Genomic DNA, 122,152 nt, shown 5'->3' with positions numbered 1-122,152 from the left:
ATGCTCAGGTATTAGCTCAGTGTTGAGACATGCTCAGGTATTAGAGCAGTGTTGAGACATGCTCAGGTATTAGAGCAGTGTTAGACATGCTCACTTATTAGATCAGTGTTAGACATGCTCACTTATTAGAGCAGTGTTAGACATGCTCAGGTATTTGATGTGCGAATGTACCGAGCAGATTGACTCGAGATACATTACGAAAATTACCAGTACAGTACGTCAGAATTAGAGTAAGACTGTGCCTTAAAAGGAAATTAACTTGATACGTAGAACTCGAACTTAATATAGTGAAGATTAATTCAAACGAAATATTTACGGGTGCTTGGTGAAGGGATTTAGTTTCCTTAGAGTCTCGGTAGAAAAAACTATTCTAACACTATTTTTGGAGGTTATTCTTAAGCTGTAATTTAAATCTACTTGTTAAATGATTACATGCATTAATAATTTTGACGAATATTCACTCAACAAACCATTGAGGTACTAGAAGCCGGAGGCAAACAAAGAGTAGTCACACACACTGGGCTCTGGGGGTAATTAAAAGATGAAATACAGTACACGAATTATCGGAAAAACTCATTGTTCCTAAACACTAATAGTTTAATGAGCCTACAAAACCCACTGGGCCACTGAAGCAATATATATTCTCTTTAGTCAAATTGTTGAATATGTTTGTCTTAATTATTTCCTTGATAACTAACACACGACTGTTTTAACAGAAAGAGGCTTCACCCTACACTGCCTAACAAGGAGGCTTCACCATACACTGCCTAACAAGGAGGCTTCACCATACACTGCCTAACAAGGAGGCTTCACCCTACACTGCCTAACAAGGAGGCTTCACCATACACTGCCTAACAAGGAGGCTTCACCCTACACTGCTTAACAAGGAGGCTTCACCATACACTGCCTAACAAGGAGGCTTCACCCTACACTGCTTAACAAGGAGGCTTCACCCTACACTGCCTAACAAGGAGGCTTCACCCTACACTGCCTAACAAGATATCAGAAGTATGTTAGGTCAATGAAGCCGCACCCATGTCAAACAACAAGCGAGTAGAAAGGTGACAGTTCCTCCCCCAGCCTAACTGACCCTAAGGAATACTAATTAGACGTGGAAAATACCACACCTTCACAACAGCCTGAGAACAGTCTAAAAAAATGACACTACCATAACCAGTACTAGAAAAGTGACACACTACCATGACCAGTACTAGAAGTGACACACTACCATGACTAGTACTAAAAGAATGACACACTACCATGCCAATACTAAAAGAATGACACACTACCATGCCTAAATTAAAAGATTGACACACTACCATGCCAATACTAAAGAATGACACTACCATGAGTAGTACTAAAAGAATGACACACTACCATAACCAGTACTAGAAAAGTGACACACTACCATGACCAGTACTAGAAGTGACACTACCATGACTAGTACTAAAAGAATGACACACTACCATGCCAATACTAAAAGAATGACACACTACCATGACTAGTACTAAAAGAATGACACACTACCATGCCAATACTAAAAGAATGACACACTACCATGACTAGTACTAAAAGAATGACACACTACCATAACCAGTACTAGAAAAGTGACACTACCATGACTAGTACTAGAAGTGACACACTACCATGACTAGTACTTGAAGAATGACACTCTACTGTACTGTAAATTTTAGATGACTGGCATGCAAATCTTGCAATCAAGGTAATTTACTGTACTCGTATGATGACCATCCTTCCCAAAAAATAACACAACTAAACATGAACATATATATATATATATATATATATATATATATATATATATATATATATATATATATATATATATATATATACTTTCTTCTTTCACCAATGATGCACTATATATATATATATATATATATATATATATATATATATATATATATATATATATATATATATATATAATATATATATATATATATATATATATATATATATATATATATATATATATATATATATATATATATATATATAATTATATATATATATATATTATATATATTATATATATAATTACTTGGAGGTGGTGGTTGATGCTCTCCCCATTTGAGGTCAAAACTTAAGGTTGAAGAAGCCACGTCAGTTCAGAAGACTATCAGGGTAAACTTTGTAGGGGGAACAGATGTGAACACTTGGAACAATCTGCCAGAGAGCGCTGTGAAGGCACTGAATGCGAGGTCATTCAAGACCAGACCTGACCAACATTAGTGCACTGGCGTTCGTACAAATACATTCCGAAGCTTTGTATGATTGATTGATTGATTGATATGTTTATTGAATACAAAAAACATTAATACATCTCAAAGGGGACATAAGTCATCCTCACCCCAGTCCGGGAATGTCCCTCTAGGACTCACATAAATCCCTAATATTTCATATAAATAATACATAGCTATATTCTAGATGCAATTTCTATATTTTTAATATTTCATCTATTTTCCCATTTCCAAACATCCACTCTATTAGCTTGGAGACATTATTTATAGGCATTTCTATATACATTAAGCAATGGGCATTCCAGTATATAATGTGGCAGTATGGGATCTGATGTTCTACAAACTCTATTTTTTTATCCTGTTCACTTTCTCAGCTCCAAGTTCCCAATAATATTTATATCCTAATCTTAACCTCATATACACTGAATTTTCCACCTACTCCTATCTTTCCCATATGTAAATTTTGTGTTCATGAGAACATATAATGTTTCATTGTTTCACTTTTCTCGTATATTTCATTCCTTTTGAAATTATCTTCTATTGATTGTATTTTTCCGTAATTGCTCCTTAATTGCTTCATGGTTTTAGTACATATTATGTCGATCTCGTTTTTCCGTGGCTCTTTTTGCTATTATATCTACTGTCATTAAGACCAATCCCCATGAAGGGACCCATACAAATTGAACATTATGCTATTTTTCCTATTGTATTTACTAATTTCTACATGAACCAATAATGTGTCCAAAGACTGACTTACCTCAGTAATCCAAAGCTGCCTCACTATCAACAAAAAATATGCATCTTTATACCTCTTTACAACATTTTCCAACCTACTAACATTGCATATAACTCAGCTTGTGTTGATGAAAACGTTCAACGAAGTCCAATTTTGATTAATTCTTTGTTCTGTGTACTGTCTTATAAGATCCACACCCTGCCCTGCCACTTGACATAACTGAACCGTCGTTTACCATATGCAATGTTATTTTAAGGCAAATTACTAATCTTATTCCCATATAGCCCTTAACTGTCCTGGCATGTAATGATTTCTTCATTGTGAGAGTAGGCACTGCTCAACTCTACTTCTGTTCTTTCCAGGGGTGGATTCTTACAACTCTTGAGCTGTACACCAGTCTGCCAGATTACATTTTTAATATTACTAATCCATTCATGTATCCTCTCCTTGCCTACAGAAGGTCCTTTATCTTTAAACCATCATTTATATCTTGTACAAATTTACCCCCACTGTTCCCCTCATTAATCTAGTACATGCCCAGAAATTGTCAACAGTGCGTGAGTGACCAACCGCCCAATCGGTTAACAAGCCGATCAGTGGGGAAGAGGATTAAGTAAAGTATGCCTGTCACACCACCCATGGCTTAAGTCCCATGCTTCATTCACATTACCCATACCACAGTCACACCAATATGCTCGTCACATCACCCATGCCAGTCACACCACCCATGCCACAGTCACACCATCAAGGTCTCAATTTATATATGAAGGAAGAAACTGAATACCCCTTATGTTTACAAAGCCACAACGCAAGCTAATATCGAACTTCTATTGGTTGAAAATAAACCTTCCCGAGCTCTTAATTATCCTATATTGGTTTCTGCTGCAGCCCTTTTTAGTTTTTTTCATCATGAATGTTTGAAATCGGGACAATCAGAATTTTAACCTAAAAAACCTGCAGGAAATAAATGAAACACTGGAAACGTATATATTATTTTTATTTGAGTATGGAAAAAGTTATCTATTGTACAAAGGTTTCAGAAACGTCTTAATTTTATAGTGACAACACAGAGGAAATAATAATCCTTACTATCAAGGCTTAGGACCATACACACCAGACATATGGCCGATTATACGATTGTCGATTAAAATATATCAATAATTTGGATTATGATTAGTGATTTTTTTTTTTTACATTACACATGTAATTACACTGGCTTCATTACTTTTGATTACGATTATGAATTCCCTGGGTTACACTTACATTCCTCATTACAACTGTAAGAAATTAGGTAGCTTAAAAATTCAGCTTTGGCTTTAACGCTGCCACCTGAAGTGGGTACAGTATATCAAAATGGCTGATAATAATAGATGGCGCCAGGCCACAGGAGTATTCTGTAATGCAGTACTGATAATGTGCTTCCAGACCCGTCGGGATGGTCGAGTAGGAACTGAGGCACATTATATGGTTACAGATTACATTGGTGAAGTCACATGACGCCACGTTGACACGAGACTAATCAAGGTGGCAAGAAAATTTAAATGTCCATTGACATGTACAGAACTGCATCCCTGTAAGTAAATTTCTATTCTTTACTTTATCCTCTTCGCCACTGATCAGCGTGTTAGCCACTTGGGACTACAGTTACATCTGTTATGCACTGTTGGAAAGTACTGGACATGTAGTGGTTCCAAGATGTATCTGTACCCACGCCAGTGTTGGTTAAGTCTGGTCTTGAATGAGCTCACACATCTTACAGCTCCAGATATGGACACTTGACTAATGCCCTATGAGGTATTTATAGATCTCTATTAAGTCGACCCTTGCCTGCCTAGTATACAGTAAGCTAGGCAGTTGCAGGTGTTCTAAACTCTCTGGGAAACTAAGGCGCTGTAGTGCAGGTACCTGTCTGGATATTTTCAATCAACTGATGGTCTCTAGCATATTTCGGTGACCAGATGGTGTGACAGTACTCGAAACGAGCTCCTCATTTTTTAAGCAATTGTAATCATATTATGATAAGAGAATAAGAATATTATTTGGGTGGATAAGATTACAATCACTATTATAAAGTATAGAAGCTAGATTATTTTTACAATATGAAAACAGGTTTTTGAAAATGTTTGATTATGATAAGATTGTGAATTCAGATATAAAATATTTTTATTAAACTTACGATTTTGAATACACCATAATTGCAAGAAATTACTTTTACAAGATTATAATTATAATTAGCCTCATGTCTGCCCCACACTGTGGTTGTGTACAGTACCGGACAATCTCATTAACTTGTCCTACCTGCGGAGACAAAATGTTCACATTGGACTAATGAACATTAAAAGTATGGCATAATCTTAATTCTTACTCTTGCATTTTGAATTAACATCATAGTAATAAGAAAATTGTATAAATAATATGGATTTCAACATGAACTAGAAGGATTGTTCGAAACTGAAGGACATCAGAGAAGAAAGTTATCAATATACAGTACTTAGAAAAATATGAATCTAAACTATACAGTATATTTGCATCACACTGCAAATACTAAATAACATTTAAAGCTTCCATAAGTGGCAGTGCTTTGATCAGTATTATATAAACATAAATGATTAACTTAAGCAAAGGACAAAAGAATGTATGCTTTTGGCCGAGTTCTATAAAATACCATCTAATTATTAGTTACCATTGTATCAGCAAAGTTATGTAGCTTAATCATTCAGGTTATCATGTATTACCTGTACTCCAGCTTAACATTAACTACCGGTAAACATTTCTAAATCAATAAGAGGCTGTCTCAAACTGTATCACTCATTTACATGAAACATCTTAAAAAACAAAGACGAATCGTTGTCGCTATCACAAACATCTCACCAGAACCAAACACACATACACTTTCTCTGATCCTATATAAGAAATACACATCATTCGAACTTTGCAGCTAAAGAGTACATCTTGTATTTAGAATTATTTACTTTATACAATGTTCACCCAACCCAGTTTCTACCAGGTTTTTTTTTTTTCAAATGTTATACAGTACAGTATGTGCATGAGTGTTGTGTCACTACTCCTTGACATAAGTGACATGGCATATGAAAGACTAGGTGACTGACGGTAGAGAAACGTGTATTTTGATACGATGGCGAACAGTAACCACGGGTGATCTCTATACGTGTTTATAACTGCTTTTAAAAGTTATGAATTACATGATAAATGATACAAGTCATTTTTTATATTTTTAGTATGAAAGTAATAATTTTTAATACCACATGTGAATGTTAATAAAATAAATGGCATTAAAAACTTTTGATATACACTGTACCTGGTTAATTAGGAACGTTATAACTGGGATCTTGGCTTAACTCGAATGTTTAAAAATAAATTAATTAAACGAAAATCTGCACGGCCACGGACTTGAAAATTCAGGCTCGTCGATTCAACTGTGCTCTCCCAGATCCCCAATCTGGCTTGGGTCAGGTGTAATCCTACTTGGCCGATTCCCGTCTGTTATTCATTTGTACTGTATTCAATATTTCATGTCATATTTGTACAGTATTCGTATATGTGAAAAAAAGTATTTGTAGATCCTGTCCGTAAGTCAGATTAACAAGCTTAATATTCACGCGACCTGTTGTCAGGTCACTTGACGTCAGGCGACTCATATTAGCGTCAAGGCTAATAAAAGGTGGAAATAGTGAGGTCATTTAAGTTAGGTGATGAATTTGGGAGGAAACGGCCAATACCCTAAGATTTTAAAGTACAGAAAATATTTGCCTGTTTTTTTTTTCTTAAATTTCAAAGGATATTTGAAATGTCAATAAATTGACTCCATTAAGAAAGATTTTCAAGAATTTAAAGGACTTTTTAACGATGTTGTACTGCAAAAAAAAGCAAAAGTAAAATAACTACATATTCCAAGTTGGGAAACACTATGGCCCATTGGTATATTCTAAATAAATCTGAATCGACAAAAGTAAGTATCTACAAACATTTTCAGGACTTTGAAGCAAAACATTTCCAAACAAAGTCCAATCACCCCTGCAATGGCCCAACTACCCCATCTTCCGGTAATTTTTACAATAAACATTCCAAATATAATTTAGGGTGTATTTTTTTCCTAATTTAATTAATATTATGAGTATATCCACAATTCATTCATCCTAATACAATTCATAAGATCCTATAATAATTGGTGCAGAGATCTTCCGGGAACGAGAGATTTTCGGGTAATGAGACGACTCTCAAATTTGGAATAATCCAACATCCCGGGAATTGTCCCGGGTACTTGGAAAAGTTTGTAATTTTCCGGAAATTGGACATTATTTCATCCTTGGAATTTGCTCCCAGTCCTTTAAAAAATGTAGTTTTCAGAATTACACATTATTTCATTCTCCCTCACCCGAAAAAGAATTGGAAGGAGCTTCCATAATTTTCCAGAATTATGCATTATTTCATCCTTGGAATTTGCTACCAGACCCGCTGTAAAAAAATGGAGAGATTTTCTGGAGATTTTTTGTAAATTTCCAAGCAAATGCTCATGATTTTCAACCCCAGAAACATGTTCGCAGACCCAGAATGGAGATTTTTTTTTCCGGAAAAATTCCAAGTTGATTTCAGTTCAAGGTATTGGAGAATTCTGGCTGTATTAGCCCCTTTGTTCTTATATAAATGTCAGGGCAGTACATTGGGTTTATATAATGATATCACCCTCTGTAACTTTCCACTGGCTTTGAGGTGACATGGTCACATCATGTGATGGGTAAGTTCCTTGAGGCGCGGCCATATGACTGTTAAGGTCAGCATATAAAAGCCGGTTGCTTTGGGCACTGTCACTCAACCCCTCACACCAACCGGACGTAGTTCGAAGAGCTATTTAATATAGCCCCCGTCCTCATTTTAACACTCATAGCTACAGTGATTAAGTTATGGTGATATACACTTGGAACTGTATATGATATAGTTTCTCAATAAATACAGAACGGACAATTGGGTTTGGCTACTCAAACCCTATATACTTTAACATGTTCCAGCCCTATTAACCCGGAAAGAATCAACGGTTAAAGGGACAGTTCATGGCTAATAGAGATAGAATTTGTGATGCATGGACGATTTTTAGCTATAATCGTCTTTCTGAGAATTGTGTTTATGAGAATCGTCCATGCAAGAAGAAATCTTCTCTCTGGGAATTGTCTTAGTAGCATGTAATCTCGGGTCTTGCTATTATCATTGAGAGCAGGTCACCAACGCAGGAGAGGTTATGTGGTGTGCCACCTCAACAATTGAGATGCTTAGCAGTTTTTTTTTTTTAGATTTGTAGGAAATGTAAATTTGAAAGAGTATTTTTGCAATATATTTAGTAAGTTAAATTAATGCAATTGGTTACAAAACCGCACGCAAACTATTATTGCATCATGGATGCCCGTACGTATGGCAACACCCTGTTGTTTACTACACGTGCAGTATGCAGGGTGGACGCTAGTGTTCTCCCGGGATTTATAATCATCTACATATTATCAGTTCACTTCACAATGTAAGTGTTACATATATTTATTACTGTATTATTTACTTTATTATTACTGTATGTACATTTAGAAAAAAAAATATATTTCCACTGTACAATACAGGTAATTATAAAGTATTATGTGGCAGCCAAGGCATGGTAACTGAGTACAGTATGTTCGTTGGTTGGAATTATCTTCTGAACGATGCGAATAAGATTAAAAAATCAACAGAAAACAAACATAATCGGACAAAAAAAATTAGAATTTATCGAGTAAAATATTTCGAACTCTATAAATTCGTATTTTCGGTAATTTGAGTGACCCAGTGCCCCTTTTTGTCGAACTAAAGAGGGTATAGTGTATCCGAATGAGAAATTCTTATCAGTAGATATATTTACAATATTATCAACACTTACTAAGAATATTCATGTTGATAAGAAATAAACCGGATTAGTTCATTTAAATATATATCTATTTGTGCTTTTAATTAGTGAAGGAAATGATGACAGTACCTTCAAGTCCCACACATTTTGTTCAACTTATCTCTACACCAATGTACCAATGAAAGGTTTTTAAAAGTTTCATACCTAACTTACATAAGGGTATTAGATTTGCAATACATTATAAATAATATTATGATACAGTCACTACATTATTAAATTTCACCCTTTATAGTAATCTATATTAACATATACATCACTCCTAAGGATATATGATGCATTGCAAAAATTCAAGAAGTAGGCACTAAACAACTACAGTATACTGGCTCCCATAAGCTATTAGTTCTTGGCCCTGTAGTTTCGGAGACGGTTGCTGTAGTTCCTGCGCCCTGGTCGCCGAAGAGCCCGCCGTCGTCCTCCTGTAGCGTACTCACCAAGACGCACACGAACAGCGATGATGAAGGACTCAATGTCGGATTCGTTGTAACCGCGGGCGATCCTGAAATAACCTCGCTCACCCCAGTCAGTGCCCCATGAGTTGGCCACCAGCTGCAACACAATGTTAATGTTATAAATTATAATGTATTGCAGTATTATAGCAATAAGGTATTTAAGTGCATATTCTAGGCTAAAAAATACACTAGTCACCAAAAAAAAAAAAGTGATAAATCTCTGACTAGCAGCACAGAGCTCAGTGATAAGAATGTACTCACAAGCAGGACAAGCTGAAGCTAAACCATTCATAAATTCATTTAAAAGTAGACTGCAAGAGCCAATCTAAACCTTAGTAAAGCTAACCTTGAACTATTAAGTTAGCTTTGGTTTGTTCACCTCGTTTGAAAAACAGATTTTGGTGGTGCTTTAAAACAAAGTACTGTACTGTACACCCTGCCCATCTGCTACCAATTATTTGTAAGATATTATGCATCATAACTTTACCCCACACAATCAATACCGTACTTACAAACTATTGTATACATATTCACATACATTTACTGACTGCATAACACAGATCATTTTCCCTTATAGTGCAGTGGCCACTACACCCAAATTTTTCAGTGATTCAATATGTCATTAGGATATGTAATTTTTTTTATTTAAACAATATGGGGTAGGGTCCTCACCCAGTATTTGACTGGTGGAGAGGCAACAGTGTTATCTTCTCCCCAGCCAATGATCCTGACAGAGTGTGTGGCCGTCTCCTCTCCCGTCAGGCGAGTGTGGGAGTACACACCACTCTGGTACATAAACAGATCCTTGTGCACCTTCATCATCGCTGAGGATACAAAACGAATTTACTACATGAAAATTTTATTAATTCTTACTATTTAATCTCTTAAGAGAAAGTGTAAAGTTATTTAGTTTTGACTGTTCACTCCTTTAAAAGAGGAGTGAATAATGAAAGTGCATTGTACTGTTAAATATTATGTTGTTCAGGGTATAAACTATCTGATTCACCTACTACAATGACTGACTTCAAATTACTGTCTTCAAATAGCTACAATATGTCTGCTATCCAAAACACTTGAGATAGCTAGCAAAGATATTTTATCCATAAAAAGATAAAATACACAATTTATATGTAAAATATTAAATAACACACGATATGTATAACCCCGGGTAATGTGAAACACTCCAGGGTACAAGTTCCTAATGGTTTGTGTGGTGAATATCCCCAAAGCTGTGAATATGTAAGAGGTTGAATTTAGCAGTGAAGCATGAAATATAACGTCCCAAAATTGATTTCCTGTGTTAATACTCTCTCCTAATTGGTGATAAGTAAACCTATCTTGATCATCCCGTTTAGATAATAGAGTTCGGATACGAATTTTATAATATTTTTGGACAGTATTTTCGTGTTTTACCGTAAATCAACTACTGTACTCTGGTGTAAATGAAGAGGGATGGTCACTGAATGAACTTTTTGGACTTCGGCGCAGGGCCTTTCCGTCAACAGTACCTATGCGTTTGAGAGAGAGAGAGAGAGAGAGAGAGAGAGAGAGAGAGAGAGAGAGAGAGAAATTCTTCTTCTATGCTTTTGCTGATAACAATAGTAGTTCTAGGATTTCTTCATAGTGCCATCACCATCTTTGGGGTCACCAGGACAACTTTAACACCTGTTCTCTAATAATTATAATCCACAGACACTCTATAGACAACACACTTTCGTCGACAGACTAGCATTAGCAGACTATCACTGGCAGTCATTTAGAATATTTGTAGATTCATTATTTCGCGAAGAAAACTGGATTTACAGTGTAACGATCTGACACTAATACAGTATTCTCATTTTTGTATGACATTCATTAAGTTCGTGTGGTAATGGTTTGTCTCAGCCAAGTGAATCATTAAATAAATAAATAAACAAACAAATAAAACACACACACACATACACACACACGTATAATAAAAACACACCAGTGACACACATCTTACAAAAACAACTGACGACAGAACATTACCTTGGACGGGGCCGTTGGTAAGAATCTCCCACTGAATATCGACTTCCTTCCCAGAGATGCGGTAGGCTGGTTCAGTCCTGTACAGGTTCCTCCTCTGGTACACCACCTGTACACACACACAAACGTACATCAAAGTTAACACTACAGTACCATACTTTATATTTTACTATATGTCTGTGATTCTAGTACAATATTAATAACATAACACTTAAATATTACACAGAATTGATATTAAAAGTATTGGTGTTATATATTGTTGAAATGAACTTGGTATTAAGTATACACACTATAGGATATATAGAATGATGGTAAAATATATTGTATAGACAATGTACGTGGTATTAATACTATGGGAATATCTTGACAGTTATGCACATTTATTGGTACTTTAACTAACCATTAGTGACAATAGATTGGTACTATTTAATCCTGTTTTACATTGTGTTACGAAGATTCATAAGTTATAATAAAAGAATATCAAATTTGCAACGTTTAGTGCTACGAGACATGTGCAAAAACGTTTACGAGTCTAATATCAATAATGAGACGCTTGGAACTATATGAAATGCATACAGTATCCTGTACTGTACTGTACTGTACTGTACTGTAACCTGTAAGCACAGGTATTATACTTAAAATTTGGGATATTATAGCTAATAGAAAGTATACAACAATTCTGTACCGGTATATAAAACATTCAGATTTATTATTTTGCAGCAGTAAAGTTTTCTAGACTAATAAATATTGTGATTGTATTTTAGATTCATAGTAAAGTGTAGGTAAAATCATGTAATTAAACAACAAGTACTAATATCTTGAACCATCAGTGTACAGGTGCATCAGGTGAATCTACTGCTTAACACTATCCTGCCAATGTTGTAAGGAGTGTACTGTAGATATGACTTGGCAGCTAACACCACCAATGAGATATTCGAGAAAGGACAGTTCTAGGAAATGGATGACTGTGATCATAATAAACTTACGAAACCTTTAGGGTGAATGCAAGTACTCTATAGTAATATTAACTTTTCAGCAGCCATCCGATCTACTGTAGTGTGTGTGTGTGTGTGTGTGTGTGTGTGTGTGTGTGTGTGTGTGTGGTGTGGTGTGTGGTGTGTGTGTGTGGTGTGTGTGGGTGTGGTGTGTGTGGGTGTGTGTGGTGTGTGTGTGTGTGCGCGTGCGCAGTGATAAAAGCAAGATGAGGGAGGCCCAGCAATACTAACGTCATTTGCAGAACAGCGGAGGTTGAAGAGGTTTGCGTTGCGTGGAATACGGCACCTGGGGAGCTTCCCTGTCCGCCCACTCTCGTACTCGTAGCACTCCTCGTTCACCACACTGAAGGAGCGTGAAAGGAGGTCATGAAAATGATAACCAGGCAGGAAATTCACCAGTGAATGAAAAAAGACTGTCAATGGCTTACCAAAACCCTATTTAAAAGAGCAGCAAGGACCCATACAGTCACTTCAGACTGGGAAGGCTGTTGGCCTGAGATTTGTTCACCCAGTTATTAGAAAAGTCTCCCTATGTGCTACTAAAAGTTTTGGTCCACACACCATCATGCAGAAAAGCTGCATAATCGAGTCTATAACATTTAGCATGTAGCATAAAAATATTAAAGCCCTTTAAAATGTGGTGTTATAAGCCAAGTTAAAAATAAGTTACACTGGCAGGAAAGCAAATAAAGAATTAAATAAAGAAAAAACTTCAAGAAAAATACTTGAAAAAAAAGAGACTCATTGGTTACATATTTAAGGATCAGGGGATAATAACAAATATTAATCAAAACAGTTTAGGGTACGGGGGCCATGGGAAGGCGGAGACTGGGGTAAATGAATGAAATAAAAATTGGGTCCTCAGAGAGATACAAAATCTTGGAGGATTGGTAAAAACAGCCCCCCAAAATGTTTAGAATGAAGGACTGTAGTAGCCAACCAAGAGATATGAATAAAATACTTTGATGGCTTGATAAACAGCAGCCCTGGGTGTGTGGGCAGCTCATGTTACAATATTGTTGTTATTTTCCACTGAGGTCACAGAGCCAAGATGCATACTGTCCTTTAGAATCTGTGTTGTCTGGAAATATTTCCTCACCAGGCAATTACTATCGGTGTTGAGAGGTTTACTTAGTTCGATTGCGAATATTATTCTATTATGCAAATGTTAACACTAAAATTATACCCTTGGCAGAATATACGTAGATATTAGCTTAGGCTTGAAATTTGGATCCTTTGGCAACATACAAAGTTTCAGAGTACAGTATCGACAATGGGGATCGTGAAACGGTACAGGAACATCTGTCAGCTTCAGGATCGATTGATTGAACGTGGTAAGAACATCCTTGGCGGTACAGCAATTTAAGTCATAAATGCCGCAAAAACCATTTTAACGTTAATTGTTACAATTCAAAGCTTGTATAAAAGGCCGTCTTTTTCCACGAAGGAGAGGACGTCCTATGGCAGGCACCCCCTCAGCACCAACGAGAGACGGTGAGATCCGTCTTTCCCCGGCACTCGGAGAGGTGCTTACGACGAAGATATCTAAGAACTGGGGCACTCCACCAGTCTCCCAGCAGCGCGACATAACTTGTTATCTCCAGGTCCTAAAACAAGGTGAATGTTGTGGCTCTTGGAACAATCTGCCAGAGAGCACTGTGACGACAAAGCGTGTGAGCTCATTTAAGACCAGACTTGATCAACAATGGCACAGATACATCTTGGAACCAGTACGTGATATACCGAGAGTTGGACTAAGAACTCCTCCCTCCTCATGGAAAATTTATGTCGGCTCCCCTTTCAAGAGGGTACTAAAGTAAAAGGCAGAAACCAGATCATCAAAGTCCAAAGAGCACTAGACCTCATCAGGGAAGAATGTACGAGTCTCGGGCTCAAGATATTAATCCTAAAATCGAAAGCCATGAGGATTGGACACAATGAGCCGGTGACACAACTGCAAATACAAGGTTGTCATGGGTTGCGTTAGGCTTACCCACGCAACCACCGCCAAAGTTTGTTTTACTAGAGATAAGACGACCGGCGAGGCATAACTGGGACATGTATTTTTCAATTAGTGTATGTTAGCCAGCCTTTAGGGGGGTGGGCAGTGAAACAGTGTTGTACTGTTCATCGCTTCACACCCAAAAACCTCATTTTAAGGAGTATCCCCTGAGCCATGGGTTAGTTAAGACGTCGTCTCCATCCTCTCCCCCCTAAAAGGGGGGGGGGACACCACACAGAGTCCTCCACCGCCACTCCGTCCTGTGAACCGTCGTCGACACGAGGCTAAGCGTGTTAACCTAGGTTGTTATCCCGTGGAAATATCACGTGTGAATGCCTGGTTGCGACAAGAGCAATCCAGGCTGGCCTATCAAACCTACAGTAAATGGTTAATTAATTCACGCTCACAGAGTTCTCCTGCACGACACCCGTCTACAGTGACCGTGATCGACACGAGACTAAGTGTGTTAACCTAGGTTTGTTATCCCTGTGGAAATATCACGTGTGGATGCCTGGTTGCAACAAGAGCAATCCAGGCTGGTCTATTGCACCTAAATGGTTAATTCAAGTCACGCTTACCAGTTCTCCTTGCCGCGATAACCGTCTACAGTGACTGTCAGTGACGCGAGACAATGTGTGGTAACCCAAGAGTACTTTTTGTACTATGGCCGTGGAAAGAAGTTCTTGTGATGAAGCCTGGTTGTAACAAAGCAATCCAGGCTGGCAGTAAATGTATCACTTGAAGAATTAAGGCTCTGTTAAGTCATACCCACAGTAGAGTAATCACATGTGTCCCCAAGTTGGAAATTCCCTCTTTTAGAAGATTAATATTATTACAGCGTGAACGTGAGTGAATCATATATCCATGCAAATTGTAAATCATTGTATGGAAGCTTGACAAATAAATGTAAGTGCAATTATCTGCCCGTATCTGTGATCCTATCATATTATTACTAAAGGTAATGACTGACTGGTTATGACAAAGTGTAACCAATAACTTAGATGGATGTAAGTAATCAGTGTGAAGGTATCGAACTCTACGGTAAGAAATAAGAAATACGACATATTATTATCTTTATATAATATAATCCACTCCTACTACCACCGATTCATACCAAAACCATGACAAAGGTATTGCCCTACAATGGCTCAATGTATACAAATACCTGGGCATCTGGATTGACAAAGGCCTCAAATTTGACAGAGATAAACTATCTAAGAGATCGAATGGGCAAGAGAGTCGACATGATGAGAGCTATGACATTGATTTGATTTGATTTGATTTTGCCACTTACAGCGGCTACTTTATTGTGCACCCCACACTCATCCTGTGAGCGGAAGCGCAAAAGGATTCCAGAGTAAAGTTTACAACGGGTCATAATAATTAACCCCCGTTGTCAGTATATTATGGCACTGATTGTTACACAGTATTTCAATTACATTATTTGTTTAGTTCTATACATAAAGGGTAACTTATTCACAAATGCGTGAGTACAGGCGTGTGAGGCAGTATGTCTGGCCGCGCACTTTGTTATTCACATTTGCGTGAGAAGTATTCAAGCACATTGTGTATTTGGTTCTATACATGAGAACTGATATAGTTACTAAGTGCAAAAAAGTGGATACAATCTCAATATGACGGCTATCTTGCCATTAGAGATGAAGTGTTGTGCCATTTCACACACAGTGTGCTTGGACCTGTCCCTAAAAGGTTCTATCTTCACACAGTCGAGGACGTAGTGTTCAAGTGTGTGGCTATATGTCTGGCCACACACTTTACATTTAGTCTTGTTTACATCTGATTGAGGAACATACTGCCAGAGGTACTTATATCCTAACCTCAATCTAGCGGTTACATCATCCTGTAATCTAGTGATCTTGTTACTTGCTCTATATACATGTTTCACTTGATACATCTCATCATGGTAAACTATGGATCGACTAGTGCCTGTTTGCACTAGTCTACTTGCGTCAAATTCATCAATAAGTTCTTTCCTAATTAAAGTTTTAAGGGTTCTTTTTGACAGACCCAAATTGTATTCAACGGTGTCTTTATTAGACGCGAGTTTGGCGAGGGCATCAACTCTGTCATGTTTTAGGAGGCCTATGTGAGAGGGGATCCACAACAGTTTGACCTTGACACCCCGGTCAACAAGGTACGCATATTTGTGTCTGGCTTCAGAGGACCCAAGGTGGATGTGGGACATGCAGTCCTATGAACGTTTTATGTATACACGCCATTCGATCATTAACAGACTACGACACCGGCTCTTAATACACTCGAGGCAGTGGGAGAAATTGGAGGTTGCCCAGAATAACGCTAAGAGTCATTGTCAAGGTACCAATGTGGGAAAAAAAATAAAACTTACACATGGAGACAGGTCTCATCTCTCAAAACCAGGACGGAACGATTAACAGCGTGCTTTGCAACAAAACTGATTACCAGTGCTCGGGAAAGTGACATCAAGAATGGACTCTTAAGAGCACTGAACCTTAACAAAGTTGCCTTCAATAAGAAAACATGGCTATTCTGCGCAGCTGACGCTGTAAATCGACTGGAATTGAATAAAACAATCCTCAGTAAACGACCTGATACTATGAGTCCAGACTAGAACACCGCAGCACTGTGGGAGTCCCCGTCAGCAGTCTTCAACATTCTACAAACTGGGTAAGAAAGGCCGACTCTAACCCACATAAGCTCCGACAGGTGGCAGAGAAACATGAAGGCTCTAACACCAAACAATAGTACAGTGCATTACACAGACGGTTCCGTAAAGCCCACCAGTACGAAAACAGGAGCAGCCTTCACCATAGAAAGAGGTAACACGTCCCTTTGGAGAACCTCAGATGGATGCTCCACTTTGCAAGTTGAGCTAGCTGCCATACTTGGAGCCCTAAGACACGCTTCCATAAACAGTCAACAAGGCGTTGTAAACCACACCGACTCACGATGTGCTATTGAAGCATTACAATGCAGAGATCCCCGAGACAACATTCATCTCATAACATCTATTGTTGGTCTACTGCAAGGGTTAGGACAATATCGGTAAGTTATCATTAACTGGGTGCCCAGTCATATCGGAATTCCAGGGAATGAACGAGCTGATACTGCTGCCAAGTCTGCGTTAGGACAGCGAAACATTGAGATGAGCATCCCGCCCAGTCAGGAGCAAATAAAGAAGACCACAATAACACGAACTGCCTAGTGGAAAATAGACAAATATATAAGATTAACACCAGTATCACGATTGGCCAGGTGGTACTATCTGGTCACGAATTATGAGAGACCATCACTCATGAAGTATATAACAAGAAGGGAAGAAGTCAACTTCCATCGACTGAGACTGAGATAACCATGCATTTGGAAATCAGCAGAGCAACGCATGTGCAAGACCTGCGACAGCGGAGCAGAAAACTCACTGCAGCACTACCTCATAGAGTGCCCTGGAACACAATTTGCTAGGAGAAACATACAACCCCGTATCACAGCAGAGAAGGTTGCCAAAAGACTAACCATCAACCTCTCTCAAGAAACTCTACAGAACCGGGCATCCACCCTCAAGTTATTGGGGGAGATGTACAGTTAACTAAAAAGATGCTGGTGTTTTACCCCAGCAGTGGGTGGACCAGCATTTTAGCTTAAGGTCCGCGTAGGTAATATTCCAACAAATCCTTTAAAAAAAGTGATATACCGCCCAAGCGGCTAACAAGCCGATCACTGGTGAAAAGGATATAATGATAAGGGATCGCCTACAAGCCCAGGGCCGCCCACATATAACTGCCCACTACCCACGCCCATAAAACACAAATATTCCCACACAAAGGCAGAGATTGGTCTCATGTTTATAACTCCAATCGAACATAATTGTTACATAATTGGTCATGCCAACCTCCTTCTCTGTCGTCAATTACTCCGCTGTGCTCAGTGCTTGGTGGTACGGACTCCACCCACAGTACTGTGTAAGTATTAATCATAATAATGGTACAAGTGTATGAGTGAGGCGATCCTTCCCGCAGTATTAGCTAAGTGTAGGGATTTGATATATAATAAAATATTATGTCCTATGTCTTAATAAAGATGGAACAAGTTAATTAACTGTAGTTGACAACTGATGGACAAATGACAATATTAGTCTTATTCCTCGTGAAAAAAGAACAATGAGTGAGTTTTAGCTCGATATTCTTTCAGTAATTGATGGTACACTCACTCTCTAATACCTGTAGAATTAAGTTATGCAAGAAATAACAACGTACCACGTTGCAAACATCTAATTGCGCAACTGACTTTCCAGAACCAAAACAACTCAACATATCAGGACAAACAGATGAAGGGGTCAGGGAGGGAGGGTCCCTTTTATTCTAACGTGAATGTGTAGTTGTTCCCCCCGAGACACCAGCGGGGGGTGAACTTAGGAATAAGGTGGGAATCCTTGTCCAAATGGAGGTCTTGGGGAGCTTCCCGAAACAGAGGAGTAAGTTGTAAAAAAAGAGGCCAAAATATACCATATAGAGAGAGGAACAAGACCAGTAAGGTCGACAGAGTATTTCGATCCGAACCCTTCTCTCTGTATAGAAAAGGACAGGTAGCATCCTGGAAAAAGTGGGTGTGGATAAAAGTAAATTAGAATACTGCATAGAGGGTGTGAGGGGCAATGGTTAAGGCTGAAATATGGTAACGTAACTGAAGCCTCAATAAACGGTCAATGGAAGAAAGGGATTCACAGGGAGGTTATCGATTTTTACCATCGATGAAGTTTTCCGTCAGTAGTGCTTCCAAGTACCTCTGAGAAAAACAGACAAATATCAACAAAAGTATCATATTTGCACACGAAAGAACTAATGGTGGTGCGTCTCAATAGATTGTGTGTGTTTAAACAAGAAAAATACAGGCAGTAAGTGAAGGAAGTAACACATGTTGAGTAAGGAAGAGACCGACTCACCCAAACTTCCTGAGGTACTGCCAAGCCCTGTCTACGTGTCCGCCGTTACAGCCGCTTTGGCCGCGTCTGTCACAGCTGAGGAGGTGTTGAGGTGCCAGCGTCACCGTCTCGTTACCCAGAGACTCGATGGACAACCTTTGGGAAGGAAGGGGTAGTCATGATATTCCTTTTATTCTTTAAGTGCTTATCAAATCTCAACATTCACAATCTCCCTTTAGTTTACTAAAGTCATTACAAGTACAAGGCAAAAGAGTGTATCTGGCGGAATTGCATGAGAGGAACTCAAAACGCAGGTAGAATTTTGTAATATCAACATCATCTTAATAATGTGCAGGCCTACATGCAGCCCCTCCCTTCTCCTGAATCTTACCTAACTTCTCTACTCATCAGATACAGTACATAATTACACCACCCTGAAATATTAGTCCACCTTTTCTTGGCGAGCAAGAAAACTTTAAAAATGTATCCATGTGATAATAAACAAGGTGAAGGTGAACAGTAGGTTTCCTCGCTCATCAATCTGACTGACAACCAAGATAGTCCAAGAGGCATTACATCACTTCTGGTTATTCATACGACCTAGCAACTCACCTGTCCTGAGTGACGCCCAGAGTGGAGAAGGCCCAGGAAGCACCACACCACCCCTGATCTCTTACTTCACTCACGCGGCCCCGCCAATCACGCTTGTTCCGAACATCGAACCGGCTGGGGATGCGAGACAACTCCGGCCTCAGCAAGATGGGGTACATCTTCATCGACTGTTGACAGAGAACTGGTTAGTAGTTAGTGTTTTTATGCTTGCAAATATGAAATTTCATACAAGGTAACAGGAACCTAAGGCTTAATTAACAAACCAGGAGGATTTGTTTATTTTATCTAGGAGGGAGGCATGTTTGTACTAACAAGCACTAGTTTATGTGGATACTTGCCGTTGGGATGTTCTTCTATACTAACTAGGAAGCGGTTACTTGCATTTTAATTATATTTTAAAGGAAAACTAATGTAGGTAATGATAATATAGATATTTATAAATCCTACAGTAAATAATTTATAACAGGAGGATTTTTTTTAATTAATTTTTTTTCACATAACACCCTAGACAAACTTCCTGTCATCTGACCCAAGAAATATCGAGTTTAACGAGAGTTAAAATGGTGTACATTCACTCGTTTCATGGTGTAATGCGGTTGTATGTGTTTGGGTGTAGCGGAGAGGGTCGTATAACAATGTAGTGTTCCCAGAACTAAAATTATGACCAAACTTTGTAAGTCTCAGTTATTGCCATGTAAATGTCTTACCTGCCGCGTGATTGTTCATAATTATGAGTAGGTTCTTTTAAAAGTAATGTGAACTGTGAGAAGGGGATCGAGTTTAACAGTTACCCAATGACAGCAGTTATAAAATTAGTCGCTAAGGAATTGTTAAATACAAAGTTAACGAGTCAAAGGAATGCCTAACAAAGTCCACAATTAGCTGTCAACTACATAGGAAATGATTAAGATCTAGATTTTATGACAACGAATTAAAACTTTGACTAAGCAGCCTCCACCCATCTCCCCTTGGGGAAAACAGAGGCTTAGCGAGTCTTGATTTTCACGCATCAAGTGCTTGTGTGTTTCATAATTACATTTTTTGTAGGTGTCCCTCTAACTGTGTGCAATCACCCTATATAACTATCTTCCCATAATATGTTCAGTTTGCCAAGAGTCATCAGTCTAGAATATATATATATATATATATATATATATATATATATATATATATATATATATATATATATATATATATATATATATATATATATATATATATATATATGAAAGGAAATAACTAACCAGGGCTTCAGGGTTGTGTGTGCCAGTACGAAGCAATAGGCCGTCGCGGGCCTTCCTTCCCCAGAAGGCGGAGTAGTTGCTGGCCCTCCAGGTGTACTGACGCTGGCCTCGGTTCACATTCTCAATTACCTGCTCATCGATCATGCAAGGATCGGTATCGCACAACAGCTGCCCTCCTTGACACTTACTGATGGGCAGACAGAGAGGAATTTAAACATCACCCAAGAGCAACAAGACCTGCAGGAAAGAGGTACAGCTATACGTGACCTGAGACTGGCCTACAGTTATGCCTGGTAAGTCCCATGGTTTTTCCCCAAATGCTTTGCTGGTGGAAACATAGCGGAACTTGTCCAAGAAAAACAAGAGTTCTTGAGCAGCTACTGTACATTACGCTATAGCCACTACCTTGACCAATGGAAACATTCTCCCATTACCCAGAGGCTTTCCCCCCTAACACTAGCTGGCGGAAACAACTGGCTGGTGGTGAGCTTGAATGATGAACAAGGCTAAAGATGAGAGGACTATTATACAGTTTAACCACAACGTGCTCCCCAGACTGACCATGGTCAAGGTTTTATGGCTTTGGGTGGCATGGGAACTTAAAACACAATATTTACACAATAAATGAGCCTACACTACATGCTGTTCGGAATATACAAATTTAATCTTATTCAATCTATAACCACACGTTAACAGTTGTTAACACTCCTCCTACATTTGGTGTTACTCAATCACTATGAGGCTACAGTCACTGAATGCCGCATAGATCTGCGGCTCCACTAATTCAACATAGCTAGGATAGCTACTTGTGTATTAGGATATTTAATTTTTAAGATAATAAAATGGCGGCGAAGGTGTGGCTGTTGGGGGAGGCTGGAGGCCACGTTATATATATACGTTATATATTCAGTCACTCTTATTGCCGTATCAGCTGTGTTCTGGTATGGTAATCTCTCTCTTGGTAAACCATGCTGACCACACTCACCATCAACATGACCTTTCCCGATCATTCACGCATATCGTTACGTCCTGGATGTCCACCCCTTTCACTTCTAGAGTGGCCTACACCCTATGCTTCCAACTTTCTCCTCTTCTCTCCAACGCATGCCTACCATCCACTTTCAAATTATTTAGTCCTCTTTGCAGATTATTCACCTTCATCCGTTCTCTGTCCTAGGTTTCTTTATTTCTATATTTTTTCTTTTTCTCTAAATCCTCTTAGCGGAGACTCTTCTAACCCCTTGCGTACGGGCCCCGAGTTGAATAAAATTGTCTGACGTTTGCCAAATACATTATTAAAAGCGGCGTCCCCGTAGTGAAGGGGATAAGAGTTAAGGAGATAATTCTGATTGCTTTATTATTATTTTATTTAAAATTAATTATTGTCACCATTTAGCACCGAGTTGTTACTAAGTATGAGAGTGAACTACTGAATAATTCACATTATGAAGCGAGATATAATGTCAAACATACACTTAGATTTAAAGGTAAAGAATAATTAACATTTAAGAGACCACTACCATTAGTATCACAAACACCCTACAAAATAACTATAATTTGATGTTAAATGCACTAACATGAATAATCCTCTATGACAAATCGTTACAAACTATTTTCGAAATAGTTGATGGTTCACTCTTTTCTGTCTCGTTGTGGATACTCCTCCGGTCGTCCCCATATGACACCCCCTCCCCCAGGTCAAAGTACCCCAGTCTTTCTCTGGATACCTTATTCTCCCGGTCACTGCTTCACCAGTCCACACAAGTTAAGGAATGACTGCTCCTCTGCTCAGGAACACACACACACTGCTCCTCTGTTCAGGAACACACACACACTGCTCCTCTGCTCAGGAACACACACACACACTGCTCCTCTGTTCAGGAACACACACACACTGCTCCTCTGCTCAGGAACACACACACACTGCTCCTCTGTTCAGAACACACACACACTGCCCTCTGTTCAGGAACACACACACACACACTGCTCCTCTGCTCAGGAACACACACACACACACACTGCTCCTCTGCTCAGGAACAAACACGCACACACTGCTCCTCTGCTCAAGAACACACACGCACACACTGCTCCTCTGCTCAGGAACACACACGCACACACTGCCCTCTGCTCAGGAACACACACACACACACACACACACTGCTCCTCTGCTCAGGAACAAACACGCACACACTGCTCCTCTGCTCAGGAACACACACACACACACACACACACACACACACTGCTCCTCTGCTCAGGAACACACACACACACACACACACTGCTCCTCTGCTCAGGAACACACACACACACAGGAACACACACACACACACACTGCTCCTCTGCTCAGGAACACACACACACACACACACACATGCTCCTCTGCTCCAGGAACACACACACCTCCTCCTCCTCCTCTGCTCAGGAACACACACACACACATGCTCTGCTCAGAACACACACTGCTCAGAACACACACTGCTCCTCTGCTCAGAACACATGCTACTCTGCTCAGGAACACACACACACTGTTCCTCTGGGAACAAACACGCACACACTGCTCCTCTGCTCAGGAACAAACACACACACACTGCTCCTCTGCTCAAGAACACACACGCACACACTGCTCCTCTGCTCAGGAACACACACACACACACACACACACACTGCTCCTCTGCTCAGGAACACACACACACACACACACACAGCTCCTCTGCTCAGGAACACACACACAATGCTCCTCTGCTCAGGAACACACACTGCTCCTCTGCTCAGGAACACACACACTACTCCTCCTCCTCCGCTCACACACACCTCTGCTCAGGAACACGCACAATGCTCTCTGCTCAGGAACACACACACAGCTCCTCTGCTCAGGAACACACACACAATGCTCCTCTGCTCAGGAACACACACTGCTCCTCTGCTCAGGAACACACACACTACTCCTCCTCCTCCGCTCAGGAATACACACAATGTTCCTCTGCTCAGGAACACGCACAATGCTACTCTGCTCAGGAAGAGAGACGGCTTTTCTCCTCAGGAACACAATATTGGTTGGTAGACAGACATGGAGACAAGAAGATTCTCCAGATTAAGGCTAGTGCTGTTACCACCCGCCATGTGATTACTCCACACTACGTGACGTCTGTCTTGTTTACGTCTGCATACCAGAAAGCAAACGAACACACACACCCTGCAGCCTGGTCTGTCTAGCTACCTCAACAGTCCTGCTTTGACTGAAATGACCGTTTCAACTCAGTGAATCCGAGCTCACGTTTGACACTACCTCGACCCTTACCAATAAATCATTGTTGTGAATTCGAGCTGATCAAACCACCACAACAACACTTAGATTAATTTTAATTAATATAATAATAATAATAATAATAATAATAATAATAATAAATGAAAATAATGACATACCCCATTTTATTTTTAATTCACAAGCATGTAGTAAGTAGAGTGCAGTGGCTTTTTATACACCCATAACTCTATGCCATTTTTAAAACTCATTCCATCAATCTCCCCCTCGCTGGTGGCCTGCACGATAACACCTGACAGTCAGGCGTGGAGCTGGGAGACGAGAAGTGGGGGAGGGGGGATGGCCAATGTTGAAGATAAATACAGTACCACGAACAGAATCACCAAGCTCTGTACTTCCAGTCACAAACCAACTAAACTAAACTTAAAACAATATTGTTAAGTTAGATACCTGTCACCTCCTTTCAAGAAATTTATAAGGTTTAAACCATCGTATTCTTGGTACCTTTCCAACACTGGTCATCGTACTGTGGGTGTAGCCATAGATAATAACACTGGCCGCTTAATGATTAGATAAATTTAATGGTCCGCAAAATTTAACATTATTTTTATGTCTCTAAACTGTCGGTCAAAAATTAGGGTCTCTATATATCTGCGAACTCTTTGCTGTTGTTAAATGAGAATTAAACTATTTTTCCTAGATTAGTTTATGGATATCAAAAAACATTCACACGCTCAGCTGCATCTTAAGTTAGAGCGTCGAGTACTGCCAGAAGTGGAAAGAGAAATAAATGTACTGTACGTACCGTGGAAATATTCACTTTCTACACAAGATTATTTTATTGAAAAATAATTAATTTTTATGATCAATATTATATACTGGAAACGGAAATAGATAAGAAAAGAGGAAATTTTGAGTGTTGTACACAAACTACCTCATGTTTAATATCAGCTCACTAATATTTCTTCTGTTTGGCTCTGGAACACAACAGCTAAAACAAATGAAATAAATATTATTTGTGTCGTATTCTGATCACTGTTACCATCTCCATAACACCAATATGCACTTGCAGCCTTATTTATCACCTTTTCACTGCACAACACGGGGGCGGATCCAGGGGGGTCCAGGAACCCCCTTTTCATCAGAAAATTCCATTAATTTTTCTTTAATGCAGTATTGTACTCAGGCGTTTTTGTTTAGTAGAAAAAGTAATTATTATTGACCACAGAATATCTAATATTAAGTGCACATGGCCTCAAGATGCCCATGTTATTGGTAGACTTCAAAAACTTTCCAGGAGGCTCATAACCCCCCCCCCCCTCCCACCTGGGTGGGCTCGCTGTGCTCTCCATGGTCCACCACCCACAATTTCTTGAGCCTCCCTTTTGATATTCCTGGATCCGCCCCCTGCAACATATCCAATAGTACTGTACGAACATTTAAACAAATGCTCCATGTAAGAGTGTGAAGTTGTGCTGGCCGATTATCTCCTGAAGAACGCACATCCGGTAACAGTGAGTGGCGTCATGCGATATTCTTAGCTCATTTTGACAGTTCATACCCCCAACACACACACAACGAAGGATCATGAGATGCCTTCTTTTACTTTCTACCGTCACACAAAATAGAAAGGAGGTCTACTTAAGTAAGACAACGCAGCTAGTTGGTTATCTATATCTGACCTCTGACACAACACTAATAATAACACTTACTTGGGCACACAACGAAGGTGTAAATTACGTCACATATCTTACCTGACATCTTACAGTCAGATGAAAGCGGTGGAAATAAATCACAGTATCATTATCACGAGAGAACGGTGATAAATGGACGGACCGGTAGAAGTATCTTTGTTAAAGAGCATTAATAAGTCTGCCGAGACAAGCAGGGAGCCGCTCCAACACGTTTAAACAACATGTCAAGGCTCAAATACTCGTATTCATCTTAACGTTCACTTAGCTTCACCGAGTAACCATCGACAACATTACTGTAAGATTTACACCTGGTGAGTCACGGCGAGTCAATACGTGAAAGACTTTTGAAACGGATACAGACGACGATTGTATTAATCTTGGTGTCAAAACTCAAATCATGAGAGACTGATGATTGGTACAGGATAATTATGACGCCACAACCCTGGCGTCAACAAGACACGGCTGCGCCCAGTGACAACTCTTGCCAAACCATCTGTCATACTCGGCTCTCCACTTTACCATATTCATAAATAGACAATAACAAATTTTCTGATGCAATATTGTAATTCTGAACGATACGAAAACATTACTGCCAGAGAACATATACGGCATTGCGGGCAATTCTGAATAACGTATTTATTAACCATCTGTATATCAATGAATTCAAAACTCTCAGCTTGGTTCTGCATCACGTTTGCCTGCTAATGATCGGAAGAATACATAGTTGTTTTGACACGGTTTCGTCCATTTATGCCTAATACTGTCACACCACGCAGGCAGTGCAGAATGGCTGGTATTCGGGAAATGTTGACTGCGGTTATGTGTGGTGTCCTGAGTGTGGCAGTTAGTAGAGTTAGATATTGTTTCGCTGGTATAGGCAGAGAAAGGACCTGCCTTACACCGAGTTACAAACAAGACTCACCAGCCAATGTGTTTAGGTTTTACTTCGATTCTCTTGGGCAAAATTATAAATAACTTTACATAAACAAATTTTAATTGTTTAAAAAAGTAATTGTTCGGCAGATACAATATATTCAGTACGTCATTGTACTTATCCAACAAAAGTTAAAGTTTACACACAAAACTCACTAACTTACAAATTTCAATAGGATATGTACTGTACAATATATAATACATATTAACTTATAATGATAGGACAATACAGTATATTAAAATTTTACCTAAACGGGAGAAAAGTATTTGGGTTGAAAAAAACAAGCAAACGTTTATTTGTGTTTTCAGTAAATATTGCATCTGATTTCCCTGTATGAATTAAGTGTAATAATGAAAATATACTCGCCCTTTTGAGGTATCCAACGCATACAATGTGTGTAATTTTAGCCAAAAGTTAGGGTTAAATTGAACTTCCTTCACCTAATTACTGTAACGTAAGTTACACGCTGTGTAGGGAGCTTCCATTTTTATACTGTATAACAGCTACGTTGTACTTTTGTCACTCATTAGTTATTCAGTATAATTAGTTTTGAAATATCTGTCCATAGGTTCAGTTTGTACAGTAACAGATATTGTATTACTGCACGTCAATAACTAAGGTCTTTCAGCGCATATTCTATTACTGTATATACACTCGTAATCAACAATAAAAGTTTTAAAAAATACATGTCGTTCGTGTAAAGATTCGTTATTTTCGATCAACTGATGTACAGCAACTTTTTTTTTTATAAGTAAGAAATAGACTTTAAAGAGAGAATTAGTGCGCAAACGACTTCACAGTGCAGCCGCCAATACCCTCTAAATTCCGTTCAATATCTGACACTCTGATATCAAAGGGGATAATATACGTGTCAAATGAAAAATACCAGTTGAAGTTAAACAAAGATCAGGAACTATCATTTCCTTCGTTATGTTCAATAGAGTATTAGAATAAGACCCAACAATCACAATATGCTGCACAGGTTACGCAATCTCCAAACCAAGCATAACATAAATGACAAATGACTGTGTACTCAAAATATCACCCATGAGGCTTAATAAAAACAATGACACTAAGCAGACTGCAGCAAGGCGATACCCGATGTGCCAGGAGCAGATAGAGGAAGGGGAGAGTGCCAAACTTAGCACCACCACCACCACAGCACATACACCTTCTGTATATGCGCTGGCTAAATCTGAGTCGATCTGAGTCAGCCATCTATTCAACTCGCTCATTCAAGGTCGCCAGATGACCGAGTTGTGAAATACCAGTTTTATTGTGTGCCGTAATGAATAAAACTCGTTCAATTCTCATGGGTTGTAATGAAGAAAGATTTTTGAATATGTTGACCGATTATTTATTTACTCTCTCAAATTCATACATTACATGCTTGCACGTTAACATAAAGGACACATTTCACTTCGTTTACATCTCTAACAATTATTCTGAGACGATGTGTCACAAGTAATCTGAATGGCGGTGTGTTGCTGCCGTCATCATTGCTGCTGTCAACCACCTCTCAATCGACCATGTTAAGAAGTGTGAAGGTGGTAGAGGTAGAGTGTGTGTGTGTGTGTGTGTGTTTAGAAGACCATAGTGAGGGACAAAGAGCATTAGGCACAGAGCCTTAGTGGAATATAGTATGAAAAGACCTGTACTCTCTCTCGATGTTAAGATCCCTATTATCCTTACACAATTTACTACCAAGAGAACTTATACATGTTAGCCCTTTACTGTATGTAATTTCGGTAGAGTGTCAGTGCAATTTAGATATTTTCCTTTTGTTTGTGATTTACACATAATGAACCAGTAAGGTAGATTCTTACATCTTCAGGAACGAGAAGTATTCATGGTAAGATTCTTTGTGACTCTGGAAGTGACTTAAAATTGCGAATAATATTGACCCCCCAAAAGGTTTGGAACGAAACTTCCCTCGTATTTCTCGTTATGTTTGACGAATCGAATTTTGTCGAGATTTTATTGACAATTTCCTTTCGGTTTAATAATGTGACTGATGTATATCTTGCTTTCATTTTGACAATCTTTTTCATCTTGGAAAAAACAATAATGATCATATTCAAGTGTGAAATTTATTATTTAGTATTGTATTTATTCATTTATCACTCCCTTTGTACACGAGCAGCCACTGCCTATAGCTATACCCAACTCCTGAATATATCCCATTGGTATACCTACCACATACTTTCACATTATAACCATGCCTGTGGAAACATACCTGGGATAAAGCCTACATTGTCATTGTAATAATATGTTGATGGTATACCAGAACCTGTGCTTAACAAAAGGGTCGTCGGAGGTGCAGCTGCCATCACTTGGCTCCTGATAGCACTCATAACTGTCGTAGTGTGTATTTAAAGCATCAATGGCTTGTATGTGTACGCTCTAATCTGTTCTGTGAATATTTACTTGTGTGTGTTCCGAGATTAAATTTAAGGCGCTGTTAGCACGAGTTTTTACTTTTCAGTATGATGTATTCAGAGAGTAAACTGTCAGCACCATTAGAGTGTGTGTTTACTCCACACAGTATACATATAATATATTCTAGGTTCCACACGAGTTAATATTTACATCAGGCTCACTGGGTGATATACAGTAGTTGTACCTGAATGTTTAGCTGTCAACCTTTAACCAAGTGTTAGGTGTTGGTCATCATACATTCAGACTCAATACACAGCGAAGCGTTGAACGCGCATGACCCTAATTTTCAAATAAAATTGACCAATTCAAAGGTCGGGTCAGAAAAACAAAACAAAAACGAGTGCTTATATCCCAACCAACATGGGAGACCATAACCACCTCAGACAAATGTTAGTCTTTAATGTGAATGGATTATAGTTTATACTGATAGGTGGAGAGCAATAATGTGAATATTACAAGCATGGCAAAGTTATATATTGAGAAGCTGCACCAATAGTCAACAAGTAACGTGTAATACTTCAATATGAAAGGAAAGGCGTGTGATGTAAACCAACGAGCCCACATGATACAACACGACAGTTCTCCAACCTATTCTATTCCACGGTTGATATAGTACAATCTGTGTCAGGCCTCGCACTATCTACCTCATCTTGGTAACACTGGGATATACAACTAATAGAGGTACTCAGATCGGATTATATATACTGTACAAGCTTTGGAAGGCAATTTTGTCCGTCAGCATGAGATAGACATTAAATGGGGAACTATGCCATTATAGATGACTATGTGTAGTGTGAGTTACGGACGCAAATAAACTATTACCACGATGCCCTGACCCTTACGACAGGGCATATACGGCGCCACCATCACATTTTACGAGGCAGGGAGATATTTCATCACTCAGCGCACATAACGTAAGGACAAGATCAGTAACAAATAGGAGCCCTGGTGGGGTTATTGATTATTTATGTCGTTGTTAATACAGTGAACAAGTCTCGACTTATAGTATTGCATTATTTCCTCTTTGCGTTAAGTTCTGCGATTAAACACAATCCAAAACTAACTTATACAGTCAGAAATATAGATTAGAGGATTTTTGCTAGGACTGTAAATTTCAATCTTAAGCCTTGGTATTTTTTATAGGTCTTTACGGATAAGTTTAACGAATAGAATGCACATCAGTTAGGAGAAAAATATATGCGTATAACTGGTCCCATGGGAGTTGGCTGTGTTTGAGTAACCGCTCATGAACTGGCCATGCACGATTAAAAGTTTGTCCAGAATGTCCTCTAATAATGATTTTATATTATAATTTATTCAAAATTTCAATCGTCATCCCCAAAATTTTTAATACGTTTTCTGTGTATCATAGATCAAGTTGACTTTTCATGGATGACTAAACAGTATGCTATATCTCTATAGTGTTTTCTGTGACAAACTTAAGCGTTAATATGACTCATATGTGACCCTCTTTCATAAACTTTTAGTCGATGGACTGTATATGTTGCAGTTATATTGGCTCTCAGAAAATTATCCTTTATATGCAATGATACAAAACGCTTACCGGACTCAAGCTATCTGCATTGTAGCTGTGTTTTCTGAACTTTGATCACAGACTTTGTTGTCGTGATGTAATGAACCGAAATTGAAATTGAACATGAAATAAAAACCACATAAATTTGAATTAAAAAAAATCAAGGATACCCTACACCCTTGATAATGTTTTACTCAATGACGTAATAACACGAGAGAAGCCTTTTACCTTAGAGTCTTGGACTATATTTAAGATCTGATAAACGTGAGATCAATGTTTTAAAGTATTTAATTGTTGATGACCTCGACTAAGCACCTATAAAGACCTTAGTTGTTGTGGCACAGTAATGCATTGTAACGTCAACATTACGATCTGTCTAAAGGTTAAACGGAAGAACACTTTTCAGTTTACATCCCACATTCATTTCACTTTATACACTACAGTAAATAGAAAACCAAGAGAAACTAAATGAATAACGAATACAAAGAGCTGCCGGGAACCTGTTCAAAAATTTGCCCCATATACCTCTCGTCAACAGCTCCTCAAATTACAGCTCGTAGCTCAGTATAGTCTGGAGGTGCGTCCTGGTCTCAAATGAACTTTACAGATAAGATTATAGTGTTAGTGTTAACGCAGATCACGTCTATAAACAGCGTGAAGGCCGGAGTATGACTGCCCAAGTTTTATTAGCGGAGATAGTTTATAGAGAGAGGATCACGTCTTTGCCTCATATCTCCAGTTTTCTCTTTTTTCTTTTTAATATTTGTGTGTAAAATTATACTGTAGAGTGTAGACCCTAACTGAAAAGCTCCTCGGTGTCAGCTAACATGAAAAATGAATGCTCGTAGTCACACCTGTGCCTTTAAATCACAAAGTCCCGAACATTCTCCTCACTGAATACTGCCAAACTATCTCCCCAAATGGGCAACAGTTGGGCGGGACGAACAACACACTCTGCCAGTCTTAACATACCTCTTCGAGTTGAATGAATCATTATTTTTTTGTTAGGTGTTTGTATCGTATTAACCCTTTCGACCCGGAGAATTAGAGTGCTACTTGACGAGCTTAAAGTGAGCAGGGTTGGGGGGTAGACCAGTAGAGGGTAGGTACATGTCAAAGGTCAAATATCGGAAGAGGCGTATCCTGTAACACACTCATAGTAAGAGATCAGTCTGCGATATTAAAAACTGATGCATTCCCTTCACTCCCTGGATCGAAAGACTTAAAAATACCAGAACAATATATATATATATATATATATATATATATATATATATATATATATATATATATATATATATATATATATATATACGATCACCTATCTGTACTTTGTGTATCAACTATATGAATCCGAGTAAATAAAAATCCATTATATATATGGTAACTCCAATTTAACTGGTCCTCTAGACATCATCCATTCAGCGCCTGGGTTCAGCTTTCACCTCAAGAGTATAATAAAATCGAGACTGTCGATCAATGGTCATATTCTAAATATACTGTATACCGTGGAAGTTGACTAATGAATCCTGTTATCAAGACATCATGCATTAGGGATTCATTTTTACATGTATAATCGAGACGGCATATTTAATTGGTTCACTTTATTGTGGCGATTCCTTTATGAAGATGCATTATAAGTGTGAGAGATAGTTGTGAAAGTAAAGGGATAAAGAGAGGAAGGGAGTGAGTGAGAAAGAAACATAGAATGAGGAGGAGGAGGAGGAAGAGAGAGAGAGAGAGAGAGAGAGAGAGAGAGAGAGAGAGAGAGAGAGAGAGAATAACACATCAACCAGACATTCCTGAAGGCTGTACCGAGTCAAGGATCAGAAGATCATGCTTGGTCACCTATTAAAGTGATAACCTTGACTTCTCTGCCCTCTCTACTAACCACCTCCCTGCCCTCTCAACTGACCTGTTCTCCCTCTCTCCGGAGCTGTCCTCAACATAAACTAGCCCCCGTGCGGGACAAATTAAAAATTCAACTGACCTTTTTCATATGGTAATTTAATTAGTGATATGCAAATGTACGATAGTATAAATCGTAATGCATTATCGTTAACACTATCTGGAAATAATATTAATAAACAGAAGTGACAATCTCAGCGTGCAACCTCAGATTCCCTTAACATTTATTTAACTAAACCAAATATAGCTAAACTAATCAGCTAGGCATAACTTGATCAAATGTCAGACTAAATATGTGAGTCACCAAATGAACTAAAACCAGCACCATGGAGGAGTTGGGGAGGTGCTAGTCGTATGAGGTGTTGCGTGCGTGCGTGTTTTTCAGGGCAACAACAACACAAATTAAAAGGTAAACAAATACTCACCATTCGTTGCAGTTGAACTTGTAACTCTGACCTACAGGAATGACGACGCCGTCCTTGAAGCACGCTGTAGAACAATAAGTTTTGGTGTATTGTTCAGTATTACATAAACTATTACAAGTTAAAGTACAGTAAAAATTCTTCGTGATTTTAGTCATTGTTGTGATGATACTTCTTCTTCCACTCCTATGCCCCCCTTACCCCTGTGTTCGTGACTTGCCCCGCTGGTAAGGCTCAGTTGAGAGAAGTTGAGTGGATTTATTCCCTCGTGTTCCTGGGTGTTTGTGTACAAGCAGTAGGGGTGGGGGTGGGAACATGTGCGTCCTCTTCTCCCCCACCTTGGCAGCATATTTGTCTATTAAAGAGTTGTTTCACTATCGCCAAGCACACCCGATTCTGTACCTATTTAATGCTGTATGAACAAAGAAAGAACAATGTCCTCTTACTGGGTAACAGAACCGTACATTCTGTGCAAGGTGGATCTCAGAAATATTACAGCAACCAACAGTAATAATGCGGAGCTCATGCTTGCCTACTTTGACTTATACAATTTATAGGCACGAGTATAGGTCCCTAGTAATGCCAAGTGCCAGCCAGGTCTGTCTCTAGGAGAATCTATCTTGTCTGACTTCCTGACTGTGAACTTTGACCTCACAAACTCAACGTATCAGGGTATGTTATTTTCAATACCACATCAAATGTTAACTTAGGGCAGCTGTTAGTGAACTATACTGGCAACAGTTGGGCGCACACACACACACACACACGGTCACCACAGAGAATGGCGACGGCCATCACCCGTAAAGTCGTCCATGAGTAAATATTTACAAAAGGTTCAAACACCGCCTCACTTATTTAACCTTGAATAATACCTACGTGTGAGTATTCAAAATGTTTTACAATATAATCCCTTGAAGTGAACCTGATAAAACACTAAGCGCTGTCACCTTTGTGCCCTGACTGAGGTGGGTCCGATACATGCGGTCTCTTACCGTTAGTTAAGGATAATTATCTAAAGCGAGAACTTCTGAGATTTCCATTTCATAAATATTAAAGAATCTCACTTTATTTTCATGGTCGAAATAAATTCGTAAAGTACTAAATCTGAGAAGCAATTAGAATAATATTTTGGCTTCAACAATTAATATGAACGTGCTAGAATAAATTTAGACTGTGGTGACCAGGGCTACTGTACCCAGTGTATAGTTCCACGCACCGACGTAAGTGATTCAGCTCTACATAACGAGATCCAGCACTCCGTAGTAGATCTTTACTTGATCCTCATTACCCAGTCACTCTTGCCAAGTATACACCGGCTCACCCTGGCTGCTGGCAAGTGTCGTCACTGGCAAACGAATGACTCATCAAGGCCGCTAAGGGTCTACAAATGCCAGATCTGTGACTAAATAGTATTTATAGGATACCACAGGGATTAATTTCGGGTGTGGTGAAAGTTATGAACGTGGTTTTGTGTTTGCTTAGACGATAAAACCATCAGCGAGGGAAAATAGTCTTCCTCGTCCCATCAATAACGGCTCTTGTTGATTTTGTTCTTATTGTGGTTAAGTTATAGCATTGAAGCTCTTAAGAAAATATTTATATTATCAAGAGATTAAAATACTACAAAAATCAAAGGAAAAAAGAACACAACCATTTATTCTGAATTGGTTATCGAAATAAAAAAACATTATGTAATTTTTAAAACCATAAGAGTTTCTGGGCGAATGCTTATTACCTAAGAAACGACAATGAAATGTATGCCAAAATATTCCTCCAAGATATTAGAATCCATTAAAAGATGTGATTTACCACTACAGTACTCACATTACTCAGAGTTAGGGAGTAGACCACCGCCTCCCCTCGCCCCTCACACTCTGGCATATGACACCTGGTTAAATAATACTCGGTGACCCATTCACGCTAAACCTAGGCTTAGCTCAACGTTGGCCTACTTGTATTGGCCAAAGCGCGCGGGGAATGAGGAAATAGGAACTGGCTCTATTAGTATATTCAGGTATATGATTTAGTGTCGTTTTCAATTAATAAGTCCATTGCAGGTCCAGTATAACCTTTTCTTTTATAAAGTCACATTATATACCGTCAGGAAGTTTGACCCTACAGTACTTAGAGCCAGTAAATCCGAGACGATGATCACAACTCTACCACCCGCCGTCAGATTATACCCAACTGGTAAAAGACATTGCTGACACTGACATAATATACGATCTATTAAGTCGTAGTTCACAGGCATTTGGATTTGGTGGAAATTTTTTATTAGATATAATCAGAAATTGCCAATCTGTTTCTTGCTTTATACAGAATTATATATTTATATGATTAGAATTAGGGTAAGACAATATCTTATACAATATGTGTGTGTGTGTGTGTGTGTGTTACTAAATATATTATTATTAACCTCCATTAAATAAAATGAAAAATTACAGAAGAATATGTGCACTTTGATTAGATTTGAATATGGTTTGATAGCTAATCTCGAAATGCGATTCACTAGCGCCGGGGAACACGTATGGACATTAATTCTTAAAGGTCAAGACTGAGATTGGTATACAAAATGAAGATTTATACTAATACTGTAAACTAATTTCACAAATAAATAAATAAACGTAACCTAAGTATATATATGTTCGTGGTAATTGTTTAAAAGTTTATTCATATGAGGAAAAAATGATTCAGTCTCTTAATACATTCTGAGCATCAAAGTTGTTTACTTTTACCTGTTGATGTCTGGTACTTGGGTAACTGGGTGGTGAGGATGGACTGGGTAATTAAATGAGAATGTACTAGTAGAGAGGATATCCTTACATAAGGTGAGAACAGGAAAGTGGCAACGGAGTTCTATTATTGTACACACACACACACAGCGTTAACTAACCATCAAGTAAAGGATCCAGGGGCCTGAAGCCCAGGCACAACTCCCAGTAGTCAGGGCAACAGTCAGGGTTGCTCGTTCTGTTGCAGAATTGGTCACAGTAACATCGCGTGCCCCGAATAGGCATGGAACAATCGTCGTATCGTCCGTCACAACACGAGGTCGGACGCCTGCAAAGAGAGGAAGAGAAAGGAGAGTTACTGGTACGCATGGAAGAGAGCTCAATGTCCGTAAGATATTAAATTGGTACACTTGAAGATAAGTTGACATGCTTGGATGATATGATGGCAGAGTTGGAAAATTTGTTGGTATGCTTGCAGGATGGGTTTGTATGCTTGCAAGATGGATTGGTATGCTTGCAAGATGGATTGGTACGCTTGCAAGATGGATTGGTATACTTGCAGGATGGAATGGTATGCTTGCAAGATAGATTGGTATGCTTGCAAGATAGATTGGTACGCTTGCATGATGGATTGGTACGCTTGCAAGATGGATTGGTACGCTTACAAGATGGGTTAGAGTGCTTGCAGGATGGAATGGTATGCTTGCAGGATGGGTTGGAATGCTTGCAAGATGGAATGGTATGTTTGCAGGATGGGTTGGTATGCTTGCAAGATGGAATGGTATACTTGCAGGATGGGTTGGAATGCTTGCAGGATGGGTTGGAATGCTTGCAAGATGGAATGGCATGCTTGCAGGATAGGTTGGAATGCCTGCAAGATGGAATGGTATGCTTGCAGGATGGGTCTATGATTGCAAGATGGGTTGGTACGCTTGCAAGATGGATTGGTACGCTTGCAAGATGGATTGGTATGCTTACAAGATGGGGTGGTATGCTTGCAAGATGGATTGGTATGCTTGCAAGATGGAATGGTGTGCTTGCAGGATGGGTTGGTATGATTGCAAGATGGATTGGTATGCTTGCAAGATGGGCTGGTATGCTTGCAAGATGGATTGGTATGCTTGCAAGATGGATTAGACTGCTTGCAGGATGGGTTGAAATACTTAGAAAAGTTAAGTTGATAAACAGTGAGGGAAGGTACATGCGTGATATAGGACGAGGAGGTCACATGCTAACAAAAGAGGTCATTATTGGTAAGAGCTGATCCTTGAAGCTTAGAGAGCTTTGTTGTGCTTCAGTGACATTCTCTTGCTGCTGCTGCCGGGGACTTAATGTGAAGGGTAACCACAGAGTAGAAATACCACTAGGTGAAATATTGGTCGTGCCTTATCACCGACTCGTACTGACATGGAGGCTAGCATGCTTTATCCTCGACTACCACACACACACTACATGCAGGTTACCACCACATACTATATCCAAGGCTGCCACGTGCTACAATCAAGGATACCATACATTACAACCAGGGCTAACACGCACACTATACTAAAGGCTAGCACATGCTATAGTCAGGACTATCACACACATACATTATATGCAGGGATACCACAAATACAACCAAGACTATCACACACACACACAATATATACAATTACGACTAACACACACACACACACACACACACACACACACACACACACTACAATACCCTCACCTGACTCGACAGTAATCGCCCTTCAAGTCAGCGAACGAATCAAATTGAGCGGTGGCCAGAGGCATGGATATCACGCCTACCATCACTACCACTACCGCCGCCCACAATACAACTGGGGGGGCTGGGCTAAGCCAACTCTCGCTCCCAATTTTCTTTGCGATGGAAGACTCCGCCATTCTTGTGAACTTCTCCCAGCACGTTTTAAGTACCTGTTGGGTGAGAAATAAGATCGAAACGTTATTCCAGAAGTTGTACGTAGATTCAATATGGTGCAGCATCAGTCATGGGGAAGTAGTGCATCAGGAAACAGAAAGTGATACGTCATAAAGCAGGAGACAGTACATCAGTATCAGTTAGAAATATATCCGTAGTAGAAAAAATACTCTTGGGCACATAGTAAGCTCCACATAGTGCATTATAGAGAAACCTTCTGCTGAACTGCCATTAATAAAGTTGTAAGAAACTAAACTAACTTAATGATTCTAGGTTGGATTGAGTCAGGTTAGGTAAGTTTAGGTTATGTTACGTTACATTGCGTTTGGTTAAGTTACGTTTGACGGATTGTTTACGAAAGATTAGGTATTATGTTAGCTTACGTTACGTTAATTTATGTTAATTTTGATTAACTTAGACTGTGTAAGGTTATTTTAGATTTGTTTTGCTTAGGTCTGGCTGAAATGGTTTGCCAGTTTGTTGGCTTAAGAAATACAAACCAACGTAACGTAACCTAACCATGGGGTAGTTAAGTCAGGTTAGGTTATACTGTAGGTATAATTTCCTCCTTACGCTGGGTTGATACGGATGTCAAAAATCGGACCAATCACAGAGGGGCTAACGCTCTATCTGTTCTCTTAAGTTGAAAAATTTAACGTCAAACACTGACGGAGAAGAAACAATATGGAGCAGCTTTATACCAGTTAATTCATATTTGTTGAATATAGCAATACGTAATTAACAATATGGTGAAATAAACCTTGTGTAATAGTAAGCAGTGGTCAATATAGTTAAATATAACTCGCTTAATATAAGAGTAAAGAGGCTCCAATATATTAAAGGTATCTCTTGTATAATATAACAGTGAGCAGTCTACGATATACAGGGGGTAATGTAATATATCACGTGTAATATAACTAAGTAATCGACACTATGGAGAAATATATTGTGTAATCTGTTTGGAAGTTGAGTTTCATGTTATAGTCAATTGCGAATGTCAGAATACCTAGTTTATATATCAACATAGCCTTTGCTTTACACGCCACAGACAGTCTTCCGGTGGCGACACAGAGCTATCTTTTGGGTTAAATGTCACGTCTTATACCAGTACATTACGTTGACCCCATCATTATCTTTATGAATCCGGACTGTTAAAGGTTCGTAACTTATGAATCTGGATTCTTGAAGATTTGTTAATATTTGTTCCAGTATTGTTGAATCAAACCTAATCTAACGAGTTCATGAGTATGGATTAACCGTTTGTCAGCCCGTCCGTCTGTCCGTCATGAGCATAAGCTATACCAATTAAATATCATTTTAAAAACAAACGGCCAAGCGGGATCACCCCCCCAGACTCCTCATGATCTGCCTTGTTTGTGGTCTCAGCCATATTTATGTATCGTTAGACTAAACAGTTTAAGGCATCTCTGTGGTGTTCCCTCTACCAAGGTCACCCTCTTAAGGTCATGGTGTTCCCTCTACCAAGTCACCCTCTTAAGGTCATATATTTTTCTCATCAATTTAGCAACTGTCAGAACTCGCCCATACCTACTTATCTATTTCGTAACACTAAAACGTTTCTGTTGATAATTATCAAGTTATTTTCAGTTGTTGTTGTCTCTGATTTGTTCAGGACTTGTGTATTTTTTTAACCCAACATAAGCGCTTAAGGACCTTAGTTGTAAAGTACAGCAATGCATTATAACATCGATATTTGTAATACAGTATATACAAGTACAAGGTAAAGTTCACTCGTGATGATTAATTATCAATCAATGAATTAATGAACAAAATGTCAAGTCTACAAGTAACAATAGCTTATGGCTATAGATATATACAAGCAATAATGCGTACATTAAACAAAACACTATTATCAAGTGTGAATAAGATTCCTTCGATACCCGGCAATATCTGGCATCAACTTGTAGGTTTATAAGTGGCGAATGCTGTTTTTTCCTTTATAAATTTTAGTAAATAGATGTTAAGATCTCTGCCTCCTTCACCTATATGATCCTCAAGAAAAACTCAAGGTGTCGAGAGAGCCTTGTCCTTGACTTAACACACACACAATGGGAAGTGGAGATAGCCAGTGATGTTAGTATGTCATAAGTGATTAAGTAGCTAGCTAGTAACTCCCCTCTTCAATTCCTCTCTCCCCCCTCCCCTCACATTCCCTCTCTCGTTTAGGTTCCTCTTCCTCCATTTCCCCCTTCCTGCCCTCCTTCCCATCTTTCACTATGTACCTCTCTCACATCTCCTCCCCCATTTCACTGGACGAATCAGAAACTATATTCAGTATCTGGCTAGACCCATTAGCGTCAAATTACTGCCCACTGTTGGACCAATAAGATGCTAGCTACTAAGGCAGTTTCGTAGCAGATTTTGTACCAATCAACATATATTTATTACCTATAGTTGGACCAATCTGCCTCCCACCGAACCAACCAACGTCTATTTACTACCCCCCATTGGACCAACCAGCGTCTATTTACTACCCCCCATTGGACCAACCAGCGTCTATTTACTACCCCCCATTGGACCAACCAGCGTCTATTTACTACCCCCCATTGGACCAACCAACGTCTATTTACTACCCCCCATTGGACCAACCAACGTCTATTTACTACCCCCCATTGGACCAACCAGCGTCTATTTACTACCTCCTATTGGACAAATCATGTGGTGGTTATTAGCGCAGGTCAGTAGCAGTGGGCCACATGGTTCCTATCTAAGAGCGACGCCCACTTAACCCAGATCAAGCCTCGCCGACTAGCGTACACAGGAAACGACACCACCACCTACTGATATATAAACACTGGTATGGGCATTCTTATTAATATCAGAATATTGATTTAAATACCCCAACCCGACAAAGGTGTTTCTGTCCATTGTACACCTACACTGTCAATGCACATTATTTACCTGTCTATGTATAAGCTGAAATAGTGTGGCCTTGTATGCGGCCACACTATCCTGATATAAAGACTCCTGTCACAGCTATAAACATCAAGGTAAAAATCGAAAAACAACATTGCTATGAAAATTAAATAATAGCTAGTCATTGTGCGGCTTTATAAACATTCCCACCCACCAACTTAGGTTCCATAACATTTCTGTAAACATTTATGGGAAGGTTAATGTGACTTAGGGCTTGTAAGCAGAATTAGCATGACAAAGGTCTTTATTATTATTATTATTATTACTATTATTAAATTATTATTATTATTATTTTCAACAGGTAGGGAGGTATATAACCGAGTGTAAAAGGTGCCAGGTCTGAGTTTATCGATAATTCATTAAGGTACTTATTTGTGTCAGTCGTGTACAGTTACCGCATAAAAAGTCCCTCATAAATCACTAAAACCATGGGAGGTATTTTAAGAATTGGCGTTACGCACTGGGTCCTTTTTTATTACAAGTACTCGGTCGGCTACTACCTTGTACATCAGTCTCGCTTCTCCACCACACGCGCCAACACCACCATCAATCTTAATCCTGTGACACCCCATCAGGAACCATGACGTCACTGTTAAGTCATCGTTTCGGTTCTTCTTAATTCTAATGACGTTTTCGCTGCGTCACCGGTATTTTGGCCAGGATTTCATTTACCCTATAGTCTCTTCTTGCCATTTTTTAGTTCCTGTTCATTATGCAGAAATATGATACATAAATACTAAACTGTTTTCAAGATTTGTTCGTAAGTAAAAGTGATTAACCACGTTTACCATTCGTGAAGTTCGGCACTGAACGGTTATCACGTTAAAAAAAATTTTAACGCTGCCGTGGAAGATCAGTGCATCCAACTTTTTACAGAAGAACAGATATACGCAAATTCAGGCCTGGATTTGGGTGGGGATAGTTTATTAACCTCTTGTGTAGGGGGTCTCTCTGTGCTGAATAAAATCATCTGGCGTTAGACAAACACAACATCAAAAGTGAAGGAGGTTAAGGGATTCACACGTGTATTTGTATTCCATTAAGTCTATACTAAAGAACGTATGTATCTTACCGTCTCGTCTGTGACAGTTTCAAGACCAATTTAGCAATCAAGTTTAAGTGGTAAATTAAATATTCACTATGAGTTTGAGTTGGCGATAATTTTACGTTTCGGGATCTTTACTGCACAGGAGAAGTGATTAGAAGGCTTATGAGACAAAATCATTGCATCCTATCACTTTTGAACTTTTAATATGACCTGGATTAAGGTGCATGTTGTATCTCCCCAGCACAAGACCTTCTTTCCATCTCTATTCATTCATTCATGTTTTCTGTCATTTAGTGTTTTCTTTATTCATCACTACCCGGTATAGGTTGACTTCAATGTTCTCCCAAATTTTCTGCGTTACTTCTCTCGTCTCCTCCTCCCTTTAATCCAATTCTCCATCTAATCCCCCGCCTTCCCGCTCCCCTCACCGACCACCTGTACACAGGATATAGTCCAGATGTACACATACATACGAACACATCCTTGGGAGCGTGTGACTGGCCATTAGGATTCCTACTCGTGTAATCCTATATGCCGGATGTTTCTGTGTGTGTGTGTGTGTGTGTGTGTGTGTGTGTCCTACAAAACAAAACAAAATGATTTATTATATATAACCAAGCAAACGCAGTCAGTGGTATTATGTGATATGCCCTTCATGATATGCCCACGGCGGTGTCTGTAGGCGCGTGGGGGCGTGTGTGGGGGGCGTGTGGGTAGTTGGGGCGTGGGAGGAGGGTATGAAGTAAAATTTTGTTTTATCTAGGTTTGAACACGCTGTTCATACACTTAAATTCTTCAGTTGCCTCTGAAGATGTCTTGAATAAAGATGAAAGTTAAGGTGCTCCATTGTTTCCTTTTTTCCTGTGGTTTTATTAACATTTATCTCATCCACGTTTCCATTATATATATATATATATTTCATTAGCCAAATAAAGCACGCAGACTTCTACATACAATCAACACCTCAACCCACCAGGATTCGAACCCACGGCCCCATGACTGTAACCGGGAAACGCTACCTCTGGACCACCAGGATACTAAAAGCAATCCTAGACTTTGTTATATTTCACACAAAGCCTGTTCAACGAGCTTATGGCACCGTGAACCTCTAATGGGGACTACCCGTATCACGTAGTTGGTCAGAGTAACGTTTTACCAAATCCAGCTTCGAAACAAGAGGATCCATATATATTTCATTAGCCCAATAAAGCACGCAGACTTCTACATACAATCAACACCTCAACCCGCCAGGATTTGAACGGGCTTTGTGTGAAATATAACAAAGTCAAGGACTGCTTTTAGCATCCTGGTGGTCCAGAGGTAGCATTCCCCGGTCACAGTCATGGGCCGTGGGTTCGAATCCTGGCAGGTTGAGGTGTTGATTGTATATACATATATATATATACACAAAGTATGGATTCTTACTAAGTAATATTATGCATTTGCACTTCATACATAGAAATGTGGCATACGTATAAAATACGTACATTCACACACATGAATGAGCCCCCAGTAGCACGAGAATGCGACCAGCGTCAATTACAAGTCCAGCCAGCGTGACAAGCTCCTCGTGTCTACCACTACAAGATGGCCGACAGCTGTGTCAACAAGTTACTGACATGTAACTGACAGCTGACTTAGCCGCCGTCATGCTGCCTCAGGTGGATTCTCTGAGCCACTTAGGTCATGTTGCCGATTAATCTTACCAATAAGTGAGATCATCTGGAATGGGCCCATTGGGACTTAGTTTATTGGGACCTGAGATTTACAGAACTGGAGCCAGTTTGCACAACCACCAACTTCTCTCTAAAGTGCAATATAAGAATGAATTTGACTGACCCACTTAAAGGTCAAGTGCAATCTTATCCGTTGTTTTTTCTGTAAAATTTAAAAATACAACAAATCCTAATATAACTTTAGCATTTATAAATCCACAAAAAATGGTAAAAGCGAGGCAATTTCCATTATGTCTGTCTCTCAAGGTTCTCACCCTACATTGATGTTCTCAGTAATTTAACAATATGACATCATTTAGAAGTAATACCAAAAAAAGATAGCCAATAACCAAGCATAAACACCCTCTCAGAGCTAAGACAACACTAACCATCTCGCGTGTACCTGTTATATTGCCTCCTGCTTTATGTGGTGGTGCCAGGTGATCAATAATTTTTACAATCGTTATACAATATGTAATGGCTTTTTTTTTTTACCACGATTTGGAACATTAAATAAGCTGTTTATCTTAGTTTAGGGAGTGGAGACGGATTTTGTATACTTGTATTACCAAAAAAAGTAATTAAAAGCCGTCAAGCGCGTAATTAGGTTAGTAATCACACTCGTCTACCAACAAATTAAAGCTAATGAGATACAGAACTGTCTTCATCTTATAAATCAATTACATATTTTCTGCTCATAATTCTAGTGACGTTACACCATTTTAGAATTAAGGACGATGATTGGCACAACTTTGAAATTTTACAGCTAAATATTTATAGAAGTTGTGTGTTTCTTGAATTTTTGTGGTTATAAATATCAAAATAGAAACCGGTTGTATCTAACAGGAATGCGATTGTCATTTGCAATTATATTTTGGCTATTACACAAACTAAGGGAAGAGAGAGTGTCGAAATTACACTGAGAATCCATTGGCATTAGAAATGTCCCTACGGTGACGGGGAACTACTAAACCTGTCCTGATGTTACTACGCGACACTCTTCCTGTGAGGTTATTACACGACACACTTTTCCTATGGGCTTACGAAAAGACACTCTACACGAGCTTATTACATGACACTTTTCCCCTGAGCTTACAACACGACACACACTGTGAGCTTACTAAACGACACACTTTTCCTGTGAGCTTACGACACGACCATTCTTCCTGTGAGTTTACAACACAACAAACTATCATTGTTGGAAGCTTACTGTATGACACACTCTTCATGTAACCTTAGTACATGACACGTTCTTCCTGTGACCTTACGACACAATCTCTTTCAGATTCCTGTTGGTGTGACCTTACAACACAACAAAGTCTCCAGTTGGTGTGATCTTACAACACAACAAACTCTCCCTCGGGTTAGACCTAAGCCAATTGGAGACACAATAACACTACAACACAGTTATTTTAGTTATGTTTGTAATTGCCCATCCTCTGATTAGATGATGGGGCATTTGCAACTTCCTCTGAGTATGTGATGCGAGGCCTGGATCACCCGCTGATTGGCAGGAAAGTACAAAATGCCCTAACTCTAGTGACTAAACAAGGGAATTAACGGAAGGGTGATTAACGTCAGTGTCCAGGTATGAATGAGGTGATTACAGTGTCAGTGATATATTAAGATGGGATGTAATCCCCTACCACCAGCTATAAATATGATCAGGTTTCATTTAGGACAAAGACTGACCTAAATATCTGCTGCTGAACTTCCATGGGATATATATTTTTTTTCATCTTTACTTATAATTGCATACGATTAACTTGGATTAGCCTTCAATATATTTTTTGGAGGGATCACGAGTGTTAGAAGGTAAAACAAGTAATTAACTTAATAGACCAAATATTTAGGTACCAGTGATAAGGCACTTAAGGCACTAGCGATAAGGAAATTAAGTTAAGACTATAATTAAAACAGAAGAAATTATAAACACCGTGACTAATTAGTAAGGCAAATCAGAACAGAAAGAAGACACTTATTCACGAAGTCCTGTGACCCAGACACCAAGACACTGAAAAAGGACTTCGTGAGAAATGTAAGATTTCTGAACACAGAGAAGAATAAGAAGAGTACGGAACAGGAAAATTATCACATGGAAGGATAATAATAAATGACAATTACAAAGAAATATTATCCAAATGATCTATGCAGCTCTTCCCCTCCCTAAAGGAAAACTATCCCTAGCACCCCGAATACAGTATATCTAGATGACTGGTTACGGTTATCAATACTTAGATTAAGAAATGAAATACTTCTCTCGTCCTATGTATTGTTGGGTTATATTTTGCTGTGCAAATGTAAATTTCATAGAATGTCAGTTATAAATGTACGGGTTACTGCGATCACAACTCGGTCACCAGTAAATGTGGGCGGTATTTCTAGGGTTCTAATGGAGACAATACCTAATACAGAGTAGATAAAGATAGGACATCAAAGTAGTAACATAGGTATAGGATGTGGTCCTACACATACGAGTATATAGAATCATATAGGCAGTAAGGACACATATAGGCGCGTGTCAATAGAGCATGGTGGTGGTGGTGGCTGGCTCACCCTTGGGGGGCCATCGATAGGTGGTGGGTAAGGTCGGTCAGCTGTCACCTCGTATACAGAGCTGGATAGATTCCGTGACCGGGAGATCGTGGGAGTTGGCGTGGTGTGGGTGTAGGCAAGGAATGTAGGTTACGGGCGTGAATGTTTACGTGTAGGTGGGCGTGATCATCAGTTTGGGTGTGACTATGGGCATGGACGAGGTGTAAATATGGGTGTAACAATGAACGGGCGGTGGGCCAATAAAATACACTCCATGAAATAACGGAGTACGTCGTGCAGGTGAGGGAACATGAACACACACACACACAGTGAACGGTGTGGGAGGTGACATACTGTATGTGCTGACTCTGGACATTAGAAAGAGTTATTATGGCATGAACAAAATGTGAACATATACTGATGATAAACCTGATTATTATGACAGTAGTTTAACCCCACGGATCCTAGTGATTAGTTTAGGCTGGCACCAATTAGGACTGAGGATTCACTTGATCAATTACATCACACAAAGGTATATTTTTTCCCCGTGATAAATAGCAATTAACCGCCCCCCCCCAAAAAAAAAAAAATAAATAAAAAATACCCGATGATGTAAAAAGACCAAATAAATCCACTTACTCAACGACACAAAATATAAATTAAAATGGCGCCGAAGTTAAGGCGAGATTTCATTATATCTAAACTCGTTTCGCCATTATTTGTCAGGAGAAATAATAGTAACATATGAAACGTTGAGTCTCCGTGACCAGGATTTACGAGTGAGGTTGGAGTGGATCTTGGCACCTAGCACGAGACACTACCTGGTTAAATGGGCCCCAATTCTAATAGATCCTGGTTCAAATAGACGCCAGCCCTAATAAACCCCGATCATAATAGAAATGACGTCATTATTCCTTGCCCAGCCAATCAGTGAGATCACCGCTCGTATCTGCCTGCCAGTACAGTGACATGACAACCCTATGCCCCACCCACCAATAACGTCACCCCCTCCATGCTTTCAGTGACGTCAAAAGAGGACACGTGGATACATTAAGTGTAGTACTCTGGTGACAGTCTAAACAAGAGTCTGCCAGTCATTGTTGAAGTTATGATATGGTAGGGTCACATCCTTTTACATTCTGAGCCCTGATGCTGTTTTTGGCGTCATCATCATTAACATTCTATTAGTATTGTTATTATTTATCTTAATTGTTTTTATTATTACTCTTACCATTGGTTGCAGGAACAATATTTAGCAGTGGACTTTCTCTTTCCAATTTTTATGTCTCTAAATGAGTTACCTCAAAGGGTTCAGCCATCGTTTATAAGAGTTATATTATCGTACTCAAGGGGTTAAGTCATCGTACTCATTGGGTTAAGTTACCGTATTTAAGGGGTTAAATCATCGTACTCATTGGGTTAAGTTACCGTATTTAAGGGGTTAAGTCATCGTACTCATTGGGCTAAGTTACCGTACTTAAGGGGTTAAATCCGTGCTCAGTGGATTGTTATAGTACTCGATGGGGGCGAGTCACCGTACTCGATGGGGGCGAGTCACCGTACTCGATGGGGGCGAGTCACCGTACTCGATGGGGGCGAGTCACCGTACTCGATGGGGGCGAGTCACCGTACTCGATGGGGCGAGTCACCGTACTCGATGGGGCGAGTCACGTACTCGATGGGGCGAGTCACCGTACTCGAGTCATCGTACTCGACGGGGCGAGTCATCGTACTCGACGGGGCGAGTCATCGTACTCGACGGGGCGAGTCATCGTACTCGACGGGGCGAGTCATCGTACTCGACGGGGCGAGTCATCGTACTCGATGGGTTCATATTCTTACACAACATTTACTTTTATCACCTACATTTATAGACTATATAATCTCACTAAAAAATATCCCCTTATACAATATAGAGCTAATTACGTATAAATATCTTGTAAAAACAAACTATTATCACTTTTCACCATCAGTCTTATCTCCGTACAGTGGAAAATATCCCAACCACCTGGCGGCAGTCACCTCAAGTCTCCAGACCCCAGACAAATCAACACTCGTCTCACCTTTCTATAAATCGAGTCTGATGTGCGTCTTCACTCCAGGGTGTCTGTCTCTTATGCTGCTGTGTTAAGTTTTGGTCACGTATTGAGAGGCGAGTCTTGAAGTTTGTGTGTGTCTATGTGCTAGTTGTGTGTGTGTGTGTGTGTGTGTGTGTCTCTGTGTGCTAGTTGTGTGATGCTGTCTGTATGTTGTGTTATCCGTATGTGGTGTTACGTGTAAGAGATGGGGTTATCTTTACGTGCTATGAAACCTAAGTGGTATTATCTGTACGTGATGTTATCTCAAGATGAGGTTACTTATGAATGAAATTGTTTTTATGTGACGGTGTTATCAATACAAGTTATCTATACGTCAAGCTGTTGTCTCTGTATGACCTAATTTACTCTCTCTCTCTCTCTCTCTCTCTCTCTCTCTCTCTCACTCTCTCACTCACTCTCTCTCTCTCAGCAATGAACATGACCAATACTAATTTTCCAACTTTTATTCGCAGTTACATTCTTAACCATATCACCATTATACTCTCTAACTTAAAAAGTCGAACTCCATCATTTACCTCCTTCATTTCCCGCATTTTTTTTTTTATTAAATTATTTTTCCTCTCAGTTATACAATAAAATATAGATCACGAAGAGTAGCAGTGACCTTCGGGGGAGACTTGTATCGTGTGAACTTCCTCTAGTTTATACAAAGAAATTACACGCCAAGGAGGCAGATTCTTTCTGGCTAGGTGGCGACACAACACCCAAATTGGCTATAAATATAATTAATGAGACACCAGGACGACCCACAGATCGCAACAGAGTTCTATGAGTATATGGAGATAAACTGTCTGTAGCTGAGCAGAAAGGGAGGAGGCGGGTGACTTTATACGTACGTGGTATAACGATCAGCAGGCGAGACGATTAACCTGAAAAGAAATGACAAGACATAAATCAAGTGTCAAGAAACGTGTAACAAAGGGATACATAATTGTATTGTATTGTATTGTACGTTGTAGATTATGTCTGTGTTCATATTCTCTATATTCTGTACTAAGTGTGTAAAATCCTACAGAAGCTTGAGGCGGTGGATAATGTTCATTTGGATATATTTTGGCGAGTCTTTTGTTAACTATCCAGCAAATCTCTGAGCTCAGAACAGTTAACGTAATGAGGTGTGAGAAAGGATGAATATGCCTTCACTCACTCCAGGAAGAAAATATATATTTGAAAAATAAATATGCCATATTGAAGGTCTGTGTCCCTCCCTTATGTGCACTGATTGTTGTTCTTTATAACAAAACAAAAGTAGCGAGGATATTCAATCGAAGTATAATATAAAAAAATCCACATAAGAGTTGCAGGACTTTCTCCGACAATTCCACCAATTATTGAACGAAGATTACGACTGTGACGTCAAGCATTCAGCAAGCGTAACAAGTGCAGACGTACTTACACAGGGCGGTCCCGTGCCGTGCGCCACACTCCCAACACCGACAGGGTAACTGAGAAGTAAGGAGCAAAACACACATTGCCTTGAGCCGTGTAATCAGAACTCACGTACAATCCCTACAGTTTATGGTCGATGTATCTAATCTTAAGAGTCAACTAATTAATGAATTCAGAAAGCAATGTCGTTTTGTCTAATTTTATCGTACGAGGGTTAAAATTCTTCATTATTTACAATAACTAATTTCCTAGTATGGTCACATTGGAAAAACGTAAGCAAATGGTCACGTGATATGGTGACGTCACGCGGTTTACCTACGTGTAGAACAAACAACACATTAATAGTAAAAGACCTCGAATTTCTACCTGCCTCAGTAATAAGTAACACGGTGATAAGACATTAATACCGGTACAGTACTTAACTGATACTACAACTTGAGACAATCACTGTAAATAACACTTAAGTTTCGAATTAAGACCAAATTATTGTAGCAACCGATTGAAAGATAAGTTGTCCAGGTCACATGAAGGTAATATTGGGGAACAGTTTACAGGTAACAGAGAGTGACACCTGGGTATCATCAACTTTAGGTAGTCATCAGTGTAATTTAAAATTTACACACTCAAATGGTAGATCCTGCTGCCATATGGCATCACAAAAATTGTGACCTAGTCCCAGGTTGCTGATCTGACTTTCTGCCTCATTTACACAATTGCAGGTCTCGATTTTTCTCCTACTTTGACAACACAACATACATACATCGTTTCTCCACTATTGATCTTTTTCTTTTTAATTATTGTATTTATTCATGGCTCTCTTATTATTATTATTATTAATATTAGTATTTTTATTATTTTTATATTAATTATTACTATCATAGTTTCGCCCCCAGGCCTGATGTGAATCACTGACCTGTGCCCGGGCGGGTTAATCCCAGTAAAAAATAAGAGAATCCCCAATGTCTGCTTCATTAAATACAAAATTATGGATCAAAACATAGAATTTTCGGGATGTAATTTATACCACCGGATAAACTCAAAAGCCATAAATCTAAAATCACATTTGAATGAAACAAATATAGAAACTTTCATCGAGGGAGCGGAGGACGAGTCAGGTAAGTCGATACCACAATACCTCATACTTATAGTCTATGATATTGATCCGGAAGGCGATGCAAACCAGATTTTAATGAAATATTGGTTTTTTCATGGTAAATCGCGTTGAAATTAGAACAGTAAATGGTTAATCAATTCACGCTTAGAGTTCTCCTGCACGACACCCGTCTACAGTGACCGTGATCGACACGAGACTAAGCGGGTTAACCTAGGTTTGTTATCCCCGTGGAAATATCACATGTGGAAGCCCGATTGCGACAAAAGCAATCCGGGCTGGTCTATTGCACCTAAATGGTTAATTCAAGTCACGCTTACCAGTTCTCCTTGCCGCGATAACCGTCTACAGTGACTGTCAGTGACACGAGACTATGTGTGGTAACCCAAGAGTACTTTTTGTTGTTATGGCCCGTGGAAAGAAGTTCTTGTGATGAAGCCTGGTTGCAACAAAAGCAATCCAGGCTGGTAGTAAATGTATCACTTGAAGAATTAAGGCTCTGTTAAGTCATACCCACAGTAGAGTAATCACATGTGTTCCCAAGTTGAAAATTCCCTCTTTTAGAAGATTAATTTTATTACAGCGTGAACGTGAGTGAATCATATATCCATGCAAATTGTAAATCATTGTATGGAAGCTTGACAAATAAATTAAGTGCACTTATCGTCCCGTATCTGTGATCCTATCTTATTATTACTAAAGGTAATGACTGATTGGTTATGACAAAGTATAACCAATAACTCAGATGGATGTTGGAAATTAATGGAATTCATTAAATCATCATTTATCAAGTATAAATCATGGAATGTCGAGTGGTGGAGTGAACTACGTAGATACGCTAAAATCTCCTGTAAGTAACCAGTGTGAAGGTATCGAACTCTACGGTAAGAAATAAGAAATACGACATATTATTTTTATATAATATAATCCACTCTTATACCACCGATCTACCTAAAACCATGACAGCCACGAGTACTTTATCCCCTTGAGTACGATAACAATCCCTTGGTCACGATCAGCGAAGATATCGTATTCTATGGATTAAGTGGTCGTATTCTAGTAATGAAACCATCGTGAAACCTAAGATATTGTTCCGCATTTATTGAGCTAATTCATCATACTCAAATGGATAAGGACAAAGAGACGGGTGGGTGATAACGTTATATGGCGCCTTATTCCTGCAGGTGAGAGTACAAGGTCGAGCATGGCGCTGGCAGAGATATGAAACCTGGCCAAGAATGTGTCCAAGACAAGTGTGTTGTCTCGTAATACTGTCACGGATGATTCAACGAGCGCCAAAACCACTACACGAAGGCTTCACCGAGCATCAAAACCCCTTCACCATAGCGGCTTTATCGATAATCAAAACCACTTCACGACGGCTTCACTGAACATCAAAGCCCCTTCACCATAGCGGCTTTATCGATAATCCAAACCACTGAACATCAAAATCCCTTCATTAGTGACTTTGTTGAGCGCCAAAACCACTCCATGAAGGCTTCACTGAGCGCCAGAACTATTTCATTAAGTAACGATACAAAGACCGTGGCCAGAATATGGTGACGAGAGAACATAGATACTCAACCGCAGCTGGAGAGAGTCAATCTTTGACCGTTATGGGAAAAAAATAATGAGACTCTGGAAATTAACCCATTGAGTACGATGACATAACCCCTTAAGTCAACAAATCATCATGCTTAAAGGAGTTAAGTTGTCGTATTTGAGATGTCATAGTGCTCAAGGGATAAAATCATCGTACTCAAGGGCTGCTGAACTATCTCAGTGACCTTCATCTGTTCACAATAATGACTGAAACCCAATAGTTGTCTCCCCATATCCAGTGGTTTTGATCACCTGAAGACTAGGCGTTCCACTTACCCCATCATCACGGGGACGTCAGTTTTAACACTATTTGGCTAAAACCAGACGATATAATTCAGCTCAGAGGGGAAAAGGTATACACCGGGTTAATTTTCAGGTGAGGTAAGCTTGGGTGCCTAATCTTCAGCTGATCCCTATGGTTTTTTTCAGACACTCGATGGTCACAGAAATACACACACACGCGAAAGAAATGCATAAGAAAAAACAGAGCCTCCTATGCCTTCATCGTGGTCAAGGCTAAGACAGCATTCCAAGCACCACCACCATCACTACTACCACACAAAAAAAAACCCCAAGTTCATGGTCGGACATAGTTTTGTGTTACCAGTGTGACCTAAGTCAAACAAGACGCATCAATCACATAAGAATTTCAAGGTCTTTTTTTCGGGCGTTTCATTTCCTGTAACAAGTATTATCATTATTATTATCACTATTATTATTATTATTATTATTATTATTATTTTAACAATCCACGCGTCCATAAAAAAAAGAGGATATGCTTCTACCTTTCCTACCTCATCCTGTCTGTGATATTATGACAGACGAGAAAATAATTAACTATAAATATAAAATACAGCAATAAACAACAAATTAGAAAGGGGAAGAAGTAAAAAAAGTGGTGTGGAGAAAGAAGACGAGGTGAAGGAGGAAGAAGCAAAGAGAAAGAAGATAAAAGAATAGAAAACCACCAGCAAGTGGAGGGGGAGAGTGCAGGACGGGAAGGGGGGGAAGGAGTGGGATGGGAGAAGGGAATGGGGGGTGGGAGGAGGAGGGACGGATGAGGATCTATTTATTTACATAAGACAGCTGTGGCAAGGCGCCCTCTGCACTTTATAACACCCTCACACCGCCACCACCAGGGGGCGCAGACCAACTAGAAAAAGACGGAGAAAAAGGGGGAGTAGGAGGAGGAAGAGGAGGAAGCTTTTACTATCAAGAAAAGAAATTTGTGGAAAATTTGAATTATGAATCCTCACGCCATCACACTGGTACCTGAAGGTGCAGACGAAGTAGCAGAAGGTGGACGAGAAGAAGGAAAGGAAGAACAAAAGAAGGAGGAGGAGGAAGAACATCATTTTAACAGAAAGAAACTAAAAAAGAAGAGAGATTACGAAGCACCACAGAAGGAAGAAGAGGAGAAAGGGAGGAAGAAGAGGGGGAGATGGAAAAACCCAACAGCTGAGAAAGACGAAGAAGCAAGAGACGTAGATGATGATAATGATTACGATAATGAAGCGTAAATAACATTAAACGACGAAGGAGAGAAAAAGAGGATTATGTGAAAGAAAGAAAGAAAGAAAGAAAGAAAGAAAGAAAGAAAAAGAGCCATTAAGAGAGCTCTGGTTCTCAGCTGGCTCAGCCATGTTAATATTGTTATTATTATCGACTCTATCTGTATTTTTCTAGCTAAAAAAACTTTCAATATCAAACAAGAAGAAGAAAAGAAGAATAATTAGAAGAAGAAAGAAGAATTAGAAGAAGAAAGAAAAGAAGAAGAAGAAAGAAGAAAAAGAACAGAAGATGAAGAAGAAACGAAGAAGCACTACCACTAATTAACTAACAGCAAGAACAGACGAAACCGAAGAAGAATGAAAAATGGAGAAGAAGGCGGTGAAGAGAGGAGGAGGAGGAGGAGATAATGACAACACCAACTGTACAGGAGAACACCAACACGAAAAAGAAATAATTAAAAGACTGTCGACGAAAACTTCCCTAATTTGGCGATTTTCATGTGAATTGGCGATATTCCTGTGATTAGCGACTTTCATGTGATTTAGCTATTTTAGTGATATAGCGATGTTTACGTGATTTGGCGATTTTCACGTGATTTGGCTATTCTTTTGTCATTTTTGACTTCCGCAAATGTAACTAGTTAGATTGAGGTCGCTCCATAGCCGTCTTCGTGTGTGTGTGTGTGTGTGTGTGTGTGTGTGTGTGTGTGTTAGTCAGGGATGCGTTGGAATCAATTCAAATAACAAGACAACTCATTTATAATTATCAAGGCAGTGAGGCCGAGAATGAAGGAATGCATATCAAGTGTTATTTTGTTGTCAGATGAGAAATAATACTAACGAGAGATCAACAGCCTCCATCTCAAGTGAAAGAACAACGACACTACAAAACAATTTATCATAATATCAGTTAAGTGTTATGATTGTTGTTAAGGTCGAGGTTATAGAGTGGTGTAGTACTAGGTTGGGTCCTGGTGGGGCAGTACTAGGTTGGGTCCTGGTGGGGTAGTACTAGGTTGGGTCCTGGTGGGGTAGTACTAGGTTGGGTCCTGGTGGGGCAGTACTAGGTTGGGGTCCTGGTGGGGTAGTACTAGGTTGGGGTCCTGGTGGGTAGTACTAGGTTGGGTCCTGGTGGGGCAGTACTAGGTAGGACCCTTGACATTTACCAAGGTGTATACTTGGGTCCTCAATGCAGAGGCGGAGGAATTATGACGTCATAAAGATCCGCCCTTAACATTTGCAAGGGCAGCGATGACATCACCAGGATGCTACTTTCATATTGGAGAAAAGATGTGCGGTGACGTCATCAGAGTACCCCCACTATCGGTTACATATAGGGATGACGTCAACAGTGTACTACTCAGATATTGGCACATGTAACTAACACATCACCAGGATATAATGCTCACACGGCGAAGGTATCGATGATGTCACCAGGATAGTGCTCAAACGGCGGAAGTAGCGATGACGTCATAACATAGGGCCCTTAACACTGGCGGAGGATGGTGGTGACGTCAGAGTGCATCACGTCACATGTAAGGGAGGGGGGGGGGAGCTGTGTGTGGGAAGCGGACAAGACGATGATGACTGTTATTACATTGTTGTTGCGCTTCACCACGCACTGCCCTCACTCCTTATATACCGCGTGACGTGGGGGGTCTGTCTGTCTGCATATCTATCTATCTATCTGTCTGTCTGTATAATTGTCTGTTCCTCTGTTCCTGTGTCTATCTTAAGAGTTTTTGTCTATGTCTACGATTATGTCTCCTCGTTACACTGTCTCTCACTGTTTCTTCTAAATATACTGCCAGTCATACCCAAGGTGAGGGTTCCTATAGACTTACTTTGTGTCTGTCTGTCTGTCTGTCTGTCTGTGTCTGTCTTTCTGTCTGTCTTTCTGTCTGTGTGTGTCTCTCTGTCTGTGTCTGTCGTTCCTTTCATAACTCGCGGCACAAGTGTACTAAGACAACAAGAAAGTACTTTGGAGAATTTTGGAACAAGATATAAATTCCTAATTGGTGTATATACTCCTTCCTTCCTTCCTTCCTTCTCCTTAACTCCCACCACTCCCTACTCTGCCATTCCCACTCCCTTCTCCCCAACACTGCTCCCCCACCACCCCGCCACTCCTCAATCTACCAGCCTTCACCTCACCTCTCATCAATACGCCTCACCCCTCCCTCTACAGTCCACCCACAGCCATTTATCTCTTCCCACTTCTCCTCCTACTCTTTCTCTTCTCCCCACATCTTACACACCTTCCCACTTTATCCTTTCCCTCTTCCTTTCCTCACCTCTAACCCACCTTCCTGTTCCTTCTTCCTGTTCCTTCTTCTCTTCTTCACCTCTCACCCATCTTCCCACCTCCTCTTCCTCATACCTACCCACCCACCTACCTACATTTTCCTTCTCATGCAGCCACCTTCCCACTCCATCTTCTCCCTTCCTTCATTTTCTCATTCCTTCCACTCCTCTTCCCCAACTCTTCACTTCTTCCTCCTCCTTCCCACCTCTTTTTCGACCCACTCCTTCCCACCTCTTTCTCGTCCCCCTCCTTCCTCCCCATTATCTTCCTCTACCTCCCATCTTTCAACTCCACATCCTACCTCTCCACTCACTGCCTTATTCATTTACCTTACTCCACCCCCTCTCTTCCCCAACCTCCTGGTTCCCCTACGTCCCTCCGCTTCCCCTGCGTCTTCCTCACACCCTCTGCTCCCCCCAGCAACTGGTGATGGAGTGGGGGTTCATAATGACAGCAACAGGAGGTCAAGTTCACTAACCCAAATTTTTACGCGTTTTTATATTGTTGACGGCGAAAGGCCTCCTCCCCCGCTAGTTGACCCAGCTGTTGGCACGTCCCATTGTGTCCTCCTCCGACTCCCCTTCTTTTTCTTCTTCTTCCTCCTCTTCTTCCCCCTCCTCTTCTTCCCCCTCCTCTTCTTCTTCCTCCTCCTCCTCCTCTTACTATTATTACTTTTCCTTATTTTCCTTCATCTTCTTCTCCTCCTCCCTTTGCTACCTCTTCCTCCTCCTATTTTTCTTCTGTTTCTTCAGATTCTTCGGCGGATGGACTAACCTTCAGGTAAAGAACTATAACTAACTCTGAACGAGTTATAATTGTGAGACACTTAGTAAATTATGGTCTCCACTCCACCGCCCCACGGTATTGTGTTGAAGATTCGTTTAGTTGTGTTGAAGAAGTTTCGTTTAGTTGTGTTGAAGAAGTTTCGTTGTAAGTTGTGTTGAAGAAGTTTCGTTTAGTTGTGTTGAAGAAGTTTCGTTTAGTTGGGGTAAAGAAGTTTCGTTTAGTTGGGGTAAAGAAGTTTCGTTTAGTTGGGGTAAAGAAGTTTCGTTTAGTTGGGGTAAAGAAGTTTCGTTTAGTTGGGGTAAAGAAGTTTCGTTTAGTTGGGGTAAAGAAGTTTCGTTTAGTTGTGGTGAAGAAGTTTCGTTTAGTTGTGGTGAAGAAGTTTCGTTTAGTTGTGGTGAAGAAGTTTCGTTTAGTTGTGGTGAAGAAGTTTCGTTTAGTTGTGTTGCAGTGTTGAAGAAGGAAAAGTTTCTTTCACCAGTTATTGAACATACACTTGAATGACTACATACTTCAATGTGGGAGAGCAGGTTAGGTTAGGCTAACTTAGATAAGGTAAGGTTAAATGAACTGAATTGTGTAAATATTGTCTCATGGCAGCATCAGATAAGTGGTACCGGTAATGTACGGTCTACTGGGTTCACGACCCTTGACCCAAGGCAGAATGTTTGACTCTTATATGAGATGATTAGTAGTGTGTATGTGACCATGTATTCGTTTTTTACCTCCAGATGTACAGTCTCGGTCAAGATTCTTCGAACACTGCTGGAGACAGCTGGCAACTAAAGGCCACTTGTTTACTTTAGTACGTAGTAAAAATTATGAAATGTAAAAGTGACCGGTGATTGGTTATTCAGTCTCCTGTTGCTTAATTAATGGTTGGGCTTTGTTGTTTCGTATTATATTATACTACGTACTATAGTAAATAAACGGCCTGGAGTTGCCAGATGTCTCCAGCAGTGTTCGAAGAATCTTGAACGAGACTGTACCCAATATACCTGTACGTAAGTGTTATTCAGGCGAGTCGGCCAGAAAAATAAGTTTACAAATTAAGGATGAAACTATAAACTTCAGTGCGCTGTTTTGAGGACAGGTTGAGATACTGACATTATTTTGAGCTGGTCCGTAGTGAGAACTTCAACACCAAATCAGGTTAGGTCACGGTCAAGCAATGACCTACGGCTCCATAATAGTCAAGAGCTATTGCGGGTCACGACCACCAGTATTTCAGGCCACAGGAGATGTCAACACTGACAAGAGTGTTGGGAGCAGGTCAAACGAGGTTAATAACAAGTGCCATTGGCAGTGATCGCCAACATGTGATCGAAGACAAAGTTTAGCTCAGCACGTTCTCTTAATGGATGTTTTTGCGTGTCGTCCCGCGCCTACGTGGGGTAAATCTGAAATTTGAGAAGCAACGGTGTGTGTGTGTGTGTGTGTGTGTGTGTGTGTGTGCGCTCGCGCGCGCGCAAAGATTCTACTGTGGTCATTACTTAGTATCTTGAGCAGTGTCCTCATTAAAGTATGTACCAAGCGGCAGTTTCGGTAAAACACAGCTCGTCCTCATTGTCGACCGACCTATCATAGGCAAATATTGTACAATCAAAGAAAAAAGTCCTGTCGCGGTTTTGTCCGAAGATTAAATATAACTCGTGAAACACTATGAGAGCCCCTCTACCACAAAGCAGAGTGCACCAAAAGTTTAGCCCTTTCGCATATGTTTTCACCTAATTTCACGACACGACTTTTGTCTTTCATTGTACACACAGTTGCTTGGTGACACGTTAACAAACTAGATGGGTTTTCTAAATGTTTTTGTAAATGTATTGACTGACGTCTTTTAGTATTGAGGTCCAAATATTAATTCAATAAACATAACAGGCATTATGTTCTGGTAGTTATCAGATGTGTAAAAAAATATATATATTTATAAAGTGAACAACGAGCCAAAAATTTCTCCCCGAGCTTCATTCAACACCAGTACAGGGAGTACAGCGTGTGGAGGTTCACTACCGGGTACGATATGTTTTCCATGCAAACATGAGCCAGCATTTGAAGAAGGAAAAACGCAAAAATATTTTCTATAGACGTTTCTATTTCGCTTCTTAAATGTACCATTTTGTCATCTTTCCTCAACTTAGATCAGATTTGATTGTTCGCTGCACACAAGACTTCAACGGGATGTCAATATGTCCTTGAAATGCTTCACCTTTACAGTAGTAATGAACTTTGATCAGTACATTGAGGAGGAGCTCTGATATCTTGTCATTCCTCACACCGACAACATGACCTTAGGTAGGGCTGTCTCTGGTTACATACAATGTCTGTTGTGTTTCACCAACCTAACGTTAAGCTATTCTTAATGTGTTTACTGTGATTTTGCTGGCTGATGTGAGCTCACTAAGGCCCACCAGACAACAGAGAAGTATTGATGGTCATCTTCAAGTTATGTCTGGTATGCGGTTTAATCCCAACAGTGAACAGATGTGTTACCCCTGGACAGTATCACTGTGGACAATATACCGAAGACTAATAGCTCGTAAAACAAATTATAACCATTTAAATAAAAAAGGGAAGAGACTCCGTCATCTCAAGTCGTCCTCCAGCCGTCTACATCAGTCTCGGAAAGATACACAACAGTGTACATACTGTACACAGTGTACAAATATATACTGTACATTCACAAGACAAATCATAGTTTCATAATTCATCTTCATATCAATATTAAAGCAATGATATGGGCATTCGGGTAATTTGTATCAGTTAAGAAAGTTTAGAGTGAGAATACATCAGGTTCTGTTGACACTAAGTAGGAGTAGCATAGGTTCCTGACGTCTTTAAATTATGTCCTATACCGTAATAACAAGTTACAACAGTCCGGGTATATTTTTGCACTGAACACATCAAGGGAGCCTCTACTCGTGCTTGTTAACACGAGTTGCTATGTATAAATCTCTGCTTGTTTAAGTCTTGGATAAGTCGACACCAGATCGACTTTTCGACATGAAATATAAAACGTACCATGTGACGTCACCCTCCACGGCGCTGACCAAGTATTTTTATCAGGTACATTGCTTAACAAAAACCATTCTTGGGCGGCACTTAACAAAGGGTCTTGTCATCTTCACTCTAGTACGGTGCCCTTGTGACGACATACAGTGCAGCACAGTACAAAGTAAAGGTACTTAAGTAGGACTAATGATGTTAGCTTAACAGTCAGTAAGTAGCCATGTCTCCTTCTGAACCGAAACTGTCTTCTACACACACCACAATTTATTGGTACAGTTTTACGTTACAACTTTTTATGGCATGAAAAAAAAAAATATTATATATATATATATATATATATATATATATATATATATATATATATATATATATATATATATATATATATATATATATATATATATATATATATATATATATATATATATAATTACGTCTCATATTTCGCATTAGCCCCTCAGAGGCGTCTTCTGTGGTTACGTCATCAAGGAGTACCCACAGACAACATTAATCACACTTTAAAAACAAACCTAGAAAATATCACTCGAGAGTAAACACAGTATTATACAAAGTAAGAATATGTTGATGAATAGTTCTAAAAACCTCACAACGTTTTCCTTAAAAATTATATATATTCTTCATTAAAGGTTTACCTTGAAAAAACAAAAACAAGTTTGAAATATTTTAGTCAGCTGTCAGGAATATCGTGAATGATTTCGTGACCAGTGTATTGCCATAATGGATGACCCAACAGATTACACCACACGATGGAATGGGAGGAATTCTAAACTGTGCCAAGAGTTTATGTAATACCAACTTGGATCATATTTTTACCAACTTGTTGCATACAACATATTAGCCACCGCGTCGTATACGTACACAATATCACCTGGTTATCTACAAAAATCTTTCTCTTACTGCTAATTATAAAAGTGGACTTCTATGAAATGATAAAAGTCTGGTTTGTTTGTATACTTACACTTAGCTATGACATGCACGAGAGAGAGAGAGAGAGAGAGAGAGAGAGAGAGAGAGAGAGAGAAAACAAAATAGGATTAGAGAGAATAACGAGAAGAGTGAAGTCAAAGATAGACAGAAATGGGAGCAACAAAAGAAACTAATAACGTCAGATAAAAGAGACGGTACGAGATAAAGTGTGGAGACAGGAGAAGGACATTGAGATAGACGAATGTAGCGAGACGGATTGAGATAGACAGATGTCCCATTTAGATCGGCCCTGGCTGACAGGAGGGAGAGATAGACAAACTATGACAGACGCACACTTAGAGGAGAAAAGACACAAGTAAACAATGTGAAGGTACTCAGTCAGTCAGTCAGTCACTTTTTTTCTTATTAACTTAAGTGTTACTGAGGGCAAAGGGTGAAGTCCGTATGTTCAGCTGTTCATCTGCTTCTCGGATCTCTCTCTCTCTCTCTCTCTCTCTCTCTCTCTCTCTCTCTCTCTCTCCTCACAATAACGTGAATGTTAATTGACTATAGTAACATCAGTATTAATAAAATACTCTGAACAACATATCACAAAATATCAATCAGTTGCCAACATTTTAACGCCATCTCTCGTTTTATGTCTTCAATACACATTTTCTATTCTCATTTCTCAATTCTCCTAACACATTGCTTTTCTTACTCACAAAATATCACTGGCAAAACTTTTCCAACGTGAACCAAATTTGGAGAAGCCATTATGTCACTTGGGGCAATTTAAAAGTTATAAATTGCTTCTGGTGACAACATTCTCACCATGTAAATATATTATTTTTATATAGCTCGTAGGTCAGTATAATGAACACTATTGTGGTCTAAAATATATTCTTATGTACCTGTCGCATTATATTTCAGGTAAACAAGTTTTCAGCGTATCTCAACAGACTTACTCTTACTATTTTGTTTACACCGATTGAAGATTGTTTCCATGTAATAAGGATAATAATAATAATAATAATAATTAATAATAATAATAATAATAATAATAATAATGCCACCCTCATTAAGTGAATTGGTAAAAGATGTTTGTCTGTGTTCATCATACCGTGACCTCAACGACCTTCCTCTCGGGTCAAGTGGGTTCTGTAAACTAAATCTCAAGAAGAAACCATGAAGGCGGAGGAGCACGACATATCCGAAAATCTAGAAATATTCACGAGTTTCTTAACCTTGATATGTCTTCAGAATATTCTTGATATAATAGATTTTGGTGTGGGTGCTCGGCTCTGCTCCCTCCCTCATTAGAAATAGAAAGTTAATATAACATAGCCTCTATTAATCTGTATACTATAGCTCAGTGAAAATTTTAGGAGCACGGCATCACTAAATATTTATAAAACATATCAAAATATGAACTGGGTGGCTCCAAGGAAGCGTGTGTCTCCTCCCTGTGTAGTATATGCGAGTAAACACACACACACACACACGTAAACAACACACACGTAAACAACAATCAAGGCAGCCTCTTACCGACTCTGCATGCTACGACATCTCAGGTCACTTGGGGCACCCTCTTCAGAGCTTCAGACTATCTACAATGCATTTATTCTCCCAAAATGAACGTATGCGTCACCAGCCTGGTCGTCTTCTCTCAACTCTACCCAGCAACGTCAGCTAGAGAAGGTACAGAAGAGGGCCTGCAGAAACATGCTCGGCGCAGACTACTCTGGCTCCAACAACGCTCTCTCCACCCTGGAAATGCAAGGTTTGGCAGTGGACTACTGCACCATCCTCGTCATCGCCACTACTGCCACCGGCAGTTCCCCGCCCTGCGCAGGCCACTACAACAAAATTCAGCCCATAAGAGCCTGCACTGATAGTTATAAAAATAACACCATCTAAAAAGCTCCTGATTTATGTACTGTACAGCCCTGTAAATGTATTGAACGTATATCAATATGTCTAAATCACATGTAAATTTGTATATTTTCAGCCACTGGCTGCAACTATTAATAAACCGTTTATTATTATTATTATAACACACACACACACACACGTATTAAAATTTATGGCTGATATTTCGTATTGTTTTTGGCTTGTGACTGGAAGTGAATGTTTGAACTGTGGGTGTATTGTGTTTGCGCTGGCTGAAGGTGTGGGCTTGGTGGGGTTGGGTTGGTGGTGGGGTGGGTTGTGGGCTTGCGGGTGTAGGTAGCGGGTGCATTGGGGTGGGGGTGGGTTGTAGGTGGCGGGTGTAGGTAGGTGTAGGTGGCGGGTGTGGTGGGTGCTGGGTGCGGTGGGCTGTGGTGGGCTGGTGGGTGGGGTGGGGTGGGCTTGCGGGTTTTGTAGGTGGGCTTGGGGTGGGCTTGCGTGGGTGGGCGGGGTAGGTGGTGGGTGTGGGTGGGTAGGGGTGGGCTTGGGTGCGGTGGGTGGGTGCAGGTGGGTTGGTGGGTGTAGGTGGGCTTAGTGGGCATGTGGGCTTGCGGGTGTGGTGGGCTTGCGGGTAGGTGGGGCTTGTGGGTGTAGGTGGGCTGTGGGGCGGTGTAGGTGGGGCGGGTGTAGGGGGGTGTAGGTGTGGCTTGGGTGGGTGTAGGTGGCCAGGTGTAGGTGGGCTTGGGTGGGTGCAGGTGGGCTATGGGTAGGTGGGGGTGGTGGGTGGTGGGTGTAGGTGGGCTTGTGGGGTGTAGGTGGGCTTGTGGGTGTAGGTGGGCTTGTGGGTGTAGGTGGGCTTGTGGGGGAATGAGTAGGTTTGGGTGTGGGTGTGTATGGCGTAGGAGTTGGTTGTAATGTGTTTGTGGGCGTGTGAGTTGGTGGGAATGCGTGTGTCGGCGTGAGTGGTTAGGGGTGCCTGAGAGTTTGAATGTAGGTGGGTGATATGGGCGTGTAAATGGGCGGGGTTGTATATGTGGGCATGTGAGTTGGTGGGTATGCTAGTGTTTGTCTGTGGGGTACGTGTGTCGGCGTCTTGAGTGTGTGGGGGTGTGTTTGAGAGAGAGAGAGTGTGTGTGTGTGTGTGTGTGTGTGTATATATATAAAGGTGGTGAGCGGAAGTGGGCGTGTGAATGGAAGGAGACGTGGGTGGGCGCGGGGGTTACTGTAGTAGTGTAGTAATGATAGTAGGTACAAGTTTGCACCTGACAATGAACACGGATGTGGGCGTGGGTGTGTACCAGACATGGGCGCGGGTTTGGGCGCGGCTACTCCTTGGTATCAGAGTTGTGAGGGAGAGCAAGGACACGGCGGGGTACGTTGACCCACGCCTACCCTTGATGATCACATCTCAGACGACAGACAGACGGAAGCCGAATGAGAGAGAGAGAAGGTAACCCGGTCTCAGATCCTTGGTGCACGATTTTCAGCTGACCAACATGTACCCGCCTCATAGAGCTACCATGGTGCATCAATCACCGTCAGATGTTCAAAATGTTCATGAGTCGAGTCGTTCACTTCTGCCAACCAGCTGCGCACTTATATAGTTTACATTAAGTGGGTGACGTCAGTGAGGAAAGCCTATCTGATGGGCAGACAAGATATTATTGCAGTTCATTCTCGGAAGGATTGGAGTTCATTAAGTGTGAATCCAAATCTCGTTGATTAGGTTAGATTGGGAATCTCTTTTGGTATACACGCATACTGGGAGAAGAGAATGTGATTTGACTGATTTCTTACTACAATAGAAAAAAGGTAACAGAGTAAGAGGGACCCTAGATCATTCCTCCTCTGGACACACTGGGAATAACATTCTCATGGTTACAACTTAGTGTTTGATGTATCCTTGACAACGTGTACCATAAAGATAAAATTCCTCACTGGATGACGCCTCTACCTCCCTGCGCACACACACTACATTATTGGATATTTGTACAGTTGTGAACAAAATTCCCTGGACACTTGGCAGTATCTGGTCAGCTTTAGTACTTGAAGTTCATTAGGTGAAGGATATTGAAATTTTAATGTATTTTCTGAGATTTTTTTCTTTTGTATTATTTTTGTTTTCAGTTTATTGTTCAAACATAATTGATGAAGCCATGATTACAAACGACCCAGAAGTTGCTGCTAAATAGTGTGGGACTTTAACCAGGGGAATTATGTCAGATGGGAGTAGTGTCATTTTGTCCCGCGGGCATGATGTCTTGATAATGTAAGAGAAAGGTATAATGGTGACAGGGAGTGACAGGCAGTGACAGGCAGTGACGGAGTGACAGGCATAATTATCAACTGACTGAGAAATAATTAAGAGGCACAACTTGATATGATTGACACCTCGGTATCACGAACACTTATGAATGAAATCTTGCTCCTATGAACTGAATGAAAAAAATTAGATTACGTGTGATAAATCCAATTCCATCGACCTATAATCAAAGCAAGTAAACAGCGCCTGTAAGTACATCTCTTCATAATACAAATGTAGGTTATGTAAGGTCAAGATCAAGATTCTCCAAAGTTCCATACGTTAGATTATGTTATTCCTGTCGTAGCTTAAGAGTCACAGGTAGAATGGGTCTTATAGCTCCAGTCGAAATTTTAAGCGAACTAACTTTAGGAATTTGGCCCCTGATGTTTATCACCCATTGCTTGCTGTCATAAGGGTCAACGTCATAAAGCTTAACGATAGGAGGAGACTTGGGAAGTACGAAGGTGCAACCCATTGAGACACAGCGTCCATAATGGCCTCCGTTTCCCGCGCCTTCGTATAAAAGTGATAAGCAAGTTGAGTCCTGTACGCCGATTGGTACTTGAATGTGTAAACAAACAACCTATTTCATCCTCATTGGTCGAAAACCTGTAAATTAACTCTTGGGCTACTCCCCAATTCGTCCTTACATTTAAGACGTGAGTTGTAACATACACAGCGATTGGTTCAGGTAATATCTTTTTATTAGCCTGTTCTTAGGCAACATTCTCAGCGTTTACTAGACTTGAATAAATAATAGTTAATTAATTCATAAGCCAGACACACAGTGGTGGTGGGTGTCCAGGTGTTGTCTGCTGCCTCTCTTAATCGTCTCACCTTTAACTTACACCCACAGCAACACGCAACGCCCCGGTGTTAATTATTAAGTTGTTTGTTAAGGCATCCTCCGCCCTCATAGTGCCGTAAAATATTGTACTGTAAAAAAATGCAATACAAGCTTTATTGGTTTGAAAGGAGGATAAATACATATTACAGCAGAAATTGAGAACATGTATTTTATATTTTTCAGAGACACTTACAGTACAGTACAAATGAGAATTATATAAAATTTAAATAAAATGCAAATACCAAGAAAGTGTGCGTCTGTGTGCGCCCCACACCCTCCACCTTATATTTCATAGGGCGTCATTGAGGTATATTAACCCCTCCCCCACACACACCAGTATAACCACACTTCCTCCCTCTCTCTCTCCCACTTCGTCTCTCTTACTCTGTGAGAGTGTGTGTGTGTGTGTGTGTGTGTGTGTGTGTGTGTGTGTATATTTATTCTTATTTAATAATTACGTATTTCGCCCCTCTTCTTTTTTGCTGGCATATGAAACGGACTTGCTATCTGTATTTTTCTAGCTGCGTGCTGTTATCCGACCTCAGCTCATGTTACAGTCTAACTCTACTGGGCAGTTAACATATTAAAAAAAAATCACAGCTGCGTAAACCTGTTATATATACGAGTCTCGCTTGTGAGGATGCGTTCTTGAGAACAACACAACTTAGGTGAAGCTACTGTTGATGGAGGTTCATGTACCTGCCACAAGATCTGTCTTCTGGTTGTACTCAAGAGTGTGGCCAGCTGAGAAGCCTGTCTTACATTGACCGTGTTGTGGCCTTCTGAACACGACACAATGCTGACGCTTCTCTAACATTAAGTCCAGGCCCTATAACCTTTACTGAGGAAAGTAGAAGTTAATGGGGAGGTAAATAAGCCAATATTGCTTATGTGTGTAATCAGCACACACACACACACACACACACACACACACACACACACAAAAAGAAAAGAAAAACCACATTGACCTTAAACAGCAATCTAGTTCAGGCGGTTGTTTTTCTTAGCGACAAAAGTGAACTGCTGTCTACCTCAGAGTAACACAACTTCGAGATTTTGATTAATAAGTGTGCGGCTTCTGTCTTGTGAGGGAGATCTCAAGGGTGCAGTTATTTGCATATGGAGAGGCTTCAGGCTTGAGATGTATGAAATCTTTAAAAACAGACCTTCCATATACAGTACTGTAAGAGGAACCATTATACCACCCTGAAGAACACAAGCCCTGGTCGAGCGTCTTTCGGCCGCTGTAAGGTCTCGACCTTGAGGATAGCTCCCAAGGAGATGTAAGATTCTTAGCGTGTCTCGTAAGTCGTCACAAGATCATGGCGTCAAACTCTTCTCATCTCTCTCCTACCTTTGTCACCACTTTACCACCGTCCCAGACCACCTCTCTCCCCACAGGAAGACGCAGCCCTACACAGCTCACAAACACCCATCTTCTACGTCACTTAACGCCTGAGTCCTGACCCTTACACCAAAAACCTTCAATCTACGTTTTCCATCCATTCTGCATTTTCTGTGAACGTCCATTAATTGTTTTCTATGATAACTTACTTGGAAAAGTCTGTGTTTACACGTCTCATAGAGGTAATCATAATCCCCAGGTGGTGACAGTATTATAAAGGTGGTGACTTAACCGATTGCAAGTTTAATGGGCTTCAATCATTATAGGCTACAGTCCTAATGGGTTCCAGTACTAATGGGACTTTATTTTGATGGGCCCCTTTGCTAACAAGCCTCAATACTTAAAGAGGTGAGATTAGACTGATGCTGCCTGTTAACACGAAAGCCCACACGACTTGTAACCCATTAATTTAATAATTTCTTGTGCTTGAGGTTCTACATTTATCTAGTCAACACTTATCTCTGTATTTTCAATATTTATCGATCTAGTTTTAATTTATTTGTCTATTTTTGCTATTGGTATTTCCTCTGCTAGTGGCTCTTTAATTTCCCGCATAACACCTCCTAGAACACAATAATAATAACCAAAAATTAGGTAAATATCTTAACAAAAATTCAAAATTTTAAAAGAAAACAAGTAAACTATAAAGACAGGAGTTGTTTACGTATATAAATAATCTAAGTAAACAGAATTTATGAGTTTACTTAAGCACGAAATTATTTTTGCTTACGTTTGTCTTAAATTTCACACATGATTAACTGACTAAGCTAATCTAACTACAGCTAACTTAACCTAACGCACCACAACAGCCCTATTGTACCTAACCTAACATAACTTAACCGAACTTAATTTAGCCTTCCTCGATTTAATTTACCTAACGTGACGTAATCTAACTCAAAGTAACCTTACCTATCTTAACCCAATATAATTTAACCAACTTTATTGAACGTTAATCTCTCCTAACTCAGTTTGAATTTACTTAAGCTAACCTCTATTACGAGCAGACATCCAGAGATACGATTAAGCAGACAGACACACGGAGAAACAGGCAGAAATACGGGCAAAAAGAGACACGGACAGGTAGGCAGGAAACTGGGCAAACAGACACGTGGGGGCACACAGCCACAGTAATTATAATGGACGACAATGTAAAGGATCGTAAGAATACATAATTATCAATGGCGTCACCAACCTGTTCCTGAGCCTGACCATCACTGCATATTTATTGAAGACTAAAAGAACGTGCACACACCTCGGCAACACCGTTCACATCCACGATGATAAACCAAAGAAATTAAGTAGCTACACAAATAAATGACTGGATAAGTGAATGGGTGGATGAATGGTTTAATTATAGACATACATAACCATATTAATTAGAATATTAATTAAAAATCTTAGTATTTTATTTTCTCCTAGTGTTTATATCTGACGTCATCAGGGATTTCGAGCGCTTCAACGTGCCTATTGCCAAACATGCATAATTTTGCAAACTAATCATAAATTCGCAAATCGGAATCGGAGTCACAGTGTCCAGAATAAGATAACTGATGAAAAAACGAAAAAGAATAAATTGAAATATTGGAGACACGTTGTTGTCATGTGGGAGCAAGGAAGACGTGTGATGCATAAAGGGACCCCAGCCAGTTGGATTACTCCTCCACACCCACACCACCTGGCCGGCTACCTGCCTGGCTTCTCCTGACACCTGCTTTCAGTTCACCTCAGGTGACTCACCTCACACCTGGCTACAAACTCTGTAAGGCTCGTAGTGTCCATATTTCTCATCCAGCCGCTGATAAGAGGATCACTTAAGGCCTCGAGCGTCGAACGTAACTATATACATGTGTTCTTTTGACCCCACTTAAATGAGACACTTTAAGAAGCTTTCAGAATCTAACTGCAACGACCCGCGGTGCTCTAACTCAGTCTAGGCTGGGCTACGAAAGAACATAATGGGTTGGGATGGGCTAGGCTGGCTTGTGCGTAATGAGATAACCCGAGGTGAACTGGGATGGGATATTGTACTATAATGGATGTCGTGGGATGGGTAGTATTTACGTCATAAGATAGGTTAGGATAGTATGGATGAACTAGCAAGGATGGGGTGGTCTGTAATAGGTTGTGTGATTTGGAATAGGCTACGATAATCTGGGATAGGCTATGCTGGTCTGGGATAGGCTAGGATGGTCTGGGATAGGCTAGGATAGGTCTGGGATAGACTAGGGTGGTCTGGGATAGGCCAGGATGGTCTGGGATAGGCCAGGATGGTCTGGGATAGGCCAGGATGGTCTGGGATAGGCCAGGATGGTCTGGGATAGGCCAGAATGGTCTGGGATAGGCTAGGGCGATCAGGGATAGGCTAGGGCGATTTGGGATAATCTATGTTCTAGGATAGTCTAGGATAGGCTATGGTGGTCTGGGATAAGCTATGATGGTCTGGGATAGACGATGATGGTCTGGGATAAGCTAAGTTGGTCTGGGTTAGGTTCAGGTGGTCTGGGATAGGCTAGGATAAGCTCTGTTGATCTGGGATAGGCTAGGATAGTCTGGGATAGGCTATGTTGATCTAGGATAGGCTGTTGGTCTGGGATAGGCTATGCTGGTCTGGGATAAGTTACGTTGGTCTAGAATAGGCTTGGGTGTTTCTAGAATAGGTTAGGATGGTCTGGGATAGGCTAGGATGGTCTGGGATAGGCTAGGATGGTCTGGGAAAAGGCTAAAACAAGCAAACTCTGTCTTCTGAAGGTCGACCCCATGTTGGCAGTGATTTGCATGTGCTTATGCAAATTAGATGTACGTTGACTGATTTTGGTGGTGGTAGTGGTGTTTTGGTGGTGATGGTGGTAGTGGTGGTAGGGTGATGGTGGTAGAGTGATAGTAGGAGTGGTACTGATAGTGTGGTGGTGGGAATGGTACTGATAGTGTAGTGGTGGTGGTGGTGATAGCGTGGTGCTAGTGATGGTGGTGCTAGTGATGGTGGTGATAGTGTGGTGCTAGTGATGGTGGTGATAGTAGTGTGGTGCTGGTGCTAGTGATGGTGGTGATAGTAGTGTGGTGCTAGTGATGGTGGTGATAGTGTGGTGCTAGTGATGGTGGTGATAGTAGTGTGGTGCTGGTGCTAGTGATGGCGGTGATAGTAGTGTGGTGGTCGTGCTAGTGATGGTGGTGATAGTGGTGTGATGGTGGTGATAGTGTGATGCTGGTGCTAGTGATGGTGGTGATAGTAGTGTGGTGATAGTAGTATGGTGCTGGTGCTAGTGATGGTGGTGATAGTAGTGTGGTGATAGTAGTATGGTGCTGGTGCTAGTGATAGTGTTGGTAGAGTTGGGGTAAGTGCTGATATTGATGGTGACGGTGATAAGAGATAATGGTGGTAATAGTAATGACATTATATTCACGATAATGACAACAATGATAAAATAGCAGTGATGATTATGGTGGCGATGGTGATAATGACGAAAATAATGATGGTGATGCGAGTGAAGATGATGATGATGAAATATGAAGCAAGGTGATAATGATTTTAACAAGGCACTTTCACTCATCATTTATTTAATTTTAATTAGCATACTGAAAGGTTGATCAATGGAAAAAAATATCTACAAACTCCTGGTGTGTTTTGGCTGGTGTGTAGGGGAACATGAGTGAGTATGAGGGATTGTGTCACTTTCATCACCTTCACAGTCTTCCTGGTACCCGCGTCTTAAATGATACAGCGGTAGGAAGAAGAGCATGGTGATGGTGTAGGTTTGTAGTGTGGTAGGTGTAGTAGTGTGTGTAGTGGTGTCGAGTTGTATTTCTAGTAATGTGTGGTGGTGGTGGTGGTGGCTGCTGTGTCCTGGTAGGTGTGGTGATGTGTGGTAGTTGTGGTAGTGGTATTGTAATGTGGTAGGTGTAGTGTGGAAGACATGGTTGTAATAGTGTTATAAGTGTGATGGGAATGCTATTATAACGTTGAGAGTGTAATGGTAGGAACTGTATATTAGGTATACTTATGATGGTGGTGATGTGGCGGTGTAGTGGTGCTGGTAACAGTGTGGTGGGTATACTGACGATGAGGCTGGTGTTTTTAATTTAGTCTCTTATCAATAACACTCCCAGATCAACCAGACTTATTTCAACCAGGCAACAAACCACCACAGTCTGACTGAAGAAGTAAACCATTTTAAGGAACAAGTCACTTTTTCTTAAACTTTTCTTAAACTTTTGAGGATGATGATATTGTACTGAAGAGGTAAAATTATCACAGGATTAAGTCATTACACTCAAGGGGTTAAACCATCATATTCAAAGGGCTATCATCGTATTCATGGTGTTTAGTCATCGATCTCAATAGATTAAGTCATCGTACTCAGACCTTCGGATGTCGACATAATGTTCTCTGGCTGTACGTAAACGTAACTATTCCTTGCTGAATGAATCTTACACATCTTACTATTTGGGAGGAAGGAGTGGAAGAGTGGGTGGAGTGGGGATGTATAGGGAGTGGAAGAGTGGGTGGAGTGGGGATGTATAGGGAGTGGAAGAGTGGGTGGAGTGGGGATGTATAGGGAGTGGAAGAGTATTGGGAGAGCACGGGCGGGGGGGGTGGTGTCTTGGATTTGGGATGAAGATGAGAGATAGTGTGGGTGGAGTAGTAGCAGGGGTGGAGGGTAGATCAAGTGGAAGTGGGAGGAAGATGATGGATAGTGGGGGTGGAAGGGTAGAAGTGAAGTAAAGAAGGGTAGATGGATGGGTTGGTTGTGTTGGAGGCCGTTAACTTCACTTCGAAGTCAGCCGCCTTTCTTCATCACTGATGGACGACAGCCAGGAATGTGTCAACCTACACCAGCCAATGTAGGTCCTAACCAAGAGCTAAGCCTTGGTTGTGGCGGCCAAATTCTCGGCCTAGAAAATTTGCTATTTATTCCGTCCCTCTGCGTCCCTGATGTGACCCAACATTTAATGGCTTCTTGTGATTTGTTCTTATCTATTTTTATCTTGACCGGCAAAGAAAAATTTACTAGGATTGTGGGTTTGTGATTTGTTTTCAGCGTCTACAAGTACCACAAGATGTTTACGAAATTCTTATAGCTGATGGAGTTAGTGGACAGCCAGGCATCGGTAAATTCTGGGTAGCATTAGTCGCATGTCAAGACAAGGATACCGAAAAATGTTGATTTGGACGGAGTCTTAAGCAAAAATGTTTACAACTGATCGAGTAAAACATTGATCAAAATATTTCATAATTCATCGTATTTCGTAAAAGGTTAACCAATACTTAATTGTTACCTAGAGTCTTCTAAGAGTGGACATGTAACTCTTAAGTACCTGTATAAACTGGTATTGAATAGTCATAATTTTATTTTGTCTGTGTTTGTCTTTCTCATGGGCCGCGTGGTTATGTCTCTCGTCTCTCTGCTGTTACTGTTCTCATCGTCTACTGTGACGTTCGAGTCAAATTTGTGTTTTTTAATGCGTGTTTTGCCCACAGACAATTCTCAGCCCACGGACAGTGTTGGTGCTTGAGCAGAGTTGGTGTCCCGATTTGTTTGATGAATTTATTACCGATATGTAGCTCAAATACGTGTATGGGCGAGTGTCAATTGTTGGAAAGTTTACAGTTTCGGTCACGCTGACAGTTTTGACTAACAGTTTTGGCAGACGTGTGTTTAAGCGAATTTCCTAATTTTGGCGGGTTCCTTTGTTTCGGCGCGCTGGTTCTGTTCTCCTGGCTATAATTTTGGCGCGTTCTAAAAAATGTTTGGCTCGTTCCGTAAAAAAAAAAAAAGAAAGATGTATAACTCACAAGTAAGAACTCAACGGCGCTTGGTTTCCTGTCTACTTTACAATGACACTTTTGGAGGCGACACCAGACGAAAGAATTCTAGCCTTCTGCCTGTGATGACGAAAGTGTATTAAGCATTGATGTAAAGATTGATGTGAATAGCGAGTTTGCAATTTGAGTTTTTGGCGCGTTTAATCTGTCCAATTTTGGTGGGTTTAATTGGTTTAATTTTTTTTTGGTGCGTGGAGTTGACGAGGTCTGTTTTTGGCGCGCTAAATTATTCCCTCACTCCCCTCCCCTTTTAAGGTCCACATTTATCATGACTTCATCCTTATAGGCGGTGTGTTTTCTTCTTCGTCTTCTTCATCTTAATTCAACAGATCTTAGACTTACAACAGCAGATTACTGTAGAAAACATTAAAACTACTGAGAAATACAGACTTTGTAAATGTTTTCAAATATATTCAAGTTTATTCCCAGAAAAGAAAAAAAATGTCCCTCAAGGAGATAAGTGCTTAAAAAATATCTCCAGGACATAATCATCTTTTATATGGTTGAGTGGTCATGTAATAGTGAGTGCTTGTCCCAACGGAGATGTAATAAACACTCAACAGCTTCAGATGTGTCTCCAAGTTTACTTTCTATCAGATATATCATGTATTGAAAAATGAGTTTAAGTGTTCCTATATAACAGCCATGGCAGTAAAGTCTCTTGCACGTTGGTGTAAGTTATGATTAAAAGACAAAATCGAAGGAGAGAGAGAAAGAGATAGAGGTGGGGGGGGGGAGTTGTGTTTTGAGAGAGACGGATCCAAGTTACGACCATTCACTATCTCCGTGAGTGACAGTATTGGCACCAACACTCCAGTCTCAAAAGCTTAGGTCAGGAAGATATTAAAACCTATGTAGTTACGGTGAGTGGGGTGGTCGATGGTGACACACACACACACACACTCAAGATGAGTGTGGGTAAGGAAGAAAGACTCAGAAGATGGGCATGAAAAAGATAGATAGAATTGAAAAGTTCACAATAATTATTATCCGGTCAGAGTGGCATACACAGTGGTGCAAACACCCGGTAACGTACACAGTGACACACTGAGTGATGCATACACAGAAGCACACATGGAGTGACGAAGGAGGGCTGAGAATAAAAGTAACTTGTCAACATTACTTATATAAATGTGTCGAGATTGTTACCTTCCATTACTTATGCCAGTAAACAACTTCATACATCAACTTCTCAAAGTAATTGTCTTTGCTAAAGTGACGACCGATAACACCGGAGCCATTCTTTCAGGTAATATTCGTGTGTTCATGTGTATAATATTTCTACACGTAAAGTGCAAGTCCTTTAATCGCCGTCAATACTTGTGTTAGATATCCTCTTGCTCTGAGTATTTCACGACCACCCAAGTGTGTCTTTTTTAACGCAAGTCATACTCTTTGTTATTCAATCAAGGAATTATATTTTGATCATCTGAAAATGAGCTTCATACGATAAGTTCCCCTGATAATTAAATACCATAACGTTACAGGAGGGTAAGGTTAGGTTAGTGTCAAGGTGAAATAAACGATGTGGACTAATCATCTTGTTTCTCGTCATTGAACGCCTTCCATATCCATTAGCTGGGGTATATATTTACAACAAAGTGGTCAAAACTGTGCTCAAATAAGCATGATATGGCTTAGGAAAGATTTTTTTTTAAGTTCTGCTAATGAAACCCAGTGTGAGGCTGACCATCTTTACAGCTGCCGTACACTGCCTGCCGCTGGCCTTCAAGTTGCCTAATACAACAATTCCAAACAAAGTTTTCATTTACTCTCTAATGTTCTACAAAATTCATGTTAAAGTTATTCTGTTTTCAGTGTACAGGACTTCGTATTTACTAATACTAACGCTCAGTTATCACTCACTCCTCCAGACAAGAGGGTTGATTTTGATACCCCTGCACACTCGCCTCGTATCCTGAAGGTCCTCTAGTTTGATCCCGACACACACGGTTCACTCCACTCAGCTGTAAATAGGTACCGAACTTTAAAAAATGGGGATGTAATAGCGATTGAGTGCATCACTGCCCAAACTGTTATGTGCAGCCACGTCTAGGAACCAATTTTCCATTCCAGACAAGCGATGCTGCGGCCAAGCGGATACAGCATTCGCCTGTTGTCCTAAAAGTCATTGGTTCGTATCCAGCATGCTAAGCTTTACAGTTGGGGAAATGAAAGCAAACAAATATATCGTCAGCTATACTTGTTCAAGCCAGACAAATCGTTTCTCCAAATCGTCCAGTAACAGCTGGCGATCGAGTGATGTTATTACTCTCCTCCCGTAAGTATCATCAGAACATTGACATATCTTACAGGTTACCCCATCGTTTAAATAAATATTCTTTAAGAACAATAAAGGTCCCCAAACTTGTCCCTGTGACACTCCGCAAGTTTTGTTTAATCAGTCTGAGGCTTGTGTGTTTATAACTTCTCTCTGTTTACGTCTAGTTAGTCAGTTCCCTTAATAGTGACGCACTCGACCATCTATACCGGGCTCGATAACTATCTTTGGTAAGGTATATTTTCATGCCTTTTATCCATATCAGAATGAATGAACTCGACTGCTTTATCTTCGTCGTTATATTTAAGATGTTGGGTATGTTATCGAGAAGGTTAGTCAAGTTAAATCGGCTTATTCACACACACACACACACACACACACACACAAATCACAGTCAAGCAACATAACTTAGATCACGCCAGGCAGTCACGAAAGCGTCGACCCCTCCACTCTCCCTTCTTACCCTCCACTCTCCCTCCCCTCCTCCTCTTTCCCTTCTGCCCCTCCACCATCCTGACTCTTTCTATACTGGAACACGGACAAAATCGCACAGGACACAAATCTCAATTGACAAAATAGTTGTGTGTGTGAGAGAGAGTGTGAGAGAGAGAGAGAGAGAGAGAGAGAGAGAGAGAGACGATGAATAGCGAATTTAAAAGGGTATAGAATGACAGAGATGGAGACAAAGAGAAACGATAGAAAGGAAGACAGGATAGATAGTTAAATACAGATAGATTTAATAAATAGATAGATAGATAGAACCAAGTCCATCTTATCTCTCCTTCCACCTTGTACAGGAAGTTAACAGTTGACCACGACAAATTTCCCATCATCGTTAGAGTAAAATGTTCTCCTTTAAGTGGGAATGTGAAGACGGTTCTGTATAACTGGACCACTGGCTACTAATGGCATCGAAAATGCAAGGAGACTCTACTGTAAATAAATGCGTTTTCTGGTCAGTGGCAGGAAGCCTTGAGACTCTGACAAGCCTGAGGGAGTCGTGTATTCTCCCCTTACTGATCACACAAGCACCAAAGGGAAAGAGGTACTGCATGGGGGGTGGTAAGAAAGAAGACTAAAAAGAGAGAAGAAGGAGGACAGGGGGGAGGAAGGAAGGACGAGGAAACCGACAGTGGGGAGGACAGGAATAGTGTTATTGGTTTATGTGACTAGTGGTAATATGATAGCTCTCTCTCTCTCTCTCTCTCTCTCTCTCTCTCTCTCTCCCCGTAAAAAATTACTCGATACAATTTGTGCATTGTGGACGAGAGCATCAAGCTCGAATGTCCAGATTTTTTTTTTTTTATTTGTGGGACAAAAATCGGTGCAGAACCACACAGAATACCGAGTACATAACACCTTGATCTACTTAATGCTTGTCCAGTCGTCTCTTGAAAGTCAGCACGTTTGGTGACGTGGCCTCCTGTCACGTCACTTGCGTCCACAGTACAATGTGATAAATGTTTTGCCTCAGTTTAGAGTATACAAGTGTCTACAATTTAGAATTGCAACATCTAGTGTTGCCGTTACTTGATGTCAATCTCAGGCAAACTTCTTCATGGCCTAATCTTTTCATCCTGTTGAATATGTCAGTCCTCTCCCCAGTTATTCTAAGGCACACTGCTGATGAAGTCTCAGGTCGAGTACCAATTTAGCTGACGGTTTGTGAACAATTCCTACTGAATGGATGTCTTTCATCGTGTGGGGGCGCCATACTGCCGTTGTGCACCAGGACTCTGTACAGCCATCGTTAGTTATCTTTTTTGTGAGTGAATATTCGCCTGACCACCTCCACCATCTGGTTGCTCTCCTGATCTTGATGTTTATGTGATATTCATATAACAATCTGCTGTCATATATCACACCGAGGTCTTATTCCTTCTGTGTTTTCTTAAGTTCGGTTTCTTCGTTTTCAGGTTTCATATGATATAGTCAATGTTTTTTTTCTCTCCTGTTATGTCAATAGTTAACATTATACATTTGTTTGGGTGACGACGGAGTAACGATGTATCTGACCATTTACGGGGCTTGCTTATAGTTAGCCGATGCTGAAAATAGTCCTGGTCAGATGGAATACGTTAGAACATCTTCCCAACATCAGCGAAAAGGTACATGTCTGTAGACACGCAATCAGGTAAATCAGTGATGTATACCAGCGGTTCTAACACGCTCCCCAGGGGGTTGCACTTGGTACTACCTGCTTACATTGGCTATCTGTCCTCTATCAAACTCAAACATGAGAGATGAATCGGTCGGTCTCTCTCTAGCACAGCAGATCTAGGACTTCCACTGTTCCGTCACGTAAACAAAAACGGGAGTCACGTCACCACCACCTTTCAGCGAACAACTAACTAATCTCCCACGGATATGTCCCACTCTAGACATAGACCACTTGACAGAATTCAGGAACAATATATTTTAGTAATCAAAAGTTCCATCGCTTCATGTTAGGTTAGGTTAGGTTAGGTTAATTTAGGGTTTAGGTAGATTTGGTCAGATTAAATTACGGTAAATTAGTTTGTAAGATTGATTTAGATTTAACTTGTTAAATTACGTTAATTTAGATTTTGTTATCTTAGATTTTAATTTGGTTCATTAAGTTATGTTAGATTATGTTACATTATTGTTTACGATTAGATTGTTTTAGAACCACCAATCAAATCGCTTCTATTTACTACATTTTACCAAATCCACCAATCATGGAACTGCTATATCAACTTTACCAATCAACGCTTATCCTATTTCAGAGCTCACACTTGGCGAGTGCAATTTCAAATCCAACCAATCACATTGGGGCCATTTGAAATTCACCAGTCACACTGCAGCTTAAAAATCCATCATTCGGAACGTTGTACACATCACAACCACAACATACACAGCTGTCCTCTCATCTCAGTGCCTGACATGTAAATAAAACCACCGTTTATCCTCTCTAACGAGGCTGTTAGAGGCACTTGATGGTAGTTTACTGACCTTAAGCACCAGGAGACGTCAGGGAACGATTATTTAAGCGCGCTAATGGGCTTATCTGACGGTAATGTGGGAGGTGAGTGGTTAGAGCGAGATTACTGCCAATTGAGCTGTTATGTACATCTTAGGGTATCTTGACTGGAGGCGTGTGTAGGGTGGGGGTAGGAGTGGGTGGAGTATGTTGAGGGTAGGGATGGGTGGTGTATGTTGGGGGTAGGGGTGGGTGGAGTATGTTGAGGGTAGGGATGGATGGTGTATGTTGGGGGTAGGGGTGGGTGGAGTATGTTGGGAGTAGGGATGGGTGGTGTATGTTGGGGTAGGGGTGGTGGAGTATGTTGAGGGTAGGGATGGATGGTGTATGTTGGGGGTAGGGGTGGGTGGAGTATGTTGGGAGTAGGGATGGGTGGTGTATGTTGAGGGTAGGGATGGATGGTGTATGTTGGGGTAGGGGTGGGTGGAGTATGTTGAGGGTAGGGATGGATGGTGTATGCTGGGGGTAGGGGTGGGTGGAGTATGTTGGGGGTAGGGATGGGTGGTGTATGTTTGGGTAGGGGTGGGTGGAGTATGTTGAGGGTAGGGATGGATGGTGTATGTTGGGGGTAGGGGTGGGTGGAGTATGTTGGGAGTAGGTGTGCACGTGTGTGTGTGTGTGTGTGTGTGTGTGTGTGTGTGTGTGCGTGTGTGTGTTTATGTGTGTCTTGACATAGATGAACAGATTCAGCGTCGGATCAGATGTGCACCTCAAGCCTTTTGCAGACTCCGAAACCGTGTCTTCAGCTGTAGGGAGCTGAAATTATCTACAAAGTTACACACAAATCGAGCAGTGGTCCTCCCCACCCTGCTATATGGCAGCGAGACATGGGTCACATACAGGAGGCACCTCAAGGCAATTGAAAACTTTCACCAACGTAGTCTACGATCCATCCTCCGAGTTCGCTGGGAAGACAAAAGAACAAATGCAAGTATTCTTGCTGACACCAACTGTAGGCTCATAGCTACCATTAGCCATGAACAACTACGCTGGACTGGCCATGTTACCGGCATGGACGACAGTAGACTGCCAAAGCAGCTACTTCACAGTCACCTAACGAATAGTAAACATAATGCTGGCGGGCAATTGAAAAGGTATAAGGATAGTCTTAAGACAAACCTGAAAAAGTGCCAAATCGACCCCCTCACCTGCTAGTCGATTACTCCACATCGTAACGCTTGGAGGAGTACCACACGAGAAGGTGTCAATACTTTTGAGTTACCCCGACTACATAACGAGGTAGACAAGCGCCAACGTCGGAAAGACGCTGCCACCTCCCCTCCCGCACTAGATGTAGCCCCCCCCCACATGTGCAACATCTGTGAACGACTCTGCCGGTCCCGTATCGGCCTCTTTAGTCACCTCAAAACTCACCAACCTAGGTGACATCGTAAATAACTCATACCATTGTATCATAGCTGGATGATCGTCATACTCAATTCCGAGTGACAGCAAAGTAGTAGTAGTAGTAGTAGTAGGTTGGGGTGTGTTTGTGTGTATAATTCTAGTTTTATTTTAGCCGCCATCTTTTCCTTCTATCTCAAATGACCCATACAAAGGGAAATATCGTATTAATTTTTGAGAACTTAAACTGATACTGTAGAACCAGTTACTTGCAATCTCACGTCTATTAACCTTTCAGAAACAGATATTGCTCCTTACCTTAATTTTTGTGGCTACAGGTGTCTTCTCTCCACACCTGTAAGAATAAGATACGGTAAATCAGGTGTGCAAAGTTTTCAAGAGTAAGATGTTGTATAGTAAGCCACATGTGTCACGCCTTTATGATTCGGTAAGTCACACTTATCACACCTGTAAGAGTAAGATGCAATAATACACAGGAGTCACATGCGCACATATAGAAGAGATATTCAGCGAGTCACTTGTATTCCACCTGGAAGATTAAGATAGGATAGAGAGAGTGTGTGTGTGTGTGTGTGTGAATCAACCAATCTCCACTAAAACCAGCCATCCAATTCCTATATACAATACTATATTATATATCTATTTTATCTGTGATTATTGTGATTAGAAAAGTAAAAAGATGCAAAAAAAAAAATAGAATCTACAACTAGTTGCCTCAAGAACGACCTATCCCTCATTTCCACCCCTTACCTTTTCTTCAAGCCACACAATCTATTTCTACAATCTTTTTTATGTCACTTTCCATAATCAATTTACATCATATGCCATACATCATCACGTCACCCCTAGAATATGTATGTAATGATCGATTGTCAGACCATAGCTTACAGCCCAAAGAATTACAACACACATAACTGAGTGGGTACAGACCTCGTGGTACCAACACATACCAAGTAGACACACCTTGGGTCGGGACCCAAGGGACCTGACCTCGTCCGCTAATTACTCGAGTTAGCAAGTGATTTGACCTACAACCCCACCTGGCCAAGACACACCTGGGCATGACCACACCTGAACACAGCTGTCCAGACCTAACCAGTTTAGTGTTAATTGGTAGAGGTCAAACGCCGGCTGTTGAGGCCCCATATAAAGGCCCTGCAGTCCTGCAACGGGGGAGCTTTCTCATCTTTGTCATTCTGTCAGTCTGGTTACTGTCATCTTTCCCGTCGGGGTCGTCATTCTGTTAACTAGCACAGAGTCACGCTCGTCCCCTCCCCAGGTCGGGAGGGAGACTTCCCGACCAGACCCTGCCCTCACCAGCTAAGCAGATTCTCCCGTAGGAGGCAGCCCAGCGAGCACCCACTGGGCCTACGTCAGGTTACACGCGAGTCTTTGTCAGAACGATTCCTAGGGTGAGTTACCTACTGTGGGAAGTGTATTCATTTCATGTTTGTGTCCGAGAGTCAGTGTCGAGTAACGTAAATATGATGTGCTAGTAACTCCGATATAATATTAATATTGATGTGTCCATGTCATTGAGTGAATTAATAAATAGTTGTATCGAAGTGGTGTTTAACAAGTTGTCCCTTAAGAACGAACTACGTGATACGTGATAGGTAATATAGGTGTATTGACATACGAGATAAGATAAGTGTATTGACAGTGTAAATAACTAACCGGCCACGCTTCCAAGCTTTTCCTCCCTTTACATTCCTTCTACTATAAATATTCTACCTATATGTAATATCTTCTATGCAAGTTATGTCTTGTTACATGTACATGTTCCCTTTACTTATGCTGTTTCCTGTCTTGTAACCATGGATTAGGGCGTGGTTACAGGACAGGAAACAGCGAGTGAGCATTAACGGCACTAAGTCCCATTGGAGCAACGTCACAAGTGGAGTTCCCCAAGGCTCAGTACTTGGACCATTATTGTTTATTATATACATAAACGACATAGATATCGGCATAGACAGCAACATAAGTAAATTTGCTGATGACACTAAAATAGGACGTGTTATCAAATCCGACGAGGACTCGGCAAAACTACAGGAAGATCTAAACAAATTTTTCGAATGGTCTGAAAAATGGCAGATGAAATTCAACGTCGACAAATGTAAAGTACTCAGTATAGAGATGTAAACAGGGAAACCAGATACCAGATGAACAACGATGCCATAGAGAAATCCGACTGCGAGAGAGATTTAGGAGTAATGATAAGTAGGAACCTTAAGCCAAGTAAACAATGTGTTTTTGCTCGTAACAAGGCTAATAAAGTACTTGGGTTCATACAAAGGAGTGTTAGTTACAAGACTAGCGAGGTCATCCTAAAACTGTATCTTGCTCTTGTGAGACCACACCTGGATTACGCAGTTCAGTTCTGGTCACCGTATTACAGAATGGATATAGAATCCTTGGAAAGAATTCAGAGGAGAATGACAAGACTAATCCCGGGCATTAGGAACCTTGAGTATAGAGACAGGTTAAAGCATCTTAATTTGCACTCCCTTGAGAGACGTAGAGCGAGGGGCGACCTGATAGAGGTGTATAAGTGGAAGGCAGGGCTAAACAAAGGGGACATTACAAAGGTACTCAAATTATCCAACCAGGAGCGAACTCGTAACAATGGTTTTAAATTAGACAAATTTAGATTTAGGCGTGAAATAGGTAAACACTGGTTTGGAAACAGAGTAGTGGATGAATGGAACAAGTTACCAAATATCATCATTAACTCGAATACGCTGAATTGCTTCAAACATAGGTTGGATGCTTATATGAGCAATAGGGGTTGGGTGTAAACGGGACTGCCCAGTATGGGCCAATAGGCCCGCTGCAGTTTCCTCCATTCTTGTGTTCATTATCATTTCCCTCTTTCATTCCCATCCAGTTACAAACATTCAAACAACAACAGACAATGAAAGATAACAAAAACAGACACCACAAAGATAACAAAACAAAGTTTTCAAAAAAGAAAAATTACGGAAAACAAGAAGACAGACAACAGAACTAAAACAGGAACAGCAAAAGAATAACAGAAACGAAGAAAGGAGAACAAGTAAAAGTGGAAAAATAACAAATGAAGAAATAAAATGTGTAAAGGTCAACACTGTTGAAGTTAATGGAGAGAGAGAGAGAGAGAGAGAGAGAGAGAGAGAGGGCGTAATGACAGACTTACGAATAAAAGGAGGGAAAGAAACAGGAAAAAACTATGAAAAGCGAGTAGACAGACAGATACACAGTTTTGCAGTTACATACAGATAAATAGATAGATATATTAATAGATAGACATGAAATCTTGAGAGAAAAAAAAGATAAGACAAATATACAGATAGAAAGAAAAAGAACCACAATCGACCACAACAACCAAATCTACCACCACACCACAATCCACCACAAGTAGAACACACCAGATATATACAGGTATACTGTAAATCCGTCTACAGTAGTCACGCGGATATTAAACTAATCCTTTGAAATTCACCACAGTGTACTGTTCTAGCAGATGTTGACAGCTGTTCTCTACCAGCAGGTGTTGATAGCTGTTCACTACTCGCAGGTGTTGACAGTTGTGCTCTACTAGCAGGTGCTGACGGGTGTTCACTCCGTTTACAACACATTCAACAGCCAGAACTAATTAGGTCAGATGATTATATTCACCTACACGACTATAACGTCTAAAATTGAACATACTAACAGCAGTCAATTATACAGAAGACTTCTTAAACAGGATCGAAACGAAGAAAAGCATATACTGTATAATAGGTACATAAAATGTTAGTTTTTTAACCTTAAAAAAAGTTACTTAAATAATAATAACTTCTGCATAAACAGGAAATACTGTAATGTGAGTCTCATGACGTGAACGTAACAGATTTCTAGTACAACGTAATACGAGACCCATTAGTGTATATCGATAGACTGATCGTGTTTGGGTAATGCGCAGTCTGTTTACATGGAGGCAGTTTTGAATACCTGACCCATGACTTGGGGATACAAAAAGAATATATCTTACAAAAGTATTTATATGAAGGTGACGGTGATTAGTGTTCCATGATGAGAAATTTCAAGGCAAGAATATGGCATCAGTTTACAACGCAAGATTAGTAAGGAATTTGTCACCAGGGGTAGCCAAGGTCGCTAAGATTAAGCCTGATAAACGAAAAGAAGCATGAGAGGGTATCGAGAAAAAATAATGTTTGAGACCAATTGATAGAAACGAGAGAGAGAGGTGTGCAATTACTGTAATGCTCCTTATTTATGGTTGAGAACCACATATGATCGAGGTTCAACTGTAATATGGTTCAATTTCAACTAATTTTCCTCATCTTCTTTTGCTTAAGGCGGTGACTCAAGACTTTCGCCATGCTTGGTTGTGTCATAATTACTCATTCCGCCCATTAAACGAATTCGTCAGTGAGACTTCGCTCTTCCAGCCTCAAACTTACGTCGAATCACCTGAATAATAACCCATCCTCCTGTTTATATATTCCACCTAAGGCTTAAACTCTTTATCCAAACTTAACCTAACGAAACTTAAAAAAACAAAAAACAAAATAGTATTAGGGTGGTTATCTTCAGGCGAAATAAACTAGGAACGAATCTTCAAGTTATTTCATAACTCGCCTCTCTGTACCTGGTTCCTTGTTATTCGTTTGCCACAACACACCGACATGCTCCAAGAACTTAATAAAAAGTTTACCAATCTCTAAAATTCTGAGTTTATATCATCTCTCCCTCCTGCCGGCCACTGTGCTGACGTAAATATTTTCCACAGAAGTATATTTCGTCTTACGGTCCAAATGTTCTTATCATTTAACTTTACCTTCAACCACTTATCTCTAATAAGTTCCTTTTTATCCCGTAAATCTTCCTCTGAATTTCGTTCTTTACCATAAATTTTCTTCATTCTTGAGTTACGTTTTATTATAATTTGTATTTGCACCTTGTTCCCATTCTTGATGCAACTACATCGGTGACCAGTCCTAAAGGGACCTAGTCTTCATGGGTCCCAATCATAATGTTAGGTTAGTTGGGGCCTATCTGGACTGGGGCCCCATTTGGTTTGCAGTCTTATCACACACTGAACATTTCTTCCCACCCATCCAGATTGTAAGAGCTCCCTCACCTTCTCCCCATTTAATACACTGCACTCTCAACTAAGATGTTTAGATTTACAACTTAGTAAACATAAACTCCACATGCCCGATTTCATCCCACATTCAGACTAATGTTCGTTTTCAAACACTTAAATTTACTTCCTTTAAGTTCAGTGCCAAAATTCTTCTCCCGTATCTTACAACAAATTATTTTTATCATTATACTTTTGTCATTTTCTGACACGGGTAATGAAAAGGTAAAAATGTAAAACAACGACCGTAAAAGCTCGTGCTTTGTGTGCACAGGATTCAACCTCTCCACTGTGTACCCAGTCCTAGCTCACGTTTAATCTAGTACCCCATTACCTAAACGTACTGAGCAGCCGCGTTGACAAAACACAACCTTGAGGTACTCCCACATTCATTTTAAAACGTCGACTTAAAAACATTCACTGCCACATACCCACTTAGCGAGATTCTATAGTGTTCCAAACAATGTCATGAATAGACACGAGGCTCTTAAGTCAATTTCATTTGCTTATTTATTAGCTCAGTCCATAAAAACAGAATGCGCTCTCTACCTCTTTCTTATAAATCATCCCACAACATACCGACGTGCAAACATCAATCCAAAACAGCCTCGATCTTAACCAGTTCCTTCTGTTTCTTTTCGTGAGTTCAATCAACATCTCTCAGTGCCCTTAAGTATATTGTAATCTTTGTATTAATCTTAACTTTTAATTTACTATGTACACAGGCTTGACCACTGCTTGTGTTACAATAGTCTGACGTAAATATGAAACGTAACTCTTAGTTTTCAAAGAGTGTCGTTTCATTAATTTATAAGTTGACTTAGTGTGCGTGGTTAAAATGACTTGGCTATTGACGCAAATAAGTTATATTTAAACATCAACCTAAGCACACAGTAAAATAAATAACATCTTTCTGGAATTTTAGTAGATGTTAAGTATATCAACTGTTTTAGTTTATATACTCAATGACTGTAGTTGTTAAAAGCAGAGCAATGCAAAAAAACAACTAGGCCCCCCCCCCCACACACACACGTTACCCTCCTGTGAATGTCCGTGTTTTATAACTGCAGAAGATCTCGACTCTACTCTATAATGCAAGAGATTAAACCTTGTTCACGCGAAGCCAAAAATTGTGTGCATGATTGGTAATAAAAAGTATTGTTACATCAATATGAGAAATTTCAAACGAAACCTAAGTAAAAATTGGATAGGTTTGATCCGAAAACTGACGAGGGAACACTTGGCTGTAATTGTACACTTAAATTAAAGAACAAAACACTTTATATCACCTGTACGGAGTAATGACAGTAGTTCGTTCATTAGTTAGTATCTAAAAATTAAGGTGCTGCCCTGCTCGTTGTTTAATAGTGACGAGGCATCTCTGAACATGTTAAGATACACTGGGGTACTGTAAACTTATGTTAGACGCACTGCATGGCGTACTCTAAGGACTGAAGGTTGATATATATGGTTGACAATAAAAATGGCCGTCTGCCACAGTCCAATGTGGCTTTGTCGACTTTGCATATGCAGTATACAGCGTATATTCTACTAGCAACTGGCGTGCACAGTGCTGCTAACCCACCCCCCCCATAAAAAAAAAAACTGTAGGCCACAACATCAGGAAAACTAGTAACTTGTTGCTTATCGTTCAGTAGGTTTAAAGTGACTTATACCTACCGTAGAAACATTTTTGCTATAAAATAGTTTTGTCCTTGACATCACGGGAGACGAACCAATCAACCCAGAGGAGAAAAAGTCAAGTGGGAGGTATGTGACACAATGGCCTGGGTGTGAGGTGTACGGTTGGCACCCCTGACACAGTGTCAACAAAAGATTGTTCTCACACAAGTGCTGAAGATTAAGCTCCTAAGAAGTGACTTTCGTGACATGCATTCCAAGGGTATTCTTTTGTGTTTGCAGTAGTGCCAAGCGGGTTTGTTGGTTAAAAAAGGGATGATCACACACACACACACACACACTATGGCCAATGGCACGTCAGGATACAACTAGCGAGTGGAGACAAGTGCTGGCATGTATGGTGTGGCTGCCAGTGTGTGTATATTAAGACAACCTAATCTTTTAACTCACCTCCGCCCTGTATACCTGAGTGTAAATACCCTTACTTGTCACCTTCCCTCTGTATGACGTGTATACCACGAATGTCTATTTATAATATGTTCACCAAGGAAAAATATCCTAAAGATGCGTATATTAATGATGATTATATATATATATATATATATATATATATATATATATATATATATATATATATATATATATATATATATATATATATATAGATTGTACAATACATAGTTAAGATGAACTTAGCAAGAGTGAATGTGTACGTCAAGTATTTGTTCGTGAGTTTGTGTTTGGACCTGTCGTTTATTAACAGTATACAGTATGTGTGTGTGTATGTATGTATGTATGTATTTGCAGGTGTGTGTGAGTGTGTGTGTATTTGTTATTACTTGCTTGAGCTGGTTTGTTTGTGTTTGAATAAGTCTGTGTACATACGTAAGTACAGTATTTGGTTTCGCTCTTTTACGTGTGTGTGTGTGTGTGTGTGTGTGTGTCGCACACAGGGTGGTGAAATGCGTCTAGTGTGGCAGCACTATGTTAGTGTTAAGGCGCAAGCACTGCTTGCTAACTCTCGCTTTCAGCTGCCGCCGCTGGCTAGCCCTCGTGGCGAACAGGGAAGAAACTTGCATTAATCTTCCCTTGCCAGTACACAGCCTCTTCACCACCAAGAATCCTCCTGCACGGTAACCGGGTGCCTCGTGGGCCCAGGTTAGACCAGCAGAGGATCTCGGTGTAACAGTGGGCCCCAGAGGGATAGCGCATAGGCCCACTGGCATGTGGACACGTTCTGGCGCCTACCAGCCATTGCCCCGTTGCCTTACGGTATAAGGCTACGGGAGTAAACCCAGAACAAAAAATGTGTGGTGGAGCCCCGCATCAAGCAGGCATGCTTACAGAGCTCCAACAAGCCCCAGGAGGTGGAGGAGATGACCACCGTGGAAACCCAACGACTACACCAGTGGACGAAGGCAATGCCTGATGGACAGGCTACTAAGGCGAATCCAAACAAACTGGGCCATCAGCAGTCCATTGCAACTTTCCCTCTCCCCAGTCGTTGCAACACTTGCACCACTTGATCAGGAAAAAAGAGAGCCAAGATGTGTGGATGCAGCCTGCGCTCCTGCCTCACCACATAAATCAACTCGCACGCAGCCATCAACCAGTTCATCATACCTCTCATCGTCATCATCATCATCATAACCCCAATAAGTCCTATGGCGACGGACAAGTGGCGACGGGGACAAGCAGAGATGACTGCCGGGAGTCTCTAGTCACAACTTTGCACATGGGCGACACAAATAAGATGGTCGTTTATGCACTGGGATCTAGGCGGCAGTGCAATCCGGTCCTGTCTGTGCGACTGAGCAGCCCTTTCGACGAGCCACTCTGCTCACCCAACATGGGGAGGGGGCATGAAAAGGTGCCCTAAACATAGCCTGCATAAAAACCCAAACTGACTCGGCAACTGCACCCAGTAAAGTCATCCCTATGTGGTCTAAAACACAGCCAAAATCACAGATCCAAACAAAAACAAACCATACAACCTCTTATAGTTGCTGCATGGAATGTCAGGACCCATCTGGATACTGGCACAAATGAGAGTCCTGAAAGAAGAACTGACCTTGTGGCAAAAGAGATGGCTGGGCATAACATCGACATAGCAGCCATCAGTGAGTCCTATCTCCCAGAAGATGGCCAGCTCAAAGAACGGGAGTCTGGCTATATCTTCTGGAAGGGTACGCCTGCTGCGGAGAGAAGCCGCATTTATGGAGTTGGCTTTGCCATCCGCCAACGCATCCTACACAGGCTAACTGAAATCCCTATTGGGATCAACGAACATCTCATGACACTTCCAATCTCACTGACTCACTCGCATCATGCCTTTTTCATCAGTGCAAACACCCCAACACTGGATGCAGAGGATGACATCAAGGAGGCCTTTTATGCCGACCTTGACAGAGAGCTAACCTCTATCCCTTGAGAAGACAAGGTTGTGCTCCTTGGCGATTTCAATGCCAGAGTTGGCAGAGATGCTATCATTTGGCAGGGAACCAGTGAGAAATGAACTAGTCACGTGGAATGCCAACAGCCTACTCCTCCTCAGCAAGTGTGCTGCACACAGCCTCACTATCACCAATACCTTGTTTCGGCAGGCCGACAAGTTCAAGGGTTCGTGGCAACACCCACGATCCAAACAGTTGGCATCTCATTGACTACATCATTGTCAGAGAAAGAGATCTCCGAGATATCCTCATCACCCGTGCCATGCGTGGCTCAGACCACTGTGACACTGATCACCGACTTATCAGAGACAAGTTTTCACTTCACGTCGCCCCAAAACGGCGAAGGCAGCAAGCCTCCAGAAGAGGTTTTAATACTAAGGGTCTGGAGGACCCAGCAGTAGAACATGCTTTCAGAGAGCAGCTCGAACATGGGCTTATAAACAACCCAACAGCAAACAACGCTAATCCCAGTGCCGAATGGCATACTTTCAACACTGTTATGGCAAAAACCTGCAGAGACCCTCGGCCAGATCAAAAGAATACACCAAACTGGTTTGATGAAAATGACCAGGCAATCAAAATACTCATCAATATTAAACGTGCCACTTTTACCGACTGGCAGAACAACCCTCAGTCTCGGGCCAAAGCCGATACCTTCCCCAATAAAAAAGAGGGAGCCCAGCGGGAAATTCGCATTCTGAAGAATGACTGGCTTAAAAATAAAGCATGTGAAATACAAAACCATGCAGATCAGCACAAGATGCATGAATTTTTCAATTCCATTAAAACATTTTATGGGCCAACCACTCGTGGCGCAGCTCCCCTCCACTCGTCTGATGGTAACATCGTAATTAAAGATGATGAGGGCTTCCTTCAGAGCTGGAAAGAGCACTACCGTTCATTGCTCAACCAAAACATCGATGTGGATGTCCTGACTACCCATCAGGTCCCTCAGCATCCAGAGCTGTCCTCCATCCCTGGATGAGGTAGTTACTGCCATCAAACATGAAAAATAACAAAGCCTCAGGGCCTGATGAAATCCCAGCCGTGGTGTATAAAGCAGATGACCTCTGTTTACCAGCCGTCTCCACTCTCTCCTGGAGAGTGTCATACTGTGGCAACTACCGTGGGATCTCGCTGCTCTCCGTAGCTGGCAAGATTATCGCCCGAGTCCTCCTCCGGGTCCTGTATCGGCCTCTTTCGTCACCTCAAAACTCACCAACCTAGGTGGCATCCGTAATAATTCGTATCATTGTATCATAGCTGGATGATCGTCACACTCGATTCCGAGTGGCAGCAAAGTAGTAGTAGTGTGTGTGTAAAGCCTCCATTACTCAAATTATTCACAGGAATTGAACAAAATGCCCAACTTAATATAAAAATCAACAAAACATGAAAAAAAGACAAATGCAGAAACTTAATAAAAAGAAAAGAATGCAAAATATGGCAGGTTTAGATAATACGAGGAATAGCATATACACACATGTGATGACTGAGGAGACGACGCTTCCACTCCTACTAACTCCACTGTAGATTTATATCAATATATTTGTCAAGTGGATATCTGTGTCTTACGAGTGAGAACAGGTCATATTTCCCTGACCCTCACATGACAATTTGCAGAACGTGGAAGTGTAGTGCACGAGTATTTAGAACATGGAGGTGCAGCGAGGGAGTGCACGGAACGTGCAGGGGTACGGAACGTGCAGGGGTAGCCCGTGTACGGAACGTGCAGGGGTAGCCCGTGTACGGAACGTGCAGGGGTAGCCCGTGTACGGAACGTGCAGGGGTAGCCCGTGTACGGAACGTGCAGGGGTAGCCCGTGTACGGAACGTGCAGGGGTAGCCCGTGTACGGAACGTGCAGGGGTAGCCCGTGTACGGAACGTGCAGGGGTAGCCCGTGTACGGAACGTGCAGGGGTAGCCCGTGTACGGAACGTGCAGGGGTAGCCCGTGTACGGAACGTGCAGGGGTAGCCCGTGTACGGAACGTGCAGGGGTAGCCAGTGCAGGGGTAGTGAAACGTGCAGGGGTAGCCAGTGTACGGAACGTGCAGGGGTAGCCCGTGCAGGGGTAGCGGAACGTGTACGGAAACGTGCAGGGGTAGCCAGTGTACGGAACGTGCAGGGGTAGCCAGTGTACGGAACGTGCAGGGGTAGCCAGTGTACGGAACGTGCAGGGGTAGCCAGTGTACGGAACGTGCAGGTGTAGCCAGTGTACGGAACGTGCAGGTGTAGCCAGTGTACGGAACGTGCAGGTGTAGCTAGTGTACAGAACGTGCAGGTGTAGCAAGTGAGGTGATGCGTATACACCGCCGAATCACAGTGCGTTTTGTTTTACATTGCCGAAAAACTATCAGAATTAAGTAAACAAGAACCTTGAACATGACAATAAGTAGTATGGTATTTATTTCAATCTCGTGTTCAAGACAACCAGAGACACGTTTTACTCCTTAGTTCATTATGTACGATGACTGAACCCTTTGAGTATGATGATTTCAACCCCTGTTTATGACTTAACCTTTGTGCATGATGACTTAACCTTGTGCATGAGGACTTAACCCTTTGTGTACGATAAATTTCCGTTTGCATATGAGGAGTTACCCATCCATACCATTTGCATATGACGAGTTAAACTTTAAGTACGCGAGTTCAAAGGGTTACACAAACGTTTTAAGTGCAACTGTTACCCAGAAAACTTGTCCCACTATGAATTATTACTTAAATGGCGAAAATTATCATGAACAACGTGTAACTGGGCAACATTGAGGTCCTTCTGGTATTTAGCAACACGTAAAACGCACTTCTGCATGGCTGTTGGTTACATGTTTTCGTTGTGAGGTTTTAACTTGTCGCATTCCCACATGGCTCGGTTTATTTTGTTCACTTTAGACTATTCTCTTGTGTTTAATTTGGGCCTTTCATTTTTTTATCAAGTTTTATTCTTTCATCTATTACACTTTTATCCCCTTTTATGCCACTGTTAATTAAGGTTAATGGTTGAGAATAAAACAAACCAGTATTATAAAAACTTAAATCCTTTAGGAATGATGTCCATTAGAACAAGGGTTTAATAGGAATGACGTCTATTAGAAATGATATCAATTAAGAATGGCGTCTATTAGAACTATTAGGAATTAGACCCACTAAAAATGGAGTCTATTAGAACTGGGGTTTAATAGGAATGACGTCTATTAGAAAAGGGGTCTATTAGGAATGACGTATATTAAGTGATATCTATTAAGAATAGCGTCTATTAGAACTATTAGGAATGAGACCCACTAAAAATGGAGTCTATTAGGACTGGGGCCTGCTAAAACCGGAGTCTATTAGGAATCGAAACTAGTAGGACTAGGGCCTATTAGCATTAAGCTTATAAGGAATAGGAACAATTAGTTAATAGATTTATTAGAAGTGAAAGCAAATAATAAAATCTCTCTCTCTCTCTCTCTCTCTCTCTCTCTCTCTCTCTCTCTCTCTCTCTCTCGGCCTTATTATCATAAATAAAATGCATCTTCAACTTCATTTGCTGTTATTAGTGAAACGCCACGCATGTCTCCTTCCTACCTCGGTCTCCTGCCACCTCGGTCTTATGCAGTATCTCTGTCCTTTCTCCGTTTACTAGTCAGTCGGTTTTCTAAATGTTAAACTCTTTCACATTGTCCTTTTTCGTCTCAACATCAGTCATTTAATCGGTCGTAAATGGTCCTAATTTCGGTTTTTTAGTCAGTGTTCGGAGATGTATAATTATTTATCATATTTTTCAATGTCGGTCCAAAATTCATTCGGTGTTTCTTTCAAGTCTTCTTCAATTGGGTTCAAACTAATTTGATCAAAAAGTTGGTCTTTCGGTCGCCTCTTTCCAAATCATTAAGTCAAAAGGGTAAAATCAACGCCTTTTATAATAAATCTGTCTTACATCTGTCTTAGATACTCAGTCGACCTCTTCTGAATCTGTCCTAAATGTGGTCTTTGTGGTAGATCACAAAGGTTTAATTCTCTTTTAAACCTTTTGAAGACAAGAATTTTAGTCTAACATTTATTTTTCTAGCCTCACCAAACCTCAATCTCTCTGGCAACACTTTCTTCTCAACCAAACCCCCTCTATAGCAATTGAAATCTCTTCTAACATCTTGTGGCAATCTCGCAAAATCTTCCATCAACCAAGAATACTTCGAAGAGATTATCCCTGTGACTGTGTATTGCGGTCATGCCCAGGATGATAACGCTTCTCCACCTCCAGGTGTATTTATTCAAGACCACAACCAAGTTCCTCGCTTTAATTCTTGAAATCGGATCTCATTTACACGTTTTCTTCCTCTCGCTATTTTATTGCCAATTCCACGGTGTTGTTGTTGTTTTGTAGAAGCGAGTTTTGTTCATCTGTCAAGTCTCTACGAATTCGCTTGGCCACTGAAGGCATGCCCACACGTTTTTAATACACTAGAGGACTTGTGTATATCCCCACAGGAAACGAAATCTGAAGTAAGATCCTCTGGGTTTTCTCTAGACAACAACTTCCATTCATTCACATTTTATACCGAGCGTCTTCTGCTCATCTCATACCGATCTTTTTCCTTCAGTCATTCTCTCTGCCGTCCTTTACCCCACAGTCAAAGGTCTCGCCTTGGTGTATCGCATGTAAGTGGTGGACGTATTGCCAGTTAGTGAATAGTGTGTATGTTCATGAACAGTGAACGTTCATGGACAGTGTGAACGTTCATAAACAGTGTGAGCGCTCATAAATAGTATGGACGTTTATGGACACTCTGAATGTTCATGAACTGTGAAAGCCCATAAGAAGTACAAGCGTACATAAACAGCGTGAACGTTCATAAACAGTGTGAACGTTCAGAGGCGGTTTGAACGGAGCATTCTGTATACCCCGGCCCTGTGTACATTGTGTTTCTTGACAGTAAAACCGTCCTCTTGGCGCCTCTATCATATGAGTGTGGGCGTGACGAGGGGAGTGTGGACTTAACGGGATATTGTGGGTGTGATGAGGGAGTGTGGGCGTGACGGGAGTGTGTGGGTGTGACGGGGGAGTGTGGGAGTGAATTGAATTGAATTGAAACAGTTTATTTAGCCAGAAAAACGCAGATATAGAGTGGATAATAATAGCAATATTAACATGGCTGAGCCAGTTGAGAGCCTGAGCTCTCCTGTAGGCACCTGATATATATACTACACATTTATCTCAAGGAAGTATTATGTAACATTTAGTATCATCTGGATAGTACAATAGCATGGTGGTAATAAGATCATCTCATAATGTTACCACGGTTATCACTGCAACATTTATTTATTTTATTTATTTATTTATTATTATTATTTTTTTATTAATATTATAAGTATATACATAAATTACAGTGGAATTTAAAAACAAATATAATGGGGAAGCATTACAACATGGGTTGTACAGTAATACGGTTGATCAAGAGGACAGAGCTGTCAGGATTAAGTCTAGTTGGCAAATATATTTATTGCAATGGTAATTTCTTATCTATTTACATAATTTCCGATAAAACGGTTTTACTCGTACAATAAAAGCATGTACTGTATAGAATAGGTATTACAAGAAATATTAATATTTAAACAATAGATCTTTTTTAAGAGATGATTTAAAGGAAGGGGGCGTAGTGTGGGCGTGACGGAGGTAGTGTGGGCGTGACGGGGATAGTGTGAAATCGACTGGGGGTTGGGGAAACGTGCGGGTGTGATAGGGGAGGATGCACAAGGATTACAAGGGAAGTGCGGGCGTGAGAGGAGATCTGTGGGCGTTCAAACAATTCTCGGATGTTTGAGTGCGGAGGGGTGTGGGCGTGACGGGAGGTGGTAAAGACACCGAGACACTGTGGGCGTTGAGGTATTTCCCCGGAGTGTGGGCGTGGGTAACCCCAGACGGTGTGAACCCCCGGGGTCAACACACACACGTGGCGAAGTGACACCTGATCCTCCCTCCCTCCCTCCCTCTGCCAGCTTAATGATCAAAACATTTATCTTTATTGTTTTGGATATCTGAAAACACAACTTGCTGGGTTTTATTTAGGTAACAAAACCCAGACCCAAATATGGTCTCAAAATCTCGGCGAGACTCGACTTCAGGGGTAATTAAATACGTCCTCTTATTACACTGGGAAAGAATGGTAGTTCTCATTATACCGGAAAGATTAATATGGCTCATTTAATGGCGAGGAATTATACTTCTTATATTTAAGGGAAAATAACAATCATTATTTAGGGAGATTATAGTTTCCATTATACCAGGAATAATAATATTTTTCATTATATCGGTGAAGAATAATGTTTCTCATTATAACTGATAATAAATACATTGCAAGAACCTTTGAAGATCTTGATCCAGACGTACAGTATAGTATTGTATTAATATCTCCGGTACTTGACGTGTGTGTGTGTGTGAGACCTCTGATTACAAGCACTTAGTTTTACGATTGTGTTGAACTCTGATAATCGTCATCACTGGGAAGTCAAGAGTCTGAGGAATGAAGTGGATTCTCAAAAGGATTCGTACGATACTTTTTTTTATCTTACTTGAGACAATAGGTCATAATAGTTTAAGTAGTCTAAGGACAACCTCGACATCATTTCAGCAGTTATCTTTGTTCTTTGGCTGAGTAGAGTCAATTAGGAACCTTTGGGCAGTCAGGGTCATGATGACTTCCAAGAACTGCCAGCACCTGAGCATTAAGGGCATGACCTTTAACATGACAAAGACCTTCTTCCACATACCAACACCACTTAGCCTACGAGGATGGTTTCTGAATACCACTGACATTTAGTCTACGAGGATAGTTTCTGAATACCACCGGCCAACTGTTAATAAAATATTAGGCGTTAGTCACTTGTCTCCTGCCATAAGGAGTGTCTCGCCTGGTAGAAGACCAGCTAAAAAAACGTCCGTCTGGCGTAGCTTCCTTAAGTGTCATTGCAGGGTGTAGTAGAACGTCAGACGCTGTTGATTGCTTGTGTCGCCTTTATATTTTACGGTGTTTATATCTGTCTTCCCCGAATCATTTGGGTGCAATTTAAAAAAAAAATTACGTTAATATATTCTTCGTAATTGTGGATGAGATAACAGGCAGGTTAGGTTAGAGGTTAGATTACGTTATATTTGGTTAGGTTAGTTTTACGGTGTTTAATCTCAAGGTGAAATGAGCTAGGGTAGCTAATCTTCAGATCATCCAAATATTGTAAGAACATTTGAGAAAACGAACCCCAAATTTAAGACGAAATCTTAAGAGATATTTATAGATACACTGCAACACTTGCAAGTTGATTAAGAGGACAGGTAAAGGGTTCAAAGAGAGAGAGAGAGAGAGAGAGAGAGAGATGAAAAAAGGGGGGGGGGAGAGAGAGTAGAGGAGACACGACTGAGGAAGGGCAAGAGAGAAGAAGAGAAAGGTAGACATATATTGATGAAGGACAGACAGAAGTAGACAAATAGAAAATAGAGACACGAGAGGCAGACATTAACTAACAGATTAAATGCAGACACAGACAGACAAATTGCTCCTCTACGCACCACGGGCCTCCAGCACACTATAGGAGTGTGGGCGTACAAACTGGTCAGGAAGAGGGCCGTGGCGTGGGAGTAGTGTGGGCGTTGTATTTAATCAAGGATAAGGTGTAGACTTCTGCCACACACGTTAACACAAAAGGCAAATTTAAGGTTTTCAATGTCGGTGACAGCCATGGGCGTCGGTGACAGCCATGGGCATCGGACTGTTAGTGGTCTTGGTAACTACGCTGGTGCCGCTGGCGACATTTATTTAAACAACTCCGGCAGTGTAATCTCACGTATGATAACATGCCATTTGGAGGTCAAGTTTCTGTTGTCACACATACCACGATGCTGTATAGTGTATAGTTCATGTATACCACGATGCTGTATGGTGTATTGTTCATGTATACCACGATACTGTACAGTGTATAATTCATGTATACCACGATGCTGTATTGTGTATAGTTTATGTATACCACGATGCTGTATTGTGTATAGTTTATGTATACCACGATGCTGTATAGTGTATAGTTCATGTATACCACGATGCTGTATAGTGTATTGTTCATGTATACCACGATGCTGTACAGTGTATAATTCATGTATACCACGATGCTGTATTGTGTATAGTTCATGTATACCACGATGCTGTATGGTGTATAGTTCATGTATACCACGATGCTGTATTGTGTATAGTTCATGTATACCACGATGCTGTATAGTGTATTGTTCATGCATACCACGATGCTGTATGGTGTATTGTTCATGTATACCACGATGCTGTATAGTGTATAGTTCATGTATACCACGATGCTGTATAGTGTATTGTTCATGCATACCACGATGCTGTATGGTGTATTGTTCATGTATACCACGATGCTGTACAGTGTATAGTTCATGCATACCACGATGCTGTATAGTGTATTGTTCATGCATACCACGATGCTGTATAGTGTATTGTTCATGTATTGTAATGTATTAGTACTAGTATAATATAGCAGTGTATAAGTTCGTGTAAAATAGGCTATGGTGGGAAGCGTATAGTGAGTGCGTGCGAGACAACAACCCATCTGACCTGCGAAAAATTTCTAAAGGTCAAGGATCAGGTGACGTGCGAGAAGTACTACATACAATAACATTCATCCCTCTTTGCTAAGCCATGTGTGTGTACCCCCGCCCCCCCCCCCCTTTCCCAGACAGGCACACGTCAACGCATAATGACTCTCAGGCTTGCGGATGCAGTGTGAACCTTTGTATGTATGCGTCATGCGTTGAAAGGATATATGGAAACAAACAAACTAGAATGGAGAATTTAGAACACCAACAATAACCAAACTAACCTAACCTAACCTAACCTAACCTAACCAAACACTATTAAGATAAGATTTGCTCTAAAACAGTGAAAATTCATCTTAAGTGAAATAAGAGAAGTTATATCTGGAAATTTCTTTTGGGTGACGTTTCTTTTTTAAGGCTGAATTTTATGATTAGCCCTATAAAGCATGACATTCATACCCCCCCAACACACACATCAACACACCTATATAAATACGGCATACAAGCTCTATCACAAACAAGCGTACGGTTGCTCTCATTTGAATACACACTTAAACAAAATATACTTTCACAAAACACACATACATAAGTACACACAAAACATATCCTGAAACACGCGTGACAACACATACGTCGCCCCACTTTAGTCACCTAAAATAGTGTACAGTACTAACACGTGACTGTTGGAGGCAAACCAGCACCACGTTAATTAATTATTTATCAAGCCAGCGTAGCCTATGTGCTACGAGTAAAATGTGTTAACTACACAATGTTAATGACCTACAGAAATATCACTGGGTCACCTTATCATTGTAAAGGCAGATGACCCTCGACAGCTTGCCTTCCTAACTTTCAGTGTAGATATACTGTATATACTTTGTACACCGGTGTGTTGTAAACATGCTGGAGCGGAAATGGTTTCGGGTAGACGTTCGGTCAACACTTTATTGACTGTATTGTAAACACTGACACTCGTCCTTTCCTCCCACAGGTAAAGTGGTCAGAACCAACTGTTTAAGCATTTAGTGGCAGACCTCTCTTTTTGTTGACGCCGACAACCCACGTAACTCCGTGTTATGATGACCGATCACCTACTTGTTCTATCCGATACTGAAAACGGATCATGGTGGACCCATACAACCAGATCACCACATTTCCCGCTACAGAGAAGGACCTAACAAGTGGTCGGTGTATTTATGTGTAAAAGACACCATTCTTAAACTTTAACAACAGCTCACCGACCGGACGAATATCATAATATTATCTGACCTCAAAGATGGCGAAGACACTGGGAATTATGTGTGACGTCACCTATCTAAAGCCTTTAACGAACCCTTATCACCAGCAACAGAGGCACCACTGTACAAGGCACCACAACCCCCTCACTTCCTTCCCTCACACTGTGCTTTGTTGTGTTGATGTGACCAGCTTAGGGGTCATCTGCCTCATTCCTTTAAGTATACCAAAGCACCAATATCTCTTCATGTGGTAAGAATTCGGTCTACAAACATGAACATTCTAACTAGCACTGTCTTTGCAAGATTAATCCCCGACCTATATCACTGGAGAGGTTTACAAAGTTGTTCTTCGTCTATCTATCAATCCTCTCGCATTATGTTCTTTAACACTTACTAAACAATTCAAAAGTGGCAAGTTACTCAAAAGTGGCAAATTACCTGTACTGTACCTTACCAGTGCTTTAACAATGACCCGGCAACAAACGAGGTTAATTTACCGCAATCAAAATATCGGTGTGACGTCATATAAGATGTAATTATTATTTAGTTAGGACAAGCGATTTTTACTTATACCCTCAACTATGACGTCATCACCCATTTTTGCAACTAGCTTTCTGTCAATATAAGATCTGACAGCCAAGGGGACAATTGTTGATGGACGGAGTTACGAACAAAGTGAAGATATGGAAATAATTCACATCACTTTCATGAATATAAAAGAATCGTACACAGAAAACTAAACTATTCCCTCACATCCACAAGACACGCGCAAGCATACTAATGTTCTTGTTACATATAAATATTCTTGTATTTTCGTTGGGTTTATGCGACATACTTAAACATTCACACGAGTCTTATCAAAAGTTATGACAGAATGAACATTTAAACATAGTACAGTATATAAACATATTTTGGCCTGGCTTTTCACACTCGGAAATAATCTTATCTAACGTAACGAAGAAATATACTGCTGAGTAAAGCGTGTCGTGTCTCAGAGCGTGTCAGCCGAGGCCAAGTTATGTCTACAGATAATGGCGGTAAAAGAAACATCAAGCACGGCCCGACACCAGGAATAAAAAACAAAACAAAAAAATTATAAAAACCGTTACGGGATTCGAACCCCACGAGACATATTTCTCTTTCTACTTCTGGTGGAGTTTGAACCTTCTTCGTTAGGGGGTTCAGCGAGTTACAAGGTAGAATCTATTACTGACCTCTCAAGCCAGAGAGAGAGAGAGTCACCGGGGTTAGGGATACAGTCACAAGCACTAGTCATGAAGACCGTTAGTCAAGCAAAACAGCTTAGCAACACCATCAACCCAACTAGCCACCAGTATCTCTCTCTCTCTCTCTCTCTCTCTCTCTCTCTCTCTCTCTCTCATACACGAGGTTATAATTTCATGTGTCTCTCCCTGTATTCTTCAGTTCAAAGATACAACAAAACAATTTCCTCTTAAACTTACAATCTTAGGAGTCTTGTCTCCCTTACCTTCACATCTATAACTTACAGGCAAATCTAGACTAAACAGATCAGTTATAAAGCCTCTATCTTCTTATCTGTGTCAAGTGCTTTTTCCGCATTCAAGTGTATTTTATCTTAACACAGCAAGTGGATACCCAACTTCAGGTACTGATGGCCGAGGGCTATTTTCGCTCACGTGTGAATATTATTTTGAGTCATGGCTAAATGCAGCTTTAGTACAATTATTTTATTAATTTTTTGGTCAAATGATACAAAGGAGGATTGAATAAATAAATAAGAATAGAAAGTTAACGTAAGCTAAAAAGACATATCACAAGGGGAATATCAGTAGTAATCACGGTGTCAGTCTCCCAGCCATGTTATATAAAGGTTAACGCACGTCCCTGTAGTGTCGTAACCGAGCCCTAGATGGCAATGACTGACGACAGTCATTCAGTCGTCTTGATTATGTGTCCTTGGAAGAATTCGGTTACGACAGCGAATACACCTAACTTCTATGCCTTTTACGTAAACGCGTAACAGTGAGTTTGACAAAGTTTACTAATGAGGGTAACGCAAGATTTAGAGACAAAGATTAGAACAAGAAAATGTTGAGTCAAGTGAACACTACCCTGACACTACCAAGAGCCATATTCATCATACTGTATGATCAACTCTTAAACGTGATAGTTTATACAGATCTAATGATACACATCAGATCGGTATGAGCGCCTAACATATATATAAACATGTTTGAAGGCCATTCGCCTCCCCACCCCCAAAACAACATTTTCCACTCAACAGCCACAAGAACGATAAAAGTCTTCATTTCGAAAAAGTTAATTTGCTTAAAAACTTAAGTGAAAATTGGTTACCATAATAATAATAATATTATTATTTAGCTTGTTATTCAGCTTAATATATAATTATCATAGTATTTATCTTGTCGCCTATTCTGCTGTTTCATGAACCCCGATATTCAGAATCGTGAACCCGAAGCATTTATGGACAGAATAATGCCTCAATGCCAACTGCTTCAAAAGTCTAAGGGTTTGTGGAACGGTAGAAGACGCGGCAGGACTTTAGTGGGCGACTTTACCTACACGGCCTCTAAGCATTTATACAAGAGTAGAGGCAGAAAAGTGTATCTTTAACAACTGGGCTCTGGACCATAGCAAGGGAAAATGTTTAATTTTCAATATCAGAAAAATGTGATTTTTTTTTTGTAATGGAGCTTGTTTTATCTTGTAGAGTTGTGGCCACAATTCTGTCCATGCTTGGCAATAATGAGCTAGTACACAATAAAAAAAAATTGTACCGCACGGATTATGTGCGAAACAATAGGACACCACGGACGAGGGATAGTGGAATACAAGTGATCGCGGGCACTTCGTGCCCGGTGAAAGTTTGAACTTTCGTGCTTGGCTAGCGCGCAACCGCCGTCCGGTTGACAGGGTACAGCGAATGAGGGTGCACCAAGTCCGTAGACTTGCATCGTTTTCCAGCGTAACTAAAATGGTTAATTAATGCCTTCTTAAAGAAACCATCGACATGGGACCAGGTTTGTTCCACTCTACGATTTGCGATTTTTCCACCAAGTTTGATGAAAAACGATTGTGCCGTTGCCCAGAACAGACACACACACACACACGGCTATTCCTATAGTATATTAGATGCGTTTGTCCTGTATTATGGTGGTAGCCCTGCTGTCCTTGCCTGAGGGCGTCCTCACATATCTGTTGCCCTACCAGAGGTAGGTGGAAACCTTTGCCATACAGGCACGCATACTAACCTTCCCAGAACATTGGGTGATGTATGGATCATTACGGAAATCAGCAGACCCCCTTCCCCCCAACTAGCGCAATACGTTTTTCACCGTGTGTAATTGGTCATCTGTGACTAATGAACACTTTCTTCACTATGAATCGTGTAAGAATAACAACATGAAATAGAACTTTATACCATCATGACCCTCAAATTAATTCCAGGTATTGTCGCGCGAATATTGTAGTTCCAAGTGCATCTTCCAAGACATCCCATACAGTATGTTATTCAATCAATATTAACATTTGTGTCTATTTTATGGGTCACACTCACATGTTAGTTCTGTAGACTAACTTGAAATGTGTCGCCTTGTGTTCGTATATATTCATATATAATGTAATGTTAAAACGTTTTAGATAGAAATAAATCTAATAGATATTCGTTTCAATGCCGAAAAAACCTAGTTGGTTCAAGATAACGTAATAACCAAGGAGAATTATGATTGGTAGAACACAAAACGACATAAACAGATATATGACGCCATAAGCTATCCAAGGACGACTGTGAAAGATGGAACAAAAATCACAGAACAAAAGAAGAAGACGTTGATTTGGTAACGTGGACGCGAGAGTTCCAAGAAAATGAATGGAGCTTAACCAGGAAGCGGACCCTACGTCTGACCTAGAATAACACAAGGTCCTCCAAGTATGACCGTGACCAGGTGATGAAAGAAGCCGATGGAAGAAGCGATTGGTTAAACCTACTCTAAAAAAACTAAAAAGAAAAAAAACGACGCCGCAACAAGAGACCACAGTGTTGATAATGAATTACGGTAGACTGAAAAATGGATATGATTGGCCGAAGATGGTGTAATGTAAAGGATTTGAAAGTGGTTGCTATTGGCTAGATAATTACAACAGGCCGGGAATGACGCACTAGGCTTAAAAAAAAAAATCAAATTTGAATGGAATTAAAACAAAACAAAACAAAAACCTTCGACTCCATCGGTTACTAACAGGTGTAGTAAGAAACCGAAGGACAAGTGTGACAGATCAACTCTAATTGCCTCAAGACCGATGTTGATTAGCTGTATACCATGGGCGGCGTTTATTGGCTCGAAATGATATACTGTAAGACCCCCAAGGATGGCGTTTATTGGCTGTCGTGTCGCGCAATAGGTCCTGCCTTGCGGGACCAAGTTTATATTACCTCTGTTTACTTCAAGGTCTAGCTATAGAGCCTTAAGTGGTGTTGTAATAAGCGAAAAAGAAAAAAGGGAGAATTAGGAAAGAGAGACGGACAGAGCTAATAATAGAGAGAGAAGCAGGAAGGAAAAAAGTAACTGCAGGGAAAGGCAAACAACGATGAAAAGGATAGAGAGAGAAAACCAACTGAGACAGAGGAAGATAGAGAGGGAGAGAAAGGAGCACTAAAACACTATGGTATCAGCAATGGTCAGCAGTTAGTGAGTGAGGGCGTTACGTGTTCGTCAGCCATCACCACCGTTGACAGCTGACGTTGACTCGACTTCTTGTGTTCCGCGTTTGTGGGGAGGAAGGGGAAGGGACGAAGAAAAGCCTGAGTAAAAGATGGGAACATAAGAATGGGGGAAACTGCAGCGGGTTTACAACGGAAGCCCCTCGAAATCGAGGATGGCCGACCCAAGGGCAGGGCCTCCTAGGCGTGAATTCGTTTAAGGTGTAGAAGCTGTCGCCAACACAACAACCACACCCTAAGTTAACGAGCTGCATGACACAGTGTCAAGGAATAGTCCGAGAAGACTGGACAACTCGCCAACTGTACCGTCTAACCATTACCCCAGAATACGATCCGCAAATCGATTAACATCCAGGTTCCCCATTACTGCTGGGTCACAAAGGCAAATGGCGTAAAGAAACTTGGGCGGGTCTATTAGCCCATACTGGGCAGTCCCATTTACACCCAACCCCTATCGCTCATATATTTGTACAACTTTCATTTGAAGCTATCCAGTGTGTTCGAGTTAATGACGATGTTCGGTAACTTGTTCCACTCATCCACTACTCTATTCCAAACCAATGGTTAGATAGTTGAAGCACATTTGTTATATCACCTTTGTTTAGCCCTGACTTCCATTTATACACCTCGATCATATAGCCCCTCACTCTACGTCTCTCGAGGGAGTGCAAATTCAGATGCTTTAATCTGCCTCTATGCTCAAGGTTCCTAATGCCCAGACTAGCCTTGTCGTCATCCTCCTCCGATATAAAAAATGTAGTACAGTGACCAAACCTGGACCGCATAATCCAAGTGAGGTATCACAAGCGCAAGATATAGTTTTAGGATAACCTCGCTAGTCTTGTAACCAGCACTCTCGACGGCAGGCAAGTTAATATTTTGAGAGGAAAATATCCAGACAGGTATTTTTTTTGTTTTACGTACCCCATCTCCCTGTGCATGTTTATCCAGTAACATCACGACTGATCACTTATTTCTTTTGGTCTATTCTCACAATGACCCAATTTGAAAGCGTATAAAAGCTCCCACCAAATGCTGTGTAAGCAGAGTTGTTCTACAAATTTAGGTGAAAACATCAACAGGAATAAGAGCAAGGAAAATTGACCAGGAGAGGGTAAGGGACGTTTAGACGGACTAAAATGTTCCGAGAGTTGATACCTTTAGGGATGTCTACTACTAGCACTGCTAAAACTACAACCACCGTTATATATACCACTACCACAATGATCACTACCAATGCAACAACTAATAACCATTCTCCTCCATCACGAACACCTGCCACAGTTAACCCACTTGTGTCCTTGAGGTGTGGCGTCGTTATCACCGATTAATGCTGCCAAGATAAAACGCTTCACCGCCCTATCATAGCTCTACGTCTCTCTCTTGTTGCTCCATGATTATGATTGCAATGTGATCGTTGTCGCTATCACCTGCTGTGACCGAGCGTCTTTTTGAGGTGGGGAAAGATAGCCACCGTTCTAGAACTGGATCACTTATTTGCTTTATATGCTATTTTTTCATGGGAATTATACGCTTGTTTTATTAATGATGATGCTTTGACACACACACACAATGACAGTGTTATTGTCTTTACATTTATTTCTATATTATACGTATTTAACGAGTAAAAATAGTCATACAGTTTTATTCTCCCGGAAGAGTTTGTTAATCTTTCTCTACCGGTACGGTTAGAAGGATAGAAAATATGGAGTCTGTTGGTTCTTCCGTCAGATGTATCGGTGAATTGGTATGACATTTAGCATCTGGCTAAATAAAATGTTTCAATTCAATTCAAAAGTCCTTTGAAAATTCTGAGAAATTAAAAAACTCTCAAGAAAAATATTATACTGTATGAAGAAAGGGAAATATGATTGTTGCTATTCTTTTGTCCTCAACACTGCAGCACACACTCACTCTCCTAATAACTGGAGTTAATGGCCGGGTGACCTTCCCTTCCCTTCCCTTCACCAGCGTTCAGAGCGGTTCTCTTAAGTTCACCAACAACAAACATCACGCGCCCCCTTGGTAAATAAGTACCCCCTAACTCATGTCTGGATGCTGCACATATGACCAAGTTTAACAATCAAAAAACTTAGCCACAAATTTCTCGTGGTTTCTCCCTGAAATTAAATAATAAATAACGGTTATAACAAAAAAATAAAGCATATATGAAATATGTTGTTAACATTAACCATTACTGTCATAACTCTTCAGTATACATTTCACTCCACCACTTCCTCTCCTCCCTGGCTTTCCAGATACTCGTACGTGATCCTTCTGTGATGTTAATATATCCATACGTTTTATGTTCAGTGAATCATTAGAGGAAATACGTTTTTTCCCGATTTAGTTTTTATATTAAGACCGATTTCATTTACAGTTTGCAAATCCTGAATGTTACTCACGGTACATAATTACTCCTGCCGACCCCTGTGTGTGTGTGTGTGTGTGTGTGTGTGTGTGTGTGTGTGGACCTTGTGGAGGTGAACTGCTAAGGGACAAGAGCCTTGTGACAGGAGCTCCTACGCAATGTTTCTTCAACACTCTACCCTGGTGTTGACAGGAACGAAGCTGTCAATACTAACGTTTTTGTTATTTACGTGCCAATTTCGTGGTTTCATACTGGTGATGCTTTGTATTTACGCCCAGCACTTGCTAACACCCGCACTTAGTTCCACAATGAATATCTTTATCTTTTAAGGAGCAGACACTATGTCGACACCTGCAAGAAGACGATGCTCTTATATTTAGTTACGCAATAGCATTTTCTTGGCTATGTTAGAGGGCCTCTGTCTTACTTTTATTAACGATGTCATGCATATTTGGGTTGCTTATATACACGCTCTTAACACAGCTTTGTCTGTCTCCACACCTGATTGCTGTGTCTGAGGTTACATCACCATCGTTCTGGCAGCGTGTGTATGGACGGTCTTGTTTCTGTTCGTAAAACTTAGATTATCTTGGTTTAAATGCGGACTGTTTGTAGTCGATTCGTACCAGCACAGTTTTGGCAACGGTGATGTAGGTATTGGATCAAAAGGAGTCTTAAGTTGGTGTTTGATGGAAAGAACGAAATTTCGTTACAGTAATAATATCAAGGGAAATTTCAATGTCATTTTTAGCCATTATCAACGCGTCTTTCCTTGTGATGACCTAAGAACCTTTTCACTATTACGCCACGCTATCTTCTACATGATGACAGTAATCACTCAAATAAAAAATGAACACCAGTTAACCATCAATCATAATTATCATCAGTTGTGGTCCTGCTGGTCATGAAAGAGAAACACCTGTATCTTCTGACCATGAAATAATCACTTTCAAGCATTGGTACATGACGATGAATTACATCATAAGCTAGGGTTAAAATATTCTGTAATGATACTTACTTTGCCAAGGCCAGCGAGGAGTGGAAGCCTGTGGGGAGAAAGATCAAGTTAGTTTAAATCGTAATGATCACAAAGAGAGAGAGAGAGAGAGAGAGAGAGTTAATTTGATGTAAACAAGAAGATATGATAAGATACGCCGATGAAAATGTAAATAAAGGTTAATTTTAACAACACATCGTTAACTATAAGTGGCGGCCGAGTCAACATTTTCATGGAAAAATCTATTGTATGGGAAATTCAGGCTTATGATCATTATAATAACCTAACCATGTACACTACTACTTTTGTACACCAATGATTATGTATACCACTCGCTATGTATACTTCTCGCCGTGTACAATGAAAGACAAAGGTCGTGTCGTGAAATTTGGTGAAAACACATGCCGAAAGGCTAAACTTTTGGTGCGCTTTGCTTCATGGTTGGAGGGGGGCTCTCATAATGTTTCCCGAGTTATATTTAATCTTCGGACAAAACCGCGACACGACTTTTGTCTTTGATTGTACATCAGATACCCTGTCCACCATTGCCCATGTGTACTGAATTACTGACCACCTCGTGAAGGGAAATCTCTCTCTCTCTCATATAAAATAGTTCAGGATATTCAAAACAAGGTAATTCCTTACATGATACTCTCCTAATGCAATTTCGATACTATTTTCATTTTCACGATCAGCCTTTTACTGTAGCTCAGAGTTAGGGAGAGAAGCGGTTGTCATGTCTCAAAGTAAGTGAGAAATTTTAATTTAAGATCAATAGACAAACTCGGTTAAGAATTAGTTACTAAATAAGATTTCAGGATCAAGATGTTAAAAGTTTCGTACACGTTTTTCTTTTCCTCGTAACTACAGTATGTAGCAAGAAACTGGCGTTGAGAATGGTGACAAAATATAATTGTGACTACAGTATAATATATAGTCTGCTATTATCCCTGTTAAGGGAAACCATTGGACCAGGATGAAGAAGGTTCTTTTTGTTAACGTTTACACAATAGATCTCAGACGCCATTTAACACTAGGATCATTTTTTGTGAGGCGGAATTTAATCTCAGTTCACAGTGCCGCAACTTTGTTTATATGAAATAATGCAAAAACTTATTACTGAAGGTCATGGTCGAGTAAATCACACACACACACACACACACACACACACACACACACACGTAAAGTTGTATATGTCAAGTGCATTATCGATAATGTGTACTTAGAATTATATAAACATTGCTGAAAGCACGTCATATAAGAAACAGGTCATCCCGCAGTCGAACAAAATCTTTAGATCAGAAGTAAACATTGATTCAGCTGACATGTGCCGCGCGAGAGCCGCAGTGATTTTTTTTTTTTACATTACAAAATACTGTTGTGCAACTTTATACTTGATGACGGGTATTGGACCCACTTACTCATGGACTTGACAGTAATGAGAAGGGCAGACAGTCAGACAAACACACAGTAAGAAAATATAAAAAGACCTTTAAAACTAAGAAAAATTCAATTTCAAATTAAGTAATTAGTAATATTCTAGACTGGCCATACTATCTGGGTTATGTGTGAGGCTTATGTGTGCACAGGCAAACACTCCACATGTATGTTCAAGTGGACTCGTACACACTATACACCCACAGGCATAGCCGGAATCATTGTATATACAAATAGACACAAGCACACGTTATAAGCGCACACACGGATAAACACGCGTACACACTACCAGGAGCATATAAACAAACATGTAGGTAAAATGATTCTTTTGTTATAGTGGAATAATTATGAATCAACCTAACAAAACATGAAACTGTCTTAAGGATGAAAATATAATTTCAAAATGACTAGAACAAAATAAAAATTACTTTAAGTATAATGACTTACAAACGCACACCAAACAAACAAGTTATACAAACATATATACTAATACAGTATACAGAATGATCTTGCTTAAAAATTAACGTGCGTGTGTGGACACAATCCTATTACCACAAACAAACACACCCTACACGCTGGTAGACGAGTGGAACAAGCATAGCAACTTTGTAGTAAGTGCTAGAACGATGGAAAGTTTTAAAAGGAGGCTAGATAGATTCATGGACGATAGAGAGTAATATTAGTAACTCTCGACAGGAGCTGCCATGCACAGGCCAACCTGCCTATTGCACACATACACCCTACACACTCCCTCACAGCACACACACACACACACACACCCTCACAGCGCGCACACACACTCTCTCTCTCTCTCTCCATCCTGGAAATGCCATCCCTCAGTGACCTCCACCACCAAGCACTGGAAAGGTTTGGCCGTGGACTACTGCACCACCCTCGCCACCTCCTGCAGCCCCCCACCCAACTCGCGCAGTCCGCCACTACAACAAAATTCAGCCCATAAGAGCCCGCACCGATAGATATAAGAACAGCACCATCCCATCTATTAAAATAATAAACAACAACAACTGATTTATGTAATGCACAGCCCTGTAAATGTATTCCATGCATATTATATCATTATGCCTAAATCAAATGTAAGTGTATATTTTCAGCCACCGGCTGCAACTCTTAATAAACCGTTTATTATTATTATTATTATCACCCTCACACACTCCCTCACAGCACTCACCCCCACCCTCACAGCACGCACACCCCCTCACAGCACACACACCTCACAGCACACACACACACACACAGCACGCACGAGCACACACCTCACACACACACACTCATAGCACACGCACACACACACACACACACACACCCCACAGGCGCGCACACACACACACACACACACACCCTCAACACACACATACACACACGCACACACCCTCACAACACACGCCCTCACAGCACACACACAGACACAGACACACACACACACACACTCCCAACACACACGCCCTCACAACACACACACGCCCTCAACACACACACACACACACACCCCTCACAGCACACACACACACACACACACACACACACACACACACCCCTCACAGCACACACACACACACACACACACACACACACACACACACTCTAAACGCTGCAAGCGGCAAAATCAAAATCAAAATCAAAATCAACACACACACATCCTCAGAGCACTATATCAATTCTCATGTACAGAACCAAATACGCAATGTGCTTGAATACCTCCCACGTAAATGTGAATAACAAAGTGTGAGGCCAGACATACTGCCTCACACGCCTGTACTCACGCATTTGTGAATAAGTTACCCTTTATTTATAGAACTAAACAAATAATGTAAATGAAATACTGTGTAATATTCAGTGCCATAATATCCTGACAACGGGGGTTAATTATTATGACCCTTTGTAAACCCTACTCTGTAATCCTTTTGCGCTACCGCTCACAGGATGAGTGTGGGGTGCACAATAAAGTAGCCGCTGCAAGCGGCAAAATCAAAATCAACACACACATCCTCAGAGCACGCACACACACACACACACACGCGCGCGCACACACACACACACACACCCACCCTCACAGCACACACCCCCACTTCGCCCCCCTTTTACACACTCATCATTCACAGGTGATACATCAGCCGCCAGTATGTATGTCTACATGTACACCTCTCACCACCTGGCGATCTCTTATCTCATTTAGATACACTAGCTCGAGTATACGCCAGGTAGGGTCCAGTTATCTATCCAGGTCTTCCTTCATATAAATAATCAATATCACTATAATTATTAAGATTATCACCATTATAATCATCGCCGTCAACCACCATCAACATTTTCATCATCCCTAATATCATCATCACCATTATATATCACATTATCCACCATCTTCATCGTTCGACGTGTAATCATCACCATCATTATTTCCTGTCAGAAGTTATTGACCAACATAAATCACGGACCAACAAAGGTGACATTAGTTTCATCTAAATCTAACAAATGTCAATAACGACTTAAATGCCAATAACGACTTCTAAACAAATAAATCAATAAACAAAAAATATTATACAAATTAATAGACAATCTCACATGTTAATGGTAGTTTTGTTTTGTTTAGCCAGGGATACGACAATATTGACCTCTAGAGTAAAGTCGGTACTGACAGATACACGCACAAGCAGACAGACAGACATACAAACAGACATATGATGTAACGATAAGGCAGATAGACACACAGGATGTGGCGATAAGACAGACAGACAAATAGCGAAGTGACAAACAGACAACACCATCCAAAACTAGACCTGTTTCTTCCTCCGACACTGTGCCCACCACCACCACCCAGATAAATACCATAAATACTAACCCTAAACTCCATTCTCGTCACCTCTCAAGTGATAACCCTCCCCCCACATACCCTTAAACAGGAACGTATTTAACAATTTGATAGTCCCTTACCTTATCTCCCTGGTTTTAATGATTTATGGGTAAAGTTTTTTTTTCTCCCCAAACTGCACTCTCGAGTAAAGTCAATTCCAACTTCAGAATCATTACCATAACGACTATCTGTAAACAGGTCGCCGTAATGAACGAGAGTGATATTCCACTGACCGCCCGACCCAATCCTACACTTACACCCGAGACTTGCCATATCAAGGTCATTCTGGCTTACATACAGTATGTGTGCCGGTTAGTTGGTTTCTCGCGTCTCCAAACGTTAACATGTAAAGTACGCGTCTTTGAAGGTTATTAATACCGAAGCATACTTAAAGGAAGACTCGGTAATTTTGTGCCCTTCAACAACAAGTGATCATAAACTCGACCTGGACACAAGTCTCGCACTAATATTTACAATTTACTTTTCAGTCAACTGCGGTTACATTTAAAGTTACTCGTTCTCGCTCACCAAACAGTGAGAATGCTCACAATAGTTGCCTTTATAGTTCTAAGATGAATTTATATTAAATTAATAGCCCTTGAGCTAACAAATTTCTCAAAATTTCTAGAAACCTCTACTGTATGACAAATGAACACAACATTATTTCCTTATGGAAGGTAAACGAGGCATATGACATAACCAACCTCAAATACACAGTTACGGTGAGAAACTCGAAGACATCCACGTTAGAAATACTCAATGCAAAAGTTCTATGAGACTGTGTGGGGCGCAACATGTGGTCGAGCTCACCTGTGTCGCTTCAGCTTCGTCCGCACTCGGCGGTGGTCGCAAGTCAACTGGCAGCGGGCCACTGTGGCCACCCAGGGGTTCTCCTCATAGCTATTCCGAAATGACGTCATCAACTCGTGACGCAATGAGAACGCCACAGTGTCTCCGATCAGCTGATTGACGAATGCCCACAGCCGACAGTATAAAAAAAAAACAAGAAAAAACATTGAAAAAATACAATAACCGACAAACTGAAAAAAATATAAAATTCATTCCAAAAGAAAGTAATGGGCGTGCCAGGAATCAAGTGATTAAAGAAGAAATTCTTTCGAATAAAAAAGTGCGTTGTTCAACAATAACAAGGAGCCAGTTGACCCTTCAAACTAAAGCCATGGATATGGTTAAGATTGGTTTTATTCGGGGTAAGTTAGGTTAGATTAGCGTTAGGTTAGGTTAACTTTGTTAAAGGTAAGGTGGGTTCGATTAAGTTGGGTTTACTTTAGTTAGAATAAGTAGGGTAAGGTTAGGGATAAGATAAGTTAAGTTTAATCAGGCTAAGTCAAGTTCGAATTAAGTCAGTTTAGGGACAGGATAGATTAGCTTCAGTTAGGCTAAGTTAAATAAGAATTAATTAGATTAGAGTAAATTTGTTTCGTTTTTGCATCGTCACTTGTTACGACCCTAGGGTAGATCGTTACGTAAACGCAAATCACTGAGGTTTTCAAATATATCGGTATTTATTATTATATTGTTAATCCCAAGTTCTCCTAACAAAGGTCAAGTTAACAGTTCAAAACCTAAATAAGTCAATAAAAATAGGAAAATTTATTAACTTATTCCCACCACCACATATGCACACAAAATAAAATAAATAATAATAATATGACAAGATGTTTGGAAGTGGCCGAGTAAGGACTGAAGGTCCAACACGATCACACAATAAATATCAAGCAAAACAAATCTCAATAATCAAATGCCAACTCCCAAAACACCAGAGAGAGGGTATACTACTTAACTTAAGTCAGCTGTGGCTAGAATGATTTTACAGTGTACCAGCCGGCCACTCACGTCACCTCTCTATCGCCAAATATTGACATAACATATCCGGATTGGTCAAACGTAAACTTTATCTAAATTACCCAACTGACATTAGTTCCACTATCTTACCTACATACAAACATAATACAATCAATATTACATGGGAGACAACTATTGCATGAAAAAATACACAAAGTGATAATGTAAAAAAACCAATTTAATACGTAAACAAGGGCTCAGTCGGTGTGGGCGAGTAATGAGCGAAACTGCTCCAGCCAACCACACACCATCCGAACCAACGTATTTCATACCAAGAACAGAAACTACTGTGGATATTCGTAACATACTCTATTTCAAGTTTTTACACCGCTTTTCCCCTGTTAACCTAATGTGTACACACACTCACACACCCTCTCTCTCTTTCTCTCTCTCTCTCAAATACATACATACATACATACATACATACATACATACTAATAATTTGCTGTCACTCGAAATCGAGTATGATGATTATCCATTTATGACACAATGATATGAGTTATTAAGAAAGTCACCTTCGTTGGTGAGCTCTGTGGAGGGCAGGGCCCTCCACAGATATTGCACGTGTAGAGGCTACATCTAGTTCGGGAGGGGTGGCGGCAGCGTCTTTCCGGTGCTGGCGTTTGTCTACCTCGGTATGCAGTCGGTCTAACTCGAAAGTATTGACACTTTCTCGTGGGGTGCTCCTCGAAGCGTTATGGTGTAGAGTGGTTGTCTCCCAGGTGAGGGGGTCGATTTGGCAATTTTTCAGGTTTGTCCTAAGACTATCCTTATACCTTTTCCGTTGCTCAACCTGCGTTACGTTTACCATTCGTTTGGTAAAGTAGCTGCTTCGGCAGTGTACTGTCGTCCATGCGGTTACATGGTCAGTCCAACGTAGAATACTGGCACTTGTTCTCTTATCTTCCCAGCGAACTCAGAGGATGGAACGTAGACTACGTTGGTGAAAATTGTCTAGCGCCTTGAGGTGCCTCCTGTATGTGACCCATGTCTCACTGCCATACAGCAGGGTGGGGAGGACCATGGAGGTATATAGGGTGGAGGTGGCACGCCGCGCGCTCCGTGAAGCCAATTCTCCCCGGCGTCGGTCATCTTTGGCTTTGAGAGATACGTTTCGTGCTGTGAACTGTTTGCCTGCAAATGTGTATCTCACCTGTAGATAGGTCTCAGCTACTGTTTTGATTAGCAATACAAAAAAAATTCGATCAGGATGGGTCCGATGACATCTGAAATGCTACAAGCAATTCTTAGTGTCCCGGGCTCTGTGGCATACTGATTCTACTACATTTGGTAACCGAACATCATATTAATTATACCGAAATAAATATTCACTGCATTACCTATTTCCCAATATATTTCATCCTTTGTCTCATAACGTTTCACACAGTGTTGGCAGATACATATTTATATACTGTACCTACATAGCTTCCATACACATGTCAGTCGAAATTACGGAAAAAAGTTGCCTGTATGTACAGTAAGTTGCAGATTACCCCTAAAACACACATCATGTACACAGCAACTGAATGGTGGGAGTTGTATTATTTAACCATTGGGTCGTTTTTTGTTATCAAGCGATTCTAAGATTATGAAGTCAAGTCTGTGATTTGAGGAAGTAACTTTTGCATGATTGACCAGTAACAGTGGACGGAGACGGACGAGTGACTGGACACCCAATACTGTACTGAAAAACTTGCCCAGATGGTCGTAGACTCTGTACATAAGGGAGTGTGTAGTGCCCCCCCCCCCCCACACACACACACACATATCGAATACTAAGAGTCAGATATATCAATAAATAAATACACAACACAGGCTATGAGAGTAGTTATTGGTTCTTTGTTTGTCTAGTCGCAGTGGTTCTCAACCTGGGGGCCATGGCCCCCAAGGGAGCCACGGCAAGAATTTAGGGGAGCCACGGCGAGGTGTTATAAATTGTACGTTTCCAAATAATGTTGGGAATCTGAATTAAACAAAATTTGTATTACTTATTTTGACTTGGCAGAAGAGAATTTTCATTCTTTTTTTTGTCATTTTGTTGAATCATAACGACAATACAATTTTATTATTTACATACTCTGGTGCTATTTTATATTTTTTTCATTTTTTACGGATAATTTAAGATTTCACAGGTCCAGTCCCTGTCTGTGTGACAGGCGCTGGACCGAGCTGCTGAACTGACTTGTTCAGTTCGTGTCCCTGTGTCATCCCTTTGCAAGTGGTGATAGGACCGAAAGATCTCAGTGGAGTGTATTGTCTCTGAACCATATATTGTTTTTGAGATTGACTCAAGCATAATATACTCTATAATTGGTGTTACTTATTTTGTTTCATAATTCATGTGGTAGCTGCTTTACGTGGGTGCCATTGTTGTTCATACTCATTCTTTACTTATATAATCCTACCATTTTTAGTGTTAAATTGGTATGACTCACTATTCTTCTCATTCTTCCAAGTTGGGCAGTGCTTGTCGAAGGAGGCGTGTTCTTGCTTACAGGAAGTACACTTCAGCTTGAGTGTGAATGTTTACCTGTGTGCATGTTTGTGTATGACTGTATGTGTGCTTTATGTGTGAGTGCATGGGCGTGTTATGTATGTGAATGTGTGTATGTGTTTGCCATTCTAACTCTTGTCCTATTTATTTGTCCTTCTTTATCATTCTTTAGTCTTTATCACTTGTCTGTTTGTCTGTTCTGGGAGAAAAATGAAGGAGGCCACGAGGATGTTGAAAATTCCTCAAGGGGGGCATGGAGTGAAAAAGGTTGAGAACCACTGCTAGTCTAGTGCGATCTGCAAAAATTATTTTCATATGATTTAAATAATTTAGCATTTTACTAATATCTTTTAACGTTCATTTTTCACAGATAAACAAAAATACCCTAATTTCCATGGTTGAGTGCATTGCTATATGTTAATAATACTATGTTATAAACGAGTAACCGTATTGAAAAAGAATGTCTCAGTTTACGATAGAAGATAGAAGCACAGTATCCGTTCTTTATGAAAAAATTCTGTAATTGTAGGTGACACTCAAGGAGTTTGTGTACGGAATTATCATCGCTGTCAATTTCAACAGTTTATTCCAAATTATAGCTAATTTATAGCGCATTGATATCCCGCTAGTTGTATTACCACGACACACTGATATTCTAATAGACTAATTGCCACATTTTTTTCCTGTTTGTCGGGGTGAGTATTGAAGTGGTGTGGAGGTGGTGTGTTGGGGGTAATTGTAGTGGTGTGGGAGTGACTTGCAATATAGTGATAACGTTAATAAACTTACGCATATATAAAAAAACAACAACAAAACATTTGGAGTGTAGAAGTTATTTTAGAGTTCGGTGCAAATGAACGTGGAATTCTCTCCCAAGTGGAGGCATCTGCAGGGGAGCTTGTTCATTACTAGAGAACAACTGGCAGTCCATAGAAAACTATAGTTACTCTGTGTATCTTCCTTGGCCGAACCCCGAAAGTGCTTCGATTTTTTCATTCTTTGGTTCACTTTTTTTTACTGGTTCACAGGAAAATTACTTCCGTATCTATTTCCCTTTCAGTGACTGGATGGCAGAAAGCTCACCATACACGATTGTCCGTCATCTGTAGTCTCATTCATTTTCAAAATTATTTTCAGCCGTCATTAGATAAAATAAAATTGGTAATTATTAACGAAAATTAATCATGAGATTCGAGGCTTAGACAACGACCCCGCTGTTACGACACTAAAATAATCTACAACCAATCATGAAGTAGTTTTAACATTTTCCAAGCCTACCTGTATACATGAAATATAGTAATATACGATTTCTGTATTTCTTAAAACATTACATGTACAGGGAACAAAGAACCTGGGGTAGGATATTCAAAAGTATTTACAATATTGTATCTCTCGAGGTTACAAGTACCCTCTGTAGCTCTCCCACCGAGGACTCCCACTACCCCATTCTTGACCAAACTGCACTGGCTTCAAATTAAAGCTGGGATAGAGTTCAAACTCTGTCTAATGACTTTTAAAACACTAATGTCTGGGTACGACTATGATGTGGTATATCTTGACTTTAGCAAAGCCTTCGACAGAGTCCCCCACGAAAGACTAATAAGGAAAGTGGAGGCTCGTGGCATTGGAGGAGATATTCTAAAATGGATTAGTGTTAATGATTTACCAGGACGGGAAACATTATTTTCAAATCGATTAGATAACGTCTGAATGGAGTTCCCCAGGGCTCAGTACTTGGACCATTATTATTTATTATATACATAAACGACATAGATATCGGCATAGACAGCAACATAAGTAAATTTGCTGATGACACTAAAATAGGGAGTGTAATTAAATCTGACGATGACTCCGCAAAACTACAGGAAGATCTAAACAAATTTTTCGAATGGTCTGAAAAATGCAGATGAGATTCAATGTGGACAAATGTAAAAGTACTCAGTATAGGAGACGTAAACAGGGAAACCAGATAACAGATGAACAACGATGTTACAGAAATCGAATGTGAGAGAAAGATTTAGGAGTAATGATAAGTAGAATTCCCGTAAAAAAATCTTAAGCCAAGTAAACAATGTGTTTTTGCTCGTAACAAGGCTAATAAAGTACTTAGGTTCATACAAAGGAGTGTTAGTTACAAGACTAGCGAGGTCATCCTAAAACTGTATCTTGCTCTTGTGAGACCACACCTGGATTACGCAGTTCAGTTCTGGTCGCCGTATTACAGAATGGATATAGAATCCTTGGAAAGAATTCAGAGGAGAATGACAAGACTAATCCCGGGCATTAGGAAACTTGAGTATAGAGACAGGTTAAAGCATCTTAATTTGCACTCCCGAGAGACGTAAACTGAGGGGCGACATGATAGAGGTGTATAAATGGAAGTCAGGGTTAAACAAAGGGGACATTACAAAGGTACTCAAGCTATCCAACCAGGAGCGAACTCGTAACAATGGTTTTAAATTAGACAAATTTAGATTTCAGTGTGAAATAGGTAAACACTGGTTTGGAAACAGAGTAGTGGATGAATGGAATAAGTTACCAAATATCATCCTTAACTCGAATACGCTGGATAACTTCAAACATAGGTTGGGTGCTTATATGAGCAATAAGGGTTAGGTGTAAATGGGACTGCCCGGTATGGGCCCAATAGGCCCGCTGCAGTTTCTCCATTCTTATGTTCTTATGTTTGAAGGACACAGCACCAGGGCCGACAGGTTAACTTCTCCATGCTTTTCCATGCCGAGCCGGACACGAGGCTCTGCTACAAGTCATCAATGCTTCGTGGACAGCACAAAGACTCCCACGGGAATGGAAGAAGGCAGATATACAGCCCATTCCGAAGCCCAGAGAACCAGACAAACCGAGGCCCATCTCCCTTCTCAGCTGCATAGCGAAGACGGGAGAAAGAATGGCTCTCAACCGACTCAAGTGGAAAGTAGGCAGCCCACACCCTCACATCTTTGCTTACACCGAGAACACCGGCACAGGCAACAACATCGCCGAGATACTCAGCACAGTGGACTACAAGCCAGCTCTGGTGGTCTTCCTCGACCTGGAGAAGGCCTTCGAACTAACAAATCCACTGGCCATTATAACGACGCTCGCTGAAAAAGGCGTCAAAGGAAGGTTGCTGGGGTGGATCCAGAACTACCTCACACAGAGAGAAGCAGGAGTACGCTTTCAGGGAGCAACCGCAACCTTATAATGTGAGTACCTTATTAGGGTTTGATCCGTTTCCCGAAATGTATTATGAGTCATGGACCCTTGGTTAGGGAAGATAGGTTTTATTGTCTTGAAGTATAATTGTCAAACCCTAATAGAAAGTATTCAATAAATACAGTAACCGTTAATAAGAGTCCTAATTCATCTCTCCTTATTAAGAAAGACTGATGTGTTATAAATGTCTTGGTATTATGCAGTAATACAGTGAGTCCTATATACAATAACTGTCTTATATTTCCCCTCTGTGAAGTGTTGTATCTTAGTTCCCCTAACCAGCTTCCCTGAGTCTCCCCTGGCTGGTGTGTGTGGAAGGGCCAACTGTAAGCCTATATCACCAGCCGACCGCAACCATAAACAATTACCTCCCTCACCCTCCAATGTATTTCCTTCTTTGTGTACGAACCTCTGTCCTGCATGGCAGTGAACAGTGGCATTACCCACATGAATCTGACCTATATATAGTGTCAATGAATATGATGCATTCTTTGTGTACGAACCTCTGTCCTGCGTGGCAGTGAGAAGTGATACCACCCTCAGTGTCAAGACCTGACTGAATTACTCAGAATAGGCAAACTGTACTACAAGCTTTGCCAATAAATTTGTTAAACTTAAAAAAAAAAACTCCACCTCTCACGAGTGTAACGAGAAAGAATAGCAGGAATAAGTAGAAGAAAGAGTAAGAGTAAGTGAAATAAATAAATAAATATAAAGAATTATAAAGACAGTAAAAGAGTAATTTTTTACATAAAATATGTTACATTAAATTTAAGGACATAAAAATTGTTACATTGCCCCTTATTGCTATTTCTACTGACCAGAACCTTTTCTCTCAGACGTGGAATTTAAATACTTAAAGAATGACAGACACATAAAACATCCTTGAAAAACCATAGTTGCCGAGTAATGAGCATTGAACAATGAAATTAAATTTTTCCAATCGTCACTAGGACCACTAATTACCCCACTATCATTTTTTTACCATAGATTCTTAGTCAGCATGCTCAGGAGTACCTGCAGTATACTGTATTGAGTTTTTGAACAAAATCGCTGAGATCAAGATTACGACTGAAACGGGAAGTGTGACGCCAGCGGTAACTACACCAGAAACACCTGCCACTACCCCCGTGAGCAAAGGAGCACGTGTTCAGTCTGCACCCAGCAAGCGCAGGTTGAGAGTGGCGGAAGGGGGCGGAGCCTATACTGGGGTCACCACTGTGCATGCGCGGCCTGTAAATAAGACCTGACCTCATACATGCTACCTTAGGCTTGTTTAATATTTATCCTGACAGTGATACAGCCAAAAAAGACCCATCAATCACAAACCTCATTTCATACAGCCTTACTTTACCAAGCATTGATAGGTATTAATGCGAGTACAAGAGCCAGGGTGGGGTCGATGCAATTTTGGTTGACTGTACTACACACTTTCAAGTGTTACCCCAAATAAAATATGCAATAAACTCTCAACAATGTGTTTCAAGAAAATCCATGCCACTTAACATTTTCTACAAGCAATTAAAAGACGAGCAAAATCAATAAATAAAATAATGATCAAAATCTCTTATTGGTTGACACAAGAAGAATGGTTTGAGAAGGCGGTTGGGAGAATGGATTAGGAATATGATTAGTGAAAAGGGTTAGAGGGGACAACCAGCAGCATAGTTAGAAAAAGGGATGGTTAAGGAGGATGGTTTGTGAGGATGGGTTTAGAGGATGGTTTGAAGTGATGATTCAAGAAGGATTAAAAACGGATGACGAAGACGGTTGAAGAAAATGGTTAAAATATGGTATTCTGGTCAAAGAAGATGGTTTATAGGAATATTTATAGACGGTTAGTAAGGCTCGCCAAAGATAAAGAACCGCCAGTGGTGATTAGGTAAAATGCCAATAAGGATAAAAAATATATCAATTACAATTTAAATTTTATTACTATGTATTTACCCACATGGTGACATTCAGATCAACAGCTATCTTGAACAGTAGATACAAGTTGAACTCATAGAAATATCAGAAAACATAGAGTTAACATGAAACACACTTTTCAAACACTTGACTTACCTGGTACATCAGATAAAATTAGCTTCACTAATACTCCCGAGAAAAATACATAGACATAAGAACATAAGAAAATAAGAAGTCTGCAATAGGCCGGTTGGCCTGTGCATGGCAGCTCCTGTCGAGAGTTACTACCACTCTCTATCATCCATGAATCTATCTAGCCTCCTTTTGAAACTTTCCAGAGTTCCCGCACTTACTACAAAGTTGCTAAGCTTGTTCCACTCGTCCACCACCGTATTTGTGAACCAGTTTCTTCCTATCTCCCTCCTAAACCTAAACTTATCCAACTTGAATCCGTTGCTCCGAGTCCTATCCTGCTCGGATATTATAAGAACTTTATCTATATCCCCTTTATTGATTCCTTTCACCCACTTAAATACTTCTATCATATGTCCCCTCACTCTTCGTCTTTCTAGGGAACGCAAGTTAAGTTCTTTAACCTATCCTGATATGGAAGGTTTCTAAGTCCCGGAATCATTTTTGTCATTCTTCGCTGCACCGACTCCAGTGAATTTATATCCATTCTATAATAGGGGCACCAGAACTGAACCGCATAATCGAGGTGCGGCCTGACTAGCGCAAGATATAGTTGCAATAAGACCTCTGCACCCTTGTTACTTACAATTCTAGATATAAAACCCAATACTCTGTTTGCCTTATTTCGAACATTAACTCACTGTTTTCTAGGCCGTAGGTCCGGGCTTACAAGTACCCCTAGGTCTTTTTCACAAGTCGACTTCTCTAGGTTGATGTTATTAAGGCTGTATACATTATAAGTATTTGTTCTTCCAATATTAAGTACGCTGCACTTGCTGGTGTTGAATTTCATTTGCCATTTTTCAGACCACCCCTGCAGTTTATTTAGATCCTCCTGTAATGCATTTGCATCCTGCCCTGAATTAATTTGCCGCCCTATTTTGGTGTCATCCGCAAACTTGCTTATGTCACTGCTGATCCCAGTATCTAGATCGTTTATGTAGATTATGAACAAGAGTGGGCCTAGTACTGACCCCTGGGGAACCCCACTGGTTACACGGCCCCACTCAGATTTAACACCATCTACGCTGACCCTCTGCGTTCTATCGGTGAGCCATGATTTTATCCAATTTAAAACTTTCCCCTCGATACCATGAGCCTTAATTTTTCTCAGAAGCCTCTGATGCGGTACTCTGTC

General features: G+C 40.6%; 1 protein-coding gene across 8 annotated transcripts; it reads right to left on the bottom strand.

Annotated features, from left to right (window-relative positions):
- Positions 1–3,980: 3,980 nt before the first annotated feature.
- On the bottom strand, positions 3,981–112,234 carry LOC121854214 (uncharacterized peptidase C1-like protein F26E4.3). 8 transcript variants are annotated; one of them, XM_042348712.1, is made up of 14 exons: positions 112,149–112,234; positions 107,054–107,081; positions 80,204–80,240; positions 49,191–49,223; positions 37,808–38,016; positions 36,255–36,421; positions 33,365–33,428; positions 21,169–21,355; positions 19,925–20,091; positions 19,334–19,468; positions 12,624–12,735; positions 11,401–11,506; positions 10,063–10,214; positions 3,981–9,487 (listed from the first exon to the last, which is right to left on the bottom strand). In XM_042348712.1, the coding sequence occupies exons 5-14, from the start codon at positions 37,981–37,983 to the stop codon at positions 9,278–9,280; spliced, it is 1,476 nt and encodes a 491-aa protein (XP_042204646.1). In that variant the 5' UTR covers positions 37,984–38,016; positions 49,191–49,223; positions 80,204–80,240; positions 107,054–107,081; positions 112,149–112,234; the 3' UTR covers positions 3,981–9,277. The 8 variants fall into 8 exon arrangements, with proteins under 8 accessions (XP_042204646.1, XP_042204649.1, XP_042204650.1 ...); XM_042348715.1 differs by having other exon boundaries at positions 112,043–112,158; XM_042348716.1 differs by lacking the exon at positions 112,149–112,234 and adding an exon at positions 111,419–111,522.
- Between the last annotated feature and the right edge of the window lie 9,918 nt (positions 112,235–122,152).

This window comes from Homarus americanus, unplaced genomic scaffold, assembly GCF_018991925.1.
Source record: "Homarus americanus isolate GMGI-L3 unplaced genomic scaffold, GMGI_Hamer_2.0 scaffold56910, whole genome shotgun sequence".
Lineage (NCBI taxonomy): Eukaryota > Metazoa > Arthropoda > Malacostraca > Decapoda > Nephropidae > Homarus > Homarus americanus.
Note: the sequence above shows the minus strand (reverse complement) of the source record. Positions and strands in the feature narration are given on the sequence as shown.

Coding starts and splice junctions, on each gene's coding strand:
- LOC121854214 (XM_042348712.1), bottom strand. CDS start 37,983: ATGGCGGAGTCTTCCATCGCAAAGAAAATTGGGAGCGAGAGTTGGCTT. Junction 33,429..36,254: donor CCTGGATCCTTTACTTGATG/GTTAGTTAACGC, acceptor ATTGTTCTACAG/CGTGCTTCAAGGACGGCGTC. Junction 19,469..19,924: donor CTGGGCGTCACTCAGGACAG/GTGAGTTGCTAG, acceptor TCCTTCCCAAAG/GTTGTCCATCGAGTCTCTGG.